The 104676-nt window shown below is 38.3% G+C and overlaps 6 protein-coding genes across 7 annotated transcripts; 4 read left to right on the forward strand and 2 right to left on the reverse strand.

Annotated features, from left to right (window-relative positions):
• The first annotated feature begins 650 nt into the window (after nucleotides 1-650).
• On the forward strand, nucleotides 651-1289 carry LOC139139469 (uncharacterized). Its single transcript, XM_070708383.1, has one exon. The coding sequence runs from the start codon at nucleotides 651-653 to the stop codon at nucleotides 1287-1289; it is 639 nt and encodes a 212-aa protein (XP_070564484.1).
• A 4344-nt stretch (nucleotides 1290-5633) lies between these two features.
• LOC139138213 (uncharacterized) lies at nucleotides 5634-9946 on the forward strand. Its single transcript, XM_070706494.1, has 4 exons — nucleotides 5634-5882; nucleotides 6790-6908; nucleotides 7715-7870; nucleotides 8927-9946. Exons 1-4 carry the CDS (start codon nucleotides 5864-5866, stop codon nucleotides 9086-9088), a joined length of 456 nt encoding a protein of 151 aa, XP_070562595.1. The 5' UTR covers nucleotides 5634-5863; the 3' UTR covers nucleotides 9089-9946.
• A 1713-nt stretch (nucleotides 9947-11659) lies between these two features.
• Nucleotides 11660-20174, forward strand: LOC139138212 (putative transmembrane protein DDB_G0267530). Its single transcript, XM_070706493.1, has 4 exons — nucleotides 11660-11983; nucleotides 16228-16406; nucleotides 16724-16876; nucleotides 17672-20174. Exons 1-4 carry the CDS (start codon nucleotides 11959-11961, stop codon nucleotides 17831-17833), a joined length of 519 nt encoding a protein of 172 aa, XP_070562594.1. The 5' UTR covers nucleotides 11660-11958; the 3' UTR covers nucleotides 17834-20174.
• A 2515-nt stretch (nucleotides 20175-22689) lies between these two features.
• Nucleotides 22690-35068, forward strand: LOC139138215 (uncharacterized). The gene is made up of 4 exons (XM_070706497.1): nucleotides 22690-22917; nucleotides 32017-32204; nucleotides 33099-33227; nucleotides 33634-35068. The coding sequence occupies exons 1-4, from the start codon at nucleotides 22887-22889 to the stop codon at nucleotides 33772-33774; spliced, it is 489 nt and encodes a 162-aa protein (XP_070562598.1). The 5' UTR covers nucleotides 22690-22886; the 3' UTR covers nucleotides 33775-35068.
• A 7-nt stretch (nucleotides 35069-35075) lies between these two features.
• Nucleotides 35076-45518, reverse strand: LOC139138214 (phospholipid phosphatase 1-like). 2 transcript variants are annotated; one of them, XM_070706496.1, is made up of 6 exons: nucleotides 45225-45355; nucleotides 39056-39207; nucleotides 38053-38365; nucleotides 37606-37697; nucleotides 36892-37332; nucleotides 35076-36275 (listed from the first exon to the last, which is right to left on the reverse strand). In XM_070706496.1, exons 1-3 carry the CDS (start codon nucleotides 45277-45279, stop codon nucleotides 38165-38167), a joined length of 408 nt encoding a protein of 135 aa, XP_070562597.1. In that variant the 5' UTR covers nucleotides 45280-45355; the 3' UTR covers nucleotides 35076-36275; nucleotides 36892-37332; nucleotides 37606-37697; nucleotides 38053-38164. The 2 variants fall into 2 exon arrangements, with proteins under 2 accessions (XP_070562597.1, XP_070562596.1); XM_070706495.1 differs by having other exon boundaries at nucleotides 36037-36275; nucleotides 36892-37071; nucleotides 37640-37697; nucleotides 45225-45518.
• A 12909-nt stretch (nucleotides 45519-58427) lies between these two features.
• LOC139138217 (phospholipid phosphatase 1-like) lies at nucleotides 58428-99205 on the reverse strand. Its single transcript, XM_070706499.1, has 6 exons — nucleotides 98990-99205; nucleotides 87177-87331; nucleotides 66100-66353; nucleotides 65722-65779; nucleotides 64816-64992; nucleotides 58428-60516 (listed from the first exon to the last, which is right to left on the reverse strand). Exons 1-6 carry the CDS (start codon nucleotides 99048-99050, stop codon nucleotides 60376-60378), a joined length of 846 nt encoding a protein of 281 aa, XP_070562600.1. The 5' UTR covers nucleotides 99051-99205; the 3' UTR covers nucleotides 58428-60375.
• Between the last annotated feature and the right edge of the window lie 5471 nt (nucleotides 99206-104676).

The following is a 104676-nucleotide window of genomic DNA, read 5'->3' on the forward strand; positions in this document are numbered from 1 at the left end:
TTGCGAACAAAACCTGGCCATATCTTGGGAAGTACTGCCAGAGAAGCCATGGGAATGGAAATTTCGCAGTGGAGAGCAGTTATTGGGATTTTTGCGCACCCAAAAAGTTGGCGTTGTGTTGAAATCCCGATGTACACACCGTTTACCAAATGGTCCTCAGCAAACGATCTTGCATACCGCCTGGCATGCTGCATATTGATATGTACTTGCATAACAATATCTACATATACCATTGTTCATGGCACTGAAAAGCTACACCATTGGATGGTTGTAGCCGGTGGATTAACAACATTCCAGTCCGCTGAATTTGAAAATCGTTTGACTTTGAACACAACAGAAATCAAGAGTACACTGTGTAGAGTAGACTCTCTTTGCAACGGCTTCACGGATCAACTGAACGCACTTTCCCCTGGCATTACTCAAACATACACCGAAATGAGTGCCACAAGAAATCCGTTTGTTACCAGACTCTTGCAGCTTTCTGGAGACATCGAGTTGAACCCTGGACCGGAGACCCGCCAAGCAACTCTAACAAGAACTGGCGAACTCAGATCGGCAGCAAACACAGATGAAACGTTAACAGATATACTGAAGGACATTCAAACCAACATAAGAGAGTTAAAAGAGACACGAAATCTTTACACAAGAAGATGGAAAAGATGGAAACTCAGCTTAATAACATGGAAGATGCTATAGATGAAGTTAGACAAACTGCCGAAGGAAATAAAGAAAGACTAAAAAAGATGGAAAGTCTAGAGGATGATGTTATCAGGATAGAGATAGAAATGAAGAAACTACAAACTGCCAAGGCGGAAATGGAAGATAGATCCAAAAGAAACAATCTAGTTTTCCGAGGAGTACGAGAAGATGAAAACGAAACATGGGAGGAGACAGAACAGAAAGTAAAGTCGTTGTTATCAGAGAAAATGAACATTACAGATGATATTGAATTTGAACGTGTGCACAGGATGTCAACGGGAACACGGGCCAGTGCCAATAGTACCGGGAGACCAATTGTGGCGATGTGCAGTAAGTACAAAGACAAAGAGAAAATCTTGTCGAAAGGGAAGAATCTGAGAGGGACTGATATCTTCGTTGAACAACAGTTTTCTATGGAAACTAACTTTATCAGGAAGAAGTTATTTGGTAAGCGAAAGGAACTTGTTCAGCAAGGTATAAGGGCCTTTGTGAACTATAAGAAAATTGTAGCCTATGAAGACGGCACAAAGAAAACGTATGTTTATGATGAAGCTACAGATTGCGTAATTAGACAAGGACGGACAAGATAGGATGATGGCCAAGGTCCAAAAGACTGTTTTAATCGAGAGAACATTAGTTTCATTTCATGGAATGTACAGGGTTTATATACTAAACTGTCAAATATTGATTTCCTCAGCTACATTAGAAAATTCGATATTATTTGTATGCTTGAATCATGGTTACACAAAGACCTACTATCTGATATCACTTTAGATGATTATCAAACATATCATTCGTGTAGGGAAAAATTATCAAGAGTGGGTAGAGTTGGTGGGGGAGTCACTGTATTTATTAAAAATTGGTGTTCTAAAGCTATTACTAGATTGAAGTCTGATATGCCAGACTCAGTGTTCCTTTTGTTAGATTGTACTAAGTTTGGTTTTTCTCAGAATATGATTGTGGGTTGTCTGTACATTCCCCCTGAAGGTTCAAAACGATACACATCAGAAAAGAATGGAATTGAGTTGCTGGATCATCATATTTCAGATATTATAGTTAGGTATCCTGATTCTTGTTTGTTACTCATGGGCGATTTTAATGCCAGAACTGCAGAAGAATATGATTATATTATCAATGATTCGATCAGTTATGTACCACTTAGTGAAGAAAATTATTACATAGATAACTTTAACAGTCAACGACATTCAAAAGATTCAGTTATTAACTCATTTGGTAGAAGACTATTAGAATTGTGTCGGGATCACTCTATTCATTTTCTCAATGGAAGATGTGGAAATGACCATAAAGGTGAATTTACTTGCATTGCAAACAGAGGGACAAGTGTTGTAGATTATGTTATTGCGTCCACGACGATTTTTGATGATATTGTTTATTTCAGTGTTGAAGAAAAGAGTGATTCCGATCACTTTCCCTTGATATTTACCTTGAAAATTAAAGGGTTATGTCATGCAGAAAAAAGGCTGCAATTTAGCGCTATTGAGTTTGAGAAGTATACATATGTAAAATGGGATAAAGAAAAAACGGGTGTTTTCGACGCAAAGATATCATCAAGGGAAGGTGAAGAGCGTGTAAAGCATTTGGTTGAACAAAATAGAGGTAATGTAAATAATGTAAATAAGTTAGTTGCTGACATTTATGACTTGTTATACTGGGCTGCGGCAGATTACACTAAGGTAACGTTGAAAAAGAGGAGTGACAGTAGAAGCCTGCAACCCAAATGGTTCAACAAAGATTGTGAATCGGCAAAGAGAGAAATGTACAAAGCGCTTAGGCATTTTCGAAATTCAAATGACAGGGAAAGTTTAAATATTTATAAGGAACGGAAGTCACATTTTAAAACCATTTGTAGAGTTAACAAAGGTGAGTTCAGAAATGATTTTTGTAGGAACATTGGTCAGGGTAACATTTGGAAACAAGTCAAACGTTTTACAGGGGCTGCAAAGCGAGCACCGAATATTTCGCCTCTAGATTGGATAACTCATTTTAAATCACTGCATAATCCTCAGTGTGATAGAACTATGTTCGATATTACAGTGGAAGACTTTTTAGCAAATGTAGACCAAGTACCAGGAGAAGATAATATCTTTGACGATATACTTAATGGGAAAATTACTATTACAGAAATTAAACTGGCACTTGATAATTTGAAAGGTAACAAATCCCCTGGCCCAGATGGTATCCCAAATGAGTTTTATCAAAATGCAAAAGTCAGTCTAATTCCTCTACTGGATTTCATGTTTAATGTCATTTTTGACACCGTTGTTTTTCAAGTGAATGGAGCAAAGGGATTATCGTACCACTTCACAAGAAAGGTAGTGTTCAAGATCCAAACAATTTCAGAGGTATTACTCTATTAAACTGCTTGGCGAAAATCTTTACTTATATTTTGAACCAGAGATTGGTCAGGTGGGCTGACATGAAAGGTTCTATTACTGAGTGTCAGGCAGGATTTAGACGTGGATTTAGTACTGTTGATAATGTTTTATTCTGCATGTCATGATACAGAAATACCTAACTAAACGAAAGGGCCGTTTCTACTGTTTATTTGTGGATTTCAGTAAAGCCTTTGACTCTGTAAATCATCACCTTTTGTTATATAGACTCTGTGTAGAGGGAGTAGGGGGCAAAATGTACAACATTTTAAAATCTATGTATAATGAAGTTAAATCTTGTGTAAGGCTAATCAAGGAGTAACCGACTTCTTTCAGCTCGGTCGGAGTACGGCAAGGCTGTATGTTAAGCCCTTTTCTGTTCTCGCTCTTTATTAATGAGTTAAATGCTATGTTGATGAGTTCAGGATATGGTGGTATTCAACTTACACAAGAATTGTATGATTTGTTTGCTCTTTTATACGCCGATGATGTTGCCATTTTTAGTGATACCCCAATTGGCTTACAAAGACTTATTAGAGTATTGGAATCTTTCTGTCAGAAATGGAAACTTTCTGTAAATATGAATAAGACACAAATTATTGTTTTCCGACGAGGAGGGGTAGTTAAAAAAAATGAAAATTGGTTTCTAAATAGACAAAAAATCACTATTGTCAGTTACTACAAATATCTAGGCTTAATGTTATCAAGTAGAAATGTTTGGAGTAAAGCCGTTGGCACGCTAGCAGACCAAGCCAGAAAAGCAATGGGATGTATTTTTCGTATGATTAGAAATACTGGTACCTTACCTTTTAATGAATATTGCAAGCTTTTTGATACAATGATATTTCCAGTTTTGACATACGGAGCAGAATTATGGGGTTATGATATGTATCACTTTGCTGAAAGAGTGCAACTCAAGTATTTTAAAACATTTTTGGGTGTCAAGTCGTCTACCCCTGATGCCTGTATTCTAGGGGATTGTGGGAGACTACCAGTTTATATTTTCACCTATAAAAAAGTCCTTTCATATTGGTTTAAACTTTTGTCAATGCCAGGGAACAGAATAACAAAACATGCCTATGATCTTGCAGTAACACTCGATAAAAACAACAAAGTGTCCTGGGCAACTCATGTCAAACATCTTTTGTATGAACATGGCTTTGGGGAAGTTTGGCTTTGGCAGGGCCCTGGCGATTTCAACCTATTTCTTAATTATTTTATGACAAGAGCAATAGATATGTATAAACAGGAGTGGTTCTCGGATATTTGCAGTAAAAACAAACTTCGTCTGTATTGTAATTTTAAGACTCAGTTTCATACAGAAAATACATAAGATCAGATATGGACTTTAAACTTAAGAAAGCTCTTGCTTCCCTGAGAATGTGTTGTTTAGGGTTGGAAGTCGAGGAAGGGCGGGCGAAGGGTCTTGAATATGAAGAAAGAATTTGTAGAGTTTGTGGATCCTCCGAGATTGAGGATGAATATCATTTTATTTGTGTCTGCCCTCTGTATCAGAACTTACGTTGCAGATATTTACCCAGGTGGTCATATACATTCCCAACAAATCAAAAATTTTACTCACTTTTGTCATCTTCAAACGGTATGGTAATTTTTAAAATGGCATTATTTGTGTGCAAGGCAACAAAGCTGAGAAATGAATGCCTGTAGATATTGACTGTACTCTCGCTTTCTTACTTTCCATTGTATTTTCCAATTGAAATCTGTAATATGGGCCGGAGGCCTTAAGAACAATAAATCACATTCACATTCAGTTTAAGTATAAGAAACCGTCCACTGGGACTGCATGTGCAATCTTGAGCAAGATAAATAAATGTTTGCCATAAGGTAAAATGGCGCCCTCACGCAAATAAAGCAAAAACACCGTACGTCTTGCCTAATGCATTGGAATCTTCACAGAAACAAAAGAGTAGTCCAATATAATGCATAGTGCTGAATGTTTACTACTGGGACATCATGTGCTTTGTTTTCTTTGTAATATTACCAGTTTTTTAAAAATGGCGGGAAATAAAAATAGTGGTTGAAATTTATATTTACTTGTCAAATTTTTCAGTAGTAAAAGACTATGTCCTTTAAATTTGTAAAATTTAGAAAAAAAAACAGAGAAAATAGAAACCCTTTTTCAGGCCACAAAATTTCACGAGTTACAGCTATACAGGGGCTTTAATATCAGTACTCTCTGAACAAGAATCATGCATGGCCATACAGGCACAGCATGAATGATAATTAGGGGTGCTATCCGCTGTGGTCTGACATTTTTTAAGTAGATGGCAGGGGATAGAAGAGTCAAAATGTTTACGTTTTCATTCGTTCCTTGAGCATGTGTACAGCGCTTTGTGAATCTGTGAAGGAAAACAGGGAAAGTCACTTAAGAAATGCAATATTTATAAATGTAAATGAAAAAATTTACACTTCAAAATTGCGTCCGTCCAGTGGTCAGCTACAACGAACGCGCATGAGCATTACCAAATAACCATCCTCGTCCAACTTCTGAACGTTATTGCTCTATATGCCACTAGATGTAATAAATCATTGAGCAAATTCATCATAATCTCTAGTTTATTAGCAGTTTGTTGCGAACCGCTGAATTATCCGAACAGATACCTGCCCACGTTAGCGTCAAATTCAATTCCCGTCGTAAAATACGCTTGTACAGAACTGGTCGGACGGAGGAGGTTCCGGGAGTACCGCAGATATACAATTCACTCGTCCAGTTCACAAAACTAGTTACAGCGACACAGTAATACCACAAAATGGACTCCAAAACGCCTGGTAAGTATTCAAGATTGGTTTGGCCATTTAAGTTTGAAAATCAAAGCGCCATATGCAGCTACAGCGGTTTTGAGTAACTACAAAAACGTCAATGAGACTGGCAGATCTTTTGACGTCGGCCTTTCTTCGAATATTAGATAGGAACAAAACGCATTCTCTCCAGGACAAACGAAAATGTGGAAGTTAAAGTAGGATTCTTGAAATGTACTTCGACATACGTCAAACGACAACCGGCCATACGGGGGCGTCAGCCATATAAGTAAATCATTAACTATGATTCGGAAAGATGGTCATATGTACGGCGGCTCGTCGGGTAGAGTAACTGTGCCCTATCAAAATTAAACAGTTCCTCGATACCATAGCTGCCTTTCGATAATAGCTGTGAACGAGGGGCTTCGGTGAGAAATTGTACATTTAATAATACAGCGGTCAGGTCTTTCCCCATGGAAATGCTTTTGTCAAATAGAAACAAACGTTTTGTATGAATTAAAATGGCTGCCTGAGTAACTGGTACAGAGTTGTCCTTGCATTCGAAAATTCAAAAAATTGCCACAGCACAGTACTCGATGTCGGCCATGGTGTCATATAAACAACGGTATTCAGGTTTACAGCATCAGTATTCAATTAATGCTATCAGTAGATACTAGAATTAGGGATGTTGCCTAAACTGGGCAGGGAAAGGTGTTCCTTGTGCGTTTGGATTGGAATCTTACAGGGAATTTGGGTGGACCGATAGTTTGCTCCTTGATGAATTCTAGAGGATTCATTTTTATAGAGAAACGAACGTTACCAATGTGCTGATGCCGGCTCCCCAACCAGTAGCTTGAGGTGATCTATGCGATTTTTTTATGTTTATGTTCGAAATCGACCTTTGATATTTACGTGTTAGTTTGTTTTTCATTAACAGACGCGTACGGTCAACCGTATGGAGGTGCCGAACAACAATACCATCAGCCGCCGCCGCCGTATGGCCAACAGCCTGTGGTGTACCCTCAGCAAATGTCTTCAATGTCATCGAATGTTGTTGTGAGTAATTATGCTTATCGATTAGTGGTGTCATAATATGGCGATCGACACACGTCGACAACAACAAACGATTGTACTTCCTCACTGCGTCGTTTCCCAAAATCCTAGTATCACATGGACCCGCTGTCATGTACTCCAATAAGACGTGTTACTGATAACCTTTCCTACCATATTTTAACCTGGCGTAACGAAACTTTTTTTTTTCATTTCTGACAGTGATCACGTGATAGGGACACTTTTCAAATTTTAACGTTGCTCTAGAGTCCGCAAGTAGAAAAATGAAACAATAATTAAAATATAATGATGAAATATATTCCAGACTGGCTATAACAGTATTTACCAGGGCCATAAAACAGAAAACGCTCGCAATGTTTTCAATTTCGGCTTAACTGAATTCAAATTAATTATAATATGACATCATGATTTACTGACTTATTCATTGAATTAAACCCATCAGTGTTTTCGAACATCATTTTGCATTTTTATTCCATATTCAAAGATTTCTCTTTAGTGTTCGGAAAAGGCTATAAATACGGTAATGATCGAGAGTTGAAAGGAAAAATGTGATTAAATATTTAACGTCTTGCCTTTCCATCGAATTCCTTCATGTTAGAAATCTGCGCACTTCAAATATTGCGGATCATTTAATTACAGTGACACTGTCAAATCACAAAATACCACCCTGAGTTGACATTGAGCCTCACAAATTGAGCAAAATAATGAAATCATTATCTTAAAAATTTCGTCGAAGTCTTCAACTTGTAGCGTATTCATCGGATATTTTTAACCATTTTCTTCAAATCTAGGTGACAAATACGGCACCACAACAGCCCCTGATTATCCGTGAGACAAGATTGACGTCTCCGTCGGCCCTAGATATAGGAGCGATGGTACTGGCTGTATGGAACACATTTTGCTGTTTCATTCCTCTCGGCATCGCTGCTATGATAGTATCCGGAGTTGTAAGTGTATATATATATATATATATATATATATATTATATATATATATATATATATATATATATATATATATATATATATATATATATATTCGATTATATACAGTGAGAATTTTTCAGAGAGATAAATTTATTCCACAGAGTGGTAAATAAAACAACTTTGACTGTGTGACTGTGTTTGAACTAAATGATAAAGCAACTTGTCTGAAAAAATCAGTCATTCAACTTAAAAAGAAGAGAAAGAGCAATATAAAAACCACCGCATCACCATATAAATGGGTTCAGGACGATCTTTCTCCTTCAAGTCTTACAAGGCTTGAAGGAGTGAGATTTTCTACATCGTGGTCATGTATAGCGCCCTCGTGTTTGCCGCCCATCTCAGCGCATATTTCGTTTCCGTTAAAATTCGTTATCATATACAGTCCTAGATATATATCATTTGTATATCGTTATAAGACCGTCTTATTTTGAATAGCTTAATCAGACTAATCATAGACGTTCTGAAAAGTTCGCATTCAAATCTAAATCCATATATAGATTAATTACGCAATATCTAGCTCTGTCACATCACTGTTGCGACAGAACTAAAATCGACTGATTACATTACTTGTAATAGTATAGTCGATCTATAGACTTGGTTCAAGTAGGTGAATTTAAAAAAAATAAAATCATTTATAATAGTTTCTCTTGTGTCTCTCCTATTTCGTACAAACCTATCCGGAATTTGGCGGCTCACGCCAGGTTTTCCCAGCGATTGAATGCGTCACGTTTGAGTCTGCGCAGTAGTGAGTTAGTTGTGATTCCGGGTGAAACTCCGCTGGATAGCGTTCACTCCACTCATCGCGTCACTCACGCGCGCGTTTCACATGAAAGCAAAATACAAATCATTGCGTTCACTCCACTCAAACATTCACAAATCACAGACTTGAGCCAAGTCTAAGTCGATCTAGTGTACCGTCACTGGGGAAGGCGTATTCCAATGACAAACATCTCTCTCTCTCACTCTCTCTCTCTCTCTCTCTCTCTCTCTCTCTCTCTCTCTCTCTGATGTACATAGGCTTTCTGCTACCGTGGTGATGCAAAGCACGAAGCCGCCGACAAGCTCAGCAAGATCTCCCTTGCTCTGTCTATCACCGGTTTGATCCTTGGTGTCATTCTAATCATTGTGATTGTGGTTGTAGTCGCCACGACCGCAGACGATTATCCTGACTATAAGTAAAATACCATCTGGCCACGGCCATGTACATGTCTTGCGACCACGGTCTAAAATCAACATGTTTTAACATCCTGTACTGTAACACGTATTTGATCGAGCCACATATACTCAGTACACTGGACAGCAGCTGCTGCTACTGGCTTACTATTAATCTATTGCATTGTATACAGTGCCCAGAATACCATTTGCTGCAGTTGTGTTTGGCATACCCATATTTTGACTGCTCTTGATATCAACTTCGTTTCTTTGGCAACACTTTAATCCCTTGAGTTCCTTATTTAGCTTGCAACGAATTCGAAACCCTTGATCTTGTGATCTCCGTTGAGTCAGGTGATCTCTGTCGAGAAATGTGATCTGTTGTAATGTGATCTCAGTTGAGACATGTCACTGGACAGAACATGCAAACCAAAATCTTTCTTAATAGCGATTTTCTTGTATAATCTCGTCTGCTTTTTCGTTAGTATCGTCTGATACACATTTTACACATTTATTACCCTTTACCTTTTTCGAGATTCTAAAAATTCTCCAACTTAATTCTTGTCACTTTCACGATGAAACAACATGTACGAGAATTTGTCGACCTCAGCATTTTCGATGATTATTAAAGATACTGGGGCAATTTTGATGTCCCTTTAAGTGAGAGACAGTATTAGTGACATGACTATAACTATTTTGCACAGTGTATAATACCATACTATTTGGGTTTATTAAGAATATTTGTGGCGGACGAAAAACTTTACAATTCATGACACTTGATTCTGATTTTGTACAAATCTTAAAAGCAAAGACTGTGGACTTGTAAATTTTCGATACAAGATCGTTGTGTGAAGGAATGCAATAAAATGCTATCACGAATGAAAACATTTTTGTTTGAACCATTCTAGTCTCTGCCATTAATACATTCTAATTGGGACCCAAGTCACATTAGTTGGGCAGTGTGTACACCGCTACTACACATGTATTTTAGATTAAAATTAGCAACCTACAAAGCCTCATTCAATGTTTTTCCTTTTACAGTCCCTAATAAAGTTTGATCTAGGGGTCATACAGGTAAGAATACCCAAGGTTCATCATCTTGAACAGTATTGCGAGCCTAGGTTGCAAATAGTAGACTGAACACACAGTCTATCATACTGTTGCAGACATGACTGTGTTTCCTCCAGTAACTCAAACAAACAGTACTTGTCTGCGCATTTACACTTTTGCTCACTCACTCCCTCACTCCCACTCACTCACTGTCTCACTCACTAAGACTTGTTTCCGATGGAAAACAGACATTGCTGACTTCCTAAAGCCCCAATAGCTGTAAATGTGTAATAAACCGATCCCGAAATATCCTCTGTTTTCCAAGTTTTCTATAAAGAACACCAAATAAAGACTGAAAAAGTTTATAACTGTCATAAGTGTCGAAAGTTGCATTTAAATTCAAATATTTTAACATCATTTTTGATTTCCGCCATTTTCAAAGGCTAATCATCTGACAGAAAAATAAAGATTTCACCACCAAAATGTTAGCCATCGTGTGTTGTGCAGTCAAGTAAATGGCACCATGCTTGTTTCTGATATGGTCACGATGTGTATGTGCAAGAAATACTCTGTTTTTGTACTTTTCCGTTGAGGGCGCCATTTTATGAGTGCGGTACCCGTTTATTTAGGGATCCGCAAATTATTTTAATGGGTCATCTCGTGATGCCCCTGTATCGTCGTACCTTTCCTAAACATAGACAGTAGAGCAGTAGACTTCACTGTCAATGTTAGACATTGAAATTGCACCGATAGATCACTAGTTAAGACCTACGTCACGTGTCTAATTTAAAGAATTTCACTGAGTGGACTCGTTCACACAGTGCATTGTGATTGTACTCTGCATTGTGCCCTCACTCTGCATACAAAGAGTGCATGTGTATTGACGATTCGCTCGACAATCTGTCGACATTAACAGTAATCTCGTTTAATTACACTGTCCTTGGGCAGTCGCGATGAGGACGAAACTTCAAACTCTCAGTCGATTCTATTCTAACATCGATGCCAATGATCAATGACCATTGTGTATTAGGTGAAGTGTCATGAATGTGTGAATCGGGAAAGATAAAGTCGGCCACTCTATCAGAGCAGTGCTCTGTCCCTAATGGACTCTCCACAGTCGCTGTGCCTTGTTTTGTGCGCCGCGATGGGCCTGCATTCGAAGGCTACGCTTTGACGACGCGCTGCCAGACACAGCGACTGTCGGTTCTTGCAAGGATATGAATATTCATAAGGTAGTGCCACCAAATGAAATACTATCTTACTGGGCGGAGAGGATATTATACTAGTAGCTAGTAGACCTATATACGCGGTATGTTTTCATTTGTCATTTTTAAATTTTATTTGGCAATGGTACTTGTCATTTGTTTCTGATTCGGACGGATGTGTGGAGTTCTGTAAAGTACCCGGATCAGGCAGAAATCCGACCGGTCGCTTGCAAGAACGTCCAGACCCTGGGATTCGCGTCGCGTCTGTGAAGGGCGCGCGCGTGTTCCAACTGCTTGACAGGGAAGAACGCGAATACCAGGGTCTCTGCCAGACTCTGTCCCTAAGTGTGGAATCACTTTCTCTGTAGCGACATCGCCTCGTCACATCCGGGACATCAAGGTACTGATACACACCAAGCTGCTGATGCACATTTTATCCTGACAGAATTTCTCGCTGAAATACTGAATATCACTATTAACACGCTCTATAATCGATTTGGTTTCCCGACAGGGAATCGCGTCACATCGAACGAGCCCAGCCCAGCACAGGGAATTTAACTGTTGCGGCATACACTTAACCGCGCGTCCTAGCATACAGCAACAGAACATACTGGGTCATATAGACTACCTCATCAGCCAGGCATGGAGATGGAATCCAAACGAGCTGGTACGTGTTTTCATTGACCCATACCACACGTTTACATATTGCACGACAGATATCTACTAACTATGTTTGCCGCGATAAAAAATGATCAAAAAATACCTTGTATGGGTAGTTGTGGCTTTTTACGTTTTGATATTCCAATATTCTCAATTGTAATGAATTTGCACACAGACGGTCATGACCTTTACTTATGTCAACATTCAGCAGCTTGGCCCGAGTACACTAGCATTTTAAATAATATTACTCCATTTTTCTGTAGAAGCGCTATTGTACTGTGGTTAACAAACACCGCAGTGGTCGAGATATTTAATGACTATGAAGTAATTGAGTTTTCAATTTCTCCATGTTATTAAGTGTCTGACTGTATTACTAAAACTACATGTTTGCTCGACAGCACATGGGGCCAGGGGTACGAGTGTTACTGTTGCACAGTTGATTTCATTTACTCATCTCTCTCCCTTCTAACGTTGGCTGTTTGGTGAGGCTAAGGCGCTGCGGGCCAACAGGGGCGCCCACAACATTTCTCAGTTATGTACCTAGTTATTAATATGTAAAATTCATGGAGTTGCCTTCTAAGTCATTTAATATTTTGCTGCTTCGATAGACAATTAAGCATCCGCGTGGTACCAACAACACCTCTCGCTATATCACAGCGACGAGTGGCACATGCGCCGCGAACCCTGAAGATGCGAGTAATTTTTCCTTTCGCTAGCCCCACTATATGCACATTTCTCAAACATTGACTCACCATGCACGAGTGATAATGGGTAATTAGCAGAGCTCGTTTAATCGAGGATACACATGAAAGCCCTCTCGTGGATTTCATTTCGAACCGTAAAATTACTGACGATCAACTGATAAATGTATCAACCGTCTCTGCCATAGACGTACGCCCATCCGAACACTACATTCCTGACATGTTATTATTTCGTTCAATACGGGTCATCGTCAACTTGTCCACTTTCTATTTACCGTGGACGAAAATTTAGACAGCGCGGAGACAAATTTACCACAACCCGGAGCTTTTAACACAGCGCGGCGATAAATTTAACACAGCGCGGAGAATTGTCGTTTTCGTCCACGGTATTAGGGAGCTTTCAGTGATTACAGGGGGGTGGGCCGGGGGAATTTCGCGAACACCTGTACCGTAAAATGTGACCCTCCCCCATCCTCCTGTCAAAAATGTGACCCTCCCTCTTGTCCGACATTCTAAAACTTGACCCTCCCCCCAACCACTGCGGTATTCTCCCCGGGAATAACTAAAACAGTATCAGCTAATTTACATAAAAATTGGTTCAATTGATATGTTAGGGACAAATTACAGAGGGGAAGGCTGGTGTTTTTGGAGGGACAGTCGCAATTATCGCGCAAGAATTTTTGAAGAGATATGGTATTTCATACATTTTAGGGAGGGTCACCATATTTTATGCAACTATAAAAAGGCAAAATGTGACTGATTTAGTGCTTCATCCAAAAATATCAAATCATAATACATGGAGTCTATCAGGCAAATTATTGACAATTTACCCCCATAAAACATGCTATATCTGTATTTTATATATGTTGTACTTTGCTTGAATAGGGAAGTAAAATGTGCATTTATGTACAAGGAATTGATTTCTGAATTTCATCTTAAAAGTTGGTTCACTATCCATGGTGTCTACGATGAAATTATGAATAGTTTTTTTTTGCAATACAAAAATAGGTAAATTTTTGCATTTGTGTACTCTTGATTATTAATATTAATTTTCTTGATTAGACTAGAGTGGTTACAAGTTTATGGTTGTGTAAGAAATTTGATTTTGGAATTTCACTGAAATGTCGATTGTCTATGCATAGCGGTCTATGGTGAAACTATGAATAATTTTTTTTCAGTTCAAAATTAGATAAATCTGTTCATTTATGTATGCTTGATTATTAAGATTATTGTTCTTGATTAGACTAGAGTGGTCACAAGTCCATGGTTGTGCAAGAAATATGATTTTGGAATTTCACCAAAATGTCCATACACAGGTTTATAAAAAGTGACCCTCCCCCTTGAACTGTTTTCTAAAAAGTGACCCTCCCCCAAATTCCCCCGGCCCACCCCCTTCGTAATTACTGAAGGCTTCCTTAGAGCGACAAAGACATTTATCGTGGATATGAGATCGAAGGCCTTTAGAACAGAGATTCACAAAGAAGCAGCTGTTTGTTCCTATCGCTCTTTCAAAATGTCATACCCATATTGTGAAGGGGTCGAAAAGCTTTCGTTGGGTATTCAAATAGAAACGTTTGGCGCAATAAAGTCAGGGACAAATGTGTGTTAGACATACCAAGTCACCCGTGGTGAAAAGATAAATAGAACGCATCAATTTATACAAGACCAAGTGAACAATCTGACAACACAAGCATAACAACTAGGGCTAGTAATGTACGTGCTCAGCGTTATGTTATGCGTGGGACATGGCCTTTTGGCATTCTGCAGATAAGTTTGAATTCTGACTAGATACATTTAAACAACGTCAGTTATCGACGATAAGGATAAATATCACATCATCCCCGACATTAATTCACCCTGACATTGGAAACAATTGACTAATGAAGTCATATAGGCTAACCGGTAGTTGTACGTCCCATGGATACAGCAAATGAAAAAATTCCGATCAACACAAAATTTCTGCCAACGTCAAAATAGAATGTGATTACAATGGATGGTATCATAAAATGGTTAATGTTATGAGGAGGCATCATGGGCTGGTGGATGGCGAGTTCCAGCCCCGGCATTGCTATGGGGTTGTGTCCTTGAGCAAGGCACTTTATTCCTCATTGCTTCTCCCCACCCAGGAGTGATGGGTACCTGGTAGGACATTGGTTGTAATGTATGCGTTTTGTTCTGCTGCGCTAATTGGCAGCACATGTTTGCTGTTGTTTTCTCCCCAGGTACTCGTTAAGTGGTATCAAATTAAATCCTGTGACCAGGGGTAATAATAAAATGTAATAAAACTCTTTGAGCACAACTTGAGGATATGTGCGCCAAGACCTCAATATTACATTATGGATATCATATGCCCAATAGGACTTGCTCATGAAATACGATAAAAGTCCCGATGGTAAAGCAACATGAACTACGACACTATTTTAGTAAAGTGTAAAGAAAATATAATATGCATGCCATGGTATGTAACACAAGCCGTTATAAATGAATACTGTAAGGCATATATGTATAACTTGTCTCTGTTTATACTGAATTTGGATGAATATCGCTTACCCTTGCAACATGGAACCCAAATCATTTACTGGAATGTATATGCATGTTTAATTAATCGAAGAGGACGTCAATAAAAAAGTGCCCCTTTGACATTTGCAGAGGGGAATAAAGATATGCATATACTTCATCATCATGTGTTTTGTTCGTCTCGGTAATATGGACATACTACTATGTGTCAGACTGATGTACATGTATCTAGGTCACCCTTTTCTATGACCTGTGTGTACCTATAGATACTAGTAGCTCACATGTGGCTGACTTAATTTGCAATTGTAAACTTCGTCAAAGAAAACATTGAAGTCAAGAGGTGGAGAAATATTGTTCCTCGGATTTTTTGGCGAAGCTACAGAGGCGGCGAGCGATTTTGTTTCAATACTTTTCAAGAACCAGCAAACCCTCCCACTAGTTATATTTTCACTGATGACTTGGAGTCTAGATTTTACAAAATGCCCACGATAATAGAGGCAGTTGAGGGTTAATAACTCAGTTTTTAGGTTGTCAACACGGCGTTGATATAATCGTGGCGCGTTATAATTGTTATCAATAAATGAATTTCTGTTTTACAGGGAAACCGTCGTCGGAACTGTGCGAGTTTCTTGTTTACAAACAATGCATTTCGTGCACGATATCTAGATGCAACTCATCATTATAGCTGCAACATTTAAATTATACGATGTAGATTATGACAGACATGTTTTAGCTTTCATCAATCACCATCGTAACTTGGATACAGTGTTTACATTGATCGTATGGGTCCCATGATACGACCTTTGAGCGCAGTTCCGACGACTGCATCCCTTTAAGAACATATGTCGACATTGTGCACTCAGTTGACAATGGCGATTGCTTCAGCGTGATTTGGGGAGTAGGCCTACGACAAAAAGATATAGTTAATTCAATGAACAAAAATGTCTAAAATTACCGTAACTTTGATATCCACCGACGAAAACGATCAAACACGTTTACTCTGTATTCTTTTGTTCTTCATTTTCGTGGTCAGAGGCCTCGGCACCGCCAAGTGACCCCCCGCCACCATATCCACAACAGGGGGCGTATCCTCCGAGTCAGCCAACAGGGTACCCTCCTCAAGCTCCCTACTCACAGCAATATCCTCCTCCACAAGCGACGCCTTACTCTCAGCCGACACCGCAGACGACAACAACAACATCAAACGTAGTAGTAAGTTTTATTAAGACAACGTAATGCTTCTGTTTCTAATTGTTGTTGATATTTGATTTCTTGGAATTGTTGTTGGTATGGAGAACAGACGAACGTAACACAATGTTACCCGAGGTGCATTGTAGATCACATTTTTGTGTAGCATAGATCTAAAGATTACCAATCAGCAACTATAACGTCTACGTAGTACTCCCTCCTTAGCTTCATGTTTATCAACAAATACTTCCACTCGGCCATGGCCGATTACTGCTGTGATGCCGTTATTAAATTCACAAATGTTGTTCACACCTGATCGACTTTGTCTGATTTATACAAAGGTGACCGCTGCACCACAAAGCACGGTAATAATTCGAAGCCAAAGGTTGAATTCGCCAAATGCCTGTGACATTGTAGGGCTGGTTCTTGCCATCATCAACACCTTTTGCTGTTTCGTTCCACTCGGTCTTGTTTCCGTCGTCCTTTCTGGATTCGTAAGTATAATGTTTATACTTTGCTCCACTATATCACTTTCTGAGTTCTAACACAACGAGTTCGTTTTATTTCTTCACTGTCCCTTGAGGGTAGTATGTGCCTCCAAATTGAAAGATGTAAACTTTTCTGCCACAACGCTCTTTATAAATCCTACATCTATTGATGAAGGCTACGGTAGGTAGTATGTGCCTCGAAATTGAAAGACGTAAAACTTTTGCTCAAACTTTCCTGGAGGAAACTTTCAATCATAATTTTTGACAATCAAGAATGAAAATATGGGGTCACCGTGCAATTTTTGAACTATGGAAACAGATTTCCTTATACCTTATTTACGATATCTAGAATTTAGTATGGCAACCATCCCTTTAGTAACTCTATGGGCGAATATTTAATTGTCGACTTTCACGAAAACAAGACGCTGAATAGTTTATTTATTCCAAGAGTTAATTTTGGGCCAAACCGTAAGTAATTTCAGAGTGCTGTCAATAGTTCTGTACAAATGAAAACACAAGGAAATTTAGTTTCTTCATCTTTTGTTATATATTATTGTTAAAAAGTGGGGACACAACTACTTGGGGGCGCTAGCTCAGTTCTTGGACATCAGTCTTCCTCTTTCTAACCCCGGTGGAACCCCCCCCCCCCCGGCGAGATCTAGTGATCTCTCCCTCCCTCACTTGATCGTTATACACTGCTGACTATTCTAGAAAAATTGCATTGGTTTTTGTATTCTCTGGCCCACAGTATCATATTGCGTCAGTAGCATAACACCCCATCCCGTGATATCTATTTTGTAGGCGTTCGCTTTTCGAATGGAAGGCAAGCACGAGTCCGCGGACAGGCTGAGCAAGATCTCTGTGGTGTTGTCCATCATCGGATTTATCCTCGTCGTGGTGATCGTCGTGGTTGTCGTTGTTGTTGTTATCACCCATGCCAATTCGTTGGACTACGACTACTAGCAAGCACTTGACTCTCTAAAGAAGAATTCAAACTGGAGACCCTCTTCGTTGGTCAATATGATTTTCGAGTTATAGTATGCCTTTACCCTACTGAAAATGAAAGCCCATCCAGTCAATACAGAAACCCCAAAGCAATGACATTACTAGACTTGTACCTGGTTCTTGCAGTAATCATTAAAAATGCTGGGATCCTATTCTGCAGTTGGGAATACTTCCAATCAACTACACATATCTCCCGTTCACAGAAGTACACTATGAACTTAGGATGAACCCATCAAAAAAGGCACAATCTCGACCTGAATACATCTACAGCCGATCGGTAGTCTAGGGTCTGCTCCAGTCATGACTATACAACACCAAGGTCAAGTAGTATTACAGAATTGGTTCAAATCTGTGGTGTAAGTCATTCCTCGCCTATAATGTTATCTTTTTAGGTGGAAATATTCGACTGGAATGAAAGCGATACATTAGCCATATAGCGTAGACTCCATATGTCACTCTGACGGATGATGAATTAGTAGCATTTTGACAAGTCCTTATCAAAGTCAAAATGTTTTGCATGAAATACGGACAGGTACACGATATGCCGCTTCAAATGACTGTTTGTTATTCGCTGAATCGAATGAAATCCACTCGACGGTATTGGTTGACAGAAGTCAATTAATCATGACAGGAGGTGACTTTTTTAGTTTTGGTAATACATATTTGCCTTCAACTTAAGCGGATATTGTGCTTCCTTCGTACGAATCGACAGTTTCACAAACTGTACTCGCATTACTTTTGCACTGTCTGCTCATGTACTGACTCTAACTTGCTTAAAACTGGTGTTTCTCTGATACTTATTTTGTAAAAAATTCTCCGTTGCTGAGTTGGTATTGAAATTCCATTGTGAGGTCATCGACTTGTGACTGATATGAGCGAAATAGTGATTGTCTGATGACGCACTTGTTCGGTTGGCCAAATCAGAGATGTCTTGAGAGCGACTTCGAAAGCTGTACGAGCATACACAACCAGTGACCAGTTGCGTTCGGTAGTTGTTGATAGGTTCATCGCGAGTTGTAAGAACCGTAACGAGATTACTCGCTCATGTATGCAAATGATCATCCTATTCTATAAAACAAATAATTGTGAGATATACGCCGACATATCTATATATTTATTACCATATTAAGAGTACATACACGTTCTATAAACTGTTAATAAGTTGTGCTTTTATTTTAATGCAAATGCGTCTCAATGACAGGTTTCCACGAGAATTCAAGCCCTTTAAATTTTTCCACTCTTCCCTTTGTAGGTTTTATTTTTAAAGTAGATATTTGGGTGAACATGATTTTGTTTTCAAAAGCAACAAGGATTCAACTTCCTCGTACAGTTAAGTAAACCTTTAGTTGAGATTGAAGCATTAAAATAAACATTGAGCGTGCACGAGCAAGAGCAGAAATGTCTTACACTATTTTTATTCTGTGATTTAAAAAAGTCTGTGAAGACCCATTATTATAATTTTTGTTCACAAAAGTGAACATTATTGTGTAAGTTTCATTTAACAAAATATCAGCAAAGGTTTAAACTTCAAAGTTTTAGAGGTTAGTAACACGTTAAAACTCTCATCTAAACACAATAAATGTATATCGTTGTCATAATTATTTCTGAGATCAAAACATTTCATTCAACCTGTCACTACAAATCTTCGAACCGATTGCATTTGCCAAAGGTTGCAAATGGCCATTGTTCGAATGTAGTGCTTCACTTTTAATCAGTGATGTACCGAGGATATCGTATTTGCGATGATATTAATTATATGAAGCATGATATGATTTCATTAGTCTTATATAGTTGGTTGTATTTATAGATTTATTCCAAGGCTATGAAACATTAAACGTAGAAGTCTGATAAAATGACATAAATGAAATTTCATTTTTTTCGCATTTCATGGAAAAGTTTACTACTGCTGATGCCCTCGTTACTTCTATACACTCTCACTTGGAAATGGGCAGGTTTCACGCCAATTACTATCTCTCGATTTCTCTCCGGTTCGACGCTCGTTGTCTATGTTTATCCTGTAATATTTCCCTGCATCCAGTGTTTGTTTATAAGACTTGTTTGGGGAGCCAACGTCTCGACTCAATTAGGTCTGCATATTACGCTAGCTGAAGAGCGACTAAAGGAAGGTTACCTATCGATTTGAATTCGTCACGCAATATTATGAATGTAATAATTTACGTTTGATTGTAAGTTTGATATTGCGGGTTACCTTTAAGGGCTTATTCAGTCGCCTTTTGTGCATTTTCATTGAACTATGTGACGAAACTTGAATATAATAAATAAAACAGACATAATAGAATCTGCTGTATATACTGTGTTTTGATGATTGTATTTATGAAAGAAGCAAACACTTTATTCAGAAAAAAAAAAACTGGCCATGTGTCGCCACCAAACGCAGAATGCACAGTTTCATTTGTTTTTTTTTTCTACATGATTGTCTAGTGTCACATCTAACAGTCAACATGAACGCATGAACCAACTTTAAACATTTAAAATTGATGGGAGAGCGTTTTCCTCCATTCATACATCAATGATTTTATCCGCTGCATCTGATATCTTTTTATATGCAACACTTCTTGATTCAATATCGAGGATCCTCAGTGACGTCAACCCTCTATTTCCATTTTTATGTTTATTGATTCCACCAACCCATCTGTATAGGTAGTTTCATAGTGAATACTATCCATCTGTCCCGAACATTCGACCAGCGTTACAACTTTGAAGGTGGCTGAAAGAACTACTGATCGCATACTGATTGCTAGGTATTGTCACGGAACTGTGACGATATCGTCCCGCAAATGGATGTAAAATGGATGTACAATGGATGACATTCAATCGACTCTCGCCGAAAGTGGTCAAAGTCAAAGGACCCTTAAACAGTCGGAAAGAGAGATATTTTTGCTTGTCATGGACGCCTTTTGAAAACACGAATGCCAATGTGAAACATGTAACTCTTCGAATCGAGCTATAGAGGGCGCACTTCCAAAAGCTAAACACCCCGTTGGTTTTGACCATCATGGTTTCAATCTCTCTCTCTCTCTCTCTCTCTCTCTCTCTCTCTCTCTCTCTCTCTCTCTCTCTCTCTCTCTCTGAGATGTTGAATTCGCCACAATTGATCTACAACTACAATTTTTCAGTAAAAAATAAAAACAAAGTAATCTCAAGAACAACAAAGCTGTACTGAAAAACTGGTAATGTGATATTGTGAGAATGACGACTTGGTCTATGTTCTTGTACCAAGGTTGAGAGTTCCACAGAATGCAGACTCCTTGCATATACCTATCTTTTTCGTACAGAGTACCTACATTTGTCAAACAACAGATTTACTGTGATCTGAAAGAGATTGCTGTTCTACGTTATGAGTCCTAGGATTTGAGCAAGGAAATCTGATAGGACGGACTACTGTGAAAATATCTGTTCTCATTCTCAGGTGATTTTGAAAAGCTCTTTGAGTTGCACATTGAATACTGCCACAGCCAGCTGAAACTGGATGAAACACAATGGATTCAAGGTCACCCTTTGATGGACGCCCATTGATTATCATTCAAATTTCGGTCAGTCCAGACCAAAAGGGCTGCTTATATACAGCTGGTCCGTCAGCGCGTTGGTTAAATGACTGTCAATGCATAGGTCGAAAGTCGACCTCTTCATCTCACTAATGGGGAAACCATAGAAGAGTTTTTTCAAGCTGCTTTTCATCAAAGCCACGCCTGGAGTTAACGAGGAAAATTAAAGGGATGAAAAATAGTGTATAATTTTTAGTTATTGGGAATAAATATGTGATTGAGTGTGGTCAGGACATTCGAGCAAACCCTGTGATTCTATCTGCAATATAATTAGGATGTCGTAGTAACAAACGAAAGTCGTACGCGTTCCATTGTGTCTGATCTCTTTTAACGTCCGTGTTCGATTGGACATTCTTCAAAAACATCGTTCGATTTGAGAAACTAGGTCAAGAATCACAGCACTTCCGTTGTTGTCTTCAAAGCAGTAACTGTACCGGTTTTTTGTTGGTACTCGGACTACAACCATTCATAATACTACACATGTCACTTGTCATGATGTATTGCGTTGTTGTGTCTTACACAGGGAACTTCTCATTACGGACGTTTAGTTGCAGAGTAAAACAGTTTGATGAAAAACGAAGGAAAGCGAAGGCTCGAATTTCTTCTGGTTCTATCCGTGAATAAGGATAACCATGGAGGTAGAAGCAGACCTCCACCATGGTCCCTCCGTGTCTCCATGATTAATGTATGTACGCACGGTCCCTCCACAAAACGTTAATTCATTTGAGGGTGTAAAGAGATTTCAGCCTAAAAACTGCATACAGACTGAAAGCGACGTTCACCTTCGGTGTTTCGGGAAACCGTGGATGTGTACCGATATGTCGCTGAGTAACCATTTTGCCATCGTCTTGCGTGAGAAATCTCGCTCCGATGATATTTGGAGAGATCTCTTACGGACCATTCCGATTTGTTTATTCGCAATGCGTAAACCAACGCACAAATCAATAGTAATTAGTAATTTGAATGTCAAAGGCGTTCATTGACAGTCACAACTATTTGAACTGAGTGAAATAGTCGCTTTGGAAGTAATAGGGTTTAGACTCTCTTCCGTGTCTTCACTTCGCGAATTGAATTTTTTTTATCTCCAAAATACATCATAATTTTGAAAGAAAAGGGCATATAAAAACTACATACCGTTACGGATGGGAGTTTTGGTTTGGGCATAGACTCTCGAGAAAAACGGTTTATGGTACTCTGCCTGTTAAATGTACGGCCCCTAATTAGATGCGCGTTATTTATCATGCAAATACCTGCCCTTTTGATTGTAATTGTAACGACGCCACTTTCTAATAGCAAGCGCTATGGACGCCCAACGCCCTGGCTAAAGCGGACCCAATCTTTTTTTGGATTCAGTTCGCAAAACATAATTGGAAATACTGCACAGAAGGCTATTTCTGTTCACTCACCTTTACCCGACACCTTACCGGTGCAAAAGCGACAGGACGATGGACGGAACAATGGAAAGCGACAGCAGACGTAAGTTAGACTGTTTTTTTGCTTCACATACGCTATGCATGCATGAAATACGCATTGCGTGAAAATAGAACTTTTAAATCCTAGCCAAGGCCAGAGACTTGCATGGTTCTAAAAGCAAAGCTAGATCCAAGAATCGACTACTTTCAGCGCTGTAGTCGTCATGCCAATCGCAGCAAGTAATGTATGAGGATTCGCATAACCGTGCAAGCGAAGGGGAAACGATGTCCTCGCATATGTACCAGCGATAAGAAGGGAATAAACAAACGTCATGAATATGGGCTTCAACTGTCGATTGTTTCCATTCGTAAACAAGACTCTTTCTCTTAATAATGTATTGCTATTGTGCGGGCCGTGCAGACATCAATATCTGCATTCGTCGTTTTGTCCCAATCGGAAGTAACTCGCATTTAAATTTGTTGATAGTTTTGCTTCAACAGATTTAATTTAAAAGTACTTCCGGTCGTCCAGGACTGCTTCCGTAAAGTGCTCCTTCAGTGCACCGTAAGTCTAAAGTGACTGTGACTAAAACTGTACTCCCTAGGGCATTTTGCGTATCGCAAGTAAACTACCATTGTACGCTGTCAGGTGTGAGAGGAAAATTGCTTAAAATAGCCTCATATATGACATGTGGGTCATTATAGGAAACTTACAATCCCTGGACAATCAGGGACAATCTCTCGTGTTCAATAGCAAATTAATTGTTATCGATAAGTCGGGTTTAGCTGAGTTCGAGCCCCACGTCTGTTTTCTATACCTGTAACATAGTGCCGTCCCATATTACTTCGAATTGCCTTCAACCTTACACCTCGACTATGATTTATGAGTAAAAGGAGCTTGTTTTTGTGTCCTATACTGGTCGACTGGATGTGTCCGCTGTTAAGGATGAAGCCTGATAAATGAACGATTTAATCAATAAATTAATCAATTATGGAAAATACATACTGCACGGTTGATACGTCACATGGCAGTGATTGGTTAGTGAAGTACAAGTGCATTATTGAAGGCAACTCCAGAAAAAATATTTCTTCTATAATCATTATTATTAATATTATACAGTTAGTGTATTTTGCAATATCAAGACAACTTGGAGTTCCTGTAACAGAACTGCCTCATAAAAGGCTGTGTTGGCACTTTATTCTACAATGCTCGATAATTTAAAAGATAGATAAAAATATTTGTTAGGTGGTGACATTGTTGGGCCAGCTAGTAACGTTTATTTAGATGCATGAAACTTAACAGATACAGTTTCTTAGTTTGTACTTAAGGTAATTTGTCTTATTCTCTTTAATTACGCTCTGCTTTAGAATAGAGCACTGTAATTTCCCTCGAGGATATATATATATATATATATATATATATATATATATATATATATATATATATATATATATATATATATCGGATGAATAAATTTGCACACGTCTACTGATCTGGTTGTATATTTTCTGTTTATTCTGTTGGTAATTTTGATACAATCTCTCGTCCTAAAAGAAGGGCTTCATCAGGTTGAAGATTTCTACAAAAGGAGAATACAGACATCTTCAACCTGATGACGTCCTACTTTTAAGACGAAACGTTGTTTCAAAATTACCAACATAATAAACAGAAAATATACAAAGCCCGCTACGAACAACACTGGGAGCTATCTGTACAACTCAAGTTTACTTATATCTATATATCTATCTATCTATCTATCTATCTATCTATCTATCTATCTATCTATCTATCTATCTATCTATCTATCTATATGTGTGTGTGTGGTGTGTGTGTGTGTGTGTGTGTGTGTGTGTGTGTGTGTGCACAAACATGGTATATATTCGTATACGTGCGTACATGAGACTACTTTTCATTGGTAACTGTATTATTGTACTTGGGCCTCAGCCCAAGTACATTTGTTTTCATTCCGTGGAAAAAACTCTGTAAGGTATAACCATTTCTTGCTGAGACCAGGGAGGGCAAAATGTCTTGGCTTCATCTTTCTTGGCATAATAAATGGCGTAATGATGCTAACTTAATGGAAGTGCTGCTCTCAGCCAGTCATGAATAAGTGAGATGTGAATATAAATGCTTCTCTATCTGAGTTTTTGCCACAAAATCTTCTGAATATAATCAAAATGTGCATCGAAATGCAACAATTAATGCACCCTCCGTTTCCTAAGCGATGGCACGACCCTTGCTACACCCACTGGACGAGCCAAGTGGGAGGGGTAATTTCAGTTTGGTCGAACAGGAGGGCTCGAGACCAGAATTTAACATTTAAACTTGAAACATGTTTAATCACTGACAAGATGTGGACTAGTGTTAATCAAAGTGAAAGTTTGAAAAGGAATGTTTTATATCCCGGACACAATGAAAAACATTACGACTGGAAACTGTACCCCCAGTTGAGAACAGTAATGCCCACAGCGATGGAGAACACTTATCCTTGAGCTGAGAAAACCAGACCATCATTTCGAAATAGAGCTGCAGATTCGAGAAGGTCGTTCAAAATAGCTAGGTACACCCCATAAAGGGGTGGTTTCGAGTTTTGAGGGCAAATTTCGCCTCCTTCATATAGAAATCGTACGTTTGTTTTTCCAGGAGAACACACCATTGACACAAAATTTGCATGTAAAGGGGTCGCCAGTAAGTACGTGGTCAAATCTGGCATAAGAAACAATATGAAATGTTGGGTAAAGCCAGTCCAAAATAAACTGATTTGAACTTTTGTGTTTTGTAATTTATACCACTGCAGTAACATTACCTTTTTTTGACAACATCACACAATGTAATACGTTTTGAAACTGAATACTCCGACGTATTCTGTGTCTCCTTTGCTAAAAAATACGGTATGCCGATTACCATGTAAGGAGATGATGACGTCAAGACAGATTTGTAGTGCGTTTGGTCCTGGATGGTGCACGAAGTTTTGTCGAGGTAGCTTGTGTATTTATTTCCTAAATGGGAGAGATTAGGGTCGATCTAAACGAAGGCCGAAGAATGTTATGATACTCTAAGCGAGCTGAACTCTAACGCGAATGGTTGGATAATTTGGATGATGTCTAGAAGCGGGGTCTAGAATGATCTCGTCTCATTAAGATTGCTTGGCGGTCAGTATTGAATTTCAACTGCGTCACAAGTTTGCGAAATGAGTATTCCGTCGAACGGTTAACGAACGATGTGTTTTAGAAATCTGGAGACATGGCACATCGCATTTTTATTTTAGTATTTATATTTTACAAAAGATTTAAGAAGCAATGATTTTGTCGAAAATTCTGAAAAAAATATAGGAAGATTTGATCGCGAACACATTTTCACTTGGGGTCAACTAGCCCTGTGTACGATGCTGTGTGTTCCGCTACAGCTAATCGCCCCGCTCACAGTCCTGCAAAGACCCGTACGTAGGGTCGGTGACTTCAAATCCATTTTGGGACTTCACGTAAAAAGCCAAATTACTGTCGAAATTCAGCGTTCTTGGGCCCAAGTCGTATCCCAGCCTACCTCAGCTACTCGATCGCTTCCAAAAATGACAGTCTTTTATTCACTTCTCGTAAATAACCGTCGATGTCGGCAACTCTCTCGGTAGCCCTGCGTACGATGCGTGTTAGCTGTAGCACATAGCATCGTACGCAGGGCTAGGCAGGGTCAACCGGATGCGCTATTTTGCGGGTTGCGGGTTGCGGGCATGAAAAAATGTGTGTTTTTTTATATCATTTTCGCCCTTCTCACACTTCAGATTAGTTCAACCGCCGATAAAAGCACAATTTTCAAAATCGTTTTCAACGCCGTTTCAAATAATTTTATTGTGGTGAACACGATTATAGTCCTAGGAAACTTTTCAAAGTCACGCTGGATCAAATGCTTGAAGGGGGCATACCGGCATGGAGCGACTATCATACTGCAGGTGCAAGTCATACGGTCATGATATTAGGAGACAAATTATTGAAAGCTGCAGAACACAAACTCATCCAAAAATTATCCTATTAGATCGATTCCTGAAAATAAGGCAACGCACCGGCGTGTTTTTCCCACTGAAATTCTCGCGTAAAATGTTAGCAGAATGTCGTTCTCTGAGGTCGCGACCTCGCTTGAACCGAAACGGCAAAGTAAACTAAGTCCTTTGTTGTACGTCTTTTTCTTTTTAAAGATTTCATGAAAAATACACGGCATTTACAATACACATCACTTCTACGCTTTTTTAAGTCAAATCTTTCCTTATGCATTGCATTTAACTAGGCATTGTTTAATTTTCTGTATGAGTTGCCCTGGAACCGAATTGTGAATGGATGCATTACAGAGAATTTACTTCCTATGGCCTGATACTAGAAATGTAACAATTTTCATTCCGCGATAAGTGGCGACATTTCCGAGGCGCGATTTTTTTTTTGTCAGTCTGGTATTACGTATATTTCTCACTCACATCCATGGCAAGAAAGAAAAGTGATTCAGATCCCTAATTATTTGTAATGGCCAGGCAGCTCGGAATAAATAAATTGGTCCTCGGAATCGCCGCTTTTAGTTTAGCAGATTTTGATTTTTTTTCAGAAACATGACGTATTTTCACCCATTTGGTTTGGTCTGTTATAGCATCTTTAGTCCAAAAAATCAAGTTTACAGCATTGATGTTTTCAACAGCCTTCAAATATACAGTATTACGTTAAAATACACCATATAGTAGTGTTTCATTAATTTTAACCCCGGGTTTTAACCATCTTGACCTGATGGTGAAATATGGACTTCGCAGGAAAAGGGATACTGTACGATAGACCTGATCATCATTATTGATAATAGACACATTCTAAAGGTTTTATTTCTTATATACTAAATGCCATATTACATATATTAGAAATCTAGCCATAATTCTAAAAACCCGCAGCCCGCAACCCACAACCCGCACTTTAGCAGATACCGGGGTCAACATGGGGTCGCAGCCATGTTGCCTCAAAACTTATTTCTGTCTGCACTCAAAACTCAAAAATGTCGGATATGAACCTGAAAAATCGATGCAATTTCGTCAAAATTCGGCGAAATTTCAGCCTATAGACAAAATTTCATCTAGGTAAGGTAAATTTACTGAAATTTGATCGACAAATAATCCTGAGCTTGAACGTGACAGCTCGCCTTCTCCGGAAGTCAAGTATCCAGCTGCCCATACACAGTTGCCCATATGGCCAGGTTTATGAGATTGTTTTCAAGCGAGCGAGCCAATAGAGCTAGAGGTCTGTTTTTGGTATATAGGAATAACTTAGCAATACAATTATTTGACAAAATGTCACGTGACCTCAATGACCTTTGACCTCAAATAGATATATTTGTCCACAACTCAGTAACCACAAGTGCTACACCCTTCATATTTGGTATGATGGGACACCTCATGACACCACATATTGTACCTCATTAATTATGCGCATATCTAATTCTGAGCAAGCCAATAGAGCTGGATGTCCGATTTTTGGTATATAGGAATAACTATAGGGTAGAAATCTAAATATGCCCATCTAAATATTAGACATCTACCATCGAGAACAAAAGAAATTTGCTGTAATTTGAATATTTAAGGAGTTTAAGCAATTTTCACTATAAATAAAGAACCCCTGCCTCAAACTCCACAAAAGTTGCTAGACATATTTGCCGTTGTCATGCCATTGCTTCGTTTAATAACCAGTTAATCAAATGCCTAATTGACAGGAGGAAATTCAAGACCATATTTGAATAGTAGTATATATTGTCCTCAAAATTACTCTATCACGGCCCAAGTACTCATTGCCTTCAGCAATACTGCCTTGTTATTATTGTTTTCATGTACGTATGAGCTTTAACCACAAGCATGTTGATGAACGATGCGACCATGTACCTTGCTGTCTGTTTCGTGTCCTTCAGGGCCTTTCAAAGGATCATTACGCCTTTGTTCTATTCAATCAAATTTGTCTGCAATTTCAACAAATGTGCGTCAATTTTATTTGTCCGGTGATGGAGACAACCTCCCAAGTTGTGTGAAGTTCTAGTTATTAACTTGAAAGGGGTTCGATGTTATTGGGTAATTATGCAAACAACATGAATGTCGCGTACAGTATTCTTCAAAGACACTGAAACAATCAAAGTCGACGTTTGTGTGGAAGTTAATACGACAGTAACAGTCCTGAAGGCTCGTGAGTCCTGTTAAATGATAATAGAGTGCGTTGTTGGTTTTATAAGTGATTTAGCTAACAATCAATGGTTGTTTCTGAGTCTGCGCACTAACAGTGACGTACTTCCGAATCGACGGTACCTGGCAGAGGCAGTTCTGTACATCAGCAACTATTTTTATTTTTGATAAATGGGATTCTCGTGTGAAGTGTTAATTTTACCCGGGATGTTTTTTACATCATTTGCAATTGGCTTTTCGTTGAAATATAGCTGGTCTCAGTGTAACCGACACGTTTTAGAGTCTGACAAGGTCGGACAGGGTTTCGCTTCATACAACCATGCCGTCACGGGTTACACCTACATGTTCGCAGTCCGTGGGGATCAATATATTGGCCCAGCGGCATTCAAAATGTGACGGCGGTAATGTGTGTAGAATTGAGCGACAGTCAGCAAAGCCAAAACTGGAGAAATCTTCCCATAGGCATGCATGGTCTCTGCATATGGAGGGACCGTAGATCAGAAGAAAATACCCCGATCGGATCATTAACACATTGTAAATGTAGACTCCATTTGAAAGAAATGAGAACAGTTCTGCGCCTGTTACGCATTTAGAAAAGTGTACCGGCATATTTAAGAGTAGTTCAATCATTGTACTGAACAAGTTCACTATTGCTTTCTTTGCATACTTATTGAACAATGGTGATTTCTTTTTGCGAAAGAGATATGGTAAGTTATCGCTTTCATGAAATGTATATTTCAGCCGGGTAGATTATCTGAATTGGTCAGGTCCATTCGCGCTTTCTCACGTCCAATTCATGTCAAGGAATTCAAACATGTAATTGTTTTAACTGTAACAAGTCTGAAAATAGGTAAAATCGTACCTGGGACAGCTGTATCAAAACGCGTGTAACGTCTCTATGAGATTTTGTACTTCATTGAACGTACAGCGTGTCATCCACGCTCCGGGGCATAAGCCTTGAAAACGAAAGTGACATTGAGAAATACATGTCGCCGACGACCGCAACGTATAGGCAAGTGTTATGCAAGACGGCGATGTTTTTGTCATCAATGGAAAAGCAACGATTACATAAGAAACCCGTTACACTTGTTTATGAATGGAAAACTCTGAACAGAAAATAAAGCCAGATCAGTTTGCTTGTTGTGAATGACACAAAGGCAGTCTAGTTGGATTCGATGTGACAGCGTCGAATTTTTTGCAGAGTTTCGGCCAATATGCATACTATCAAGCGTACAAAATTTAAAAACAAACACGCAAACAAACAAAATAAAATCCGAGAGCATCTGCGTGCGTGGTACACAGCTTGATCAAGGTTATTCAATGAAAAATATTGTATGAAGTTAGTTGCTGTATTCGTTAAACAATTATTTGTGGTCCCATTTTTCCCTTTGTCTTCATTCTTGTCTTGCATACATGTATACAGTGGGGGATGTCTTTATTTTTAAAAGAGTTCCTTCTGTGAAGAACTATGGTAACAATTTCCATTATCGGTAGTGGAATCAAACAGACAGTAAGTTGAGAATTTGAGCCATAGAATGATGATAGGACCCTGACACAGCTCCATGATTGAGTACCGTTAAATATCGCAGTTTAATTACAATGCTGTATAAAATACGAGTCTTGAATATATACATTTAATAGAAACATTAGCAGGCCTGACGAATGTATTGTTAATACGGGCATCTTTTCGAAAACGCTGGCAGATAATACAGCATGCAGATTTCATTTTTTTCAATGGGCGTTTAAATGTGAAGTGTTATGCAAGACAGCCAATGTCTTTGTCTGTAATTGAAAAAAAAACAAAAAAAACTAAAAAACCGATTACATAAGGAACTCGTTATACGAAAGCATGTATTAGTTCCTGACGAATGTTCATAGCAATTGCTCCTGATAAATTTTACAGATAATCAAAATTTTAAACCTGTCGTAAACTCACAAAGTTGTCGATGATAAATTGATGGCTTTGGAGTATTTCATTCTCTGTATACGAAGTGTTGGCTTAAATTTCCACCTGTCATATTAATGGGGCTGTATGCGCCTGCAGCAGTTGCCTTTTGGGCACTTTAATTGGAGATATCTTGTTATCATAGGAGAGAAAACCAGCTGAGGGTAAATAAATTATGACATAGAGTACTCGAAATTAATCATAGGGTTAAATCTTTGTACGAAGTTACGTTTCTGTTGCATTCTTCAAAAAGAGATATTGTAGATTTATGAGTGACTTTCACAAACTATTGCAACTGTGATAATGATGAGAATCATGTCGCCTTTCTTTTTTTCGAAACAAAGCAACGCTTGTCGTGCATGTTAGTGCCCAATTCTGGGATATGGGTCCTTGAACAGAAAAGACTGAGAAAGTTACAGAACAGGCGGCCAGTATATTTTGACAAGTATTTTTGTAAAGTCATTGTTGTTGGACGGACATTTTACTTGGTAAACCTTGACTGAATGCGTTTTTAACTTTGCTGTTTTACTAAATACGATATCATATGCGCACCAATTACTTGTTTCTTATGAAAACCATTTAGGCGATAGCTACCTGTGAGGGCGCACCATATCACAGTGAGACCAACCCAATACCTTGCATGAGGCTGTCATGCTGGTTGGTTCGTCTTTGCATGTTGGCTTTTTTGAACTGAACCATTAGATAAACATGCTGGGTGCATAGTTGAAACGTTGCAGAGATGGGAAATATAATTTCTCTCGGTTCGATAGTATAGAGAGAAATTGATGTCTTCGCGTTACGTGAATTTGATACTTGGCATTGATAAATGGTGTGTAGGCAGGGCTACGAAGCTATTGGTGGAAAGTTTGGAAAGCTGCACATCTGGCTGATCCATCATTAATGAATGAATGGAGTGGAACGTAATTCATTTATTAGAATGGGAGTATAGAGAAGACATCTACTCTTTTTGTTTCACGTGTATGCAATCGCGTCCTCTTATGAACTTTTGTTTTTCCTCTACCTTTCACAGACGAAACCGATCTCGATCAGATCACTGTGATCTCAGACCAGAGTACGATTCGTAAGAATGGCGGTGGCAGCATGTACGCCGATAGTACATTCGGCAATAGCACCCTGGGTCGAAGTGCGCACAGCGGCAGCAAGCTGGGGAAAAAAAGTTTAGCGGGAAGTATTTCTCTGTACAACAGTCAAGCTACGGTAGGTTGTACCAAACGTGATCATTGGGGGATAAAGATCAACTTTCGGTCACTAACTCGGAGAAACAGTATCGTTACTTTCTAATCAGTTCGAGGATTTCCTTTTTGTAAGGGATGAACTGTGCTACTGTTTCTTTCGTTGATATTGAAATAAAGACAGCATGTAATTCATGAAATGAGGAGAATGAGTAGCAAGGATATTGTGCACAAATATTGACTTTTCTCTACCCCCACTGAGGCTTGGAGCAAATTAGATACAAACATCGTTTGCATCAGAAAGTACAAACTGTTCTGTAAATGTCTATGAATAATTGCGAAAATGTCAGCTGAAAGAAGTCTTCAGCGTCAGTAATCTATTTACTTTTTAACTCGTCTTTTTCCTGCAGTAACGGACCCTAAATTTTTGACAGCACTATTAAATACCAGCTCACAGAAAATAATGGAATTATTAGTAAACACTACAACAGTTAAAATGGGAGGAAATTACTTGGACATAGAGAGGCAAATGTACTAATATCATAGAAAGAGACAATCTTGCAAAGGAATTGTAAATTCTCCATTGTTTCAAGGGCAGATGTATGTGTGTCTGATTGCAAGCTGTGTGCATGTAGAGAAAGCGCCAACAATGCCGCATTTAAACACGCTAACACTTAGAAGGCGACAGTTGCCAATTATGAAACGAGCATCCGATCTGCATCGTTCAGACACATCAGCGTCGAACTCTACGGTGGCCAGATTTATTTTCTGTATTGAAATCCAAAATCATTTACCTAATGTTGGTATCGGTGCATAAGTTTCATCATCCTCTCCTTACTTTCGCATTACATGTAACAATGATATGTCACTTACAGTAGATTTAATGCCAAATTTACGAACTTTATAATTTTAATTACAGTTGCCAAGAGAAGATGACATTGAATTAGCCTACGTACAGATGCCAAACGATTACCTCTGCCTCTCCCTTGCCGGATTTCTTCTCTGTACAATACCATTAGGAGCAATAGGATGCTACTATTCACGCCAGGTAAGATCGCCCAAGACCTACTAGGGGGCTCGTAAGGGAGATTTTCTCTGGCTATTTAGAAAGGGGGGATATACATGTACGAGTACCGAGTCAGAATGCTGTGTCAATCTCGACCCAGTTTATTTTGCAATAGCAAAAATACATTTGTTATTTTCTTTAACACGCCGAACAGATGAATTATCGGTATCGTTAGCTTTTTTCAGTCAGGGCTATGAACGCCAAAACTGTCTTTTTGTGTTCATTGTCATATCTGGTGGCGAAATCATGATCGTAAGTTTTGATACCGCATCACAGTCCCGGTCCCGCCAAGGCTCAAACGAAGCTGTTTGTCGAAGGACCCAGAAGACGTAGACAGAAAGAGAGAGACTTTCTATATATCGTTTCTGTATCGCTTCGTTTCTCACAGGTCAGAATTGGAATAGAAAAGGAAGACCTGCCAAGGGCTGACAAGGCTTCCCGATATGCCTGCCAGTTTTCAACGGCTGCGATTGTTAGCGGTATCATTGTCATCATCCTTATCGTTGCGTTTGCGGCAAGTAGCGCGTGAGAACGTCGGTCCCTGATTCTTGCGGAATTCCATATGCCAGCACAAGCATCTTGCATCGGGAGACAATCCAGCGAGAATTAATGCATGACATCTTCACGAACAAATTAGAATACGAGATGCTAATTATGAAAATGGAACCACCACCGGACTATGATCTCAATGGGTCTACAGACAGGCAGGGAGAGAGCAGTAAAGACTCTCGTGAACATTTTTTATCGTTTAAATTCTCATTTTGAACTGGGGCATGGAAAGCCAAAGTAGTGATAAGTCCTGGGTAAGATGAACCTGGTGTGTTTTCAGAATCTCGGACGTACAACAACGAGAAAAAGCCGCAGCGAAGAAATAACGGTGATCATCAGAAGAGCAATTGGTGGTCAGCTAGCCGAACACGTGTATGAATTCATTCCATCAATATTAATCGTAGATTTAAATAATTTTGACTATGCTTAAACTTAGAATTAGTTTTATTTCTAACCGAATGATACTCTATTTACTCGACTTTAAAATATCAAATTATGTACGCTGACTGTAACACTATCCTCATGTGGTAGACCTACAAGTGTGTACCTGTCCAATTCAAACCTCGTCAACACCTGTTTCCGTTGAATTTAAATCGGTTGAAACAGCGTGCTTTTTGTTAAATCTCATCAGAAATATGCTTCTTGAATAACTCCAGCCAGAGACATCGCTGATCGTTCGAATATTAAAGCAAAGACCTTAATCAAAATGAAGATTATTAGTCAAGTTGCCAGGATCAATCAGATTGATGACGCTGAGATCAGCTACGCTGACCACACAAGTCCTGACAAAATTTCACTGGAAAAGATCACATTGTTTTAGTTTTCAAAATGTAGAGTCACTAGGAAGGATTTGTTTTTAAAAAGTCAGCTTACATCTTCCAAAATCTAAGTAACGGATGTTTTTTTTCAAAAGATAAAAATCTTGCTTTTTAAAGTTTAACGAGCTGTACAGATGCTTTTGAATCTAATTGTGCAGTTGGGGTACACAATTTGAAAATAAACTGAAAGCATTCCAAATCTTAGTGTACCTGGAATCTCAGTCTCCTATCTTCATTTTAATTCTATGAATTGATAATAAAATGCCTGGCATCTTGAGTCTAGATTATTTTAATTACGATGTAGTTGATGTCTTGGTACTCGTAAAAGGATGAAAGTCGAGGAGTGTCCATCTTTGACCTTTGACATGGTGTCACGACAATCATGGTAGAAATGGTAGAATTGACTCGTGTATTTCGTGAAAAGTACTCTAAAACAATAAATGCACAAACTATTAATGTGTTTTATCTGCCTTTTTTACTGTTTACTGTTTATTTATTCAGCTATCCCCGGTACAAAGCGACAAGCCACGTATGCGTTGTAGAGTTGAATACTGCATATATAAAGTGACGTTCATAAAAATCTGGTGTCTGATCTTGCTGTTAGCAGCCAGGATGCAGAAAGCCCGGCAAACCATCATCATACATGTACAACTAATCTCCATCGCGATGTCATCAACATTTTGCAAGTTTTAGATTTTAGATAGCAATATCATAAAGCGTTCATTACCAACATGGTTATTGAATAGGGTATGCCTATTGAAGAGATGTGAATATTCAAAAATTTTAATACTTTGTGTCAAAATAATTCACACGGTTACGATAGGTTGGGGTTTTAAAACTTGACCTGACCGTATTCAAGATTTTTCACGACGACAAAAGGTTGCGCCTCGCTGTGGAACAAATAATGTATACCTTATATCTACTTGACCCGCTTAATACAATATATGAGACGGAAGGCGTTTTGGGGGAAAATAATATTTTGGTTTCAAGTTTTGCATAGGTAATTGATGATCTTCGTATTGATCAATGGATTTACAATTAAAATATAGAGGAAATAAGTAAATGAACATATATCTGACATACAAGTGTGCATAGCAAGGCAATCGATAAAAAAATACATCATAGTTCTGTGTACACGGAAATGCTGGTTTGAATAGTGTAGGTAAGATTTGTCCCTTTTTCACCCCTTCTCCTTTCGTGCCTAGGTCCTACTAGTATCTTTAAGTTGCTATAGGGACAAATCTAGCAAATATTCGATACTTGTAAATGAAATCCTTATGATGAGACACATCGCTGACCTCTTTATAATAAGGTATTGCTTAGAATGAGTTCTGTGCATAACACAGCAACTGTGTACGATAGCATCCAATAAAATAGCTCCTGAATATCAAATAAACCAAACTGACATATACTGGCTTATACCAGTAGCTTGTCAAAGAACACGCATTTTCAATAAAACCAAATTTATTGGCATTGCCGTCAAGTTCAAGTTCATAAGTTCCCCGTTGAGGGCTCCAGCGTTGCCACTTGACCTGCAGTGACATTCCAACTATTCTCACGAGAGGTCATAAGATTCGATATTTCTTTCATATTCATTTTCTTCGAGTTCTCCAGTACTGGATTTCGGCCGTGGAAATTTTGACAGATGTGACGTGTAGAAGAACTGAAAAGACAACAATCTGACAATTACTATCAGGCAGATTAAAAGAATTTATTTATTTATTTATCTATTTGATTGTTTATTGATTGATTTAATCATTGATTTGTGTGGACGCATCATGAGCAAACTACATGATACACATAAATTATCAGTTTACAGTTGAAAATATAGTGCTTGTAATCAGACGAACTTCCTCAGAACCATTTAGGGGCCCACTGCCAATAGCTGTAAGTTATGATCTCTTTCACTGGTGTTTTTAATGTCAACAGTAGTCTCTCGTTCTACTAAAATACGTATTGACACAGTAGTATTGACACAGTATTGACAGCTCGTCAAATCAGCCTGTACGTGTGTAGGCTCCATTTTTATAGCAGATACGTAAGTGAATTCGGGTCCAGACTAGAATTCAAATATAAACGATATTAAACAGGATTTCACAAGTACAGACATTGTGTTGCACACTAAATAAATAGTGGGTGTTTAAACACGTTTTGAAAGTAAATCAAAAACTTTCGATTGACAGAAAAAAAAAGAAAAATCATCAAAGTTACAGCTACTGGCCCTGTAAATCGATATAATAGATCAGCAATGGCGAAATGAAAGACAAAACTTTTCTTACAAGGACAATTGCGACGGTGGCTCCCAGCGCACTTCCGACCAGGACGTCGCCCCAGTGATGTTTATAGTCCGAAATGCGGGACAGGGCCGTCAGTAAGGCCAACACGAGTGCGCCGAGTTGTAGAACTGGTTTTAACAGGTGTGAGAAGAAGTCCCAGATGAATCGAGCTTCCATATAGACCTAAAATAATCCAAATATTCTGGTGACCGGAGAGCAAGCTACACAAAAATCCTTACTGTAACGTTATTGACGGATTAATTTTAAAGGTAGGTTTGATTTTGTCCACAGGATTGAAATCTCCTGCAATTAATAAGAGCTCAACATAATGTGCTGTAACTATCCACGTGAGGGATATATGAGATCATAATGGCCCAAAATCGCAAAGAGCAAAATTTAAACAGAACAAGGGCAAAACTTCCCGACGGGTATACCGATATATGTCTCCAAAGTACAGGCAAAGATTATCTCAGACTTACCACAAAGTACAGGCATAGATTATCTCAGACTTACCACAAAGTACAGGCATAGATTATCTCAGACTTACCACAAAGTACAGGCAAAGATTATCTCAGACTTACCACAAAGTACAGGCAAAGATTATCTCAGACTTACCACAAAGTACAGGCAAAGATTATCTCAGACTTACCACAAAGTACAGGCAAAGATTATCTCAGACTTACCACAAAGTACAGGCATAGATTATCTCAGACTTACCACAAAGTACAGGCAAAGATTATCTCAGACTTACCACAAAATAAACCGCACAATACCAACTGAACGAAGAATGTCCGGAAGGGAAGGACAACCTTGAAAGATACAGACAAAATACTTTATTTGGACAACTAGTCTGAAAATTGTTTGCTAGGAATCAAAAACATTATTAATTCTCCATGTTACTTAGAAGATATGTGGCTCCTGTGCATTTGAATATCAGGCAGATGACATGGCCGACTCTAGACCGGAGTTAGCGATAAACTCGTTCATTTTCGCTAAGTTTCATTACAATCGGTTCTCGCTTCCTTGTCAATAACACTAACTGGGTAGGAAAATGCGTTTCAACGTACTGAACCCCTTTAGTGAAATTGTGCCTTATTTTGATACATTCTCACTCCGTTTTCATGTGATTCATGCGGACTTTTGGATTTCCTTTAGCTCGCTCACCTGGCTGCTTTGATCAGCTCTTCGTCGCCAGTGCATACATTCCAATCAATGTAACCATCGGAGCAATTGTACAAATTACTGTTAGGTTCACAGACCGATATGAAGTGCGGCCTCAAGCGTCCCCCGTGTACTTTACCACATCCGTGGTCATCTGTGTAATGAGGGCGCCGAACAGGAATACACCGGTGATGTAGTACAGGATGTAGACTAGAGGGTGGAGGTTCACACAATGTAGTCGCTTGATGGCGTGGTACCCGGATGAGAGTTCCTGCCTCTTGCATTGCACGAATATTAAGGACTCACAGATGATAAACTGTTGGGAAAGATAGCGCCACACCCATAGGTTCATTATGCTCGTAAAATACAGGTCGTGTGTAAAGAAAGGAATACACATTTTTACCAGTAGTTAATTTAAGTTCTACACTGAACAATCTGCGACTAAAATAGACCTCACCTCTTACTTTACCCTTAGCTGTAAAGAAAGAACTAATTTCGACAGTCTTCATGCAGCGTTGAATTGTGTGCATTCTTTACGGTCTACTACACTGAAAAGTTTGGCTACTCTAGCCCATTAACCCAAAGACGTAAACGACGTCGTTTCATGCATATGAATAAACACGATATGTGAGTGGAAGTAAACTTGACACAACCGAGAAAACGATGCAGGTTCTCAACTGTGAGCGTGACGTGGACTATTAACCATATCCTATTGGTTACAGCTTTTGCGACACATTGAAGACGAGCAGAGCGTATGAGTCTCTAATATGCATCTCTATTCAATAAAGTTCAAACGTCAGTGGCGTTTTCATGCACTTACTCATGGAGGGTATGAAATGTTATCATATTTGCTACAGATCGGCATATGAGAGAGAGAGAGAGAGAGAGAGAGAGAGAGAGAGAGAGAGAGAGAGAGAGAGAGAGAGAGAGACAGACAGACAGACAGACAGACAGACAGACAGACAGACAGACAGACAGACAGACAGAGATTTTCTCTTAAACTTACCGTGACAATAGGAATACCGATTCCAAGTCCAACCACCAACGCATAAGGAATTGTGCTTTCTTTGAATGGGTACATTATACTTCGGTCATCACAGTAAAAGCCACGTTTGAATGGATACACTATGCGATTCACAAGTATTATTGGTATCCCCACTGTAAACAGAAAGTAGAGATATAAATATTAGAATTAATCTTAACCATGCTTGTAGATGCTTTTAGGAAGAATTTGGTTTGTAAGCAGAAAACTGATAAATGATTGGTACATGTTTTTCCCATGTACTCGCATATGTTTTTATAGACCTTTTTGGTATGACTAAATAAAAAAGTGTTTCCGGTAACATGCCTTCGAAAATTACGGTAGGTAGATCGGGGGACTATTTTTTATTATTTGTTTTGTTGGTTGAGACCAACACGGTAAAATCTAGGGAATCTACCTCAAAATATTGTGAAAATAAGAAAAACAAATGTCTAGTCGGCGTAGGTTTCTCGGGTAGGTCGGGTTTCTGGAAACACACACAATTTTTGTTTGGCCTATAAGATACTTCAAGTCTCGAAATCGAAATGCAAACTTTCAACTATTTTCTGTTAAAAGACAAAGAATAAACATCAGTGGTCACAGTACAAAATTTTGATACCAGAGAGAAACAAACTGCCTTAAATTTACCAATATTTGAAATTCAAAATCAGCCCAGCATACAAGTGATAGATCAGAAAAGTATTGTAAAAGGTTCAGAGGCCAAATGTCTATCAATAGAGCACATTCCACCTTAGATTTAGGCATGATCACATTCGGTGCAGATTGTCAAGTATATACTGGTGTGTACTGCTAGCACACAATAAGCTGTGTGAATGCGGTGTTACACAGTATTTTCTTCAAGTTTGTGTTCTTCTTCCAACCGTCGATACAGACGGATTCCAACGACAGTGACTAAATTCGAGAATGAGAAGATATCCTTTGCACACTATCTTGGGAATGGGCAGATATCTTGGAAAAGGGATATTTCCTTTGCACACACACTATCCTGGGAAAGGGAAGATGTCCTTAGCACACTATTCTGGGAATGGGAAGATATTCTTTTGCACACTATCCTACCCTCGAAATTGCCTTATTTGGATGATTTACTAAACACTATAATAAGATGATGGTGTGTCCCTTATCAAGCACACTCCGGTACATTTCCAAATCGCTGCACAAAGAAACAAAAGTATCGGTACTTCTCACATAGATGGCGCTATAAATAACAAACTCATTTCAATCTCGCTCATTGATATTTTCCGTTCTTTTCTCTCTAGTTAAATGACTACACTAATATCACGTACGCTGATTCTTTTATCGAATAATCAAGTCGTATATAGACATTCTACATATTAAATACGATTATTATCCCAGCAATGTGCCAAGCGCCTTTGGAAATATAGGAGAAAAATGAACCATAAAATACCTAATTTATTTAATCTAAGAGTCGGTGAGATAATTACAAATACAGTTACAACCATGTCAATGTTATCTTGACCAATGGCATTGTCCTGACACATCAATGTATAGTCTAGTGCTGTTGTCTAACAGCTGACCACTATTACAGTCTGGGGCAACAAGACAACTTTTGGGAACAGAGTATTCATGATGACGTCCTTATTAAAAAAGTCAAGTTTTCAGCTTAGCGCTGAAATGACTGTACGTGTAAGAACATTGTTTACCATATTTCAAAGTGATATTCAAACCCTTTCATGGCTAAGCTTAAGCCTTTGCCAAAAGTACCCTTTTTCGTGTTTTCACGGGCCTAGATGATGAACAAAAAACTCCCGCTTTTCCGTGATTTTGAGAACACGCTTGGGTATCCATTTCCATTAGAGTACCACCATCAGGTTTATAACCCCTTTGTCAAGAGCAAATCTGGCACCAACTACGAATCCGCTTGCGGGCTGACGATTCGATGAATGTAATGTGCATGGCAGTCACAGTCCCTCCGCGGGACCGTGCGACGCACCGTCTTTGATGTTAGCGTCAGCGACGCAGCATGCCACTGCGCTTGTATGCACCAAATTGGAAATAGTAAACAGCCTGTATTTCCTATTTTCAACTTACGTCGAACTGACGAATGGACAAGACATCGCTTCGGCCGCAATCTGCTATCAAGAATAGTACCACTATATATGTTTATTTCGAAATCATCCGTTTTGTTTCAAAAACCTAAGTCCGAAGCAACACATTTGGGTGTGATGTACACAAGTCATTGCATTAGTGTAACGGTTGCATCCCTATGTTCCGACACCCCTATGTTCCGATATCTCTATGTTCCGACAACCCTATGTTCCGACACCCCTTTGTTCCGACACATTAGTGTCAAAAAATATGGAAATTTGCAAAATCCTATCGGAAAATCCATTTTTAGAGGGCAGGTGTAAATTTATAAGGCCAAAAACAAATTGTGCTGTTTCGATGACACAGTTTCAAAAATAGGGTCGGTAGGTCGACAGAAATGTTTTTCCAATTTAATATTTTTATTTTTAAATATGCATTTTTCAGGGGTTCAGGGCGGTCAAACACTGGCCACACTTCCAGAAAAATGTATCATACTTATAAAAGGAAAAAAAAACATAAAAGACATCCTCGTTCAAGCAAAAATTAAATGTAAACAACGATTTATCCTTGTGAAAAATATCATGCAGAAATTATATTACATCCAAAAGAGGTGATTACACTTAACCACAGAAATCAATTTCAAGATGTAAACAGGGCGGAATTTGTTAAAGATTGCAAATCAGACAACTCGCGTCCACTGCATCCGATTATGCCCCTTGTGAAAATCAAGCGCAGAATAAGGCTGAAATTGATTCCTCGCATGATTGATTGTCAGAAGTTACTTTTCAAATTTTTTTTGTACTGTTCTGAACGTTTATAAAGACACCCATTTCTCGTGACTGGTTTCTCCAAATGTAGAAATTATTGTGGATTTCTGATGTGGATTTGATTTGGGCTGTTGATATTCCATTGTTATCATAGAAATAACGGGCGACGCGCTGACCATTAACCAAGGGCGAGAGGAAAGCCAAAAATTAACGGGCGAGGCTTGCCGAGCCCGTTAATTTGGCTTTCCTCGAGCCCGCGCCAACAAATAAACGTAAATGGTCAGAGCGGAGTCTGTTATTTCCATTATATTATCAGCGAACCAAAGAAAACCGTCAAAATTTCCGAAAATTTCAGGAGCGAACGACAACTGGGGCCCCAGAAATTGAGGAATACGCGACGAACAGTCATGCGCGCTGTTAAAATTTGGCAAATCCGGAGATGTTTTCAGAAAAAGTATCTCAACTTGACCTACAAGTGCTCCATTTTATTTTGTGATTGATTATGATTTATGTTTGAACTGTTTTTTTTTTACTGTAAAGTTACGATACTTTGAGTTGTTAATCTTATTATTCATATTCACGGGCATGTAAACAGACCATTACTGTGTATTTGTGGTCAGTCACGTGGTTCAGCTCGACCGATCAAAATGCGACGGGTAGGCATGGTAATATAGTTGAGTACAACCTGTCTACTATATGATGGCCGAGATATTGAGATACGTGAAGTTCAATATCTTGACGATATTATACGTATCACAAGATATTATACGTATCATTAAACAAATTTAACAAGTAGGAACCATACAATGAGCAGGGGGAAATTTTAAGTAATTCCCGTGATAATTTTTCAATGTAAAACTACCCAAACGCTAGTAAAATATTCGTACATTTCAAAGAATTTTCATAATAGAGGCATCTTTGAAGTTAAGGTTACAGGTAATATACAATGTCTTCCTTTATGGCCAAAAAAGTGAGCGTATCAAGTTCTCGCATACTCCCCTACATTTTATTTTCAAAAATACGCCTTGCAGTAAATGTTTATTTGCTTTAATAATTGCCCAATCTGATACTGTACAAGACACGACACAAAATACACTGCTACAGCTGTGTGTATGGTGATGCTCAAAACGGAACATCCAGTGTACAAAACGTTTTTATTTGCCCTATTAACACAGCAAAAATATGTACAACTTGCGACTTGAAGAAACAGTGACTGCGTGTTTGGCCGTGTGGATTTGATGAAAACGATTGTTTACGCCATGCTTTGCGAAAAATAACATAAGGCAATCGACTTGCGTTGCACTGCCGGCCATAGGCGTCAGTGTGTACGTGTACGTACGGCTAGAGGTAAGATATGCATTGCTTTTCGGTCTATCCACGCCAATAAGAACTTCGCCCTGAGTGGTTTAAAATACGAGCAGACCTTCGAACTCACTTCAAAAACGATCGTCAGGTTAAATCCATTATGTGAGCTTCTGAACGTACAAATTTTCATATCCCATATCAAGGTTCTTACTTTGTTTCTATTTGTGAAATATGGTCACCATAATCATTTTTAATCATTATTGATAAATAAATTATCATTTTTACCTCCCAAATGGTATTAATGTTCTTCATTTACCTATTTTCATACCCAACATTAGGGTTCTTAATTTAAAGCACAACATAGTACAATAATGAAAAGTTTATCGTTTTCTGTGTTTAAAATATCAGTGATTTATCCAGTATGGCATTAACAAGGGGAATTTTTCCCCTTTACCAGAAAATTTAGGGGGATTTCACAAGTCCATGTGTTCTACTTGAATCTCTAAGATGTGACTGGCACCATTTCGTTAGGGGCTGGTCCCCCTTGACAAATTACTTGGGGATACCAACATGTCAACAGAGGCGGAATCCCCATCCCCCTGTCTAGATGAAACTCTGTATAATATCGTCTACAATATCCAATTTCTATCATTAACGATAACGAATTATTATAGTTGACCTCCTTAAAGCAAAAAGAGGTTCTTAATATAGCGATTTTCATCACATACATCAAGGTACTTCACTGACCAATATTGTCAAATTATTTCTAGATTTTAGTTTTCTTTCTTCAAAATATATTCAACATTACCCAACTTTTATCATTTTAATTATGATTTATCACGTTTAATGGCTTTTATGATATGAACACAAATTGTCCTAGAACACTTCTGACAATACTCCTGAAAATACTACAATTTCAATTGACTGTGAGCTGTAAAAAGTGATTTTTAGCTGATTTTCCAGGGCCTCCGGCCTTCGGCCGGGAGAGGGGACACCCCCCTCCCACACCCTCCCCCAGACGACCGCTTGGCGGTCGTGGCACGTAGCTGCAAGCCGCCTACATTTTTATTTTGGCCCCATACTTCAAAACTTAGTGAAACCCCTGTAGCTAGCATGCGTCCTAGATACGACCTTATCATTACAAAATGTAAACATTATTATAAAGTAATCCATTCTATCAAATATTGGGATACACCTGTCGACAAATTTTACATGTGGTAAAACGTTTTCTTTGCCCTAACACACTAACCTTTAATTCTATGTTATTGGTATGTACATAAAATTCCATTTGAAACGGGATACATTCTTATCTTTGGGCTTGTACACATATGAAAACAAGTCAAGCGAGTGATTCACGCAGCTGTTTGAACTTTGAACTATGTGTAATAAGGTACTAATAGTGTTGTGATGCCGGATGTTGAAGGCGCGTGTATCCGCGTTGGTTGTTTTCTAATATAGCACGAAAACTACCAGGACACATTCCTGACATAGAAAGCACAGACCCCCTTGCCGTCGCTACTACTGAATTGTACAATCTTCCTGCTTCGCCAGCAAAACACTACCGTATATGTTATGTCGCTGCATGACTTTATGGCTGCAATGCATGGCCCCGAGTACGCGGGTCCGTATACTTTATATGGGGGCGAACACGGAAGCCAACATCGAACCGCATCAAACGGCCCCTTAATACTACAAATTACAATAATTGCAGCTAGATACAATATAAGCACCCCCTCCCCCAAAACGAAACAAAGCAGAACAAAACAAGACAATAGGACTTCTACTGATTGGTTTTGACCCTGCACCCCGCGCAGCCTGATAGGAATCAGTCAAACAGGCAGAGACATACATATGCACGCGCGTCGCCATCACCACTGACAGCATAACTTCCCACGAGGGACATCCGTGAGTGCTCGTCCTGTACGTGACAAACATGTAGTAGCAGGAGTGGCGATACATGTGTCAGTGCGATAATTCTGTTAGTGGTTTGAACTGTTTGAATGTCTGTCACTTACCCAACACAAACAGAGTACAGTCTATGACAATCTTGTACCATTTCAAACTCGTCATAGTGTGAAGATTGACCTAAGGCAAGTTGTCCACGAAAATACACTGAGCTCCGCCGCATACGGATGAACTACAGCTGCTGGACTATTGATCGATTACGTATGTTTATAGTCAGCTACCGCGTCGACGCGTCAGCTACAAACCAATCAGTGATCTCCGACGCCTTGCCCACGATACAGCACTTGGCAATACCACGGCACGTCCATTAGGCGGTGAAGATTAACGGCGCCTCAGTTAGAGTTGATGATCAACGCATGTTGACATAACCCCTACATCACGGTCCACGTAACCGTGCTCGTGTACGCTTAAAAGAGTCAAACAATTTATGACAGGGCCATACACATGTAGTTTTCGGTTACCACCCTAGTATTTCTTATATACGTGGTTCACAATGGTCCTTTCTGAAAGTGTCATTTTTGTGTTTATGCGACCTGATAATTTTATTACATTGAATGATTTTGATTATTGGGTTTGTTTTGACGTCATTTTACAGTGAGGCAGGTAATCAGGGAGTGTTCATTTTAATATATTGCCATGATACGCCAACAAAATTAAGCGAGATCACCGAAATTGGAAAAATACAGGGTTGTTTTTATATTTCACAGTAGCATAGGTACAGTTCGCTCGATTTTCAAAAGTGTCCATCTAATCACAAAACTCCCTGTAAGTGTACACAAGTGTTCTCTGAATATTCTCGTTCCGTCTTGCTATAAACTGCGCTACCAGAGTGGCAGTAGCTGTTGGTCCATGGCTGTTGCGTTTTCAGACGGGATTTCTGCCTTTTATGAGGAGCACTGGGAATTTTCACACCTGTGCAAAGACACCAACGAGTATTTTATTGAGAACCAATATAGATTTCACTGAGACGAGAGAAATACATGTTGCGTCCATCTAGTAGTGACTTCATTTTTAAAACTGATCTGGACAACTTAATTTCAAATAGAATTTTCTTTTACCAAGTTTTAGCCTCTAAAATGTTAATGGAAGTCAAAACCTAATTTTGATCATATTGAGCACTTTACTGCATGGGAATATTTGTAAATAACTTGGTCCCCAGTCGTCAATGTGTCGTGCAAGAATTCGACCCGGAATCATGGCCTGCTTCCGTGTCTGGTATTTTACAACACACCTGCAGGGCTCTGTCAAGGGTCTTGGTATTTTGTCATAATTTGAACAACTTGAAAGAAGAACATCCGGCGTCAGAACCTGTAAACCAAATTTCACAGCAATGGGAGTAAAATGTAGAGTGATCATTTCGTCGTAATTTGAACAAATCAGAATGAGGACATCCTTCATGGGCACCCACTATAATGAGTTCCAAGTTGAGAAATGCATTACATTATCTTGTGTAATAACGCCTTGTGGAGGGCTAATGAGGGTACCAGATGCATTAGGCATGCCAAAAAGTGAGCTGATAAATTAAATGTACTGACCATTTGACTAGCCTAGACCTCAACCACTGCGCCAAATGTTACATATTCACATCAGAATAGGTCAGAAAGGCAATACATATTTGCAAAATCCACTATTCAACGGATGCATACTGTCCTATAGTTCTGTAAGCGAATTCTGATAAGGATAAGGATAAGGATAAGGATATTTTATTTCCCAATAGAACAGAAAAGAAAAAGAAAAATACAGACACATTAAGGATTAGTAAATTGGGTAGGGACTAGAAAATAGTATAACATACTAATCGAGTCCAGCCCCCTACCATTCACAATTGCTGAATCTATCATTTTGCCATAGGGCGTCATGTTGAACATTGTGACCTATCCTCGATATTTGAAATAAATTCTATGTCAATGTAAGTACATAAATTATAAAACTTTGTCGTAGAAAATATACATGAAAGAGAAGAAAACCTGTCAGATAAACAAGAGATGACGTTTCAGGTCTCTTTTAACTTTTGACTTAGATCTCAAAGATCTTATACTTTCTGGGATTTGGTTCCAGAGTGTAACACCAGAGTATTTTCATTGAACACTGTCCTATATTAGTGGTATATTTAGGGATGAGAAGATTTCCCTTGTCTTTCGACCGAGTAGGATACAGATGTTGAATGCTTAAAAAGTAACAAGGAATGTCTGAAGGAAAATTCCCACTTATATTATCATAAACAAAAAGTACAGTTTGATAAGTATATTGCTTAAAGACATCAAGAATTTCCAACTCATGAAACAATGGTTGTGTATGCTCAAATCTGTTGGAGTTTGTAAGAGTACGTACTATTCGTTTTTGGGTAAGATATATAGGCTTAAGGTAAGTTGCGTACGTATTCCCCCATACTTCTAACGAATAAGAGATATGTGGTAAAATGAAACAATTATAAAGTAGTAACAATGTTGGTGATGATATTACTCGGCCGAATATTATTAGAATACAAATTTTCCTCATACGAATATTGACAGAATTTAGTGCTATATTACTGGATATGAAAATTGCCCCCGAAAAAAAAACACGCCACATCTTTGTTTCAATATAAACCATTCTCTGTATTGCCACATATGATTGTGTTCGTAAACTGAATGCTACAAGTCATAAAGTGTTCGACCTACAACAAATAACTTTGATTAATTGCTATACATCTTAAATGCAACTTCTGATCCGGAGCAATTGCTCCTTTTTTTACCTTCGATTGAGTTGGTATACATGTATTTAGAACTCATCACCAAATCGGATACCGATCAACCAGAGGGAAAAAGGATTCAATCTAGAGGAAGTGCTCGTCACATCAGTGTGTTGCCACTACACCGACATACGGTGTATGTAAAGGTTTACATTACTTACTCATGTCGTCATTCCAATATCGTGTTTTTGAGCGCCCTCTCATCGAATCAGGATACTTACACAACTGAAAATAAAATAAGTGAATAAAAAAGAAAGTAAAAAGTTTCTGAAGCATAAAGAATTGAAGAGAATGTTGAAAGGATTAGGCATGCCATTTGTGATCAAAATAAATCACTGCTCCAAGTTTGCTTTACAAGGTGTCTAAAACATCAATTCTCAGAATCGAATCTCCATGTTATTGTGACTTTCAAGTTTGTTAGTGCGAAATGTCTATTCAATAGTAAATTTATCTGGTTTGGTAGGAAGCAGAGTGACAGTCAAGAATTGTTTAAATGGTAAAATTTACCTTTCCTGATTGTATTTGGTCAATCATGTATGCATTGTTACCAAAATTACCTATTATCACATGCAGCAGAAGAAAATGTTGGTAAAACCTGTCGAAATTATTTGTCAACATTAAGCCTTTATTTGCGCATGTCGAAACATCGGCATTTGCATACATAAACAATAAAGAGATTGAATACAAACGCTTATTGTAGACTATTATGATTCACTCGTTAAAGGGCAGGGCCGGGTATAAATAGATAGCTGCCCCCATTGGAGTTAGTTCATGCAAAGCGTGGCTTGAGTGGCGTCACACTCGATCGCTCCGTAAAAACCATGCCAAAATGGTCACAGGCGAAGAAACTTAGGCGTCCATGCACCTATACCTAATTATGAATGTCTAGTGATTGAATGTATCGATACAATTTTATGATTTGAGCATAAATAAAGCTGATTTTGATCGATGAAGGTATTTCTCTTTGTCTTCAACTAGCGTGGCAAGCGGCCATAACAAAGGTCTGCAAGCTGTCAATCAAAAAAGGACGCGATACAGGTGTGAAGCGGTAAACGTTTGCGATGTCAACATGTTAGATACGCCACATCATTGTAATTAGATGGAGCGACCGCAGTGCAGACCCGCAAGCACAGGCGCTATGTAGCTCGGGAGTCTGCTAATAGATCGATTTCCGGCTCGATCTATCGATCCCGTAGTCGATATGCCCATGACTGCAACCTAAACACTCATTTAGGTTGCAGTGCAGGCATGTCGACTACGGGATCGATAGATCGAGCCGAAAAGCGATCTATTTAGCAGACTACCCAGCTCGAGCGCCTGTGCCCGCTAGTATGTCACTCAAGCCATAGCGCGTTCTTGCGTTGACGCCGTACCACGAAACGCCGCTATTTCCAATCGAACTGTCATGTAAAGTTCAGATTCAAGTTCATTTAGATTTTGCTGTCGTACGGTGAAAAGTATTATTATTACCGTCTTGCCGTATTAAAAGATTTTTGAGGACCTAACGACATCGTGTGTTGCTCCATTGCCATGGAATCCGATGTCAAGGAAAAGCGGTGACTTTTTTCAAGTTGAATATAGTTTCCTTTCTGTTTGCATTAGTCAATTCATCGAAATACTTTTGTTCACAATTGAGTAAACTATAGACAGTGGACTGTCTCGATTCTCCCGTCTATGATTCGATATTCACTGACTCATTCTTTCTCTTTTTTGTCGATCGATGAAAGTAATTTCATCTTCAATACTCTGTCCTAATATGACAGATGTAATATCCAAACATATTGTCATTTATTTTTGAACAACGTACAAAACTTGGTCCGTTCGCCAAAGCACATATCTGACGAGATGTTTTGCGAAACAGTGAATAAGACTTTCGATGGTGATAACTAGCTCCATGTCGTGACATGTCTCCAGTTCCGGAAGTTTATCCGGTAAACTTCGTAAATCGAAATCGACATTAACATTGAGCGGTGATCGTGAAGCGTTAAATAAATGTCGGCAAAATAAAACATCAAATGGCTAGACACGAGAGAGAGAGAGAGAGAGAGAGAGAGAGAGAGAGAGAGAGAGAGAGAGAGGTTTATGCACTCGCGAACTGATCATGGTCTATAGGATGGATGAATGCTGTGTCGGTTTACACATTTGCGCTGCACAGATATCGAAAATGTACAGATACTTTCCCGAAATTTGACTTATTTTATAACAAGAGTAGAACAAAACCAAAAGTGTTGAAGATACTCTTCAGATGCTTGATTCGCAAGTTTGCTAAAGTCATATTATACTTACAGAAAATAGTCGCTACAGTCTTCTCTTCAAAGAAATATGTTCTTCAACACCACGTTTCTTATGATCGGTGATGTTACATTTTATTATTTCTGTTAATAATCTTTTATAGATTAATGCACCACGGTGTTAATTTCAGATTAATTCAACGATTTCAAACCGTAATTATTTTTTAGTGAGAGGGCTTTTAGTAGTTCTGTAGACGAAACGATCGGTAATAGCAGAGTATCTTGGCAATGGCACGACGTCTACGCTATCGTTTAGCTGCAGCGATTGTACAGTTGCAGCCCGCGCCCGGGCCCCGGGTAGGCCTAATTCGGAACGTAATAAAGCCGTCAGTTGCAGCGGCATCGTGCTGTACCTTTGTCATTACTGTTGAAGTACCCCTGTTATTGCTACAAGCATCGCGGGCCGCTTCATGAAATGTTTCTCAGTCTGCTCAGTGTACTGGTCTCGCCGTTATATTCAGTTACGTATAATCTGTTGTTTGCATGTCAACACATTGGCCTGTTCACAACCTCCTGTGCACACTAATCGTGACCGTAATTTACAAAGACATAAACATTCGATCCCGCCCGTGAATGTCAAAGGTGAACGGGATTAACTTGATCCCGGGTATCAAGTCCCTTGCCTTTAAATACTGAGTGAAGAAGTAGCCAAGTGACATGTCGTAAACATATGAAATCTTGTCAGAATGTCATGAATAGTGTCCCTGATGGTCCTCTAACTATTCATCGCTTGTCTCTACCAATAGTCAGTCTTGTTAAATTATGCATTTTTTTAATAATTGAATTTACTTACCCGGTCTTTCCTGGAGTAAATCCTCTAAGTCTTAGTGACTTGTTGACTAAGTCCTTCATCATTCTTTCTTCCAACGACAGTGGGTCTTAAAAGCTACTATGAGGGGCAAGAGAGAATTTTGTTTGTCACTGTACATGACAACTTTTCCCCACACAGACTTAGACGGGGTGGCTGTGACCAATCTGGCTTGAAATTGGTCATAGCCACCCCGTCTATTAAAATTCATGAGTTTACTTTTCTTGTTTACGTACATACTTATATCAGATGGAAATCTGAGGATTTGCGATTACATCAGGTTGACAACCCCCCACACAAGAGCAATGAATGTAAAAAGTGTGAAAGAGGCTCCCACCTAACTATCCAAAATGTTTTTGTGTCGAGTTTGTGTTTGATTCGTTTCAAAAATGTGTTCCTACATTCTTATCCGATTGTTTGTGTTAACAAAAATGTTTGTTTCGCCTCGGATATTGTAGGGAAGTTTGGATCAGTGTGTACGGTAATGTTTTGTTTGTGTGGGGAAAGCTTATGGCGAGACGCAGCCTATTGTGTTACAGAGTTGATAGAGTGGCCCTTTGACGCTTGCGTTTCGAAACCCGAGTGTGGTTTCTCATCAGTCGCAGTGTAGATTCTTTCCTTAGTTTGTGTTTGTGAAAAATTATTTTAATGCATTTTAGTGGTCTTGCTCTTCGAGTAGCGAGGCAAGTATATTAATGTTTGGGTCTCGTTGTGAGTCCGTTTGGTGGTTCAGTTTGTTTGTTCTATGTTTCTTTACTTCAGTAAATTTTGTTTTGAATGGTGTGTCTTTAGAATTTTGCCGAGGTTTGTGAATTTTTAGGCAATAAGTACCACTGCGGGGTACGGATTTTATGTTTTCTGGATCAAGATACTTACAAGTATCATGATCGATGTGTTTGTTCTCGTACATTTTGTTCAATAGTTCGTTGTACTTTGTTTACTGTTTGTTCTGTGTCGTCACTGGCTAGTTGTGTATAATACTTAGTGTTGCGTAATTGCATTTCGCATTCGTGTACGTAATCTTTTGTGTTGACAAAGACAAAACCCGACCCTTGTCGAAGGGTTTTTATGGTAATTTGTCCACTGTTTGCAAGCTGGTTTATCGCGATTGTTTGGGCACGCGACATGTTTTGTTCCTTGTTTGAAAGGGTATCTCAAGAAGTGCGAGTTTAGCAGCTTCAGATAGCTTTCAGGTTTTTGTATTTTTGCTGTTCGTGGAGTCCAATTTGACTTTTCTTTGAATGGTGTTGTTGCGATTTTTCGTGTCTCATGATGTCTCCGGTGTTTGGCTTAATTGCTAATGAAACTTTTAATGTTAATTGTTTTCCAAGTCAACTATCCAAGCATTTTAAGAGGGGTGATCAAAAAGGCCAGAACAGCCAATTTTGACCAACCGGATTCAAGAACCCGGGAAAGGTGTTTAAAGTGTGCGATAGATGTGTTTACGACATAAACATTACGAACAGTAGGATTAAGATAGGTGTGAATAATCCAAACTGCCCAGTTTCTGTGTGGGGAAAAGTTGGAATGAAATATCGACAATAGAACATTTTTCTTGAATATGCGTCATTAAGCTTATATACAATCCAATTTTACTGTCTCTTCTTTTATGGTTTCTTACAAAAACCTCTAATTTTGCTTAGCTAGCTGCAGAATGAATTATTTTGAACTATTGTCCAGACGATATAAGTTTGATGTTGCTGTAACCTGTACTTACGCAATGCTGTTCTTCTATCATTTTATCTGTCTAGCATTACATGCAGAGAGAACTTCATCGGCCGTAGTCTGAATTTTCTTCCCGTTAGCTTGATCATAGACCCTCGAGAAAAATATTTTCTCGAGGGTCTATGGCTTGATCATCAACACTGAAAAAATATTTCATATTATCACCATGCAAGTTTCATGTGTGTCACAACTTTTATTAAATTTTATTCCTGGTGTGAGCTCGCCGCTAAAATAAAGCTTATGTATGTTTCTATCTGTAGTTACCGCTCTAACATTTTACTTGTACTGATTTTATTTTTTTATTTGATTTTTTATATTAATTTTCACGTTTAAAACTTTAATATTTTATACTTTATGTAGGACCTCATGGTAGATTACAACCTTATAGGAGTCTTTACCCCTGTTTGAGTATGTAAATGGGAAATCTGTTAATGTGAAATAGATAAATAAATAAATAAATAAAGATAAAATGCTTTGACCTACACTATACATTTGACATGAGTTGATTACATCTGAAGTGCACAATTCATAGCTACGTCTTTACTTCAATTACGGTCATACATATACTCACCGTTGACTGAAATCAAAATCGACTTCATTGAACACAATTCATATTGATTCCTGAGAAAACATAAATAAGAAAAATTTCGTGACAAAGTGACCCATTCGAGCAGCATACCCGTACACCTTGCTATGGGAGTACCCCCGCAGGGTTTTGTTCACACACGCCCAAAATACAAATCTTTACATTGGCAAGCACAATCACTCTACTCCTCTACTAATTTCACAATTTCTACTACTGAGCATATCGCCTGTGCGAAAGAGCAATCGGATAATAGGTTATCGACAACTGTTAATGATACTACTTAAGACTGCCCCAACTTTATTAGGGATCAAAAATTGTCACAGAAAATGACTTGGCAAAGTATCGCGTCGTGATGAACCTATTCTGGATCAGCTGAGGGTGCATTGGACACCAAATAGCATCAAAATGTGCTTCAAAACGAATTGTTTCTACGACCATGGCTTTTCCCTAACTTTTACGAAATTATTAGTTTCTCACCATCAAGGGGGCCACCGAGTGTCGAAAGTGTGCATAAATATAAATTATATTATAGATAATAAATATTACACAAAACAATTTCTTGGTGATGTATCTGTTTTCGTTACATTTTGCCATAGCGCCTCTTCGAATGAATTTGGACGCATTAATATAGTGAACAGTGATGAGTGATATAGTGAGCCAGCAATTGTATCACTGGGTATGCGCGTGATATCAATACACCTTTGAAACTGACAAAGAGAGACTTTAAGCTCTGGTCGTCGTAATGTTTTCTACATAAAAGTATAAAGCGGGCACAGTCTAGTACATGTTATAAATACAATACATATATACATACAACAATACAGAATCCTTCTTTATGACTATAGAACGTAGGATATAAACTTACCTCTTTTGGTGTCTTTAAGATTGCGAGGCATTTTCCACACTACACCTTTCTTCGCTGTTTGCTGTTGTTTTTCACTTCAGACCCGGCTTTCTAAAATACAGCTAATTACTAAATTTAGAACGCTATTGAGAAAGTGATAATTATCGTTTTTATCCGATATAGCCTTGAAACTCAGGCCCGACTTTAAACTTCAGCTAATTTCTAAAATTAGGGCGCTATTTAGAAAGCGATAATTATCGTTTCTGACTAAACTTTTTAAGTTTAGATTTAGATTATTCTAATTTAGCTTTCTAAACCTCTAACTAAACTTTCTTAAAACGATAAAAACACAATTCCGCTACCTCCATGTTCTATCAAAGTTAATACGCCTAAGCAATCATGCCCATGCTGACGTCGACGAATTATTGTCGGGGAGTGAGCGTATCATTAATTCGGTATTCGGTACTGCCCAAAAAATTCTTTAGGGATTTCACCAACAGCGAGAAGTAGATTAACCTATACCCTTTTTGTCGCTTACGGCCTTAACCACTCTGATAGGGTCTACGCATAGACCCCCGAGAAAGTTTTTCTCGAGGGTCTTTGGTCTTCGCTAGTATAAGTCTATTTTCATAACTTCAGACAACGGGCCCTGCCCCGCTACGTGAGTAATTGTGTTTGTTTTCGTCGATCGGAGCATATGCATGGACCTAAAGTAGATCAGCCTCAGTCGATTTTTCCTTTTTCCATGAATGCCATCATTTATCACAGTGTAAAACATGTAAAAGGCCAGAACATGTCGCGCGCTAAAAGAATCGCGATAAACCAGCTTGCAAACAATAGACAAATTTCGGGGGAAAAAACCTTCGACAAGGGTCGGGTTTTCGTCATTGTCAACACAAACGATTACGTACTCGAATGCGAAAGGCAATTACGCAACACTCAGTATTATACACAACAGGCCAGAACAAACAGTAAACAAAGTAAACGAACTATTAATCAAAATGTACGAGAACAAGCACATCAACCAGGATACTTGTAAGTATCTTGATCCAATAAACATAAACTCCGTACCCCGCAGTGGTACTTATTGCCTAAAAATTCACAAACCTCCGCAAAAATCTAAAAGACACACCAGTCAAAACAAAATTTACCGAAGTAAAGAAACATAGAACAAACAAACCGAACCACAAAACGGACTCACATTGTGACCAAAAATTAATATACTTGCCTCGCTAATCGAAAACCAAGACCACTAAAATGCATTAAAATAAATTTTCACATACACAAACTAAGGAATGAATCAACACTGCGACTGATGAGAAACCACACTCGGGTTTCGAAACGCGAGCGTCAAAGGGCGACTTTATCAACTTTTGTAACAACATAGGTCCGGCTGCGTCTCGCCATAAGCTTTCCTCACACAAACAAAACATTACCGTACACACTAATCCAAACTTCTCTACAAATATCCAAAGCGAAACAAACATTTTTATTAACACACACAATCGGATAAGAATGTAGGAACACATTTTCGAAACGAATCAAACACAAACTCGACACAAAAACATTTAGGATAGTTACGTGGAGAGCCTCTTTCACATTTTTTACATCTCGCTATACTGTCTATGATTCTAAAAATAAAGTCATCTGCCACTTTTTCTGTGTACGCGGTTTGGCAAAACTCATCTCTTCGATCGAAAGTCTGGTGATTCCATGGTTCTTTGGGGCACTTAAGTGTACGTCAAGCTTAGGGAATGTGGTTACATTCGCGATGTTTTATTCGAAATTATTTATTTCTCCAAGGGCAAATGCACGTAATTCATGCTGTTGGAAATACTGGCCGGTCATAAACAAGACAATAAACTCAATATCTGTGCATCTTTACTTTTGTTGTCAAAGTACCACCGACACCCACAAAAAACCAAATAGTTCAGTCCAGGTATTTGCAACTCTGCCATTCGACTGGTCAACAGGAAATCAACCATAGGTGTCTTTTGGCATGCGTATACGCCAGTCAACTAGGCGACGGTAATCTGCACCACTTATCACCATCGTGAAGGTACTCCTCCCCCTATACCACTGGCGATCCCACCCTCAAGGCACTGCCATTCGACCAAGCATTGTTATTGTAATTTCCTGCATAAAATTAACAGCGAGGTCAACCGGTCAAACTCTCTTGGGATTTTCTGGCATGAAGATCAAAACACTACAAACAAACAAGCCACTCTCGAGTGTGCTTGACCGCAAGGTGTCGGGTTAGGCTACTTGCGGCTTTTTATGTCACGGTGAAGTGAATATCACTTATCAAAGTTCGGATTTTTTATTCACAATACTCCTTTAGTCAAAGTTTAAGTGTCTATGGATAAAATAACTGTTGCTTAAAGTTTGCTTTTGCTGACTAAATGTCTCTATCGTCCGCTCTCCTGTGTCGTAATCAAAGTTCGCCTCGCTAACGTACATTTTACCCACGGTCACTGCGTTATACCATGGAGCTTTGATAGTTCCATGGTTAAACGTACGTGACGTAACCTCTGGTCAAGATTCTCTCCGTCACCTCTGGATCTCAATGCTACATGACTATTGGACAGACGTGCAAAAGGTGGACATAAAACAATTCATAGGTACCGCCAACTAAGGCAAATTTCAAAACCAATCAGCAGGCGGGGAAAAATCTATATTTACTGTGGGCGGGGAAGAAATTTCATTATTTTCAGTGGGCGGGGAGAAAAGTTTTGTCTGTGGGTACCGGAAAATACGTAGTGGAAGGGCAATGCCGTGGTTGATAGAACTTGACGGGAGATGAAGGGCCTAACTTGGAGGGTAGCAATGTTCCAAGGTATACTGCTAACTGCTCGCAGGGTTTTGCGTTGATCTGGGTTGTCTAGTGGTCATCTAGTTGGCAATGGGGAATTTCAGTGGTGGGGAGAGGGCAGTTGGGAGCTTGAATTGTTGTTTGGAGAGGGGAGCGGGCACAGCATAGATACTGGAAGGTAGTGGGCATCAACATTCAATGGGAGGACATGCAAATTTTTGTGTATGCCATTGGGAGGATAATTACGAACAGCTCTACTTTCCCTCAAAATTTTAGGTCGAGGTCAAAAATAAGTAAAATTGATGTATCAGCCTTCAAAACATGTTTTGTGATGATTTTGCGAAAATGACGATATTACCTGTTGGCGGTACCTGAATTCATGGGACTTTCACAGACATTATGATGTTATAACAGATGACTTTGGTGCAGTAGTCATTCTTAGACTGAAAGATTCATTCTTGAATGGGTACTCCTACCATCTCCAAGTATAAGTTCAGAAATCTATAGCAGAGCAATAATATACTTGTTTCTCTTTCAGTCTAAAATTATTCCAACAGAAACCATTCCACCTACTCAACAACATAGTCATGTACTGCATACAACGTCCATAAATGCATCAAAGTAACATACACAAAATTTGACACAAATTACACCACATAAACGGGATAGACACCATACTGTCCTTGGTCACTATGCGCCTTTCAAGCTGCAAAGTACAAAAATAGCTTCTCAAAACAACTTTCCATGGTTTTCAATTCTACAATTTTTCTACAATTCATCACATTACATAATTTGCTGTCCATATTTACCGGTAGTGGAAAAGAATAAGACATGGTTAACGGATTCACGCTTCTTTAAAAGACAGGATAGTAATTTAAAATATTAGAAAAAATGCACAAGTAGAGCTGTACCGGGTTAAAATAAAAATTTCTTCACTCAAAGGTCTCGTCCATGATCCTCGACTCCAAACTCATGAGGGGAAAATATTGTTGGGCTTTCAATCCGTTGATGAATCTCTTCCTGCAGTGTATGTAAACTGTTGACGTCCCTAGTGTCATTTTTAGCTATTATTGATGTAGTCTCTCGCAAGTAAGATGATGGGGATTCGCACGCGCCGACGGCGGGAATTGCAAAGGGGAATGTCCTCATCTGCTGCGTATTGCGCCCTCACCGACAACAAGGTATCATCTGTTATACCTTGCTGGTGCGTTCATTGCTGACTTTGTCAAAGTTAATCCGGTGATAATCTGATGACAGCGTCCAGAGATTAGTAATTTACCCTTGCTTGCTTTAGTAATTTACCCTTGCTTGCTTTGGCGCATTAGGCAATCAAACGCATCAGATAATAGAAGCAACACATCCACAAAACTTCCCATAAGATTGTCAAAAGAGACAGAGAAGGGAAAACAACTTTTTGCGAAACCAGTGCCAACAGAAGACCAAGACACCAAAGTTTGTAGTATAATTCTTTATTGGCAATACATAACGTAGTCGAATGTATTAAAATAAAATAAGCAATAGCAAGAAGAAACCTGTGCTGAGACAATTTTTACTTCCATGCTGAGACCAATACACCTCTACCCAATCCCCATCCCCATCCCGGGGGACGGTCATGTAGGCAGCCCCCTATGATGAGGACGGTACTCGTGCCTTCAATCGGCACTCGCAGAAATGCCTGCTTGCAAGTCCCCCGAAAATGCACGGGGGACTGTTGACAGTGGTGAAGATGTACATACAAATATACACAATGAAATACATAATTGTTCAATACATATCAGAACAATCATAAACTACCACAGTAGCTTTATGGTAAAATGTTACAAGCTGTGTTTTTTACAACATTTGGCTGAAGCAAATTTCAAAATGAGATGATCATAAACATAATCTTTTCCACTTACGTTTATATATGACTGTGGTCTGTTTTGATGTAAAGATCATTAAGGAACAAATATGGAAAGTATGTGATTTTTATATCCATTAAAAAAGCCTTGAAAATTGGTGATTGATCCATCCATTCACATTTTGTCCTAAAATGTCAACAAAAGAATGCAGATTTAAAAAAAATATTTTTTTTTAAAACCTGGGTGACACACCCACTAGACTAGCACTCCTAACTAGTTATGTCATGGTAAGTTACTCATATCCGATACATTCATATACGTAGTTCATTCTCATGTTTGACCACATTTTACTTTTTAATACAACATAGAGAATTTTTCAGGTTATAGATTTGTCATGAATTGGCAAAATGGACACCGGTCAAAATTGGCATTAAAAAGAATTGGTTAAGTTTTGTATCAAAGTAAGTATTCCAACTAGTAGATAAGATGAGATATATCATTCTATACTCTGTTTCTATATATTTAGAAATTTTATTTCACATTAGTATGATCCAAAACTGCAGTTGTCCACAGTGCCATTGAGTGTCTGTAAGTACTTTACCTTTTTTTACTAATTGGATAGACTCAAAGACACAGTTGTGTGTGGGTACTCTGCCATCTTTCACCCTAAATCAAACTGAAGGGACAATTGTTGTTTATATCCGACAAAATATTCTTGGAACCAATCACATTGTTCAGGTAAATTAATATTTGACAGCATACTAGGGTAAAAAGACAGCCAACATGGATCTTGGAGTTGATGTTGTTGTTATACCTTGTTAAAATGTAACTCGACACGATAACTATTTATATTAGGCTAAAACTTCATCCTTTGTTTGAGAAACCTGCCGTGTCAGTTAAGGGCTATTCTTTACATTTCTTGAGTGCACCACGGTATCATACACTACATAAGTAGTGCTACATGAGTATTGGCACAACGCTTCAGTTGACTGAGTACCCATACAGAAGTGAATCTTTCAGTCTACTTGGCAATGCTTAATTGATTGTTGCAAATTTGATAAAATATGGGATATCTATTGTTACTGGAAGCATGCTTTTACTCTTCACATGCACAACTCAGCCTCTAAAAAGTATATCTGAATACCTCTGCAAAACATTCCAAATATAAATCAAGAAACATTCATCAATAATAAGAAATTGTTCTGCTTTGTGACTTGAAATTTTCAAGAAGCTGTGGGCCAGAATGATTGACACAACAGTCAATGCTATCAGCTCAACTAAGACGCAATACACGCCTTTACATTTATAGTGTAACAAAATTATACTGATATCATTACAGACTGTTTTGAAGTTAGGTTATTGATATAAAAAATAGCAACTGCTAACTTCATATCATTCAAGTATGTGAAGCCAATTACTGAATTTTTTCATTTTTTTCTCGGAAAAACATGAGTTGTAAAACTGTAATAATTCTAACTTCTGATATCTATTGAATGTACCACTGCTATAAAACAAGAAACACAAAACAATCTACAATTAACTCATTTAACTACATGGCTGCCATCACTGTCCACCGTAATATGTTGTGTCACGATCACCCCGCAAGATGTATGCTTCTTCTTCTCTGTAATCGATTTCTAAACTGTCCTCTTGTCTCTTTTCAAGTGGTAAGGCCATCTTAAGTAAATCTGACACGTACTGGTACTGTTTTTGAAGAAGAAAAACTGGAGTTGGTAACAGTGAGATATTTATAATCAAGGCATAATTGTTTTAGAACTTATAGTAACAATATGGAGATGTTTATCAGTGACAAGTCATCTCTATAACCAAACATCACTGTTAGAATAGACGAAAGAATACAGGGTATGGGATAAACCTTCATCTTAGGGAGTATTTTTCAGATATTTAAATGTGAAAGACACCCTTAGAAAAGCAGATTACTGGACAAGGAAATCAAGATCCACCAATCTTGTATTCTGCCCTTTCATCACCATGGTTTGGCCAAAATCAACTGTTATCAATGGTGAGTGTAGACCTGTTAAATGGAAATTGGGGATAACAGGTTAATATGCTGACTCCTGAAATGCTAGCAGGTGTACATTATTGAAGTTAACTAATCAAGCAAAGATTTTGAAATACTCATGAAAGCAAAGTAGAAACTTGAATTACATGTCTGTGCTGTGTTTACAATAAGAAGAGCAGGGCGTTATGCAAGTTGATTGCAGAAATCTCCAGTGCTTACATGATTCTGTGCCTCCTGGGAGGAGATGACTTTCATATATGATGTTAGTTGTTGCCTGGAGACAAATGTCGGACAATTAATAGACTGAGAGAGAGAAGAGAGAAAAGTTACATTTTGCAGACACTGAAACTGCACTTAACAGCCTGAAATGCGATTTGTTTCAAGAAAGGGTTTATGGTTATGATTCTTTCAATGATAGGACAAAAGTGAGATTACAAAACAGTTGAACCTTCCCCCTTGTCACTAATCTTGGTAGGAAATTCCTTTTGCAGAATACTGTACTTTAAATTGAATTTCCTTGTGTGATTTCCTTCCCTTTTTAATGGTCACAATCATATTTGGTTGCAGAAAAGTTACCATTCCAACTGATGATAAGAGGGCAACTGTATCTTTAATTACTATGATTATCCTTGGTTTTACTTGTTTTATTTTTTCTGGTTCATGGCCGGGTCAGTCTATCAAAGGGAGTCCGCTTAAAGAGGATGGTTAACAGAGGTAATAGGGAGGGCCTGGCTTATTTTTAATATACTACTGAAAGAGATGTGGCGTGTGTGATTTTCAACATCGAGATTATGGGCAGAGAGGCAAAGAAGAAATACTGGCTTGTCCAAAGGTCAAACATGTATCTCTTGTTTAATATTTCTGGCTGTGGAGTGTGTCTGTTTTTTCTAGCAATTCTGTTCATACAGCCCAACGTCACACAATATCGCCAGGTGCACAGCAGAAATGTTGCAAGATGGGTTCGACATGAAATTGACGGGCAAGAAACGCTCAATCAATTTTCAAACGGTTTGCTAAGGTTTATCTGAAAGTGAACCAAGATAGTGATCGTGACAAGGAACGAAATGAGGTTGTCAAACTGCCCATCTTCCAACACCTTTTGATGAATTTTAAATCCTTGGATGAGTTGCGCTCTTGTGTCAACTAACTTGATAACTTGATAACTCACAACCATTTAACACATCGCGGGTACAACCATGACGTCATAAAGAATGCTATAGAGGGCGCTAGACTCAAATCAAGATCACAATTGCTACAACCCAGACGTAATACATGCGAACCAATCACCGAGGACAGAATACCACTTGTAATCACTTTCAACCCCAAACTACCAAACATACCTGCAATAATCAACAAATACTGGGACATACTTCAGGCAACTCCAGACACAAGAGACATTTTCTGCAAACCACCTATAGTTTCTTACAGACAACCTAGCAATCTCTCCAAAATTCTCGTCAGAGCCAGAGTCAACAACAGCCAGAAAGACGCAAAACTCAGCCCAGGATCATGCAATAGATGTGGCCACTGCAACCAGTGTAAATTCATCCTCAACACAGACAGAGTCAAAGACAATAAAACTGGTTCACTTCACCCTATCATCGGCAATATAACCTGCAACACCAGCAATATCATATACGGCATCAACTGTTCACAATGTGATAAACTTGTTTACATCGGAAAAACTGGCAGGAAACTGAAAACACGGACATACGAACATGTATATAACATCAAAACAAAAAGACACGCTCGTAAGCGAACACTTTAATATGGAGGATCATAATGTCAACAATTTCACTATGTTTGGAATCTGCAAAATATCATCAACACAAACAAAAATCAGAAAACAAATGGAAATAAAATATATCTATAATCTGGGCACCATTCATCCTCTAGGAATTAACAAAAGATTGGTAGAGAACTTTGACCCCTGCTAAGGGGCCCCATCATTCATCTGAAACATAGGGAGCCCACTTTTCCTTTTTCTTTGTTCACTGTCACAGCTCAAACCGAACAGACGTGTTCCACAAACTTGTAAGTTCATTTCTGGTTCCTTATAGGAATTTACAATATCCACCGTTCAATACATTGCATTGTTCAATTTCCCTACCCGACTTCATTGCCGTTTTCAACTATTTCATTTTTTGTTTGTTACTTTTTACCGCAGTCACATTTCTACCATAGACTTTGCATGCTACCGTAACATTTCTACAGTGCGTAATATACGCTAAATATCTACGTATTTGTTATCGTATTCATTGTCCGAATAGAACAAAATGTAATTTTCGTTCCCCTTTTTTTCCACTGTGTCTGTACAGCCTCTGATGAAGGTCGTCCGTGTACGTCCGAAACGTTAGGAAGAATAAACATCTATTGTATAGTAGCAGATGGGTCTTGTCAACTATTTTTCACACCTAACTTGATGATCAGAGGTGAGTACAGAACTCATGACATTCTAAAATAGTAAATGTGATAACATTTTTTTGAAAATGGTGGAAAAGTTTCACTGGTTGGATAATTATTGTGTTACATCTGCAAGTAGAATGGTATAAGAACGTAGCAGGGAACTGCAAATAAAATACATGCTTACATAATTCTTTTCGTGTAGCTGATAAAAATTTCTAAAATAGGCCTACAGTCAGAGAAACATCAATTTGACCTTTAATGCAAGGTATCTTATCATTTACAGCACCATACCCTCTCATTAAAGCAAAGGAAAGTGCGCGCGCGTGTGATTTTTAAATAACATTATCGACGTCTCGGCCGGTTGTTTCAAAATTACACGACTCTTCAGACTTGCGATCACTGTTAATCAGGCTCTCTCCCTCAGTTGTCAAAGGTAACGGCATCGTGAACGAGTCTGACACATAGTAGTACTGAAAAGAGAAAGAGTTACGCAGAGCTTCAGTGGTGAGCGTGTTTTGTAAGGCACCTGAAAAAATGCAACAATCATTAGATTTTGTGAGATTACGGTTGATAACAGCCTCTTCTGTCAATAGCAAAATGGTTATCAAATTTCAGTAAAGGCAATATGCTATGTGTGCCACCATGTTAAAATATGAGGCAACATTCAGCCTATTTGCAGATAAATGTTATATGCCCAAAATTTGAGAGATATCTCTCTGGTTCGAACTCACAGCACAAGTCCTGGAATTGGTTTTATCATGTGTGAACAGGGTGCTATACAATGGCTGCTTGGCTATGCATTTACAAAACTTAGATAGTCATTGAAATTCAAGAAATATCAGGACAAAAGTGTTACACCTCATAGTAACACAGATGCATGCCATCGTTTAGTCCTGTGAAATCTCACAAAAATTCCTTTCATATAGAGCAGTTTAAAGGTTATCAGTTTGGATTTGCCGTTTCTGATCTCGAAGGATGGTTTACCCTCGTGTACAAATAAGCTTAATACTCTGCATATGGCTCAAAATGGCTCCGACTATGTATGCACAGCATACAGTATGACAAGATAGTTTCCTCAAGATGTGAAAAGCTAACTCAAACTTGACGACATAATGAACATTCACGCTTCCTTTCCTCCACTACAGCAATTGTTACGATAGCTGTAACTTTTGATAATATTTTCATTATTTTTGTTTTACAGAACAAACATGTTTTTGTTTTATTCTACCCAGCGTATAAGGAGTAAAATAGTATTTGCCTTGCAAACCCAATTTAATATAATTGTTAACATTTACACATGACACGACGCACATGCAGGTTAAAATATTGTGTCAACAAGTTGAATTCTAGGCATTTTTACGTGATTAGGGAGTAGGACATGAAATTGTTTTGGACTTTGAGAACAAAAACAATGGAAAGGACATCAAGAGTTGAACTCTAGAAGCTTGACTATGGGCAGAGAAAGAAGATCTTTAATTATACTCTTGAAGCTCCAAACAAAAAGATATAGACTCAGCAACAGCAAGCTTACAGTGAAGATCTGACTACAATGTGAAAACAAGTACACATCCTACCGTTAGAACAGCCACAATAACACCTAGCAGACTTCCTCCCAGGACATCACTCCAATGGTGTTTGTAATCCGATATCCGTGATAATGAACACATCAATGCCAACATCAGCAAGGCAATCTGTAACACTGGCTTGACAAGCCTGGAAATTTTCCATGTGAATCTCACTTCCAGGTACAACTGCAATAGAAAAAGTAATATCAAAGCAAGGGTGCTCAAGGTTCTGCCCCGGGAAAGGGGCGGAAGGGGGATTTACAAGGCAGCCAAAGAGGGCCAGGGGTTTCACAGAGAGCATATTTTATTCATCGAGGATAAATGATTCATAAACAAGAAAAGATTTGATAATAATAATAATAATAATAATAATAAAAAGAATAATGATAATAATAGTAATAATGAGAAGAAGAAGAAGAAGAAGAAGAAGAAGAAAAACAAATAACAGTAATAATTATAACAACAACACAACAACACCAATAAAAGTTAAATTCAGGATACAAAATCGAAACACTAATTTGCGTGCGCTATCCCATATATTAAGAAACGAAAACGGAAAAAATTACGAAAACAGCGAAAAAAATGATAAAAACAAATAAGATTTCTATACGTTAAAATATGTTTTGAATACAAAAGAGCATCGGAATTAAGCAGCGCTAAAATGAACACAATTTGGATATTATTTAGGCGTTCATGGCAATCATGACATTTATAAGAAAATCTTCGCCAAAAAATTAGTAAATACGAAGTAAGTTTGGGAGTGTGCGGTGAAAGATGAATATACTGTACAATTAAGCACTCTGTTTGGAGTTGAAAATTTTTCAGGACTTCAACTTGGAAGACATTTATAATACCTACAATACCGGACAAAAGATCTTGAGATCATGAAAACAAAAGCACATTTACTTTACGCACCACCAAATAGAGGGCGCAATACCATGCCATTGAAGAATGCCCTGATACAAAAGACAGCCTGTCAATAGGAGAAAAACAAAAACACATAGATAAGGCAGAGATTTGACACTTTTCAGAGTATTATGACAACTATTCTATAAATATAGAGACATTGACTGTGACGTTTGCAAAGAGATGTCATTATAACAATTCGGTAAAGTTGTTGTTAGCACGCAACGGTCTTGATTTCTGCTTACGAAAATATGTTGGATGAAACACATGGGTATAGGAATACAGTAAATGAAAGTGAAAGAAAACATTACTGTCTAAAGAGATGAACAGAGTACAACATATTGGGGATCAAACTGAAAACAACATTTGCTTCGCATGCTGACATACCTAGCCTCTCTAATTGTTTTAGCTTTATATTCATCACTACACACATCAGCCTCAATATAACCATCAGAACAATTAAACTTGGTGTAATCGGGTTTGCAGACAGTGAGGAAGTGAGGCCGTAGTCTTCCTATCATCAGTTTGGTTGTCTGAGTCAGTAGATTGGTTGTCGCCATTCCAAAGAGAAAGATACAAATGATAAAGCAAATTTGCTTTTTTTTCGCATCACGGAAGAGTCCAATTTCGACGAATATTATCTGAAGGTATAAAAGCAGGGTAATCTCATCTGGTAAAAATTCTTGCTCATCGCATCATAAACTATGTTCTTCAAAGCTACAATCACAAGACATCCAACTCATTTATCATCTCGCTCAAACAGTACAGTTGCAGTTGCAGTTGCACGCCAGCCTCATTCTGTAGTATTGCGTGCCTCATGGAGAACACTGACTTTCTCCTGAACCGAATCTTCAATTAGGCATTATTTTTTCATCTACCTTTAATTAGAGGTTTTGTCGCAAATCCTTTATCCAAATTATTTCTGATGAGTTAATATGACATATTTTGTAATTTTACTTCAGCATGTCATCACTTTTTAGGGACTAGTCAGTAGTAGTAGATATAAGTTCCTTTCTGTGACAAATAAGAATATTTACACCCATTTTATCCATTTTTAGCTACAGGGAGGGGATTTTCCCCTTCTGTAGCTAAAATGGATTGCACAAACATGAGCAGCGATGAGTCATAGCCAGCGTAGTGCGCAAGTCCCGTTCGGAACGTGGATTGCTTATACATGACTCAGTGTGGAATTCCCCATTACAACAGCGTTCTATTATCGGGATGGAAGGGTGACCATTTGTTCAATAGATTCTGACTGTGATGTAAGTATAAAATTCTAATCTTCCGTTCCGACAGGGGAACATCTTCTGGATGTAAGTATATAGATGTGAATTTTATCCCTTACGCGTCTTTTGGCTGTGTTGTAAGTATATAGATGTGAATTTTCACTTACGTTACTATGGAGTCGCATAAACACTTATGTTAGTATTTTCCCCTACCGTTCCGAAGGGGAGTCTGTTGTGCAATACCGTTCCGGTAGGGCAATACCTTCGAATGTTGCTTACCAGCCCATGATGTCATGACAAAGGTCTGAAATTCTACAGTTTTCATGAAAAATTTCTACAAAGTTTTTTTCTGACTTCGGAGACAATTTTCATTTCCATTAAAATAGTATAGACCAAAATTTTCTATTCTCAACAGAGACCTGAGCATCACTGATAACATAAACATGAGCAAATATATTATCATCGCGAGCGTCGACACCCTTCACTGATGTATCCATTTTTATTATTTCAAGTTGTATACCATCTTTTGTGTTCATTACTTTTAAACCATTTCCACGAAATTCAATATCTTTAAAACTACGCAGATCGATAAACAGACAGAATTTATTCTTCAAATAATCGACTTCATCCATGTCAATTTCACACCAGTCCCAATCTTCAGCAAAATACCGTCGTGTTTCTGTCCAAAATTGTCTTGGTAACATCTTCTGAGCGTATATTTTGTTTGCAATACCCTCAATCATTACAGACACAGATTCAATGGATGGATTAAAGAAAAGTTCACTATTCAGTTCTGACTGATTCTGATTTTTAGTGAAGAGTATCACGATACCTCTCATGCTACGTCGTGGTACATTAATATTTTCATTGATAACCGTTGTTGATTCTTTGAATGGGATTGTTCTAAAATAATGTAAATGCTCGTAAAGAAAACTTTTTCCATTGTTGTAATAACCAGCAGTAGTCATCGCGAGGGTGGGATCAGTGATTGATTCATATTACATTTGAATGTTTTTCAATTTGTAATTGGGTGTAACAACATGATTACTGACAAGTAATTGGGAGGCAGGTGCAAGCGTCATTTCCCATTAAATATGACTCCCTAACGCTGATGGATATGCAACTCCATGACCTGTTATGAGGGGATGAGACAGACGAATAGCATATTTTGTTTTATATGTGTCAAAAAGTAAAAGATCGTCCACGACGGCGGGGTCTGCATCGGCCGCACCACTTCGCAATTTTCTTAGATTTTCGTTCTGAATTCTGTACAGTGTCATATTTGCTCTCTCTTTTTTATGTTTGAAGAGGTCACGATAACATTCAATAAGGTTATATTTATTCAAATTGAAAAGTGCCTGCCCCTCAAATGTGAGAACCATACGCTCGATTATATATTTTGCAACATTTTGTACTACTTTGTTATCTTCATGTCCCGTTACTTTGAGATCAAAAACCAGGTCGAAAGTATCTGGAACTAATACTACTCCGCTTTCTAACTTTGGACACCGTATGATAAGTGTCTGGCCTGGATAAGCCTCACTTGGATTATGAGCAACCACATGGTGAGTTCTTTCTGACTTCGTTCCCTACGGTATTCGGTTGCTGAAATTCGCTAATAATGATCTATCGTATCCCATTTTCGTGTAATGTATATAGTAACTAAGAAGAAAAAAATTACAGTTAAAAAGAAAATAAATCACATCTTTTCACTTCATATATTGTATATAGTTATGCAGAAGAAAAAATTCAAAAATAAATCACATCTTTTCACTTCGTGTATTGTATATAGTAAGGTTGAAGAAAAAATTCAAAAATAAATCACATCTTCTCATAAATATTTACATCTGACTGAAAGATATATCGATTACTTGTGTCGCGAATAAGTCGAAGAACCCAATATTCTTGTAAATGTTGACACTCCTGGTCATCTTCCGCCTCCTGAAAGACGTTTATGAATTCTAGTCACTATAAGAAGTTAGTCTTTTGACATTCCTGAATGAAAGATAATATGTTATGATATAGATTATCATCTTTGAGTCTCACACCTGGATTTGCTCGAAGGATACGTCGATTTACTCGTCAGAGTTTGCACCATTCCAATTCAACAGAGAAACCAAAAAGGTCTTTATTTTTAGAAAGAAACTTTGTAGTATTCTTTTCACCAAACATGCGGGGTCATATATTAATATTTATTTTATTTATTATCCCCACGGAGTCGTCTTCAGAATTCGTTAGACTCTGTATCAATACATAATTTTATTTATTATAACTAATGTTAAACCAGTTAAAAATATCCATAGCTGTTCTCCAACAAATCCGACAACTGATCCTGCTGTTTTTAATAGAAAACTACAAGGGAGCCAATTAAACCTGGTATTGCAGCAGCACTTTTTGCGGCCAAGGTTTTTAACCAATCGCCAAATTGCTTTACAATTGCTTTCGCTTTTGTATATACTTTGGGCGGTCCTGAACCATTGTTTGCTCCAGAAGCGCCAGTTCCTGCTGATCCTCGTCCTCCTTTAGTTACAGCCAGGGCCATTGTTGATATTGTCATTCCAAGGGCAGTCAGTATTGCAGCGATTGTTATACCATTTCGTTTAAATAACTCTGTCAGCTTTGGCCTGATTGACAATCTCAAGTAAGTTAATGCATGGGTGTTTGTACCCATCAAGCCAAAAAGTAAGAAAATGATCAATAATCTTTAAAAACCACCAGATTTGATTGATATTTGGCCTAATTATTGAAATTATTAAATTCTTCAAAAAAATGTCTGCCTAAATGTTGACGAGTTGAGTCACGTGACCAAATCTGATAGTTTCCCGCCAAAATTTACGTCTTTTATTAATTTTAATATTCCAACCGTAACCTGTTAAATTTTCTTGATTTTCTCTGCACTTTTGGAAACAACATCTATCATATTCTTTCAAAAATACATGGCACTTATGAAACTCCATCTGTACTTCTTTCTGACATTCAAAACGTCATGTAAAACGTGAAAAAATATTGTATTTGTTGTTTTTTGTGAAGAAATGTTATTCAAAATTCAATAATTTTGCATCTGCCAATAGTTTTAACACAAGTTTCTATCCCATTTTACATTAATTGGTAATAATATTTTAAATATTTTGATGTTTAACGGTTGGAATGTTCAGTTATTTGCAATATAAAATTTTGGCGGGAAAATAACAGATTTTGGTCACGTGACCTGACTTAGGTAACATATTATGATAAATTTCAACTTTATTAAATACAACACATATTTTTGGCAATTTTCAAAGTTTTCTGACCAGGTCTGATTAAAAAGTATGTTCAAACGAATTTTACATGTAAGTAAGCCTATGCCCATGCATTAACATACCTGAGATTCTGGAATTACGAAGAGACCTAGTCGTAGCCAGACTTTCACGTGCCTCACTGATCTTATCATGTTCATATTCAATTCGATCAACAATTTTAGCTTCTCTTGTTATGAGTTCAGCTAGTAGTTTTTTGGCTTTTTCTTTTGCTTGGGTGTGTGTTTCAGGAATTTCCTTTAACTGTTTTTCAACTTCTCTTTTCTCTAGCCTTATTTTACCTTTTTCATTGTTAAGCTCGCCAAGATGCATATTCGCAATCCTTAATTCATCATAAATAGCTCTATATTCGGGGTTTAGATTGTTCCATTTTTCGATTTTATTTTCAAAAGCTTGTATTTTATGTGCATTACCGCTAGCATCTTGCTGTAAGAATGTCGGTTCATCTTTGATATACCCATGTCGTCTGGTGTCATCTTCTCAGGTGGTATTTTATCATTTTTTACATCTTCAGAATACAATGTACGACTCACATATTCGGGCTCTGTGCTAGAGCGACCCCTGAATACATTTTTTACAAACTCATATCCGCCTGGATTAGTTTTTATTGTGTTTTTCGCATAAAATATCTCTCCAGACTTTTTTTGTAGCGGGATATTTTTTTAATATAGTTTTCCATCATCACAAATTCTAGTTTTAATAATAATATATTCTTTTACTGACGGATCAGTGATTTTATATTGTTTCATGAAATCATCTATCAAATACTCTTTATTTTTTTCCAACTGTTTATATAGATTAACATCTGCCTCCGAGCTACCGGGAAAGCTGCCAGCCAGTAAAGGGCCGGCTTCTGCAGGAGCATTATCGGTTAAGGATGTTTCAGTAATATCAGCATCATCATCATTTAAATTTGCATTATCGAAATCCTGGAGTTCTATATTTTCTCCTCCTTCTGCCATATTGTCTCTCTATATTACTACAATTATTTTTATCATCCCTTACATATTATGGGGAAAATAACGGTTTCCAAAGACAAGTCCGCCATAATAGACAAAAACAAAAAACAAAAACAAAACAAAAACATGTCACCAAGGTGTGAAACGACAGTAGATATGGGACAGAGAACAAATAACTGTTCTTGATCTCTTGCTGTAGATCATCTTTATACTCCACTGAGACCGCAACACCTGGAGTTTGGCAACAGGGAAAATTCGTAGGGTGGCATCCAGTGGTTGCAATTGGACCAGTAGCGACAAATTTCTTGACTGGATGGTTTGACAGTTTGGCTCCTTGCCCAGCACGTTGAATGGCCGCAATCTGTTTGTCGATGAGGTAATCGATGCTGGATACTTCGTCGTTGTCATGAGAGGATGGTAAGTCAACGATTAGACGCTTTTTCAGTTGGCATATTGTGGTGTAATGAACACCAGGTCAGAGAGCCTTTGTAGTTTGGAAACAATTGCTGTGACGTGAAATCTGGATCCTATTTGGCCAAAGATGAGCGGTGAATAAGGTCGATGACGTGAGCAGGTATTCAACAAATCCTTGTTGGGGTGGTTTGAAAGTCCGGCAACGAGAGTGTCAATATTAAGTGGTGTTGATGGAGCCAGAGCATCGATTAAACTGGGCGTTGATGGGGTATCATGCAGTAAAGCTCTGTTAGCTTGGTCTTTCGGTTGTCATTTTCCTTGTACTGATGAGTATTCGGATGAGTGGCACGTTAGACACACATAGGAAAAAACTGCAGTCTTTTCTTTGGCAGCCTGCCTGGGAATTAGCGCTGTTGCACATTTCTTTACCCTGGTAGATGACGCGTTTTCCCCGCTTCTACGGACAATCGATGAAGGTGATTGAAATCTAAGAAGTTGCTGTCAGGTTTCTTACTCTCATGATGAGGGCAGACTTCAGTAGTGTGGGTTATGCTATTGCATATGTTGCATACGTTGGCCTTGAGATCGGAGAGTGATGACGTGTATATGAGCGTATCACGAACCGACAAGTTCACTTTGATGCCATGATTTATCAAGAGTGCAGCTGCCTTGGCTGAAAATGCGATAGTGTTCCTAGAGAGGGCAAAACTGCTGAATGCGTTTCGACATGCCGACAATGTCCGTAACGTATGCAATGACTCACATATGACGTTTCATAAACGGAGAAAGCTTGAATAAATGGGAATAGTGAGAGGTCTATTTACCCTGCTGTCCTGAAGGGGTTTGCGACAGAGTTTCGTTGCGGATGATAATATGCCGTTTGCCATCATTATAATCGTAGCCGAGTATAAGCATTTTTTACATCCATGGTATAAGTAAGGCGGCGAGATCGCACAGTGACGTCCTTGCCTGCAAGAATATCCCAGCGAATGGCAGAAGAAATCCGTTTGACGTTTGGCAGCTTTCGGAGGGTACGCCGCAGCCATGAAGAAGGTTGTTACCAGTAAAATTCGAGGCAGGCGGAACCGTGGTTTCCCCTGGAAGGGTCGTTTGGACGGTAGGCTTGTACGTTGCACAGGCGCCGCCATCTTGGCTCTGCTTTGCTGTTGTTGCCGGAAGTAGAGGCTTGTCCAAGGAGGTCAGTGAGAGGGCGCTGCTGTAGTAGATTTGCTATATCGGACTATGACGGCCATGTCGGCCATCGAAGTCTGCGGGGTGGAGAACATTTTTCCAACGTCATGGCTCCAGTTTGAGGGAATGCTTCGTTGGTTGATATTGCAGTTCCGTCCCATGACGCTGTAACGGCGACTGAAAGAGGGTGTGTTAGACCGAGAGCAGGCGTTACTACGCTATGGTTGCCGGTGAAGATGGGTTTTGTGGCGGCGAGATGGTCAAGTGTGGTAGACGCCCCTTTGCTTTGCGTCCCTGATCTTGAACGGGTCACCAGGTGGACGTACAGTGTTACGCATGGTCCAGACTTCTTGTGCGTTTTCGACGAGGCATTGTCGACGTTGGTACGCGTTAAGATAGAATACGGCAGTGAATGGAAGGCTGGATAACGGAAAAGACGAGCGGCAGGGAGTATTGTAATAGCTTGGCAGACAGACTGATGGCCTAGAATGAATGAACTTGGAGCAAGGCTTAGGTTAAGTACCGTGCGCAAGAAAGATTGGTAGCTAGATAGCGGGTGCTAAGGTGTCTACGTCAGCAGATGAGTAGTTAGATAGCCAGTATTGAGATGACTACGTCAGCAAAATGGAAAGCTGGAAAGCAGGTAATGAGCTGTCTACGTCAGCAATGCAAAGTGACTTCGGGACATGTTTGTTCTGCAGGCGGCCTAGCTCCGTGGACTTATAAACTGGATTTGTGTTAATTAACACACAATTCCTTATTATGTTTTCCCTGAATGGTTTACTAATACTAGTATATTGTTGAGTCAGAACCCAGACAGATAATCTGTCGTGTCTTGCACTGAAACCAGGATTTAATAAAACGTCACTGTGCTTCTTCATATCTTTGGACGAGGCGCAGTCGTCCAGGATTATTAAAGTGTTTGTGCCGGCCCATTCTTTATGTACGAAGGCTAGTGTATCATTCACAGCATCGAGTCCGACCGGAAACACAAACACGTTGTCATCGGTGAAAATGAGTCTTTTATTATACGTTTTATTGTTCATGAATGTTGGACAAATGAAAACTACGTAGTCAAATTTCTCTAAGTACGGACCAGTGAGGAGATTCATCACATATTCAGTTTTGCCAGAATTTGGTGGTCCAGTTACAATCATGTTGAATGGTGGGGACGCGTACATCTGATCTATATACTGTACATAAATGTTATGAATATGGCTAAAGATAACAAACCAATTTTGCCGAATTCGTGAATAGGGTCCGCGCCGGCGACAGCAGCGACTGTATCTGCTGCCTTCCGTTCTCGTTCCGAAGGTGATGGGGGAACAGGCTCCGTTAGGGGAATTGTGTTGGCGTGAGGCGGCCCTCCGGAATGATCATCCTGCCACTTTACAGCATCCTCGTCCCCATCCATCTCATGTTAAGCACTTTCTTTAATTTCTGTATTTATATCTCCATTTACCCCGAAGACCATAGATTCCATTGCATATTGCATTCATTATTATAACCGGCGATTTGCCGGGCCCGAAAGAATAACCATTTTAAACAGCAAGAGAAGTAAATTGGGCGAAACGGCCATATCAAGTTTGACACCAGTATTCGTTATTGTGTCTAGGTATCGCCTATAACTGATTACTTTGTCGGTATTACGAATTTCATCTTCGAGGAGAACGCTGAATTCTTTTCGGACTTGCTCTGCGCTGCCAGTATCGCCAACTATAGTACTGCGAATATTTGCTTGTGCACCGAGTATGCAATATACGTAGGCTTCAAGGCTTTCATTGATGCGGGCGAGACCAGCCTTTGTTAGTCCCATGTCTCCCTTCAGAGGGACGAAACTATTGTATTGACCCTCCGATCCATCATTTCGGAAGAAATAATAATGTGGTCTGTCTTTGTTGGGCAGTACATGTTTTTTCTTTCCAAAAATGGTATGTGTATAGAAAACGCCACTGTCGGTGGAGAGGAAAAAGTCGTGACCATTGTATACAGCGGCAGGCTGACGAACGGGACCACGATTTGTGTAATATTCATAACCATAGCCAAGACCTGAGTTTTGACCTTTGCGATATAGAAAGTCAGACTTCGTGGGGCTTATATTTCCAAATTCTGTACAGAGAAGTAAGTTTATATTTCACGAGATTGTACGGATTGTCGCCGGCTTTGAAGACACCTCCAGTATCGTCTGGAAGTGCAACCTCCATTTCGTGAAGGATCCGACGTACTGTAAAATATACATGAAAATGACAGAATGATCGTATTTGCAGCGGAAATTTGCTGTCCAAGAGATGGGCGAATGAAATACCACAGCCAGTGGTGCTGCACCATACAGCGAAATTGTATTGCTGGTCCCAGTATTTCATGTGCGGGCCGCCCAACCATACATTACTTTCTTTAGCTGTTCGATGAGTGATTACGTTATCTTTAAATATATCCCGCGGATGAAAAGTAAATTTATCTGTCGGCGTTACATATATATCTAAGTCCATGAGAATAGGTTTTATGTCGTTTGGTTTGGAAGGAATATCAGCATGCTGTACCGATGGTACGCTCGTCTTATTGAGTTGAAAAGCAACCGGGAATGCGTCTGTACTCATGATTATATGTGTAGTAGTATATACAGATAGATTTTAATGGAGGAGAATTTTCATATTCATAATCTACAACCATATTTTCTCATCATATTCCAGACTATGTTAATACTATATTGCGGATTCAGGTTTAAGGTAGCGACTCAGGTTCATTGTCATTTATTTTCAATCCTCATTTTCACAAAGAAGACGTGGTCACACACCCGACATGTGGTACTTTTTTTATCTGCTCGGTCACCGAAGAGTTCAGAAAATTTGTTAGTTTTTTTAAAAACAGTGCGCATACGGCTGTTTTACTCATAAACACGTGTTTTTCAGTTTTTTTACTCAAAAAAGTGTAAGTACAAATTTCCAATCGGCCTTGGTGATCTGTTTACGGCAATCGACGGCTGGGTATACTGGGCAAAAAACCGTGTCCCGGATTTTTGAAATTCGCTTTTATTTTCGCACAATGCACCTTCAAATTGTCAACTTGACGTTTTTTGCATAAATTATCAGCCTTGTTCACGTTTGTCCGGATATCTTCACTTCCAGGCCCTTTATCGAAAATCTGAGACACGGTCTTTCAGATATATTCATCCACTGTCCACAGATGAAAAATTAGGCTAGTCTGTCCAGGCGCCGCCGACTTATACTTATTTGAATAATGTACGCACTGCCAAAAACGGAACTGAGAAAATCGACGATTTGTGTAAACGACCTATGCGTCACACATTGTGACCAAGAAGTCCGACTCGTGCACTATTTTCTGCGAATTTTCTTACACCGGGACTAAGTTGAAATCTTTTGAGTCAGTTTTGGGAATTTTGAATATGTTTAAGATTGCAGATCGTGTGAAAATAGAAAGAAATTATTCACTGAACTGGCAAATGCTTAGTGCCAGCAGTGGGTGGTATTAACACAACAAACACAGAGGGGTACTTAGCGATTTAATCCATTTTTGGAACGTTTAACTAGTAGATTAACTGTATACTGTTGTCTCAACGGTTACAATCTGGTTACCAGAGTTCACAGTCAAGACGAAGACGTCGAAACTTGCGTAAAAAAGTCTATCCGATCGAGACTTATGTGCTGTCGTCGCGCGATCGCATTCACTTGTTCTTGACTCAAGTTGTCTACTTCCTGTCTCGCGATCGGCAATTTATGCGTTCTTTGTGAAAAGTGATTGTCAAGTTCATGTTAGCGCCAACACTGTGCGAACGGGACGTCACTTGCTAGTTTTCCTACCTCAAGATGAGGTTCTCGTACATTTTGTTTAAAAGTTCGTGTACTTTGTTTACTGTTTGTTCTTTGTCATCACTGCTAGTTGTGTATAATACTTAGTGTTTTGCGTAATTGCCTTTCGCATTCGTGTACGTAATCTTTTGTGTTGACAAAGACGAAAAACCCGACCCTTGTCAAAGGGTTTTTATGGTAATTTGTCTACTGTTTGCAAGCTGGTTTATCGCGATTCTTTGGGCACGCGACATTTCCTTGTTTGAAAGGGTATCTCTAGAAATGCGAGTTTAGCAGCTTCAGGTGGCTTTCAGGTTTTTGTATTTTTTGCTGTTCGTGGAGTCCAATTTGCTGGGAGTATGAGCCAAAGTCTGACTGTTTTACATTTAAATCGACCTTTGCGCACGTTGCTGTCTTTTTCAGGTCCGCTTTTGTGGACCTCACTTGCTTTTTCGGCGGTACAGAGCGAGTGCGAGCGCCGGCTTTGGTCTGCTCGACGTGTTTGCCGTACCGATACATGCGGAGTCCAAAACACTGAGCCTAACGTTGAAACTAGCGCATGCGCACCATACCGCAAAGCCTATACACAATCTCTGCGTGTTTATCAAAGATATCGTGGTCGGTAATCCGCGACCGTTAAGACAAAAGGGAATTAATGGCATGCGGTGTAGCTGATAGTTTGCCATTTTAGTAATATTTCAGGAATTTCCCGGTACGATGTGACCCAACACCTTTCCCCAAAAGAAAGACCACGTGTCAGTGGTTCGAAATTTGAAATAAAAAAAAATTGCAAAAATTGACCTTTGAACCTGAGTCGCATCGTTAAACGAATTTTTTATTTTTCACTAAGAATAGATAATATATTACATACATTTGATCATACTTCCCAAATTTTTTATTTTTTACTAATAATAGATAACATACTGCAAACAATGGAGAATTTAATAAAGTCATCGGCAGCGGCAAATACGACAGTGACAGTGCCTTTTGAACCGTTCCGACAGGGAGCACCAACCGCAGCGTCAGACGCCCGATCCATAATAGAGACGAAGCGTGAAAAAATACTCTGTGTCATCGCAAGTGATCAAAGTAAGCTATTTTTTGTCAAGGAAATTTCAGTTGGAGACGTGGAAAAATGGGGGGATGATAAGGTAATTATAGCCTTCAAAATATATGAAGCGAAATACAGTTCTCTTATAAGTGATACCATCACTCAAAGTTTCATAGATCTAGGAGCCCGCGCAATAAGTCAGGTAGTTCCAATCGATGATCGAGAAAACTATGCCACTGATCTTAAACAGGATTTTATTCTAAACAGTGAAATAAAACGATTATCAGGACGGATAGCCTACACATGGGGGCCCATACTTGCTCTAGTTTCCACCAGTTTAATTACGGGTAAACATGTAGATTTTTAAAAAATCGGGTTCAATATAATACCCGAAATAAATGGATTCAACTTCTCAAGCACCCCAAATGGTTCCAACACCGACTCAGCAAACGGAAACGGCTCCGCCAGGGACTCCATCGCCACACGCCCCTCCAATGACAACCCTTTTGAACGAGCCGCAGCGCAATATGGAGAAAATTACGTTGCCAATGAAGCATCCAGGGAGAGTTGCTGCAGGGAACAGATTAGCAGAATGGAACAGGCAGAACAAAAAAATGAAATGCCAAGCAATAGCAATGACTAATGATAGTATGACTGAGGCAAACTGTATAAGCCTACCGCCTACGACGCCACAACAGTGTGATGGCTCACGCGATAGCTAGTATAATAAATGTTATCTTGTTTTAGGAATTATAGGAGTTTCATTGACTGCATTAGGGCTATATTGGGGCGTGCTCGGCATATTTGTCCCCTTAAGCGACCGAGTCCCCTTTGGAACCGTGCCGATAGGGCGCTTACGTGTGACCCGCTTCAGAAAGCGATGCCTACAGAGCCCCCTACGGAGTCCAACTTCGGAACGGTAGCGGAAAGTAAGTTTCCCCCTTCGGAACACAACCAAGTCCCGGTCCCTCTACATTGTATGAGATGGATTAATTTCATAGGAGGCCTTTCTGAACCGTTCCGATTTGGAAATTTTTTTATTTTTTTATTTTATATACGTGTCAGCAATCATTGATACTAAAACAATTGTAAATACAATGTATGATGGTATTGTAATCGCTGGACTTACGATGGGATATCTAATGATCTCCAGCAAATTTCTGAAAATGGATATGGGCAATCCAAGCCATCCAAATTTTACTCAATGGGCAAAATTAGGTGGAGTGACTGCTGCTGCGGTTGCCACAAAAGATCTCCTTGAACAGCAAAATATTATTTCTGCAGAACCTTATACTTTGTAATGTATATACTTTCGGGAACGGACCTTCGGAACGGACCTTCGGAGAGTCGCAAAATAATATTATTATTATTCCTACAGAAACTTATACTGAGTAATATATACAGTTAGCTATGGCTGCAGCAATAGGAATGACAGTTCTCGGTGCTGTATTAAATGCAACGGCATTCACAGGAGGAAATATTATCGGTCCAAAGCTACTGTCATTGGATTATGGATTGGTATGATTGCGAATATTTTAGACATGATAAGGCATTAGAAAAATTTGAACATGACCGCAATGTCTGGTCAGAAAAAAAGATTACTCCAGGCTGATTGGGAAAGAGAAAATCAAGCAAAGGACGCGCATGCTGCGGTTGAATTAAGAGATACAGATGCAGAAATAGTTGAAGAAGCAGCTGCACGTTCTGAAGGGCAAGCCAACTCTGCATCAGGCGAAGCAGTTCAATTCTCAGATTATTATCAGCCCAGTCCCGAGCAAAAAAAATATGAAATGATCTATATTGCTGGAGGATTGGTCTTAGGATGGTTTATGCTACACCCCTTTGGAATGCGATAGGGCCTCCGGAACAGCTACAGCAATTTGATACATAAATCTAGTTGGCCAGTTATTGAAATCGACTATATTTCCGTCCTGATCTGTTATCCAAATACGCATTGAACTCATGTAATCTGAGCCTTTCCTCAATGGCATGGAAAATGAGCTGTTTTTAAAGTCATAGGTGACCTTATCACTTATTTCTTTTCTATCATTGACGGTAAGTATTTGTAAACAGTCTGAGGTTTTCCCCTGTATGTATTCACCGGTGCTGCTTGAAACAATTTCCAGTCACATCGACGGCATCTGAATGAACTTTATATTTAGTGACTGTTGTGAAATCCGCTCGTTTTGGATTCAAGGTACTTTTTGACATGGGGTTGTCCTCAGGTTTATCTGAAAAACCGACGAGGTCGGCAAAGCTACCTGTGGCATTAAAATTAACTTTAACATTTTTAGCCAGAGTTAGAAGAACGCGGCTTGTGGGTAGACTTTTTCCGAAATTGATTTTCTGCTGCAACCCGATCACTTTGTTGAGTGTATCGATATTGTAGTTACCTGGACGTATTGATTTAGTCTTCTTCGGTTGGTTTTCTTGTTGGTATTTTAGTACATTGTTCGACAATGTTATGTTATGCCATGAGTTATAGAGTACACACTCTAGCAGTCTTATTTTAGTAAACCCTGTTATGTCAATGCAAGGGTTAAAATTAACAGTAACGGGTTCACCCGTTTTGCTTTCAATCCAAATGATCATCCTTAAGCGTTGTATATTATTATAAGGAATTATTTAATTTTTTACTGTATATACTACAATAATGTCATCTGGTCCTGGTTTTGGTCTAGGTTTAAATTATGTACTAAATCTTGGTCTTGAAAATATTCGTGATGTTAAAGTTAATAAGAATACTAAGATCTGAGGTAATCATAATAAAGATTACGTCCTTCGTTACAAGGACAGGGAGAAATATTTTGTTTTATCCGCTGCCTCAGTACAAAGTCACGAACACGCTGTAGAGTTTTCCGAACTAAAAGATGTTGATGAAACCACGATAGATGCTACAAAGGCTGCAAATGATCCTACTCCCTTTGCTTTGACATTGGATGGGTCTAGTCAGAAATTAAGACCATATAATGTGCCGCGTAACATCGTAGAAATATTGGAAAGTGAAATTGCAGGTGGGGTGAGTTTTATTTTGACAGTAATGTTAACAAATATAAGTTGCGAGATTTTCGTCATTGGCTTACGCCTAAGAATCCATACACCATATTACTCGGTTTGCCGTTTCATCTCAAGATTAGTCCTAATACTGTAATCATGGAGAGTAGTATACTACAAAGTTGGATTAATTCTGGTGAAAATTATTGTTTATATACAGCTAGAGGCACCCCAGTAAGATTATTTTGGGACACAACTTTGCAGAAACTTGGTCTAAAGAGTGACGGGGATGAGGCAGCTGTATTAACTTTACAGTCATCCAATCAACAGATGTCAGACAATATGAAAATACTTCAGCATGGTACAGTCCTCATTAGATGCATAAAGTTAGCTACAGGAGACGAGTTTGATGATTTGGTTGGATTTTACGCTATGAAAACAGACAACAGAACAACTTGTGATATTATTATAAGTATCGATAAAGATCGCAATGATATAAATATCGAGTGTTTTGTTGGCGGGAATAGAGTAGAGAATGACTCTGGAACTAGATTTGTATGTAAAGATAAAAGTGTGAACACTTTAGATATCAGTACCATTTATCTGAAACGTCTCATTTTGTTTGAACTTATGATCTTCCGGCACATTTTAAGTTCGGAGGAAATTTCTAAAATTTTATCTATCTCGTGAAAAAGTTAACTCCGAAGTCAGAAAAAAACTTTGTAGAAATTTTTCATGAAAACTGTAGAATTTCAGACCTTTGTCATGACATCATGGGCTGCTAAGCAACATTCAAAGGTATTGCCCTACCGGAACGGTATTGCAAAAGCCCTACAGGAACGATATTGCGCAACAGACTCCCCTCTAGAATGGATGGGGAAAATACTAACATAAGTGTTAATGCGACTCCGTAGTAACGTAAGTGAAAATTCACATCTATATACTTACATACAGAAGACGTTCCCCTGTCGGAACGGAAGAGCAGAATTTTATACTTACATCACAGTCAGAATCTATTGAACAAATGGTCACCCTTCCATACTGATAACAGAACGCTATTGTAATGGGGAATTCCCCACTGAGTCATATATAGGTCATCCACATTCCGAACGGGACTTGTGCAATGCGCTGGCTATGACTCATCGCTGCTCATGTTTGTGCAATCCATTTTAGCTACAGGGGGGAAAATCCCCTCCCTGTAGCTAAAGATGGATAAAATGGGTGTAAATATTCTTATTTGTCACAGAAAGGAACTTATATCTACTACTGTCAGTTTCTTCGGCCTGGGAGGGCGGTGTATCACCCTGTTTTTGACTTTGGTGATAGGGGGTCCCCATGTTTTTGAAATGCCCAATAGGGGCGGTCAGTGTGTTTTGAATTTTGACACGGCTCATACTTGCGTAAAATACATTTTGCCGGCCACAAATTTCATCATTCAGTAGCATTTTTCGGCGCGCCCTTCGGACGCGTAACTTTAATAATAATAAGACATATTTTTCAGAGCCCCGTCCTAGTGCAAAACTTTAATATCTCAGACATATATGTATATCTGAGATATCTGTATGTTCAAAATTTTTCGGCGCACCCTTCGGGCGCATTTCTTTAAAATATCAAACAATATTTTTCAGCATGCCCTTCAGCTGCATGACTTTCATATATCAGATATATACTGTATATTTTATATATATATATATATATATATATATATATATATATATATATATAAGAGATATCTAGATGTTTAATATTTTTCAGTCAGAGTGTCCTTTAGGCGCAGTGAATTAATATATCAGAGATATTTGTCAGATATCTTTACAGTGTGCGAAATTCACGCTAACTCAATGGCCCGAGACCAGCAGTTTTCATACCGGACAAATAACTCTTGAAAGATGTCCTGCTGTTTTTAAAGACGCGTGCTAGTAACTTTTCCCTATATGTACAGAAGTTTACCAGAATGTTTTGCTCAGCTAAATACATGAAATAGTTATTCAAAGATACAAAAAATATTCTTTCAAGAGATTTGCAAAACGTGAAATTCGCAAAATAAAAAGTGAACAGACTGATCGGCACAGCATCAAAGCGAAAGACCCTACTTCATGTTTTCTCGCTAGAGTATTGCTATTCAATATGCTGCCCATTTGTTAAGCCTGTGTTAAGTTAGAGAATCTGATGTCATCGTGGTGATAAAAATAAGACTAATTGTTTAGCGTATCGATCGTGTTTCGTGTGTCGAGGTATTAAAACTGGATTTCGAGGACACTGCATCATTGCACTTTTATTTGATATCGGATATTTACACCTACTAGACAACACAGAATCGAAATTAGAATTGTTTGGTCAGATCATAGACCCTCGGCAAAAACTATGGTCAGATATGAGAGGTGGTGAAATCTCCGCTAATGGATTTTTACCCACCGCTTTAGATAAGTTTAGTATCGTGAAATTTAAGTTAGAGTCGGACTATAGGGAAGTCGGGCTTGGCTAGACCGCGGGGCCAAATTTTGACAAGTATAGTATCGTCTAGTATCGAAGTTCGAGCCGTATTGATGAAGTCAGGCTTGGCAAAATCTGTGACGTGGCAAATCTCCGACATATATATCGGACATTTACCCCGAAATCGCCGATAAATATCGGTGATTTTAGATGTGCCCAGGACACGACGTGAGTCATTCTAGTGACCATATTAGGGTCCCAATCGCGGATAAATATCAATTAAGATCTGTGATTTCACAATTCTGCCGTGTCGAGATGCAGGCAAATCATTCCAGAATTGCCTATAGTATCGTTTAGTATAGTTAATTGCACGAGTAGGTGTGCTGTTACAGATGTAATCACCACACTTATGGTCAGGAACTTATAAACATCACGAGGCCGAAGGCCGAGTGATGTTTACAAGTTCCTGACCATAAGTGTGGTGATTACAACTGTAACAGCTCACCTACAAGGTGCGATTAACGACTTATACCACGATAAACAGGCCAATCTTCTCTAAATTTTGAAAATTACTGTCAATAAATCGTCTACTTTTGATTTGAATACCCACAATGGAATGGAGTGACCCATTGTACGTCGAAAGGTTCACAGAGGTCATTATGCACCTGGCATGCGAGTTTGGGAAAATGACCTATCCCAGACAAGTAGTCTGGTCAACTGCAAATCTGCATTTGAATAAGGGCTACAGAGTGGTATAATGCACCTGTGTAGAAGAAGCTATTTTAGTCTGATTGGTTAAATAAAAGGGCTTGCCTTACTCTATTTTGTTGGCTATTGGCTAGCGAGAAGGAATTCAATCTGTAGATGCATGTGATTGCCTCGTGGATGCATCAGGCTTTCAATACCATTTTCGTGTTTTCGACTGGTCAAGATGGACCTTGTCAACTTGTCTGATCTGATGACCCAAGAGACTTCCTAGAGTTCCATGGACGGCCATGTAAAAACAACCAAAGTGGATTTTACACGGGCAAACTGCCCTATAAGAGCAGCCGCTACTACGGAGCGCATAAAATCCACGATGTGTACTTCAACTTATAAAAAAGTACTTGGCGATGATAACACTGGACGGGATTGTACTATCGATGACCCTTGCCAAGGAATAATCAAGTTCTCCTGCCAGAAAATATACGTCTTTACACAAAGCAAATGTGCAAGATGGCTTGGCCAGACTGCCAGCACACTGAATATTCTGGCAAGGTAATTTATTCTTTTACTAAAATATTTATACACAAAACGAATTCTGTAAAGTTATAAAATTAAATTCATTGACCAAAACAATTTGTTGTGTGTGCAGCAGTATAACAGAATTTCTTTCAACTATTCCACAACGTTACAAAAAGGCTGTACTTATTTCCATGATATTTGTCACATATGTCTTGTGTTTGATAATTTCAGGTGAATGCGGCAACATCTCTGTACCATCAGGGATTCGATGAGCAGCTCATCAAAAAACAAACAGGTCACAGATCAGATGACGGTTTACGCGCCTCAAATATGTGTCTACTGCACAACAAAAGCATGTGTCGAATATATTACTACCACCTCCATCTAGTGATAAATCAGAGGAATCTGTAAGTAAACCAGTTTCTCAAGTTACGACAAAACAATGTAACAAAACAGACAAGATTGGTCCAACCCAAGAAGACGCCGAATCTAAAGATGGACAGTCTTCATCAACAAATCATGTTGCTTATTTCTTACATTGAGCATGGTCCAAAGAAAATTAAAATTGAATCATAAAATGTGATGCTATAACATATCAGTTGAACAAATTGTCTTCATTTTGTTATTGAATGTGTGTGAATGCTTTAGAAATCTCGACTTGACCTATTGTTCTCTTGCAAATTAGTAATCAGTCATACTTTTTTTCATATTTAAATAAGTAATCACTACACTTTTATTGATATGATAATGATTTTCTTTCATTAAAGTGTGGTGATTACTTATTTACATATGAATGAAAGTATGACTGATTACTTATTTTGCATAAGAACAATAGGTGCCAGTCGTGTTTTCAGGGATAAATGGATGGCAAGAACAATAGGTCACATGACCTGGAGTGGTATAACTAGAAAATTCCCAAAATCACCAATATCTATCAGCCTGAATTAAAATATTGACAATTTCTCAAACCCGGTATTTAAACATTGTGCAAAGTACCGTATTCATTGTATTTTGTCCTTGATGGCCATTTGCCTTGGTCACTGTAAAGATTACGCTTACATTTTAAATTTGTGATTCGACCTTTAACATGGGTTTCGACACTTCAGTATTATTGCTCTTTATCAGTTGCCCTGATTTTTTGTTTTCACTTCCTTGTATTTTGACGACGAGTCCTGTAAAGGGGAGAAGCCAGAATCGTTTTTGGCAGAGTCAAGTGTTGTATTGACGCCATTTGTGTGTGATCCGGTGTTTGTGCTGCCAAAACTTACCCATCCCTGATCGGAGTTCTGGATGCTTAGCATTACTGTGTTGGGACATATTTCAAGCGCACGCTTGTGCTCTTTTCTCTCAATGTTCGAAATATTTGTGAAAAGGCTATTTTAGGAAATAAAAACTATTTTTTATGTTAGTGCTTAACCTTTCACTGATTTCATATCTTTTTTAATACTGAGATCAGTTGCCCCAATGTTTGGTTTTGATAGTCATCTTCATGTGAAGAATTAAAAAAGAATTCGATAATTAAAAGACACAAAAACAGTTTCATGTTACGATTTTGAAGTGGTCCCTTTTTTATTTTTTCAATCGCATGTTCTTGGCCCCTATACTGAGCGCGGGTAAAAAATCTTCACTATATTTGGATTTGACCTGATGATCTGACCAGTTGATTTCCTTTTGGGGCCAGTGATTTTTCTAAAGTTGTTTGCCCGCTTGTCCAGTAGAGATTTTGCGTGAGTTTCGCACAATGTATCTTGATGTCTGTAAATTCAAATTCTGTTTTGCAAATACGGCTAGTTTTCAATCGGGTTCGAACTCACAACATACGGCATCAGTCGCCTAGCAGATAGGCAACAGTTAGAACCGCTCGGCTAAGTGTACTCATCATTATGAAATCTGCAGTTAATATAGAAAGCATGACAAGTTCCTGATACTTTTCTGTTTCCTCTATGAGAATTCAGTATTAGAAAGCAACATGCACAAATATTTCACAATTTCATTTTTCTTACAACAGTTCAGGACATCTGGTTATGCATAAAAAGAGTGGAGTGCATTCATAGCTCAAATGTATACAATGTGCCCTCCCGGTTATCTCATATATATATATATATATATATATATATATATATATATATATATATATATATATATATATATATATATATATATATATATATATATATATATATATATATATATATATATATATATATATATAAACCGTACTCTCTGTGCCCAGTTCAGAGGTTGCCATTATGGTGATAACGGGAGGGCACATTGTATACATTTTGTATATATATATATATATATATATATATATATATATATATATATATATATATATATATATATATATATATATATATATATATATATATATATATATAAATATATTTTGTTTTACTTGTCTAGCGCAGGGGGTCACCCTGTTTTTGAAAGTGGAATAGGGGAATCAGCCACTTTTTAACGTTGGCAAAAATAGTTATACAGTCAGGAAGAATATTCATCAATGCACTGTCTTAACAGTAGTATTACCAAGACATTTTCACGGAGCATCTTGCATGAACAATAGTCATGGAAAAGTACTTTTGAAGAATTGGTGTATCCGAAGAACTCTTGGTGCTATCGCATTATGAAAATAATCAGATTTCTTATGGGTTTTAGTTCCCATAATGCTTTGTTAAGCTGAACTTTGCCTCCTACTTTTTGCTACTTTGGCTTGTGTTCAGCGGTTAAAAGTGCGCCCATCAGTCTTCAGTACACCCACAGCATTGTTGTCGCATTGAAGTGTGTCTTTCCAAATCTAATCTGAGATATTTTATCTAAGCTGAACTGTCAAGTAAAAGTTGATTTGCTTTTCCATAACCGGTACTTACTGCTACGCAAGGTATTGCTGCTCCCAGGAGTAATAGCAGCCATGTTGGAATCGTATCTTTGTCGTAGTATGGATATTTGATTGTGTCGTCGTTGCAAAAGAACCCACGACGAAAAGGTGTCATCACTTCTCCAATCGGTATTATTGGTATGCATACTGAAATAAAATGTACCAATGTAAAGTGTTTCGTCTTTCGTCAATGAACATGCATCAATACAGATTATGCTTTTTCACGCTAGTTTGATCACATGTGTAATGTTTCAATAAATTATGGTCATTATGGTCATTAGTTTTTTAACTGAAGTAAACTGCATCCTACTGTTTTTGAATTGAAGTTGAATCTCTACAGTGGAGGCAAAGGGTAAATATCATAATCGTATCGGAATAGGGTAAGACCCCCTACAAATTGCAATTGCAACATCCTTTTTTCTTGAGAATGCATTTTTGAGAATTAACCAGGACAATTTATTAAAGTTTACTTAAATCTGCCCTGAGCAAATATGTCTAATTTTCATAAATCAAATATGGCTGCCAGCAGTCCAACAAACATTATTAAGGTTATTATTATTATTATTATTATTATTATTATTATTAAGACTTAAATGGCCCATTAACTAACAAAGAATATCGATTGATTACTCTGGTCCTAGACTCCGTGAAATGTCTCATACATTACATGTAATCCAGTGAAGCTGGAGATCCCATACTGCAACGTCCTAAATATCCGTAATCAGAATTTATTGTTAAATTCAAACCTGTTGTGTTTCTAATTCATATCTACCACGGCAATCATGTATTTTGTTAATGGTTTTTCCATCATGTCATCGTTTGGTAATATTTACTGATTTAATATTCTGTTGACTGAGTCAATTGCTCATTGTGTGATGTATTAGTGTACTTGTACACAACGTCTGTGAAGGGGAAGAGTTGAAACGCGGGAAAGTAGCTATAAGCTACTTTCCCACGTTTCAACTCTTCCCCTTTTCCAACCACTTAGGGGACCCCTTAGTTCAGACTATTTCTTTCCATCTTAAGAGTACCTTCACCATGAACTTGCTCATTCCGACCCTCCATTTCAGCTGGTGTATATCTACTCTACGCACCCAGGTCAGTTTCATTCCATTGTACCTTTGTTTCAACCACCCTTCTTGTTTCAAATGGCTTACTGATCTTTAATTTTTAGTCATAGCGCTTTTCACTGTTTTTTATCACTACTGGTTTTTAATTTCGTTCCTTACTACTGTAGTTGTGGTTTTTTCACTCACTGTAGTTCCAGTTTTCATAAGTATTGTAATTCTCATTTTATTTCGTTTTTACTCTCAGTTTACTGTTTACCAGCCCGATTTTTACTTTTGTTTGTGCTCATTTTTATTTGTCAGCTTTTCCCCTGAAGAAGGCAATTTGTATGTTGCCGAAACGTCGGTATTTTATAAATTAAGATCATTAGAAGACAAGGAGTATTGGTTGAACTGCTTTCTTTGTTAATTTATCAAGAAAATTGATTAAGTCAAATGAAATTTATCAAATTTTATTGAGTAGTAAACTGACTACTTTAACCCTGGAAGTAGACCAAGCTACTGGAGGTGGTAGGGAAGACATTGACATCGACAATGACAGCATCTCTGTGTACATAAATTCTGTATGTGGTGACACAGACAGTGATATCATTTTGGCTGAAGATGGGAATTCATCCGATAGTGACAGCATTACAGGCAGACAAAAATGAAGAAGATGACCCAGTAAATGACCCAGTTGTAGAGTTTCAGCCAGTTCTTCTCTGAAGATATGGAAGGGGAACAACAGCCTATTGGTCAAGAAACGTCTATGGGGACTAAGTTAGGTCATAGAAGAGCATACCAGCTGTACCTTTTTGCTATTTTCCGGTATTTTGATGCAGAGTATCTGCTTCAATTTCAAGTCAAAATTGCCAGTGGCTTGGATGTCTTGCTGCCCGTGGTGTATTTTGGTTGACAAAGAAATTCCTGTCTGGAATAAAATGCTACTGTCAACAATAACAATGCTGACTGTGCACACATATGTTTAGGCCATGTTTATATCATGTTTCAGTGATTCGAACAAGAAATTTCATTTGGTACACAGAATAAAAATAACAATCAAAGGAAATTGGTACACAGAATAAAAATAACAATCAAAGGCCAAATTTTCAGACTTAATGAAGCTATAGTGGTTATTGTCGTTGCATCATATCGCATATCTTTTTTTACTAAATGCTTTGAGTAACAGGAGAGGGTTACTTATTTTTATGTAAGGATAATTTTCGGATAAGGGGGTTCACTAATTTTTGTGGAAGAACTTTTGAAGTGCCACTATGTTTGATTCACCGGCCTACCCAACAACCCCCTGTATTTTCTGTCCTATCCTTAAGTTGTTTTCATGTAGAAAAACGAAAAAATAATTATAAACGCATGACTTTCTTACATCACAATAGCAAAAATGTATCAACATAAACCTTCCTTAATCCGTTTGTAAGTCAAATATGTAAGTCTTTCAAATAAGCTTTTAGGTTCTTTAAAAAGACACAGTATATTTTAATGGAGTATTATCACGCACACATACTGATAAAATAAACTTTTCTAAGTAACATCAATTGTCATGGCCTTCCACGGTGCTGTTGAGGGACCATGACAAAAAACACCATACTTGTAATCATTAGTCCCACAAACGCCTTCCGAGGGACTTACAGGTTTGTCTATATTCGTCCGTCCATCCGTTGACGCAGATATGGCGGCCGTGCGACCATTTTGTTACAATATTTTCACGTAAGGAGCCATAACTCAGATGCATCTTAACCGATTTTATTCTAAGTTGCTACAAGGACATTGACCACTGTCATACATATGCACGTCAATTTGTTTCAGCATATGAAAAGTAAAGTTTGTTTGGTCAGAACCATGCCAACAGGCATTTGATACACTTAAAGCCATACTGCAAAGTGCTCTAGTCTTTTCTGCACCAGATTTCAGTGTGCCATTCAAATTAGCTGTAGATGCTAGTGTTACGGCTGCTGGTGTTGTTTTATTGCAAGAGGATAGTCATGGGACAGATCATCCTGCTTGCTATTTTTCGCGCAAATTTAACAAATCCCAGAGAAACTACTCTACAATTGAAAAAGAGTGTTTATCTTTGATTAGCTTTACAGCATTTTGAAGTTTATGTAACTTCTTCAAATCAGGCAATAGTGGTTTATATTGATCACAACCCTCTTGTTTTTCTGCAGAAATTAAAAGGCAAAATTCAGAGATTGTTAAGATGGAGTTAAATGTTACAGGAGTTTAATCTTAATATTAGACATATCAAGGGCAGAGACAATTTAGTTGCAGACTTTCTCATTCGTATTTAGAGATTATTGTTATTCACACTATTAATGTCACATTTGTAAAAGAAAGATTTTTCTTTGAAAAATTTTCCTTTTGAAGAGGGGGTGTGTTATGTATATCATTTTCCCCCACACTCATCATGGCCTGAGTTTAATTAGTCTAGAACATTCTCAAGGTCTCTGCACTTAACGACATCACAACCTTGAATTCAATAAGTGGTGTTTGGAATGTTCTGGAAATTTAATGAGTTGTGTGAGAGAGATAATTTTAGAACAGTAATTAGCATGTCAATAAAAGTTATAGATTGTTCTTATATGCCCTTATGTAAGCACATGGGTATAAATAGGGACGTGCACAGCTTGCAGTCAGACATTTTGGGATCGTATCTCTTGCGTGTTACTTCAAGTCTTTGGAAACTCCAGCAGTATTAATTTCAAGACTGTTCAAGACCTTCACTGCCAACGCTGGATTTATACTGTGGACTTTGTGCAACTTCAAGCTTGCAAGCCAAATATGACTGTTCATTCATCATCCGACTGACTGTTACAACTCTGAGACTGGAGGTTTGTCGTCCCAGCTGGGACATTTACTTATGTCATACATACGCATGTTGACTTTCTTTAAAGGTAAAATCAAATACATTGGCTGCGTTGCGGCCATTATGTTACGATTTTTTTTCATGTCCGCAGCCAGAACTCAAATATGTATGAACACTTTTATTCAAAATTGGTACAAGACCTATATCAAAATGTCTGTTTGATTCACAATCTACAGCAAAAATGCTGCCCGGTAGCCATTTGGTTACGATGTTTGTTCATTTGCAGAGCCATAACTCAGATTTATTTCCACCAATATCATTCCAAGTTGGTACAAGAAAATTGACCTATGTCATACATGTACATATGCACATCAATTTGTCTCACGACATGTAGTAGTATCATGTCAATTATTGAATATTCGTAATTACGCTGATACATCAAAGAAATACTTTATCAAATTTCATGAAACTTGGTACAGATGTTAAAGAGGCACTCCCACTTTGTAACTTTTCTTTAAAGGTAAAATCACATACATTGGCTGCGTTGCGGCCATTATGTTACGATTTTTTTTCATGTCCGCAGCCAGAACTCAAATATGTATGAACACTTTTATTCAAAATTGGTACAAGACCTATATCAAAATGTCTGTTGATTCACAATCTACAGCAAAAATGCTGCCCGGTAGCCATTTGGTTACGATGTTTGTTCATTTGCAGAGCCATAACTCAGATTTATTTCCACCAATATCATTCCAAGTTGGTACAAGAAAATTGACCTATGTCATACATGTACATATGCACATCAATTTGTCTCACGACATGTAGTAGTATCATGTCAATTATTGAATATTCGTAATTACGCTGATACATCAAAGAAATACTTTATCAAATTTCATGAAACTTGGTACAGATGTTAAAGAGGCACTCCCACTTTGTAACATTTTTAAAACACATTTTTTCAATGCCAACGGTCGATATTTGACATGGCGACTGTGCGCGGATCGCGAGATATCGATAAAAACATGTCCTCAAAAAAGTTAAAGTTTGAATTTCGGTGGCCCACCTGAATTCACCTTCCGAAAATAGAACATTCGGCACTGGGTCCATTATCAACTAAGCTATGGAGTACGAGTCTACGCTGACGCTGCTGTACGCCACAGCAGTACCACTCGCGTCGGTGAGCGGTCATGTCCCATGGGAGAAAGCCGAGTCCTACTGACTCAGTAAAAAAACGAAAAACAAAGTTTGCTGATTCCACCAGAATTCGCATAGGTGACTAGCACAGATAGGTGCGGTTGATATATAGTATGCATAATGGCCGCCGCGTGGTATGCGCGCATACCATGCGGCGGCCGCTATGTATCGAACCACGCGTAACTGTGTGGCAGACTACAAAATGTAGTCATCAGAGGCAACTAATATTTTACACGTAAAAACTGATATCTATGTGGTATTGTTTAAAAATTTAATACAACTGATTGAGAATAATGAAAACGACAAAAACTAAGGAGAAGTTTTAAAAATGAATTACCAGAGGTAAAGGCATTGATAATGATGTATATAAAGTCATCGCAGTAGGAGGTAAATTAATTGCGTCATTCGAACGTTTTTGGACTCCTTAGAATATCGTCAATCAGCACAACAACACACTTTCGGGGGATTTCGGGTCATAACCAGAAACGATCGTAAAACTTCGGGATGTGAAAAATACGCTCGGGAAATGACCTGTTTTTGTCCATATCTGGCGATCCGCACGGAGTCACCACGTCAAATATCGACTGTTGGCATTAAAAAAAATGTGTTTTAAAAATGTTACCAAGTGGGAGTGCCTCTTTAAGCTCATATTGCTTTAACAGTAAATAATGACATTTATAAGTGTCATGTTAATTAATTTGTTATTGCACATATAATGAACTTTCCTAATTAGAGTGATATGTCCACAAATATATCATCAAATTTGATGAAACTGGGTACAGATGTTGATCTCATAGTGTTGTAAATAGAATTCAATGACACTTAGCGGTATCATTTAAATTAATTACCAATTTGCAGTTACATGATGAATTTTTGAATTTAGGGTGAATGTCTAGAAGCACTGCATCTAACGTTATGAAATATGGTACCGGCTATAATCTGTCCGTATTATGATGGGATGTAAACATATTTGACAAAATACTGTCGATAAATTACTAATTTATTTTGGTTAACATTGGTTTATGTTTTCACCACCATGGAACTCATTCTTGGCCTTTAAGCGCCATCTGTATCGCGGTTTTTTTAATCACAGACCTTATTAATGAAGAGCACTTTATCCTCTCCGAGCACTTGTAATTAAAGTACCCATTAACAAGTGGGGACTATGTCATCAACGATGACTTGTTAGTCTATAGTATTAATCCCTCGGTGCTGATTTAATGTTCTATTTATTGAGTCGATTGCTCTAATGTGTGATGCATTAATGTACTTGTACACTACGTTTATTAAATGGTACCAATGTTGCAATGTTTGGAATTTGATTGTCTCAATTATCCGTATTTCTGTTGTGTCTGTGATATATATTTGTGTTTTTTCCACGATTTGTTTCGAAATGTGAAAATGCACTTTTGTGTATTTTTAGCAGGACGTATTAAAAGTGGTGTGTAGCTTTACTGTTTACTGGACTAACAATTTAATATGATAATTAAATCTGTTTTTTTAATATTTTCTATTGTGAGATTGTTTCCTCTGATTTCGCTTTTGGGTCTCCTGCTGTTAACTTAATGTAGTATCGCTGATCACTGTAATGACATTTCCTTATGTTATCAGAATCTACAGCTGCTGCTTCCCTATCTTTATTGAGGTTTTTATGAATTTGGCATCGTTGCAACAGTGCTAAGTTTTAATGTGATCGTACTTTGGTACTTTTTATTTTTGGTCATATTATATTTTCTGAAGTTAACACCGTGGCCGTCTAGAGCAGCTTCCTGGCTTGGTCTGCAACAACGCCTTAATTTGGCATGCACAGAAATTAAAGATGTCATACCCAGACCAAGATCATTTTTGACTACCTGAACTGTCTTGAAAAATATTGCAGCTGCCCCCCCCCCAACTTGGGACTGTTGTGGTGGGTTAAGCGCTTTGGCCCCAGGGACCCTCTCTCTCCAGCTGCCGTACTGTTGTCCCTTCTGGTCTGCTCCCAACTTCCAACGATTTTATTATTCCTTGTGAGTCAGATTGTATATGTTACTCTTAGGGCTGTCATGGAGATATTATGTACAACCATCCTGATTTCTTCATTAGAGAGACCCATGTACTTGAGGCATGAACGTAGAGTCGCATTTGTAAACCCTTTGGAATCTACTTCCACTGCAAAATACTGTGTCTCCCATCCAGCATCATGGCACTCTTGGATGAGTACCATATATTTGCACTTTTCCTGGAGTTTGCTGCAGCAAAATTTTCTTCTGCTTGAACTATCAACTCTATCACCACGCATTTTCTTTTTCTAGTCGAATAAATGATGACATCTGGTCGCTTTGCTGTAGCCGCAATTCCTGGAGGAAACATTTCAGGATTTATATCTTCATCCTAAACTATTTCCTAGTATTGACATTACTGTATACGAGAATTTTCCAAATCTCAAGTAAAAGCCCATTAATTTGGCTTTCCTCGAGCCCGCGCCCATAAATTAAACATTAATGGTCAGGGCAGAGTCTGTTATTTCCATTATATTATCAACGAACCAGAGAAAACCGTCAAAATTTGTGAAAATGTTCGGAGCGAACGACAAGTGGGCCCCAGAACTGAGCAATACGCGACGCACTGTCACGCGCGCTGTAAAATATTGGCAAATCCGGAGATATTTTCAGAAAAAAAATATCTCAACTTGGCCCACAAGTGCTCCATTTTATTTTGTGATTGATTATGATTTACGTTTGAGCTGTAAAGATACGATACTTTGAATTGTTAATCGTATTATTCATATTCACGGGCAAGTAAACAAACCATTACTGTGTATTTGTGGTCAGTCACGTGGTTCAGCTCGACCAATCAAAATACGACAGGCAGGGCATGGTAATATAATGTTAATGCATCATTAAGATAAATACGTTAATAGCATACTTTCCATCTTTAAATAGTAAAAGTTAAAGGACTTAACAGTTTCTCTTTGATTTATTCCTAGTTTTAAAAATATACTAGAACCTTATCTATACTGGATGCTTTTAAACAATGGGGCATTAATGTGCCTGCCTCATTGGAGTTATGCAAATTTTCAAAGTGCTTTTGTACAAATTGAACCTCTAAACGTGCTTCTTTATGTCCAAGAAAATTATTTAAACTTTGAAATCACTATTTCTGCCCAAGAAATATATTTAAACTTTAATAGTACTGAGATATATTGTTTATTAAGTGATTTACAGGCAAAATTGTTATTTTGTTGAAAAGTTGGCAGCCATATTTGATTTATTCAAATTATCAAAGTGCCTGCGTAACACATTATTACTCCTAAATAATCTTCTGTGCCAAATAAGTAATTTTAGACCTTGAATTCACTAAAATAGCTTGTCTAACATGTGTTATATGGCTAATTATGTTATTTTGTAGGACTGCTGGCAGCCGTATTTGATTTATGCAAAAAAGGCATAGTCCTCAAAGGTAGATTATGGTAAACTTTTAATATGTTATTCTGATACCTCTAAAAATGCATTCTGAAAAAATAAAGACTGCTGCGATTTGTGGTGAGTTGGATGCCAAACTGTCGTAGAGTAGTTCTTTAATTTTTTCTCAACTGACATTTTAGCCATGTTTCTGTGCAATAAATTTGACCTGACAACTTAAGGACGTGACTATAACAGCCATATCTCATTGGTCCTACTTTGTATTAAACTTTTCACAATCATTGCGGCACTTTCTTTCTGATCTTTGCTGGCACTGATAGAGGTCAACCTTTGATTTCAAATTGTAAACCAACAGTGGGTTCACCATGCATATGTATGACACCTTGCTACTGCTATCTGGGTATGATTTAACCTTGTTCAAGTCTGTTATTTGTGAATGTTTTAGTGGGGTGAACGCTGTATTTTGTGTTCTGTTTCCATAGAAACATATGAATGGGTATACGCGGAACAGGGAAGTTTTATCTTAAATCATATACGGCAGAAACTAACTTAATAATGTGCAGACTGCACGTTTTATCGCTTGGAAAACCTGACCAGGGCTGCAAAATTTCAAATGCAGTAGGTTTGTATGAAACAGAAGAGACACTAGAGAACCTGTTACAAATGATTTTGATTTTGATTTGCCAACTTGAACCAAGTCTAGGTATAATTTAAAGTTTCAAACAAAGTTGTGGGTGTCCTGTGTGTCTCCTGAGAAATGGTGCACTTAATTAATTTTTGGATTTCGTCTTACATTCAAGCGTGTTTACAAATACCCACAACATCACATAATTTAGAGATTGCACAAAACAGGTTTCCCCAGAACAATGAGATGCGCAATTATTCCATTATCAACCATCAAGATGGACAGCTTTCGAGTAATTTTACACACAGAACCTTTTGTAATAAATTTTTAGAGGCTCTTTACAGCATTGGGGTATGAGATACTGATTCTGATTTCCTTAAATGGACATGAAGTTGGTATGCTGGCAGTAAAAGTCCTAAATCGCTGACTACAAATATTTACTGATTAATAAAATGTAGAGTTGAGTGAATTATGGCGCCATAATCTGTGAGTACAGTGCTCACAGTTTATGGGCGCAGTAATTCACACAACTCTGAATTGTGTAATGGGTATTAATGCTTCGACAACAACAATAAGTAATGTTCAAATGATGATGACAATGTCTTGATAAAGTTTATCAAAACCAGTGAAATGCTTATTGAAGGTAGTTTTCGAACTAAAGAACATATTTCAGCTTACCTGTAACTTTTGATATTTTTTTCATCAGTTTCGTTTTAAAGGTCAACAACATCTTGTTGCTCTCGCTCCCAAAATGAAGTTGACATGCAAAGTATTCAATTTTTCAACTCAGTGTGTATATATGTAGACTTTTTATTGTTGAAAAGTGAATTCATATCTACACGAGAAACCAAAGATGAAGAATTACAGTGCATTTTAAGTACACAGATACTGTGTTGACAATATTGGTGCTTCAAAATGCTTTAGGGAGTAGAACAAATACTTGCACAAGTTTCACACTCACAAAAAAAGGGGTGACTACAACTTCAAGCTTAGTAACTGGTCCTTCAATACTTTATCTAGTTCATGTACAAAAAGGCGTGCCGTTTTCAGACTCAGTGACACAAAATTTTACAATCAAACTTTGAGCAGATGATTGTGAAATTTGAGCATAAATGGAAAATTTGCACAGGTAACATACCAAAAGACGATGTCAGGGTGACATGTTGGGTCTGGATCATTCAGTGATTTATCATAATAGGGCATCAGAAATGTAAGAAAAGTACCGTGATAAATTTGCAATCAATGACAGTCAGGGTTACAATTCTTAACTGATATGCCTGTCTAAACTATCACTAGTACAGAAATTTGCGAGAAATGGACACTTTCTATGGTTTTTTTTGCGAGAAGTAAGCGAGAATACATACTTTCTCGCAATAACTTAGCGAGAATTTAATTTTCTCGCAATCAGCTGGCGAGAACTGTGTTTTCTCACTCAGCATCTGCGAGAAACTGAATTCTCGCAATCAAGCAGCGAGAAATTTGTTTTCTCGCTCTGCATCTGCGAGAACATGTATTCTTCTGTGTAAGCATTTCACATTTTAAATTATGTCTGTACTGGCAGACATAGCTATTAGTGGATGGCTGGGTACCTCATATCTACATATCCGTAGTAAAATACAACATGACCATTTTCTCGATAGTATAATAATTAGAAGACACTAGTTCCCCTTATGTCGGCTAATTTTTAGTGAATGATAACAATGTGTTTTTCAGTTCTATCATTGAGGTATGTAGCTTAGTAACCTCCATGATCATGGCAAACCATGGTGCTGTGGAGGAACCGTGACAAAACATCATACTTGTAACATTTGAACATAGTATCAATCAGTGTATTTGTACACAGGTGGTATTACCCCTGATGCCAATGGACACAGGCCTATTGGATTTTCAACCTAGGTAATGCATATTTTACTCTTGCAATCAATGGCTTCTGGACACCCGTACCCCGATGGCAAGATAGTCAACTGCATTTCACTCGGTACACCGTACACGATGGATTTTTCAAAACCGCCTTGTCTTTTCCTTTCCCCAGAAGATAGGGGTCACTTATGCTGACCCGAAGTCTTGTGCACGTGGTAGTTGCCTAGCTAGTATGGATTGACCGTGATCCGTAGCATAACTTGTACTATACTAAGCATGATGCAAGCTACCTGAATATTCCGTATTTACAAGGAATCATTACCGTACAATTTTAGCAATGCTCATTAATATGATTTGCAAATAATCCACCTCGCATCATGCTTTAAGGATTTATAACACTTCCTTCTTTGCAACATCCCTTCCCACCTCCTCCGTTGCAACATAGAGCACGATTCCTCAACATACTACAGGTTTTGTCCAACCCACAACACCAGGTAAAACCTCGAGCTAATACCGTGGACAAAAACGACAATACTCCGCACTGTTTAAAATTCACTCTACTATTTGAATTGCCCATTCATACGGCAATACCGGTCGGATGATTGATTGAATAAGAATAACTTGAGAGATCTGGGATTTGGATCGCAGCAAGTCGCTTGAGTACGGGTGCTTCCGCATGGCATGTACGTTAAGAATCTCCATGTAATATGTTATTTGGACTTTGTTAATTATTAGGCACTTGTGGTGTCACAGGTAGCTAGAGAAATTATGTATATTAGGTAAAGACATGGGGGTAACGTTTTGAACATGACAATGAACCCACTGGACCTGGAAAATAATGTTTGCAACACTTACCAATCAGAAACAGTACGACATTCAGACCATATTGGCATTTCTTGTTTGTAATTTTAACCATGTTGTCGCCAGCTCCTGATTTTTGAACAGTCAGAAAAGATCGACGTAGTCGTCTCTGGAATAGAAGTCAAGTCGGTCCAAATGATAACGGGTTCGTTCACGATCTGCAGGACCGGTCAGCCAAGGTATCAGTACTTTCAGCCTAGCCTCCAAAATGACCCTAATGCATACAAGCTTCCGGGAGTGAGCCCCCTTGTTGACCAGACTGTAACTTAATAAAACACAACATTTTTACACACGCTCTAACCTAGTCTCTCCAGAGGGCTCTATACTCTTCCCAAGGGATATTACCGAAGGGCTCTGAACCCAGTGACCAAACATTAAACACCCAAAATCTTTGTATAATATAAGGTGTAAAAATTTCGATTTCATTAAACTTTCGTTATAATAGCTCTATTCCAATTTTCCTACTTTAGTTTAAATCGTATTCATTTTTCAAGAAATTCTGTGCCATATTGTACTGGAAGAAATAATTAGAATTACACTTGTTTTGAAATGTCAATTTGTAGAGATCAGTGGATTAATAAGAAGTCTTTTTTATAGAAAGCTGAAGTGCAGTCTCCACTTTTGGATTTCAACTGTCAGCATTTTAAATATACAGTTGCAAGGGAGGTCATTTAACACAAGAGTCTCATTAGAAATAGCGGTTGGGGTAAAAGAATTTTGGAATTGTGGCATTAGCGAAGGTCAAGTTGCGTAATAAAGGTCTGCATTCGGGGCATCTGTATTTTGCTACACAGTTCGGATTCTCATCTGAAAGTGAAGGCATGAGCAATTTCATCAAAGTATGTGAAATTTATTTCAATCACACCTAGGCTATGTTAGAGGCTGTAAACTAACCATGGTAAAAAAATGCATGCAGAATTTGTTTTTAGCGGCCAATAAAGTATAAATCAGTGCCACCTTGTATCGTTGAACACGCACTGGAGAAACAGGCCGTAGTAACCCTTGAATAAAATGTTGCACTCTGACCAATTGAAGTGTTCGGGGGGGATACTGTAGAAATAATATCACAGAGGTTCAAACAGTTTACACTAATCGACGGAACGGAACTGAACGGAATGGCCATACTAAATTCACGTTGTTTTTCGGAAATTTTGTAAAATACTTGATCAAAGATTTGTAGTTGTTTTTGTTGTTGTTGTTGTCGTTGTTTCTTCTTTTTTAATTCTTTAATTATAGTATTTACATGTTGATAACTGACATTCGACACAGGGCTCATATTTTAAAAGTTTTTATCATTAGGATAGTTAAGATTTAGATCTATTGACATTTTGTTAACGGTTTTCCGCTCTGCTGTGACACTGGGTTTGTTATCTGACACAGGAAGCTGCACGTCATGTCAAAATTGGACTTGCAAATGTTGATTTAGGAGGTCGGGTTATCTCCATTCGCCTCAGGTCGACTCGGATTGGATCGGGTCGGGTTTTCCGGTCTGCTCACGATCAGACAACGGCAGATGAACTCCAACAACATGGCTGAATATCAAATATAACTTTATTGAAAGACGTAAACACAAAACCACTTCTGTCAGAAGACATTTTTCAGACCACATGTAAATTCTTTGCTAAACATATGTGACTGAACATAATTGAAGCAAGAGCTACCACAGTTTTCTTCTCAATAGCGTGAGTTGCAGCATGGAGGTAAAAATGGATAGCAACCTTTACTATTCCTGCTGATGAAACCCACATAGAACTATTAATTTTAGCACTCAAATTTCCTCAAGATTACACTTTTTTGACAATTCTACTGCTGTCAGAAACTCGCATGGTAAGTTGTTTTAAGATATGATGAATACAAACTGCAATAAAAATTAAGGAATTCAAAGATGACCTATGATGTTGCAACGACCATGCGATGCCTTTGTGGTTCCCAAGGCAACCTGAATGATTGTATTGACACCCTATGTATCCGGGGTTTGAAAAGTTGTCTGTCAAGAAAGTTGAATATTGTTTTATTCGGAAGTGTCGCTGTACAAGATCTCCGGGTGGTAATTTTTTACGATCAATGGACTATCACTAAACATACGCAATACCATACACCATCAGTCATGTATCTGCAGCCTATCCACCGATGTCGACATGTAGCAGGAGAACCGTTGTAAGGCTGACCTAAATAGGTACATTTAATGCTCAAAAGGAGGCACTTACTATTAAATGTAAAACATCGAGCAACACATCTAATTGGTGCACACAAAGTGTTTTAAACGTTGAATACAGACCTATCACCTACAAGTCAGACCTTAACGCTGCTGCAATGATCCAGGCACACATTCTTAAATAAGCGATATGACCTCAACGATGGGACCAGAGTCACGTCGGCTAATTTCTATCTACGAAATTGCGTAAACGACCAAATGGCGAAATAGTGAAATGAAGAAATAAAGAAACTCAAAAATGAATTCATACATTAATAAAGAAATGAAATAATAAAACTGATTTCTCACCAACCTTTGAAAATACGGCTAGTTTTCAATCGGGTTCGAACCCACAACATACGGCATCAGTCGCCTAGCGGAGTGGCCACAGAGAGAACCGCTCGGCTAAATCTCTCTCAATAGCCGGCTAAGTTGTTACATTTTTTCTGACTGAGACAGCTTCACACGTTGTAGAGTTCGTGAAGCACTCACGCACGCATGCTCACTATCATACATCGCACATACAAACTTTAGCGAAGCGAAGAAACGAATTTCATCGCTTTAACCGGGCGAACGATAACCTCGGGGACAATTCTGTCCACCAGCAGAGTTACCAACCCAATCAACTCAATCTCAAGTTGGTGAAGTTCGGCAAGAGTGTCCATTATACAAATATTGACCTTCTAAGTGGTATTATGTCTTGAAAGGTCAAATATGTGCTTAAATATAAGCTCCACATGCTCAGAAAGTTTACTTTTGAATTTTCGAGGGAAAATTGCGAAAATTCGGCAAATTGCGGACTGTTTACCCGCTCCGACGAAGCCTTATTTTTTGCCGACAGAAGTCAAAAACGCTCTCACAGGGCCTAGCACTCGCCTATACTTTCTTTAGAGGGACAACAGTGTCTGACAGTAACTCCCCACTTTGCACATCCCTAGGAGCATGAAGCAGCTTTTATGGCGTGTGATTTACATGTTAATCTCATGTCATTCAATATGATATTGGGATCTAAAACTGATTTCACACCAACCTTTCAAAGCTCAATCTCAATTTAGTCAAGTTAGGTAAGTGCGGCCTTTCATCCAAATATTGACTTTCTAAGTGCTTTTATGAGGGAAAAATCAAATACATTCTTAAATATAAGTTTGGCATGCTCAGGGAGTTTGCGTATTTGAAATCCGAGAGATAAAAACGGGAAAATTCGGCCAATAGGGGACTGTTTACCCGCAGTGGCGGTGCCTTTTTTTGAAAAAGATAAATTTATTTCAACACAGTCGCAAATAAAACAAATCAACATAACTGTGAATACTTTAAAATTACAATGCAACTTTGTCTGAAAAAACAAACAGTAAGTTGTTCAACTCCAAAGATTATCATATAAATGCATTTATGATGCATTCTTCTCCAGGCTTGAAAACTTTGTGTTAAAATCGTCAGCTTTTTTCATCATCTTATAAGTGAAATATAATGTATTCATCCATGAGGAAAGATAACATTTTAATTGCATAACATAGGATTGAAGGGAAACTTTAATCCCATCAAGAGTAACCGAATTTCAAATATTCCAAACTGCGTATTTTACAAAGGAAGTAATACAGTAAATAATGTCAGATGTTGCATTATCATCATTTTCGATTCCTGCAATTGCTAATCTTTTGATATTGATATTGTTATCAAAGTTGTGTTTTCTGACAAAGAAAGAAATACATTTCTGCCAGATTTCTTTTACATATTTACACTCAAATAACATGCGTTCCAGTGTTTCTTCTTGGGCACAAATGTGGCATTTCCCATAACTTAAATTGAAAGTTTTGGCCAAGCTTCCTGTGACTAGGCCTCTATGGAAAATCGTCCAATTTAAATCATTTACTGAATTGCTAACAATTCCTGTTGAATTAAGTCGACTGAATAAAGTGGCTTTGGAGACTTAGATTCTAAGCCTATTTTTGACCAATTTGACCTTTGACTGCATGCCATTTCTTATCGACTAATTTCCAATAAAGTGACTTGGTTTTGACATCGCTTTTTGTCAGTCCATAATTCTCTAAGTCTAAAATATCAGTGTTCTTCATTTTGGATGTTTGAAGAGATGATTTGTTTCCAGGAATCTGGAATAGCATTGAGGAGTGTTTCATACTCTGTCTTAATTTTCTCTTGCATTATGTCTATTTGTACCTCCTCTAATTTTTGCAATTATTTCCCATTGTTGAAGCCAGTCATTTCTGTTATCATTCCAGATGTCCTTAAGCCTTAAAATTCTACTCCTTGACCGTTTTTCATAAAAGAGGACACTTCATTCTTAATATTGTCATTATACCAAAGAAATCCACTAAGAAGATTCTATTTTGATGTTGGTACATTCATTCTTGTAAGTCTAAGTGACTTCCAGATATTCAACATATTTTCATACATCATTGAGATTCCCGTGTTGTTGACTTTGAAATTGAGATGAAGATGGTGATAATCACTATTTCGTTTATTGTCAAAATTCGCTATGAAATACTTTGATAAGCTAGTCCATTTAGCGGTCAGTTATCTGGATTTTTCTCAAATAATTTCATAAGCCACTTTAATTGGAGTCCATTAATTTTTTCTTCAATGTCGACAACTTTTTTGCCAAGTCATCATATCTTTGAATGAAAATGCCTGTTAGAGTCTTTATAACATCTCGTTTGCTTCTCCAAATAAAATTCCATAATTTATTATTTGCTTCATTTATAATTTCCCTCCGAAACGTGATCAAATGATGCCAGGTACCGTAATTTTGATGCAGCCAGCATGTTAGCTACTATTGCCCTGTCTTTAAAGGACAGATTTCTAGTATTTCAGATCTTAAGGCAGTTTGTAAATTTTTCCATCACTGTTTTCCAGTTTTCTCTAGATGTGTTACTGTTTCCAAACCCAACTCCCAAGATCTGTAAAACCTTGTTTAAAAAATCGATCCCTTCCAATGAATCAGTGCGGTTTTTAAAACTCCCAGCTCATAAAACTTTGGATTTCTTCTTGTTCAGTTTTGCACTTTTTGCTTTTTCATAATTATTAAACATTTTCAACGACTGTGTAATGCTTTCTACATTTCTAAAGCATAGAGTCGTATATTCTGCATAATTATTAATTTTTTCCTCTTGCCTGGCAGTATGAATCCCGCTATGCTGCCACCTTTACGGATATTTTTTTTGCAAGGGGTAGCCAAAACGCCCTCAAAGGGCAGACTTCTCGCTTTTGCTTCCTTGAGAGGGACAACAGTATCTGACACTAACTCCTAGCCTCACTTTGCACATCCGTAAGAGCGTCAGCTGGCTTTTATCACGTGTCTTTCGCATGATAATTTCAATTAAAGGAAGAATTTCTTCATACCGAAAAAATAGAACTCGGGTACCTACTAATCCTGCCGACCATATATAACTAAAGGTACTCCACATGACATTCAAATAACTAATCTCCACAAAGTTTCCATCGTCATATTGGGAGCTAAAAATGATTTCTC

The sequence above is a fragment of the Ptychodera flava genome, chromosome 8 (assembly GCF_041260155.1).
Source record: "Ptychodera flava strain L36383 chromosome 8, AS_Pfla_20210202, whole genome shotgun sequence".
Taxonomy (NCBI): Eukaryota; Metazoa; Hemichordata; class Enteropneusta; family Ptychoderidae; genus Ptychodera; species Ptychodera flava.

What these genes read in the sequence shown, in the direction of transcription:
- LOC139138213 (XM_070706494.1), top strand. An exon ending in CAATGTCATCGAATGTTGTT is followed by an intron (nt 6,909 to 7,714) that starts GTGAGTAATTAT and finishes CTTCAAATCTAG; the next exon opens with GTGACAAATACGGCACCACA. An exon ending in CTATGATAGTATCCGGAGTT is followed by an intron (nt 7,871 to 8,926) that starts GTAAGTGTATAT and finishes TGATGTACATAG; the next exon opens with GCTTTCTGCTACCGTGGTGA.
- LOC139139469 (XM_070708383.1), top strand. Translation starts at nt 651, where the DNA reads ATGGAAAAGATGGAAACTCAGCTTAATAACATGGAAGATGCTATAGAT.
- LOC139138214 (XM_070706495.1), bottom strand. Translation starts at nt 38,333, where the DNA reads ATGCAAGAGGCAGGAACTCTCATCCGGGTACCACGCCATCAAGCGACT. An exon ending in GAGCTGATCAAAGCAGCCAG is followed by an intron (nt 37,698 to 38,052) that starts GTGAGCGAGCTA and finishes GTATCTTTCAAG; the next exon opens with GTTGTCCTTCCCTTCCGGAC. An exon ending in ATTGTGCGGTTTATTTTGTG is followed by an intron (nt 37,072 to 37,639) that starts GTAAGTCTGAGA and finishes GGATTATTTTAG; the next exon opens with GTCTATATGGAAGCTCGATT.
- LOC139138212 (XM_070706493.1), top strand. Translation starts at nt 11,959, where the DNA reads ATGGAGATGGAATCCAAACGAGCTG. An exon ending in CAACAACATCAAACGTAGTA is followed by an intron (nt 16,407 to 16,723) that starts GTAAGTTTTATT and finishes ATTTATACAAAG; the next exon opens with GTGACCGCTGCACCACAAAG. An exon ending in CCGTCGTCCTTTCTGGATTC is followed by an intron (nt 16,877 to 17,671) that starts GTAAGTATAATG and finishes TCTATTTTGTAG; the next exon opens with GCGTTCGCTTTTCGAATGGA.
- LOC139138217 (XM_070706499.1), bottom strand. Translation starts at nt 99,050, where the DNA reads ATGGTTAAAATTACAAACAAGAAATGCCAATATGGTCTGAATGTCGTA. An exon ending in CAGCAATACCTTGCGTAGCA is followed by an intron (nt 66,354 to 87,176) that starts GTAAGTACCGGT and finishes TTATACCTTCAG; the next exon opens with ATAATATTCGTCGAAATTGG. An exon ending in ATTGCGCCCTCTATTTGGTG is followed by an intron (nt 64,993 to 65,721) that starts GTGCGTAAAGTA and finishes TTTCTATTGCAG; the next exon opens with TTGTACCTGGAAGTGAGATT.
- LOC139138215 (XM_070706497.1), top strand. Translation starts at nt 22,887, where the DNA reads ATGGACGGAACAATGGAAAGCGACAGCAGAC. An exon ending in AATGGAAAGCGACAGCAGAC is followed by an intron (nt 22,918 to 32,016) that starts GTAAGTTAGACT and finishes TACCTTTCACAG; the next exon opens with ACGAAACCGATCTCGATCAG. An exon ending in GATGCTACTATTCACGCCAG is followed by an intron (nt 33,228 to 33,633) that starts GTAAGATCGCCC and finishes CGTTTCTCACAG; the next exon opens with GTCAGAATTGGAATAGAAAA.